This window comes from Erpetoichthys calabaricus (genome assembly GCF_900747795.2).
Source record: "Erpetoichthys calabaricus chromosome 1 unlocalized genomic scaffold, fErpCal1.3 SUPER_1_unloc_6, whole genome shotgun sequence".
Taxonomy (NCBI): Eukaryota; Metazoa; Chordata; class Cladistia; order Polypteriformes; family Polypteridae; genus Erpetoichthys; species Erpetoichthys calabaricus.
The window spans coordinates 3810-147988 of record NW_026261597.1 but is presented as its reverse complement, the minus strand read 5'-3'; the positions used below and the strand labels follow the sequence as shown (position 1 = coordinate 147988).

At 40.3% G+C, this 144179-nt stretch overlaps 1 protein-coding gene, 2 long non-coding RNA genes and 1 pseudogene across 4 annotated transcripts; 2 read left to right on the top strand and 2 right to left on the bottom strand.

Annotated features, from left to right (window-relative positions):
* Positions 1-28767: 28767 nt before the first annotated feature.
* Positions 28768-30209, bottom strand: LOC127526436 (gastrula zinc finger protein XlCGF7.1-like). The gene has a single exon (XM_051921939.1). It carries the CDS (start codon positions 30122-30124, stop codon positions 29204-29206), a length of 921 nt encoding a protein of 306 aa, XP_051777899.1. The 5' UTR covers positions 30125-30209; the 3' UTR covers positions 28768-29203.
* Positions 30210-70526: 40317 nt separating this feature from the next.
* Positions 70527-73401, top strand: LOC127526433 (uncharacterized). 2 transcript variants are annotated; one of them, XR_007933982.1, is made up of 5 exons: positions 70527-70703; positions 71123-71282; positions 71777-72215; positions 72539-72726; positions 73196-73401. It is a non-coding gene; the product is annotated as an uncharacterized LOC127526433 (long non-coding RNA). The 2 variants fall into 2 exon arrangements; XR_007933981.1 differs by lacking the exons at positions 70527-70703; positions 71123-71282 and having other exon boundaries at positions 71594-72215.
* A 7441-nt stretch (positions 73402-80842) lies between these two features.
* LOC127526435 (uncharacterized) lies at positions 80843-132799 on the bottom strand. The gene is made up of 3 exons (XR_007933983.1): positions 132760-132799; positions 130455-130658; positions 80843-80910 (listed from the first exon to the last, which is right to left on the bottom strand). It is a non-coding gene; the product is annotated as an uncharacterized LOC127526435 (long non-coding RNA).
* On the top strand, positions 80878-94246 carry LOC114644079 (zinc finger protein OZF-like; annotated as a pseudogene).
* Positions 132800-144179: the final 11380 nt, after the last annotated feature.

Here is a 144179-nt window from a genome sequence, read left to right as displayed (position 1 = left end):
GAACTACAGACTGGGATATCCTGCAGGGGTCACATAGTGAGAACATTGAGGACGTTGTTGACTGCACAACTGACTACATCAACTTCTGTATGGACATTGTAGTTCCAGTAAGAACAGTATGCTGCTATGCTAACAACAAGCCATTGCTTACAAGTGACATCAAGGGCCTTTTGAACCAGAAGAAAAGGGCTTTTAAAGGTGGTGATCAGTATGAGCTCAAGCGTGTGCAGAAGGAACTCCGAGTGCAGCTCAGGGTGGTGAAGGAGCAGTACAGGAGAAAACTGGAGCAAAAGTTGAAGAATAACAGCATGAAGGAAGTGTGGGATGGGATGAAGATCATCACTGGATGCAGCTTGAAGCAGGATGCCACCATCAAGAGAGACGTGGAGAGAGCAAACCTGATGAACAACTTCTTTAACAGGTTTGACCACCCTAACCCACTCTCACCTCGGAGTACTGCACCCTCCACCCATCCTTCTGCAGATACCAGCATAGGAGAGAGTTTCCCCCCACCCACAATTACAGCAGCCCAGGTAAGCAGAGTGCTGAGGAGACTTTGTGCCAGCAAAGCAGCAGGTCCAGATGGTGCATCGCCACAACTGCTGAAGGCCTGTGCGTTAGAGCTGGGGAGTCCTGTACAGCGCATCTTCAACCTGAGCCTAGAACAGGGGAGAGTCCCGAAGCTTTGGAAAACATCTTGTATCACCCCTGTCCCAAAGGTATCACGTCCTATTGAGCTGAATGACTTTCGGCCTGTCGCTCTGACGTCACATGTGATGAAGACCATGAAGCAGCTGCTGCTTCACCACCTAAGGCCACAGGTCCGCCACGCTCTCGACCCTCGGCAGTTCGCATACCAGGAGAAGTGGGAGCGGAGGATGCCATCATCCATATGCTACACTGATTCCTCTCCCACTTGGACAGAGGCAGTGGTGCTGTAAGAATTATGTTTCTGGACTTCTCTAGCGCCTTCCGCACCATCCAACCTCTGCTCCTTAGTGACAAGGTGACAGAGATGGGAGTAAATTCATACCTGGTGGTATGGATCGTGGACTGTCTTACAGACAGACCTCAGTATGTGCGTCTTGGGAACTGCAGGTCTGACATTGTGGTCAGCAACACAGGAGCGCTGCAGGGGACTGTACTTTCTCCGGTCCTGTTCAGCCTATATACATCAGACTTCCAATACAACTCGGAGTCCTGCCATGTGCAAAAGTTCACTGATAACACTGGAGGATTATAGGAACCTAATGAAGGACTTTGTTAAATGGTGAGACTCAAACCACCTACAACTGAACACCAGCAAAACCAAGGAGCTGGTGGTGGATTTTAGGAGGACCAGGCCCCTCATGGACCCCATGATCATCAGAGATGACTGTGTGCAGAGGGTGCAGACCTATAAATACCTGTGAGTGCAGCTGGATGATAAATTGGACTGGACTGTAAACGTTAACATTATACAAAGTTACTGTCTGTGAAACCTGCATTTTTATCACTCTTTAATTTAATATTTTTTTATGAGTATGCTGCTGCTGGATTATTATTCCCCAAGGGGAAATTTGCATAAAATATCTATCTATCTGGACATGCTATCAGAAAAGCCTCTGCCTTTACCAGTAACATCACTCCCTCGTGAACACATCTTCAAGGTCCGAATAGGCGATCAGTAAAAGTCGTCTTAGTCACAGCACAGTATAATAACAAAACATTTCCTTAAATAAAAATGATGGTTCTCTGGTCTCTATCATTCCTAACCAATCTTCCTCCCAAATCAATCAATGAAAGAAAGAAAGTGATTACTTTCATATTTAATCATTTAAACCCATCAACCTGCAATCATTAGCCATATCATCAGCCAGTACAACAAGTTCATGGGCGGCATTGATGCTCTTGATGCACTAATTGCATATTGTCGCATCCACATAAGGTCAAAAAAGTACTATCATAGGTTCTTTTTTCATTTTGTTGACATGGTCATTGTAAACAGCTGGTTGTTGTATCGACGTGATTGTGATTCACTGAATGTACCAAGAAAGAAGCAGAAGGATTTGCTAGCTTTTAGAACATCAGTTGCACAGGCACTCTGCATGCAAGGCAAGGATATGTCAAGGAAGAAGAGGGGGCGGCCTTCATCTGATGTTGAAAGGGATTTCGAAAAGAAGAAACATCGAGGTCCAGCTAAGGCTATTCCAACACTGGAAGTCCGTTCAGATGCTGTGGATCACTGGCCAGTGGTTGAAAGTGGACGGCAACGCTGCAAACACCCAAATTGTAAAGGCCAGACTGTAATCAAATGTTCAAAGTGCAATGTTCACTTGTGCCTCAACAAGAACAACAACTGCTTTCGAGAATTCCATGAGTAAGACGGTTTCTCCTCATGTGACTTTTTGTTAATTTCATGACAATCTACTGATTTTTGGAAAACTTTTGTAGTTTGAATTGTTGACTGGAGGAATTGATCAATAACAGCATCAATAAAATAATCCACATACCTGAGAGTGGAAAATATGTTTAATTACTATTATACCCAATTATGCCTAATGTCGCTAATTTGCATCATACCTAAATTTATATTTAATATATGTGCTATATTCAAATTAACAATCTCCACTTAATTAGCATCTATTTGACAGCAAAAACACAAATAATTAATTTTTTTATATAATTGTAAATAAATTCAGGCATCAAGGGGTTAAGAAATCGAGAAAGTTCGGAGGACTATTGTTTCCTGTTGTAACTTCCAGTTGTTGGATTAAACTTTAACTGTTGGGCACTGAGTCTCTTCATTTAATCCTCTGACAACTTAACAGACTTGTGATTTATGCTTTTCAACTCTATCAGTGCGCACAGGACTCTGATCGCGAGTTCACAGCATGGAAGCACAAATAAATTATTAAAAGGAGCCACAGCGAATCCCCCAAGTCACGTGTGACGATGACTGTTGAAACAGAATTGGTGACAGTCGTCTAGTCGTTGAATGAAAATACCGCAAATGTTAAAGAGAAACTTATAACGCTGGTCAGATCACCTTTTTAACTATAGTAGCAAAGGGCATTTGCAAAAATAATAATTTTAGAAAATGCATTTATACATACATACAATACGACTTGGCCTACTGCACTGCACTCTCGTGTCTCTCTGTTGGATAGTCTTGTGAGTAGTGATGGGCCGCTCGATACTGAGGTTTCGGCACTGTGTCGAGCTTGCCGCTTCGAGGCTTGTTTCAAATGCGCCCGTCACGTGATTTTGAGGCACGCTAGTGTAATGACGTCATTGATATCTATGCACCTTACAGCGATAAGGTGTGCTAACGCGAGTTCACATCCTAATTGGGGCTCGCGTATGTCAAAATAAGGACTTTGTACGAAACAGTTATGTAGTACTTGTCTGTAAATTAACAAATATATTTTGGAGACATTATGAACGATTTACACGGGGCACCTTCTTCCTTGGTGTGGAATCGTGTCCACCTAGAATCTGTAACAAATTAATGAGCATATTTTGAGTAAGGCAGCATGTATTATAACAATCCAGAATCTATTCTACGCCATGTCGATCGTATCAGAGAGGCTAAGAAACGCTTCACTAAAGCCGACGTGGTCATTACACCAGTATACAGTGCATCCGGAAAGTATTCACAGCGCATCACTTTTTCCACATTTTGTTATGTTACAGCCTTATTCCAAAATGGATTAAATTCATTTTTTTCCTCAGAATTCTACACACAACACCCCATAATGACAACATGAAAAAAGTTTACTTGAGATTTTTGCAAATTTAATAAAAATAAAAAAATTGAGAAAGCACATGTACGTAAGTATTCACAGCCTTTGCCATGAAGCTCAAAATTGAGCTCAGGTGCATCCTGTTTCCCCCGATCATCCTTGAGATGTTTCTGCAGCTTAATTGGAGTCCACCTGTGGTAACTTCAGTTGACTGGACCTGATTTGAAAAGGCACACACCTGTCTATATAAGGTCCCAAAGTTGACAGTTCATGTCAGAGCACAAACCAAGCATGAAGTCAAAGGAATTGTCTGTAGACCTTAGAGACAGGATTGTCTTGAGGCACAAATCTGGGGAAGGTTACAGAAAGATTTCTGCTGCTTTGAAGGTCCCAATGAGCACAGTGGCCTCCATCATCCGTCAGTGGTAGAAGTTCGAAATCACCAGGACTCTTCCTAGACCTGGCCAGCCATCTAAACTGAGCGATCAGGGGGAGAAGGGCCTTAGTCAGGGAGGTGACCAAGAACCCGATGGCCACTCTGTCAGAGCTCCAGAGGTCCTCTGTGGAGAGAGGAGAACCTTCCAGAAGGACAACCATCTCTGCAGTAATCCACCAATCAGGCCTGTATGGTAGAGTGGCCAGACGGAAGCCACTCCTTAATAAAAGGCACATGGCAGCCCACCAGGAGTTTGACAAAAGGCACCTGAAGGACTCTCAGACCATGACAAAGAAAATTCTCTGGTCTGATGAGACAAAGATTGAACTCTTTGTTGTGAATGCCAGGTGACACGTTTGGAAGAAACCAGGAACCGCTCATCATCAGGCCAATACCATCCCTACAGTGAAGCATTGTGGTGCCAGCATCATGCTGTGGGTATGTTTTTCAGTGGCAGGGACTGGCAGACTAGTCAGGATAAAGGGAAAAATAACTGCAGCAATGTACAGAGACATCCTGGATGAAAACCTGCTCCAGAGCGCTCTTGACCTCAGACTGGGGTGATGGTTCATCTTACAGCAGGACAACGACCCTAAGCACACAGCCACGATATCAAAGGAGTGGCTTCAGGACAACTCTGTGAATGTCCTTGAGTGGCCAGCCAGAGCCCAGACTTGAATCTGATTGAACATCTCTGGAGAGATCTTAAAATGGCTGTGCACCGAGGCTTCCCATCCAACCTGATGGAGCTTGAGAGGTGCTGCAAAGAGGAATGGGCGAAACTGGCCAAGGATAGGTGTGCCAAGCTTGTGGCATCATATTCAAAAAGACTTGAGGCTGTAATTGCTACCACAGGTGCATCGACAAAGTATTGAGCAAAGGCTGTGAATACTTATGTACATGGGATTTCTCAGTTTTTTTATTTTTAATAAATTTGCAAAAACCTCAAGTAAACTTTTTTCACGTTCGTCATTATGGGGTGTTGTGTGTAGAATTCTGAGGAAAAAAATGAATTTAATCCATTTTGGAATAAGGCTGTAACATAACAAAATGTGGAAAAAGTGATGCGCTGTGAATACTTTCCGGATGCACTGTATGCGCAAGACACTCCTCATTAAACGTTTTTACTATTCAGTGATTCCCAGATCTGTAGCTGATTTGTATTATTGATTTCCAAAAAGCAATTTGAGTAAAAGCGTGTGCTGCATAACTAATCACAACTGTCTTTCAGCGCCATCAACAGTGTCTTCTGCAATTTAAGGAAAGCCTTGGGAATTCTGCGTTAATGAGACAAAAAAAGTTGTAAAGAAACTTAGCGAATTCATCCAGAGGTGAACATAAAGATCAGTCAAGTACTGACAAGAAGGAGCAGCTGGATAAGCACATCTGGTGCCAAACTTTCAAAAAAGCACCTGACTTTGTCAGCAACATCCTTTCCTTGTGAATGCATCTTATCAAAGGCTGCGTCTGCCACCCCTCAGTTGTACTGGCACACGTTACACTGAAGGGCAAATGCAATGGAGAATACCGACAATGTACACCTTCAGAAGTGGAATAAATCGACTGTATAAGTACAACATTTCAGATAAACGATGAATTTTGTTAATCATAAACAATGCAACATAACTATTATATGTGTTTTTACTTTTTTATTTATTCTCACCAAACATTACATGGGAATTGAACATGGGTAATATGTTTAAAAATCATTCTCACTAAAATACACTATCAAAATATATTAATGAGCAAACTGAGACACATTGGCCTTTAGGAAATATCAAAAAGCGTGTGCATTGTCATTTAGGACAGAATGCATTGTTAACGTGACGCACTCTCTACTGACGCGATATCATGAAAAAAAAGAAACAGCACAGTCCATGCAAACTCATAATCTCCTTGGTTTCTGACCTTATGATTAAGTGTCAATATCAAATCAATAAAGTCATTTTAAGAAGATGACAAGTCTGCTATAGTCGGTTCAATTAACACTCCTTTTAAAAAGTTTGCTTATACAAAATATAAAACAGAATCTCAATGATACGGGACTCGCAAGTAGTAACTAATAATATGTGACACTGAAAAATTATAATTCCTAATAACGGGAACAAGAAAAAACTACGACTTCCTAAAATGGACACTGTAAATGTAGGCATTTCAATAAATAATTTAGGAGACTTGTGTGTGCATTTCAATACCAATTTAAGAACTACGTAGGCCACCTGTTGTCAGAAACGAAAAGACACATTTAGGCATGCTGGACAGTAGTTTGTTTTTCTACAATTCAAATTCAGTACGACACCAGGGTCTCCAAGCACACAAATATGAAGCTTATTACGTTTTACAGTGAAACTCTTTACATACACAATATAATTAGGAACGTGTACCCCCTGCCCGACTATGGCGGCCAAACCTTCTCTTGATAGCTCGATTCGCTCGCTATCCATCCAAGTTCGAAAATTTTGTTAAATGGAGGAATTGGAAAAAAAAACCTTTCACAAGAGGAGGATCAACGACGCAAACCCCTGGTGTTTTTACTGAGAGACAGTTGCAATACCATTGAGCCACCTAATCGGGATAATTAACAAGCTCCACACAACTGAAATACTACTACTGTTCTTACAGCGGCGAATGTAGAAATATGTTGTATGACATATGCACGTTAAATTGGTTTAATTGACACGAGAGTATCATTGTTGTATTCTCCTAATGAAGATGAAAAAATTATATTTATAGATGTATACTATATGACGTACGGATTTGAACAAAATTAAACGTTCCATAAAAAGGTTGCACAATTTACCTAATCTTTTTATATATATAAAGTTGATATATGACAATATATCTTGGACACTATGTATCAGACAAAGGAAATCACAGCAATCTGCAAGAACAATAATTAATTCTCAGCAACTACCTGAATTATAGTTTCAGGCCGTCACTTAACTATAAACTGAAATGTGTAATGTCAATACGAATTACAAAATATAACTAGAGAGTTATGTGTCAGATAGACTCTCAAAATATAGAGGTCAATGGCTTTGAGTGTGTTGAGGCTTTAGTGCTTCTAAGCCTCGTCATGATGCAATCTCAGTACGCATGTCTGCTCAGTGCTTCTAACCAAGCTTGACGATTCCAGTGCACATGTCTGCTTAGTGCTTCGAATCATTATTCATCAAGCTCCTGTTTGAAGTACATATGGCATCAGCAGAATTCAAAAACTCGACAGAATTCCCAGGTGAAATGAATGTTTGTGGCTGATCAATACATTTTAAATGATTGTGTCCGATAATACTTAATGGCAAAAAATAAAACTATAAATCATACATCATACAAATGCCAACTTATAGAATACATAATGCTGCAAAGAAGAGCTTTAGTAATACGGGTGACCACACATCTCTCACTATAATACTCTTATAAATATCCATTCTTCGCCTTGTGCAACGTTTTCATGCAACACTGAACGTATGTCATAGTATACATCTATATATAATTGTTTTCCTCTTCATTACATACATACATAAAAAAACATACATTATATACGTCCACTCTGCTGAAAACAGTAGTGGTGCAGCAGTAGCATTGCCGCTCCATAATAAAGCTTGCGTGGGTTCGGATCCCACGTCCACTCATTGTGAAATGTCACCCAAAAGTGTCTGTTTTTCTTTTTTTTTTTTCATTTAACAGCAGTCTATAACAAAAAAAAAAAATTGAGTGACGATTTCAACTGTTATTGTAGTTGTTGATGGCGGGTTTAGCGGTTTAAATTTTTAAATATTAAATTAATAAGGTGGAATGTGTTCTTACTTTGAGTGTTTGGGGGGGAGGGGGAGCTACATGGTAAATGTGTTAGTAACTGGGATTGCGCCTCTATAACTGGAAGATTGCTTAAGAATGATACAGACTGGACAATTATGTTTTGTTATTGCACTGTGCTGTGACTAAGACAACTTTTTACTGATCGCCTATCCGGACCTTGAAGATGTGTTCACGAGGGAGGGATGCTGCTGGTAAAGGCAAATTATTTTTCGACAGCAGGTCCAGATGTGTTTACCCCGCTGCTTTCTGTTGCCTCACCACTCAAGAAGATCTTTAATACCGACCTTGATCCATGCACTGCTCACCTCGGAGTGTCCAGTGTGTGTCTCTGATGTGCTCCGGATTGACACCTTTGAATGTTTGGTGCAGCAGAGCAAATTCAACCTGATCTACCACAGTGGGTTTGTTATCACCTTATTCAATGGAGGGGTTCATGGACGTCAAATGGCAATGAATAGAAGATGAATTAATGTAAATACGTGAGCTGCCTTACGCAATTAGTTATCGCATTTTGATGGCGATTCTAAGTGGAGATGATTCCCAAACAGATCTCTTATGCGATCCTTCCATAGTATCTCTCTAAATTATTTAATTCAAATTGGTTATAAATATTTCACTCCTCATCATTTTATTATTATTATTACTTTTGATGAGTCTTTAATTCGGATCGAACTCGTGCTAACACTACGCTCAGAATTTGAAAAGCAACAACCTTAGTCAGTTGAGCCACTGACGGCGTCTTTTCTTCATAGCGAACTCGTTAATTTTGTGCTCCACAAAATATTGTAAAGTATTAATAATTGAAATATTTTAATACTTGATCGAATAATAACATCTGTGATTTAAGGATTTCACCTTTTCTTTCTCAAATGTGCTTACCTATATATATCATGGCAAAGTACAGGGATAAACCTTTATTTTCCGTCTACTCCGTTTTAATTAAGTCAGAACAAAGAAAACATTTAAGGCTATTAAATGTGATCTCAAGAAAAGATGAGGGTTCATTATAATACTAATAACAGGAGTGACTATAATGATACGGTGCAAAAGTAAATATTCATTGAAAGAGCCGGGGGTCAGTGAGTGAGGCGTCTTATTTTGTTTAACTCTTGCTATCGTATAGTGCATTCTTCCTTTCGGCGTTAGTTATATATATTTATATTTGTTAGACATCAGACACTAGAAGCTGATGACGAACCCTTCTCTTCGTTGTCAGTCTGTAGCAGCGAAAAAGTAAAAGCAGTAAGAGTTTTAACAGACGTTATTGAAGTGAGTTTGTGTAACGTTAATGAACATGGCCAGGAGGTGTCACTAGAGAGGTGAGTGTTAAATGCTTCGATACGATTTCCGACACAATTGCTTCAAACGTTTAGATGCTTCGTGAGGCTTCACTACGCCCATCACTACTGAACACCGCGGAGGGACAAAACTAAATCAAAGCGCCGTACGTGTGGAATGGCCGTTTCCCCCAATGTCTGCGATTCGAGAAGGAAACGACAAAAGGAACACATGACGATGAATGATCTGGCGCCAGCGACGTGACTGGGTGGTACGAATTGAAATTTGGGACTCAGGTAAATGAAGTGAACCGCAGATACCAATGAACAGAAACAGCACGCGGGTGGCCACAGGAGGATTCACTCGAGCAAAGTTCGGCGGGGGCTGTCGCTACCCGATCTGCGTGCCCACCAGATTTGCGCGCGCAGGCGCATAGCTTAACTATTACGACCCTGCACGACGCCTGCGCGCGCAAATCTGGTAGGCACGCAGATCGGGTAGCGACAGGGGCCTAACTAAGGAACACGAACGCGCCGCTCGCCACTCATTCAAATCGCGCGCCGCGATTCTATGGGAGCGAATGAAAACTCACATCCATAAAGTGCATCCCCAAAATCAATAGCACTTACTGTCTGCCTCTGAGCGATTGGATTGTTTCTGAACTCGTTCACACTTCTCTCTCACTCAGCAACAGTCTTGCGTCCGTAGTGCTTCACAAAGCGAGGCAGTGGCAGCATGGCTACAGTAGCTGTCGCGTTGAATGACGTCATCTAGCGGGCAACATAGGATCACGTGACAGTTAAGCGAGCCAGCGCGCTGCCTGAAGAGAGGCTGGGTGGCTCAGTGTCCGGCTGCCTTATGGGAGCCCCTTAAATCAACAGAGTCAACGGAGGAGCTGCGGTTGTTTGGGGCTGCCACAGAGCCGTTTGGTTTTCTGATCATGGACTGAATTTTTTTTTTCCTCAATTTTTCTTTTTTCCCTTCGCTTTTGATTTCTTGTAAATAGCTCTTGTAAAATGTAGTAAAACTTCTTGGTATCTTTTTTGTTTTGTTTTTTGATACAATAATATATATATATATATATATATATATATAAGAAACTTCCATCCTTCTAGGATAAGTATAGGTCCCTCCTCTCTTTCTTCTCTGTATCTCTGCTATCTCCAAAGAAATACGTTTTAATTATATACTCTGAAAGAAATGTTCACAAGCTTTTCTCTACCTTTAAATCTCTCTTAAGTCCACCTGCTGCTCCAAGACCTGTGTCATTCTTTCCTGATGCTTTTGCTTCTTTTTTCTCTTTCAAGTTCACCAAAAGACACCAAAGACATCTTCTGAGTCTCCTCTGTGTCGTTCTCCTCTTGCATCCTTCCCTACTCTAAATGACTTGGACATTTTTGACCCCGACCTGTGCTCTGGACCCCATTTCTTCAAACCTTTCTGCAGTCTATCTCTCCTTCCTTCATCCCCTATATCTCTCCTCTTTTCAATGCCTCACTGACCCCCAGTATCTTCTCTACTAATTTCAAGATGTCTTGTTGAACCCGTATGCTCAAAAACCCTCTCTCATCCCATCTGCCCTTGAAAATTACCATCCTGTGTCCATTCTGACATTTCTGTTCAAAACCCTAGAACTCATAGTTCATAAACACCTCTCTTCATTTCTCTCTGACTATAATCGACTAGATCTACTTCAGTGTGGATTCTCCAAGAGTCCCTCTACTGAGACTCCACTGCTTTCAGTCACAAATGCTCTTAGATCTGCTCGAGCTCCTTCTCCCTCCTCTGTCCTCATCCTCCTTGCCCGTTCATCAGCCTTTGTTATGGTTCACCACCCCCTGCTTATCTCTCCTCCTAATAAAATTGGAATAAGCGGCTCTGCTTTGAACAGGTTCAAGTCGTCCCTCTCGGACCGATCCTTTTTGTGTCTCCTGGTCTAACTCCTTGTCTTCTTGACAGAACATTTCTACAGATGTGCTTCAAGGACTGGTGTTGGGTTCACTTTTCTTTTCCTTGTACATTTGTTCCTTTGTCAATGTTATTTCATCTCACCATCTTCTCCTACCACCTCAGTGGTGGGGACTCACAGATCTCCTCTCATTTCTCTCTTACAGTCCACTGCTTTCAGCCGAGATCTTCAGTTGCCTCCCTGCCATCTCAATCTGAATGAATGATCAGCACCTTAAAGTGAGGATCTGATCAAAGACTTTGTAATCAGAACAAGTAAGAGAACACTTTTCAAATATACTGTAAATAAAGTGGAAGCAATCAAAAAACATTATTTTCCATCTTAATGTAAGTTTTCTTTCATTTTGAAAAATAACTTTTTATTTTACAGCTTATTATTGTTTATACAGTATTTTGAATTAGATATATATGGGGCCACCAAAATCTTTTAAGGGCATGAATCCAACAACATCCCTGTATTATTTTTGAATCCTTTCTTATATGTAAATTTGCTTTGTTGTGTAATGAAAATTAGAAAAGTAACCTGCTTAATAAAGCCCTGAAGACACAGCCTATGATGAATCTCGGCAGAACAACAAAGTATTTCCATAATATTCTCATTATGGTCAACTAATGTGGAACTGAACTGACAATACAGCCCTGTGAGCGGTGGATCGGTACGCTCAGTTCAGATCGGGCCGTGCTGTAAAGTGGAGTTTATTTTATTTTCTTCATTAAGCACACGTGCAGTGTGTCACATCAGCTCAGATATGATATCACACACTCCATAAATTATTAACGCTTGTGTAAAACAGATTGGTCAGCACCGTAAACTGTGTAATGAAGCAGACTTTCAATACGCATGTGTGCAGATCAGGTGGGCAGCGCAGATCGGGTAGTGACAATGGGTCCAGCTGAAGGGGTCTGCGATTGAGTAGGTCACTGGACAGCCAAATGGATCGCAGTGTTTTGTCACCTGGTTTACTGGACTTGAGTCAGATAAATCCTCCCTCAACTCTGACCTTCACCATAATGTAACTGGGTGTCATCACTGATGTATAATATAAAGCAACACCCTCCTCAATGGAGTGGAGCTCTGGAGGTCCGCACTAAGAGTCTGCTGAAAAAGTTGAATGTAAGATTAGGATAAAAAGGGCTGGCATCAAGAAAGACATTCGGTGTTTTATCGATTTGTCCTGCTTTATCAAACTGTACTACTGTAACACAAACTGACAGATCTGTGGTCTCCTACACACACACAGTGTCAGCAACTTTAACAGCTAAAAGAAATCCAAAATAAGAAAGAAACTAACTGTGTGCAATGAAGAGACTTGTATTATGATTATTATTTTATTTTTTTGTACACGCCTCATAGCTGTATTTGTAACAATTTTGAAAAACCCCTAACAAAGCACAGCTTGAAAGCATAAAGGTGTATGCATGTAGTAAATCAATTATTTGAAGGATCATATGAATAACATCAAGTAATCACAGATTTAAAAACATGTTGCGAATTGGGAAACCACTGAATATCTGGATGTCAGGTCACAAACACCATGCAAATGGTTCAAAGACTCCTTCAAGCACTTCATAAAAATGAACAAAAACTCCAGACAAATGTCGAACATCACTGTTATAAACTCAGGCAGCGTGATTCTATCGACATGTTATCAAACGTGGAGTAACTGTGTTGTGAGCATGTGCAGTAATCCTAAACAGCACGGCTCGACAGATAGCATGTTACAATAAAGTACTGGTCATAAAAAATACAGCAAAACCTCCATTGGAGAAGTCTAGTCAGAAATAGTGACCATATATAAAAATGAGAATAGCTACAGAAGAAGATCTGAAAAGGTGAATATGTGCTATGAACGTCATGAACACGTGTCTTGTTATAAACAGATTCAGTTTCCATGTCTGGCTCATGAGAACTTCATAGTAATGATGAGGCACTCATGTCGAGCACTAATGGAAAAGAAAATTAAATGAAGGAATGTGATTGTCAACAACCTGCTACTCAAACATTTATGCCACTCCATACAGTTAAAGAGTCCACACAGACAGCCTGCTGCAGCTTTGGCAGGACATCACACAGCACAGGAACATCAGAACAATCCAGACGAGAACAGGCCATTCAGCATAGCAAAGCTTGTCAGTCCTATCTGCTGAATTCTTCTAAAATAACATCAAGTCGAGTTCTGAAGGTTCCTAAAGTCCTCCTACCCACCACACTGCTTGGTCTCTTCTTCACATGAAGAGCCACAGAGACATGGAATAACAACTTCCTAATGTTGGTGTGACATTGACCCTTAACAAGTTTCCAAGTGTGTCCCCATGTTCTTGATGAACTCATTTTAAAGTCACCATCTTGATCCACTGGACTAATTCCCTTCATCATTTTAAATACTTCAGTCAGGTCTCCTCTTAATCTTCTTTTGTTTAAACTCTAAAGGCTCAGCTCTTTTGATCTTTCCTCATAACTCATCCCCTGTAGCCCTGAATCAGCCTATTTGCTCTTCTCTGGACATTTTCTAGAGCTGCTATGTCCTTTTTGTAGCCTGGAGAACAAAACTGCACTCCCTACGTATTAAAATGGCAGTCCGCTGGCCACCTGCAGTCAAGAAGCAAATTCTGATTGCCCAGCCAGTGGTCCAACCAGAAACACAGAGAAAACCTGATAAAGACACATTTTGTAAGTGTTCAGAAATTCCTCCACAAATTCCTACAATAGTACAGAACATGAATGCAACAGTCTGTGTAGCCTAGCAACATTCAACCCACAATGCAGTGCGTTTTTATGTGTAGAGGTGGGGTTAGTAGTCTGTGATACTGTGACCACCTGTCCAACTTAAGGTTGATATTCTTTGATTTTGGAAATTCTGTATTTGTAATTTTAAACTATCAAGTACAATATTATGTAGTACAGTTCACCAGTGCAAGTGGCGCAATGGTAGTTCCGCTGACGCACATTAAGGAGATCATGGGTTCTTGTCCTGGGACCTCCTTGTGTAGAGTTTGTAAAGCAGTGAGAGTTGTAAGTAAAGCACTCTGTAAATGTAAATAATTATTATTATAATTATACTTGACGATTTGTCAATTTAAAATTTTAAAACGTTATGTGTTTTCATCAAATAAACAAAAAATGTAGCGCTAGGAGTCACGGCCTCTGTGTACCTTCACAGTCCTTCAGACTTGATCCGAATGCAATGTATGCGTACTGCCACCTTTATGTTATTAAACCGGTCACCACCTCCATGACTGTCTTTGTACTGAACGCCACGGAGTGACAAAGGAGAAACAAAGACAGAAATTAAAGTGCAGTACGTGTGGAATGGCCGTCTACTCAAGTTCAGCGATTCGAGAAGGAAACGATTAAAGGAACACACAGAGAGGAATGAATAGGAGCCGACGGTGTGACTGAGTGCTACCAACTGAAATTTGGGACTCAGCCACGTGAAGTGAACCGCTGATACCAATGAACAGCAGCGGTAGGCGGGTGGGCACAGGGGGATTCCAGTCACTCAGGTGTTGATTTAAACGAACCTCCTGTGTGTCCCCTCAGAGTGCAGTAGTCGTTGTGTTCACGTGTGTTAGTCGCTGTTATCACTTGTCATGGCTTTGTGAGCTGAGAGCTTTGAGAGCAGTGATAGTGCTTGTCTAATCTGATAAATACACTTTGTGATGTGCCTGGGTCATATATGACTAAAATATTTATTTTATTTCAAAAGGGAAACAAATGTTACTGCTGATATTGTGGACTTTTTTTGATTTTATGAACTTTGAGATACGCCTGGGTCAGATGTGAGCAGATTACGAAACACAGAATGAGATGTTACTATCCTTGTGCAAGCACGTACAATAGGTTCAGTTATGCTTGTCGGTGAATGGTGAATGGTAGACTTGGAGAAGTTTGTAGAATATTGGGACACATCATCAGTAGTGTTCCTCTGGCTCATGGGGTGTTTCGGCCTTTCACACTATACACCCTCACCAGAGGAGGCCAGCTATAGGGTGATCAGCCCTAAGCTTGTGTCCCTTGCCCAATTAGTCATGAGAGTTGCTTTGGTGTCAAATGACTGACATCTCATGAACCTATGTATAGCAGCCTAAGGTTGTTACTTGGGGGGCCAGCAGAGGGCATTCCTCTTCATCCAAAGCCACTGGCTACTTCTCTCCGCTGCCTCTTATGCAGCTTTGATGGCTGCACGCTGGCTCTGGCCCCTAATTCCCAGCTCTGCTAGTAGTTTGATGGTAGATGTTGTCACAAACCCTCTGCATCCAACTTCCACTGGGCGAACTTCCATGCTCCAGCCGCAATGTTGCGCTTCAGTAGCTAACTTAGCATAGCGTAGATATTTCCGCTCGTATGCCTCATCCACGGAATCCTCCCAGGGTATGGTGAGCTTGATAATGTAACCGTTCCTTAAGGAAGGGGACCAGAGCAGCATGTCAGGTCTCAAGGTGGTAGTGGCAATCTCTGGAGGAAACACCAACTGTTGGCCAATATCTACCAGCAGTTTCCAGTCGTGTGCTAAGCACAGCTGGCCTCTCTCCAATGATGTGATGTTGCTCCTGGTAACTGTAGCACCTTCTTGGACAAAGGCAGTTGTCCATGGGTGATTAGATATTGGTGGTGATGTTTACATTTTTAAATTTCAGAAAAATCAAACAGTATTGCTACCACCTCAGATTCTATTCAGTTATCGCTTTTGTATTGTTTTTAATGCTCTTTTTGATGTGACTGTGTCAGATGTGACCAAATTTAAAAGGGTAACAATGAATAAACATGACTTGTTTGTCAGCACATTCATTTGTGTTGTTTTAAAATGTCTCTGTTGTTTACTGGCCACTGAAAATGTCTGGCCCAGTTAAATATCTTGGTTTGAAAATCTGGCACAACTGAATTTGTATTTGAATAACCGTGTTGAAGAGCACAGGACTCCAGATGAGGTCTCACCAGTGTGTTATAAAGCTGGAGCAGAACCTCCTGGGACTTGTACTCCACACATCAAGGCGCTATATAATCTGACATTCTGTTAGCCTTCTTATTGGCTTCTGAACACCGTCTGGCACTTGATAGAGTCGAGTCCACCACAACTCCTAAATCCTTCTCATAAGGTGGACTTTAAATTTTCAGACCTCCCCAGCATTGTGTACAAAGAAGAGTGAAATATCTTATAAAAGACTTACTAATAAGACTGGGCACTCTTAAAACTAATAATAATGGCACTTTAACGGGTTGTGTGGTTCCTCATAGACCACTGCTTGACCAAGAACATTTCATTCATTTACATATGAAGTGGGCTCTTTAGGCTTTAAAAAGGCCGCTGTGAGGACAAAACAGAACATCAGGCTACCTAGCAGGACACTGAGAGGTCAAGAAAACCTGAACTGAGCCTGTGGTTACTGGATGAAGGGAGAGACCTTTAAAAATCAGGAAGCCATTGGGATTCAACATATCTACTTCATCTATTTATAATTATTAATAGAGCTTGTGAGATAGATATATAGAGTGGAAAGGCACTATGTGATAGATAGATAGATAGATAGATAGATAGATAGATAGATAGATAGATAGATAGATAGATAGATAGATAGATAGATAGATAGATAGATGAGATCTTTGGCTTTTTGCAGAAGTTATTTAAATAAATAATTTATGGATCTAAGAAGCAAGTTCTTTCTTGAATCTTTGTGTGGATTTGGAAACTAAAAATGGTTTTCCTATACAGAATCACTCAGAAGAACCATTTTTACACCTTTACTTTTAAACGCATGGCTACAGTTCACATATGTGGTATGGCTGTATAATAAATACATAAATTTCAGTTCTGGAGTATGTATGGTTCTTCCTTGCATTTTGTGAGAAATTCTTCTCTGTATTATTATTATGTTTATTTTGAAGCTGGATTTACATAATATGGAAATTTAATTGTTAAAAGCTCATTATTATTATAATTATAAATATTTTTGTTGTTGAAGATTTCACATTTATATTCTTTTGAATATTGATATGATTTATTTGGGGACAACTGTAATTAAAATGCATTAAAGGTAAAAGGCTAATTTTGGAGTGGAGGAGATTAGGATTTCACAATTCCTCTTTCTCTTTTAAAATGCTGCTGCTACATTCATGATTATAAATATGTATGTATGTGTATTTTGAGTTTATCTTTTATGTAACTGTTGGTTATTCTTGCAGTTTTGTGCTGTGTACATACAGTATATGTGAACTGCTTCTTTTTCTCTTTCTTGTACAGCACTTTCGTTCAATTCTGGCTGCTGTTGAAAATGTTCTTTAAAAATAAAAATTGCCTTGCCCTGCTTTATAAAACATTATTTTAATACATAACACTAAGAAGTGCAGATCTGAGAAAATGGACTGTAAAGATGAAATTGGTTTGCAACATTTATTACAAAAAAGTTAAAGAATATATAAAATAAAGAACAAGAATTGTAGGTTGTAACTGAACAATGAGGGCCATGTATGTTTGATACGTTTTCTCACTAAACTCAGTCATTTTCCTTTTTCCTCTCACGGTATCTAAAAACAGATGCATGTCTTTCATATGTGAAAAAAGGATGATGAAGGGTCTAAAGACCTCTCGTCTTCTTCTAGATTTTCAGATAGCAAATCAGATTTCTGAAGGGCCTCCTCAGTGTCGTCTTTGTCCATTGACAGTAATGCAGGGAGTGAGATTCGCCCTCTGAACACAGAAATGTTCTCAGCACACCACTTCTCTGCCTCGGTAAGATGCTGAAGGATTCTGTGTTGCTGTAATATGTTTTATTAAAAAAAAAGAAAATTCTTTAAATGGTCATCATAAAGCTTATAGCCTTTACCTCCACATTTATAAGGAATGTAAGTAAAAAAAATAATGTACAGTATATTCTGAATTTGTTATACATTATTAACATATTAACATTACTGCTTTTCATCACAGATTCTACAAGTCTTCAATGTTTCTTACCACACACTATTATTAACACAGCACACAATGCATTTCAAATGTTTTAAGGCCTTTAAGAGTTGTACTGGTACTCCAGTTTGTCAGAAGATGTAAAACAGGCTTTTAGTCTTTTGGGCTTTGACTCCTACTGCTTAACGATTAACAGTCGGCATCTGAGACAAGCATTAAGTCTTTTTATACATTTTATTCACTATACCACAGGCATTGTAAGCCAGCATCAACAAAATGGAATTCATCTTTCTTATGGAAGTTTATAAAATGAAGTGTCTGTACCTGCTCATCAGTGCCCTGTGCTGGATGTTGAAGAAGGAAGGCTGACGTTTCTTCTAAAAGTAAAGATCTGAAATCTGCAGAACGCAGTGCTATGGAACAGAATAGTAAGACTTTTTTTTTTTCATTTCAGATGTAGTGCAAGTCTTTACTCATCTTCTGTCTTCTCATTAATGGCTCAATAAAGTCTAAACCTGGAAACAGAGAAAATAATATTTACCTAAGGAAATGTTAAAAAAGAACCAAAAGAATAAGCACAATAAATGACCCTGTCCTGGCTGTCCATTATTTCTGTACCTTCTAATTTTTTGTTTGGTTCTTGGCCTTCATTTAGAAAGGCGTTTGCTCGCTCAGTCCGATGTGAGCAGTTACTTCAGTGATTTCAAAAAGAAGCACTAAGTTTATAATGGTAAGCATTGTGACTATTTGTCTTTGATTTACAATATGGCTAAGTATATTTGCCACATTACCGCAGAACTAAATTAGAGTTATTAAAGGAAATTTAAATGTCATTTACCCCTTGTGGCTGAAGTTCTCAAGTAACATTCTACACCAGCACTTCCTCAAAGCCAGCATGTCATTCTAAAGAGGACTGAGCAGAGTCACGTTGTTAAAAGGAGTTTAATGTTACAAAAACATTTATACAAACCATTATAAACATTCATTTAAAATATCTGGATTTTGAAAGGTAGGCGTTACTGGAACATCAAAACCACTAGGGACAGTATGCTGAAATAAAAAAAATACAAATATAATAAAATAAAATAAACATAACACAAATATCCAACACAAATTGTAGAAGGTGACAAAAATGGGAACCAGTAACCAGATATAATCCTCTCTTTACAAATACTACAATGAAAGAAGAGAGGACTAAAGTTGAGACACAACTCATTAAAATTGAAGGGGCTCTCGATGATGAAATACAGAGACACCATTAAATGGTTCTTTGGAAACCTGGGCACAACATTAAATACAGACATACACAAAAGATAGTTACAATATGAAATGGTCACACCATCAACATGACAATTCCACAGTCATGGCTATTCATCTGACAAAAACAACAATGGAAATGGCCACTTGGGACACACCCTGTGTTACATCTGTAAATAGTAAAACCTGCAAACAATGGAAAATGCAGGATTAGCTCAGCTTTTTAAACTGTATTTTTTTTTTGGAAAAGTTCCAGTTCAGAAATCTAAACGTCAGTATTGTTAGACAATGTGGCCTTCATGACTCAGGATGCTGAGGTCTTTTTGCTTTTTACAATAAGGGCACTTGGACTCGTTTTGATATTTAATAAATGTAATCAAAGCCGGATTTATATTCTCTGCCTTTATGGAGGAATGTGACTGTGGAAATGAAGACAAAAATAATCTGTAATACTAATTTGGCCCAAAGCGCTATCGTGCTTTCATAAACAGCTAACTTAACTACAACAACAATCAAGTTAAATAAGATATTTAACACATTTTAATGATGACGATAAACATAAATATCTTTCATATTATACACTAACATTGCAGATTATCCACCTAACATCTCATAAATAAGTGAAAAATTTAATATAGGTGAAATAATATGGCAAATATTAAAAAGAAATAATACAAGGGGTCAAAAATAATTAAAACGATATGCTGAAAAATAGGATATGTCAGTAATGACGATATTTCAAAGCGCTATCCACACAGGGAGAAACTGGGAAGCGAACCCACAATCTTCCACAGTCTCCTTACTGCAAAGCAGCAGCACTACTACAGCGCCACGTTACTTTTCTTGGTGGCTTATTACATTACGGTTGTTTCACGTTCATTTTTCCTGTGCTTAAAATACATTAAAAAAGTGTTTCTCAACTGTGACTCCGGAACATCTCAGTATGCAAGCTAAATTAAGCGTCAATAACGAAGACTCGCTACACCTTAATCTACAAGTACTGACACTTATCCCTACCGACGAAGTAACTTTCACCAGCGTGGCCTTCATCGTCACAGACGATCCCGCTGTCAGTCACGGGCAATTATATGTTGCTCTCTCCAGAGGTCCATCTTTTCATTCACTCACAGTGGTATCCTCAAACCCACGGCATTTGGACAACTGTGTCGTTCAGCAAGTGTTCACCCATCAATACATAATTATGCGGTGTATGCTACGCCGCGGGTTGGCTAGTAATTGATATCTCTGTAACAAGCATATCTCCACCTCTCCAGGGTCTCCTCAACCTGCTCGCTACAGACCACAATGTCATCAGCAAACATCACAGTCCACGGGGACTCCTGTCTAATGTCGTCTGTCTGTCAGCCTGTCCATCACCACTGCAAATAAGATTGGAATAAGAATTGCAAAATAAGAATTGTGTTCATATTAAATTGTTTGCGCATATATGGTTTATTTTAGAACCAATAAGCTATTATTATATTATAGTATATTTTTGAGAACTTTGTTTCTGTAGTTCTTATAAGGCACTGTTAACTCAGAATATGTAATTTATTAATAACGTTATTTTTGTTACTATTTGTAATTCATTAACTCTGTGAAACGCTTCTCAATAGTGTCTGTAGTAACAATGGTGCCATCTAGTGACCAACTTTAGTATTGTCATTTTCTGATTCATATTTTTGCAAGATTTTGCAATGTAATCTATTTTCCTTTATGTGTAATTTGGGATCTGAGACTCGTTCTACTTTAACATTTAATTGTATAACCACACACACACACACGTATATGTACGTCTATATCTGCATATTAGTTTGGATCTAAAATCTACTTTCCAAGTGTTTGAATCGACACCCTGCTGCGAATGCCAACTATTCCTGCACAACCAGAAGTTCTTCAGATGTTTCTCTCCAATGTGTTTCTTTAATATCGGAAGGTGAATTTTGAACGCCATCACCTCTTGTTTTTATGGCTGGGACAAAAGGCGACGCATTCACCACCAAGGCTCGTTTTTGTGCCAACCACTTGTTAAGGGGCGTATTTTGTGACCTCCTTGTATCTTCGATATCATTAATAAGCCCAGCGTTGCTTCACTTTGGTTTGACGATATCTTCGCCCTTTAAATCATCACAGTTACTGCCTATGCTGTTCCTTTCGCTTCTCTCCCGTGCGCTTAATGTTTTGTATTCACAGAAATGAAAGACATACATTGTGCAAATAAATATAATGGAATAGTCCTTCAATTTCGCACATACATGCAAATAATTTAATAAAATTATCTGATCTAGATCACCCTATTTGTTCTGACACAGACACTTGTTGGCTACATAGTAAGTTGCGGATGTTTTATTGATTTATTTATGATGTAGGGAGCAGAATTTTTTCAATTTAATTGCAATGAGTTCAAGTAAAAAGTCTCAAATAAATAAAATACCCAAGTAAAGATACAGATAACCTACCTGAAAATTCTACTCAAGCACAGTAACGAAGTTGTTTTATTTCTATTCTTCCCACCTCTGATCCATCGCATCATCGTTAACAAATGCTTTACCTTCATTCTGTGCACATTCTCTCTTCAAGTTTCTTCTTTTTACGTTTTTCATGCCATCTTAGATATCAATGTGACTTTCGCTCCTGTTATTTTCCTCCTGACTCTCAGTCAGCCTTCCCATCATTCCTGGCGGTAGACGTCACTCATTGTGCGACACGACTGTCTGGTGATAATCACTGATTTTGAATTAATTACCCCACAAACACAAGCCAAAGCTTTCCTGCCACTGCAGCTGAGTTTTGTTTAAATCAAATGTTTAATTTGTAATCAGATACTGTAAGTGCTTCATGAAACACATGACGGGGCTTAGCTGGCTACACACAGACAGGTGATGTTCACACTCCACAAATATACTGAGGCTGAACTTGCAGCTTGGGGGCCCTTAGTGGCTTCGATGGCCCTCTGCTTCTGTGGAGACTTCATAGAGCAAGAAATGGCGCTGTATATTGTACACAATTATTATGATTTTCATCATTTGTAATGGCTCTAAATTATGTGTTTGCATGAGGACAACTGATTAAAAATTCAATTGCAATTAATCTCTCAGTTCAAATTTGTAATTGAAAGTCACTTTGTATTAATTACAATTTATCATATTTCCTTCAAGCAAATTAATATTTTTCTTTAAAGCAGAAATAACTCCGGGATTACTTTCTAATACAAAAAACAGTTTTAATAATCAGTTGCCTCTGTATATTAAATTATTTTGTTTTCTTTATTGAATAGTTTTGTGTAACAGAAACAAATGAACAAACAGTACAACACTAATTAGTGAATGGCTCAAAGTAGGATTAATTAATTAATACTTCAGAGCCACACAACAATGCAAATTAGTTGGAACTTTGATTGGTTATGTCAATAATTCTGTCTTTAAAATGATATGATGATGAAAAATAAAACATTATTGCATTTCTGCCTATTTATTTAGCCAGTTGCTTAAGCAGACTTCAGTTTATTTCCACCAGTTGTTTAAGTGATGATATCTCAGATACAAAAACAAAAGTTCACAAGCGACCAGTGCTGGGAAACGTCACTTAAATTAAATTCATTACATTGCTCATTACTTACAAAATCCTAATCTCCTCCAGTTCAGCGCGTTTCTCTTCTTCACTTGTCTCGATGGGGGAAAAAACAAAGAGTCGTAGTAAAGCTGAACGCACACTGCATGTGTTACTGCCATGATGTGATTTAACTGATCGGTTACTTCACTGCATTTCTCAGTTTGCTATCTGCGCTTTGCTTGGAGCTCGTGATGGACAACACGTTACCTCTGGAAGGACAGGATCTCACATCCCAGTCCAAACGGTGAGATGGAATCCTCGTCTGTCAGCAGCCTCGGCCGAGCACTTCAAGCTTAGTGCACTGAGCCCGTTGTCTGAAAGGCCGTAGCGGCGCCCACAGATGGGTGGTCTGCAGTGTGTGAGTTGGGGTTTGGCTGAATGTGGAGATGACAGCTCAGATGTTCTCTTCTACATCGATGTCCAGTGCACTAGAGATGAGGTTAGGCTCCTCCGCACACACTGCCTTGGCCATTTTGCTCTCGGGTTGGTCAGTTTAGCTTTCGACTCAAAGGACCATGTAAAAGAGGGGTTTCATGGACCTCTGGAAAATGTGCTAATTCACAGGGTTTGGCCAACAGAAAGCCGAGTGCAGGAGTCACCGTCAGATGACTGGAGATGACAGACAGGTGATTGTAATTTATTCAAAGCAACAAATAATATACAACAATAAAGTAAGCACACTGTAGGTAAACCAAGATAGTGGAATGCAAAGTCTCTCAGGAACAGGAAACCCCTTCTGGTCAAAAGGCGTGACTTTACTAAACTTTTTGACAATAATAATAATAATAATAATATTTACTGACGCTGAGGAGACTTACAACATTTGAGACACAATTGCTGGCATTTCTTTTGCTTTTCCAGTATTAGCACAGACAGCTGAAGTGACCTCCTCATGGTGACACACTGCCAGTGCCTATCAGTCCTAACATATCAAATCCTTTTGAAATTCATTCTAAAACATGTCTTTGACAGGTGAACATTGCTAGTCTAATATATAAAGCAGAGTCCATGTATGTGTGTATGTTTGTTTGTTTGTTTGTCCCTCATACAAATCTGCACCAGGCGTCCGATCACCAGTAAACTGGGCAGGGGGCTCCTTTGTGACCAGGAGAAGGTCATGGGGTATGTTTGGTTCGGAAAAATATTCGTGGTGAACCGCAGGGCACCTTTTCACCGACAACGTTCGGCACACGCCTCCAAACTTAAGATGGCCGCACATTGCAACTGAAGTTCACTGCAGCGCCATCTAGCGGCAGCTTTGGTCTCTGTGCGTCGCCCTTTACCTGTGTTTCTTTAATTTGCCAAGAGATGGCGGAAGTGTCCAAGTATGAGAAGGCCGACCATAGACATAGAATTACTAAACGCTGCATGACCAGCACCCATCATACGTCAACGTCGCCGCCATATTGCGAGTGGCACAGTGAAGTAATAGATAAAGATGCCTCACGCATGTGCTGCTTGGGATTGTACAAACCACTGTACGCTTCAAACCAAATCACAGGGGGATTACATTTCATAGGTGAGGCTGAACAATTGTTTTGGTTATACTTCGCCATTAGAAAATCCCATTTTATAATCTTAGCACTCAAGGTCACCTTACAATAAAATTAAACAACATTAGTAAAATTAAAACAACAGAATGATAAATCAAATATCAATAATTAGCAAACAAACAAAGATAACTGGCAGTAACAGTGCAAAATTCACAATTGGTATGTCAGTTTGAAAAGAGAAGTTTTGAGGGCAGTTTTAAAATGTGTTCTTGAATCGAGATGATGGATATGAGAGGGAAGAGAATTCCTGAGTTGAGGAGCACAATGAGAGACGCTCGAGCTCCCATAGCACTGAGTCTGATGTGTGGTACAGAAAGTCGAGCTGCAGATGAGGATCTCAGTGAGCGAGAGGAGTGTCAGTCTGTAGGAGATCAGTGAGGTTGTGGAGAGCTTTAAACGTTAAGAGCAGTATTTAGTACTAGCCAACCCGCGGCGTACCATACGCCGCATAATCAGGCCGCTTTTTTAATGATTTTTAAGCACAGGGAAAAAATTAACATTTGAAAAATCCGTAATTTAATAAACCACCAAGAAAACGGGAGGAGAGGGGAAGGACGCCAACTACGCCCCGTCCGTCATGCTAGTCTGCCGATTTCTTGTTCAGTATGCACTGCCTGCTCATGTGCCCACCCCCAACTCGTCACCTGAGTCGTTTTCGTCTTTGCACCTGTGAGTCATGTAGACTTTTCATTGTTGTTTGCGGTTCTGGCCGCTTTTCGCGTACTGAGTTGTTCCACAGTTGAGAAACACTTTAATGACTTTTAAGCACAGGGGAAAAAATGAACATGTGGCCTGGAGCATTCTTTAACTGCCTTGTGGCGATGTAGTAGTGCTGCTGCTTTGCAGTAAGGAGACAGTGGAAGATTGTGGTTTCGCTTCCTCCCTGTGTGGATAGCAAATTATCCGTGACAAACAAACTGTTTTACACACTGCATACCAACCAGCGGCGTAGTATACGCCGCATAATCACGCTGCTTTTCAAATGTTTTTTAAGCAGAGGGAAAAAAATGAACATTTGCAAAATCCGTAACGCTGCTTTCAGTAAGTACAATGCATACGCATTTAATTTGTCGGCCACTTTTTGCCAGCCGCCTTTTCTGGTTTGGGCTGTTTTTGCAGTGTTACCGCTTGTGCATATTAAATCTTGAAATCCTTCGAGTAACTAATTAACTAAATAACACCCACCCACTCAGCTTGTGTGAAAAAAAATTCACCCATTCTTTCATCATTTTGTTGCAGCCTATCAAAGACTTGCTGATCATGTTTTCTAGACTTAATATACATTGTCTTTTCACCCAGCGCGGAGGCGCGCATTCATCTCGGATTTTTACATCCTGACTAATCTGCTACATGGCTGCATTTGAAAAACTGACTTATCCCTGATGAGTTTCACCGGCATTAATGATTAGGAATCTGGTTGGAACAAAACCCTGCATCCACAGGGGTTCACCAGGACCAAGTTTGGGAAACACTGCTGAACACAGACGAAACCGACTCAGGTGAGGAGTGGGGGCAGGCAAAGTAGTTGCAGCTATTGATTATTCAGTGTTGTTTGCCTGGGTGTCTGATCTGCGTTGACTGACATGGCTATTTTCTGCATATCCCATGGTTGTCTTCTGGCCGGGTGAATGCCTTGAGAGACAGGGCGTCCTTGTGTGGTGAGTTGTTGCAGTTTGTGACCACGTCGCCAAAGTTATCCCAATGCTGGCAAACAAAGCTAACAGCCATGTTGCGAAGTTTGAGAGCAACAGTTTCGTCAGGCAGGGCTTCGTCGTTCCTTTCCCATGGTTTTCGATGGTGGACGCGGTCGGGTGTTGAAACCGAAAAGAATAATGAAAAGTCAACATGGCTCAGAGGTGCATGTGGACTCCTAGCACAGACAAAAGGGACTAACTGGGTGGTCGGTGAGTTTTCGCATCCGGGCACATGAGCAGGCAGTGTGAATGCCTAGACAGCGAGGGTAGACGCGTGCCAGGGAAAAAGCAGTGTTGGTGGGTGAGGAAACGTCTTCTGTGTGGGTGAGGAAACGTCTTCTGTGTTCCTGCAGGACCATCTAAGAAGACGCATGTTTGTCACGGATGCAAATTGCTGTATATAGCATGTAAAACAGTTTGCTATGGTGCACGCGGTCGTGCGTCGTAACCGAAAACTCAACGTGGCTCAGAGGTGCATGTGTACTGTAGCCCAGACGAAGATAAATGATGGCGTTTTTTCAGAGTCGTCGCGTCCGAGTTGGGGGGCGTTGCTCTGCAAGTTGTCGTCGTATCCGATGGTCTTAGAGTTGGTGGGCGTGGCTCCTTCCTGCGTGCGCCATGGGTGGCTACTTGTTGGCGGCTTAGTGAATTATATTATATTATATTATATTATATATATATATATATATATATATAGATTGTATTCTGTAGTTAACAGGGAGCCAATGAAGTTGAGAGAGAATAGGTGTAATATGTTCAGTGGATTTAGAACAGCAGGTTACTATCCTGGCAGCAGAATTTTGAAGAAGTTGTAAGTGATGGATACGTTTTTGTGGGATGCCAGATAGAATAGCATTACAGTAATCTATATGTCAGGTGACTCAGCATTAACCAATAGTTCTGTACTGTGTTGTGTAAGAACAGGACGAAGTCTAGAAATGTTTCGGAGGTAGAAAAAGGCAGTCCGAGAAATGTTACTTATATGGGAGGAATTATTTAATAATAATAATTAATTATTTAATAATTGCCATTAGTGTTTAAATGGATATAAATAATTACATTTAAACGATTCGCTAAAATCTGTTGTATGTAAACGATACTGCTTTAAACGTTGTTTTTTCATCAGAAAACCCTGTTTCCACGTCTACCTGTATTAAGTTTAAATGGCACTTTTGCCACTCACAATAGGGAGGACGCGCTGACGTATTGTGTCGAGTGGGCAACACAGTGAATGCGCCTTCTATCTATATAGGTCTATGATTTGTTACTTTGATTTGTAACTAATAAGGCAAGATGGCGCCAGTGTGTGTGTGGCATGTCGTGTACCGCTCTCTATGTTTTTGCTTTCCGACGTAGTGTAAATAAGGTAAATTCTTCTCACTGTGGTGCATATTCCATACGTAATACCATGTAACACATTATAATTCTCCTGCTTTATGCAAATATACCCATGTCACCGAAAAAAAAAGACGTACAATTTCACGGTCCAGTTCAGATGCCAGAGAAAAGTCTATTTCAAAGGCATCTCAAACGCCACAGCAGACACAATCCAAAGTGGAGGAACTTTGGAATAAAATGTGAATCAGAAAACTTTGTTTTATTTCTATGTTCTGTTTCTTTAGTTTGGGAAATTCACCGGTTATAGATTCCTGGGCAACGGCGGGTACTCCTGCTAGTACCTTATAAAAGAACATTTGAAAGAACATTTTCTGGGTGAAAAAAGAAATCCCACCTTTAGTTTAACATAACAGTTCAGTAATTAACAATTTAATACCAAAATAAAACGCAGGTATTTCAGAGAGAATTTGTGAGAATTGTTTGCCACATCCATTACTGCAATATGTGTAGCAAAGTGTATTCTTTCTTTTTAATTTTTTTTGTAACTTTTAGTTATGAATTTTCCCAAAAGCAATTGTTTGTGTAAACTTAGTGTCATATTTTGGAGTACGGATGCTAATTAATGCGACTCCCCACAAACGGCAGGCACCCTCAGGCGATAGTGGATGCTGTACAGGTAAGTCAGCTCTCTCTAAGCTTTTTCTAATTTTATTCTATTTATTTGAAACATATTATTTGGTAATTACCAAATTATACATAAGTTATGTGCCCCCCCCCCCCACACCACTGAGCCCTTGTATACAGTTCTGTATGATTTATTACCAAAAGCAAACAAACAAAAGCAAAATAAAATTTAGAAAAGCATTTCTTCTTTTAGTGCGCTGCCACAGTGTTGAAACATAATTCGGCGTGGTGTACAGCATGATCATGTGTATATTTTGGATTTTAATTTTTATTTTACATTTTATTTTGTTGATTTTGTATTAATAGTTTGTGTTTATAATTATTAGTAATTGATTTGATTTATTATTTAATAAGCATTGATGAGAAGTTTTTTGTATGAAACCCTGTTCTTTTTTTTGTTTCGTTTTTGTAAAGGTTTTTTTTTTTAATTTTTAATTATATTAAAATAGCAAAATGCATAATATTATAAAGCTGAACTATTATTTATTGTGTAAGGCTAAGTGTTTTTTTTTTTTCCTTTTTTCTGATGAAATGTGTATAATATATTGTAAATAGTTCTATATGTAATACGTATGTTATGAAAACAGAGCTAGGCACATGATGGAGGCTGTAAGGGCTTTAGTGAGAAGCCGTTTGTAGGACGCCCTGTTCTTTATTTTGTTTCTGGAAAAGGAAAAAGAATATAAACTTCTATGTCTCCTCCATGTTGATTTGTTTTTGACACAACACTAAGTAGGATGGATTTGAGTCGTTACATGTGCTTACTGTCCAGACAGGAGTGAACCTCAGTCTTTAGTCAGGACAGTTCAGTTGTACTTCTCTCCAGTGTGAATTCTGGTGCGTCTCTGAAGTGTACTGCTCTGACAGATTTGTTTGCCACATTCCAAACAGCAATATGGCTTCTCTTTGAGATTCATTTCTCAACAATAGTTTAGTTTGCTTACTTTTCAGGACACAACTGAACCTCACTCTTGAGTCCTGAAGGGTTCTTGTTTTTCTGGACTGATTTTTGAACTGCTACTGTTTTTATTCTGTTGTGAACTCTCGTGTGTATCTGAAGACTGCCTATCTGTGAAAACTGTTTGCCACATTCATTACAACAATATGGCTTCTCTCCATTGTGAACTCTCGTGTGTATCTGAAGATGGGCTTTATGTAAAAACTGTTTACCACATTCATTACAGCAATATGGCTTCTCTCCAGTGTGAACTTTAGTGTGCCTCTGAAGATTGCCCATCACTGAAAACTGTTTACCACATTCATTACAGCAATACGGCTTCTCTCCAGTGTGAACTCTCGTGTGTTTCTGTAGACTACTAGTATCTGAAAACTGTTTGCCACATTGATTACAGCAATATGGCTTCTCTCCAGTGTGAACTCTTGTGTGTCTCTGAAGACTGCCCGTCCCTGAAAACTGTTTACCACATTCATTACAGCAAAATGGCTTCTCTCCAGTGTGAACTCTCGTGTGTTTCTGTAGACTACTAGTATCTGAAAACTGTTTGCCACATTCATTACAGCAATATGGCTTCTCTCCAGTGTGAACTCTTGTGTGTCTCTGAAGACTGCACATATGTGAAAACTGTTTACCACATTCATTACAGCAATATGGCTTCTCTCCAGTGTGTACTCTCGTGTGTCCCTGAAGATGGCCTTTATTTGAAAACTGTTTACCACATTCATTACAGCAATATGTCTTCTCTCCAGTGTGAACTCTCGTGTGTTTCTGAACAGCACTCCTGTTAGAGAATTCTCTGCCACATTCCACAATGTAGTGATCTTTCTTTCCTGTGTAAAATTTAAAACAAAAAGGAAAAAAAAAAAAAAGCTTATTTTCAATTCGCTGCCTTATTATCAACATTAACTCACATTAAATACATGATTGCTGAAATTAGGAACAACCTTTGATCAGCATAAGCAATTATAAAACTTTTGTTGTACTTGGAAAACACACTTAATTTGTAAATGTTATGTCCTTTATTACAACTGCTCAGTACAGCCACATGTATAAAACTTCCTTATGCTCGGCCACATATATGAAAACTGTTTCTTATGCAAAAGTTAAGAGTTATAAAACTAGAACTTGCCATTTAAACTGGCTCAACATTACAAATGCTCAAAACTTGAGGTAAGTCCCATGCAGACTTTATTTGTGTTGGCATTTTAGCAACTCCAGGTGGAAAAATGAAGAACTGAATAGAAAATCTCATTTCATTACACATTTCACATTCTGATGTTTGACAGGCTACACAAGAAGTGAGTTTTGATGTATCACAATGACATTTTGACTCATGATGATGACTTAGCGGATTTAGACTCCCTACTGTAATCTTCTTTGAAGTGTGTGCTGAACTGCAACCCTCATTACAGAGACCACCATGCAGAAATCACACAATCCCAGTTCTCTTACAGGTCTTAACAGCTGTGGGTTATTTGACGATGGCGGCTTTTCAGTGTGAACTGCCTGACTGGTGAGGTATCTCTCAGTCACCCTGAGCCACGTAATGCCATCTGTATGGGATGGTATACTTAAGACGGTAGAGAGATACATGCAATATTGTTACCATCAGGGTATGCAAGTCCTGATCAAAATGAAATCCGCAGCAACGTCTTCTGTCTTTAGCAGTGGTGGTCTTACTTGGCCTACAAGTCCCTTTGTAATTAATGAGCTCACCAGTGTGTTCTTTCTTGTTATTGATATCCCAGACAGTTGAATTGGGTAATCTTAAGGTTTTCCGATGTCTCTAATGATTTCATTATTATTTTCCAGCTTCTTTGACTTTCATTGGCAGAGCTCTTGCCCTCATGTTGAACAATGGCAACTACAGAGACCAAAGGCAGTCTGTAGGTAGGAGTAAGCTGAGGTGTCTTAGGCCTGCAAGCCTAAAGCAATGAAACACACCCGAGGAATCAAAAAAACACTTATGGCACCAATTGTCCCAAACATTACGGTGCCCTGAAATAGGAGGACGATTCAGAAAAATTGCTGTCATTTCTACAAGGTGTGACTGAAATGTTTGCAAATCCCCTTAAATGAAAATCAGTAATTTGTACTTTAGTTACATCTGAATTATTTAATTCGTAATGTTAAATGGTGGATTAAAGGAGTAAATGCAAGAAGAATGTTTCTTTGTCTCCACCATTATCGAGGGTACTATATAAAACAGAATGCCATGCCAAGTATGAAAAGTGCACCTTCAATAATTAGAATGTGTCCTGACATTTATCCACACTTGAACTAAAACCACTTGACACCAAAACAAACAACAAAATGTCTTCTTTCATTCACCAAAGGAAAAGAGAGCAATGGATGAGTGACGCCTCAGTGCACAGGCCTACAGAAGCTGCAGTGACCTCGGAGAAAAAATAGAAGATGAGAAAACCGAGGAAGAGCACAGCTGTTGGTGTTTCAGCTCTACAGGGGAGTGGCAGGTGACACCAGGACTGGTAACCTTTGTGACACGCTGGTGACATTTATACTCACCATTAGAATGTTAAAGGGTATCTACTATCACGACTTATTTATGTTGAGTAAGCTAAAATTTGCCAGGTTTTACTGTCTATTTGATCCAATGTGTGTGTTCATGTATGGAATTATTATGGCTGCAGATATCAAGCAGTCCAAGCCTGCACTCAATGAAGAGCGCTATAAAGAAGAAATACAACTGAATTAAACAGTAGTGTTACACAAATTAATTGGCCTTGAATTAAAATTGCCCAGTTTTTGTTGTTTATTGTGAAATCAGCTTGTAGTTGGTTGACTGGTCTACCGATTTCATGACATGGAATATGTTAAGCTGAGGACATGCGCAGCACTGACAGAGTGCACAGAGTGGAAACTGATGAAGAAAATAACTGCTGTGTGGAAATATATTAAAGTATCTGAAATGTGAGAGGAATGTTTTCTGTAAAGTTTAAAATGAAAAAGTTAGTTGTTAGTTGTGGTGTATTTAATGCAAAGACATTTCCTGCAACTAATTTTATGAGAAATACTTTGGTAAAACACACAGCTGAGCACATCGACTTTCAACAATGCAGTGAAAGCAGGAAAACCGCTAAGGAAACAAATGTGTCTTAGCTGTCAACAATGGCACTGTTTGAAAAGAACCAGACATATGATCAGGACAGGATAAAATAAAAAAATCAGAGTATCCCTCAAAAATAATTGCAATTTATCAGTTTAGATACACCACCATTTTCTACAGTAGAAAGTTTAGGATTCCATCATTTAAGTCCTATAACATGTATCCACGATATACACTCGTGAGAGGATGGTTCTTTTCAGACGTAGCATTAACAAGATGAACACTTTCATGACATTTCATATACAGCGACATGCAAATGTGTGGGGACCCCCCTGATGAAAATAACTGTTACTGTGAATAGTTAAGTCAATATCAGATCAATTGATTTCAAAAAGCCATAAAGTTAAAGATAAAGCATTCTTTTCTGCATTTTAAAGAAGATGTGTGTCTTATTTTTGATTTGTAGTGTGAAAACAGGAGTACCCCAGAAATGTATGTGCACCCCAAGAGATCGGAGGTCTCTGATATCTTTTTCCCCCCAAGATGTCAGACCCTAATTAGCTCCTTGGGGCTTTGGCTTGTTCACAGTCATCATTACGAATGGCCAGGTGATGCAAAATTCAAAGCTGTATAAATTCTCAGACTCCTCAAACCTTGTCCCAGCAATCAGCAGCCATGGGCTCCTCTAAGCAGCTGTCTAACACTCTGAAGAATACAATAATTTATAGTCACAAAGCAGGAAAAGAGTATAGAAGATGTCAGAGTTTTCAAGTAGCCACCTCCTCAGTTGGTAAAGTTACTAAGAGATGGCAGTTAACAGCAATGGTGGAAAACAAGTTGAGGTCAGGAAGACCAAGGCAACTGCTCATAGCATTGCTAGAATGGCAAATCTAAACCCCTGTGTCTTAAAGCTTCCTGGTGGTCTTTTGTAGTCAGACTCTGGAGTGGTGATGCACTGTTGTACTGTGCAGCAACACCAACAGAAATATGACCTCCAAGGAAGAGCCATGAAAAGAAAAAAATTCCTGTGTCCTCACCACAAAATTCAAAGATTGCAGATGAACATCTAAACAAGCCTGATGCATTTTGGAACCAAACATGTGAATTGATGAAGTCAAAAAATAACTTTTTGGCCAAAATTGCAAAGGTGTGTTTGGAGGAAAAGGGCACAGAATTCCATGACAAGAAAACGTCTCTGACCGTTAAGGATGGGAGAAGAACAATCATGTCTCACTCAGACTTGTGTTGAAGCCAGGAGCACTGGGAACTGTTCACTGGTAGAGGGAAGAATGGATTCAATTAAATATTAGACAATTCTGAAGCAAACATCACACCATCTATAAAATCTAAAAATGAAAAGAGTATGGCTTCTACAAAAGGATAATGATCTGAACTGCACCCCAGAATTCACAATGGACTCCTCAAGAGGCCCAAGCTTAAGGTTTTGTCATGGCTCTCTGTTCCTTGATCTGAACATTAACGACAATCTGTGGTGTGACAGACTGCCTGGACCCATTTCCAGCAGGGATGTCTTCTGCACAGAAAGACAGGGGGAGAGAGCTTATTCTGGATACTGTCTCCCCCATACTGATAGAGGGCAGCCCCCTTGGCTTGCAACAGGGCCAAAGGTTTGGAGCATGGAAGCTCAACCTTGTTGGGGCCCATTGCCACCCCCAGGAGGTGCCTGGATGTTTACTGGGCCCTGTTTAGCAGCACTTCCGCCACACCAGGAGGTGCTGCAGGAAGAAGGACATTGGATTAACATCATTTAAATAATCTATATTGTTAATAATTTAATACGTGAGGACACGGTGTCGCAGCACTAGCGATGTTCCTGCCTCGCACTGTATTCTGCCTGGGATTGGCGGGACCCTAGATGGATAGACTAATTAAACATGTACTGCAAAGTTATTTCAATGTTCCTTAAAAGTATGAAGAATTGGCGTTCTAAGCTTACAGATGGCTTGACATCTATTAAAGAGCTGATTGTGTGGTGATTGGTGACTTGGAGAAAGAAAAAGAAGGACAGGAATTAAGGGTTAGTACGTTCTAAAGAGACAATACTGCTGCAATAAATTATTTCATTGAAGGTCGCGTACGGCACAGCAAGCATCATGCAGGAGGCAGGAACAATCTCGTTCGCCATTGTGTTCCCATTTTTAATAACGTGCTTTAATTCCTATCATCATGAAAATGATATCAAGTTTACATCTCAGTATTTTAATTATTCAGAGCTGTAATATCATGAATGTAATGGATTCTGTGTCCTTTTGGAGGAACAGAAATCCCGTTTAAGAAGCACGTAGTAATTCACACACACAGAGCACATAGAAGAACACATACAATACAAAGCATTTAACGTGCTGCTTTAGTTAAGGTGGGATTTGAGAAACTAGTAAATTAAATGATTTAAAGATGAAGTTTATGATGTTCTACTTTAATGACAAAATAAACGAGATTAAAGTTGACATTTCAAGCTTTGTCTCACTGTGTCCCTATTTTGTTTCTTTTCTCTGTACCCTAATAAGCTTTTATAGGACACTCAGACAGTGGGCTACGACTCGCATTTTCATGGCAACTTTGATATCTGACAACTTTTTTATTTCGGGTACTGTGAGACTTTGTAAACTTGAACTTTCGAATTTCTCTGCCACTCTGTGTCACTCGATCAACTTCCTCTTGTTGTTTATATCACTGTTTAAACCAACAAATAGTATGTTTTTCCTTTGCCTCCACTTGGTATTCTCTGAAATTCTTCTATTTTCCCCCGTGCTTTTGCCATTGTCTTTTCACAAAATGGTGAGCTTAAGGGCTATTTATATTGATTTGCATATTGAAAGAGGCGTAATTCTGGGAGGAGTTGGGGAGTGGTGGCAGGCGTGTGCATGTGAGTTACTTTTCACGCTGACCGGGATTTATGAAGCACAAGAATGTGGAAGTTGACATACGCACAGATTTATGCATCTGGATTTTTTTGTGCGTACGCACATTTCTGCTTTTGTCTATATGGCACGATTTAGTGTGAATTCTACGCATGCTGTTATGCAGGAGGCCCCTGGAGTCAATCTGGGTGCCCTATAAAAGGGGCCAGTCACCAGTACTCATTGGCCAGAGTAGGGAGGAAGAAGGAAAAAACCTGTGAGGAGGAGCGGAGGTTAAAAGGACTGGAGGCAAGAAAGACTGTGCTTGGTGTTGTGGACATTGTGCTCTTGTGAGGAGCGAAGAAAGCACTTCTCACCTGTAAATAAAGGTGTGCTGTGTGGAGAAACTTGTGTCCTGCCTGTCTCTGTCAGGTTAGGTTGGCTGTACACACCCTGGGCTTCACAGTGAATAGAACTCAAAAGAGCAATGCCACGCAAGACGGCCCAAGAATCTCGCAGAACTAGAAGCCTTTTGAAAATAGAGTGGGTGAAAATCACCCAAATATGAACTGAAAGACTCTTAGCGGGACACACAAAGTGTTTACAGGCTGTGATTTCTGCCAAACGGGGTGTTACTAAGTAAGGACCATGCAGGTGCCCACATTTTTCCTTCATGGCCTTTTACCTTTTTCGTGATTTTAAAAAGGTAAATGATGGAAATAAAAAAGTAATCTTGCTTAAAATATTAAAGAAATTTGTCATCTTTAACTTTATACCTTTTGGAGATCAGGTCATCTTTTACTTACTTAGCTGGTCACAGTAACAGAAATTTTGCCCAAGGTGCCCAAACTTTTGTATGCCACTGTGCAAGCTTTGCTGTTAGGGAATTCAATCTCTACAAATTGTGTGAATGGATCAAGACGAGCGAGAGAGCCATTCATGGATTGTTCTTTGTCTGCCACCTCCTCCTAGACTCACCCAGTCATGAGCACAAATCTCCACACAACATCACTGGGAGGACCACTGAGGCAGACCAGTCATGCCAACCTGAGGAGTGGTAAAACTGCTCAGGCAACACAAAGTGCTTATCTCACTGCTCCACTGCTTGTTAAGGACATTAACAAAAGGCAAAAGAATTAAATTTAAATTATATACAGCAACTTCAGAAAGAAAAAAAAATGTCAGAGAACAAAATTGCTTTATTTTCTCATTCTTCAAAGAGAAACTAACAATTAGACAAACATTTCTAAATACATATATAACAATAAAATGTGTGGCACCCATGCCCGGGTTTAGTGTCCAATGAACAAAGGCAACAAGACACACAAAATAAGACAGAGAGTGAACAGAGAGTCCTAAATACACGATGTGATCAAAACACAAGGACTTAACATTTCACCATCATGCACAATTTACTAAAGGAACATTTCACTGTGCTAGTATTTTAAAATAAGAAACTAGAAGTAAATTTAAGAGACTGAAACTAATTTATAGCATATTTTTTTTTTTTACAAAACTATGAAAAATGCTGTCTTGCTCATAATAAATAAGCACAATTTAAATAACAATCAAAATACTGGTCACCAATGTCACAATTATGCTTTATAGTTCTGGTCAGCAGCACAAATCTCCAGACATCACACATGGGTCACTGAGACACACAGACCACCTGCCACACCAGGCCTAGGAGGGGGAGCTGCACAGGCCACACATCAAGTGTTTATGTCACATCACCAGATACTCCATGACTGTGCATGTCAAAGTGGGCATCGCCATTTTAATAGGATTTTTAGTGACACTCAAGACCTGTTAAGACAGAAGATTTAATAAGGATGCAGAAAGTAAGCTGCACCCCCTCACCCTGTAATCCTGAATGAATGGCTGAAGCGCAGCTCATACCAGTTATCAGCCCAGTACTTCATCTAAACACAAAGGTGTAAATCAGAGTTGAGACTGCAGCTTTTCAGAGTGTCCATCAAACAAATCAACACCCAAATTGACTTTCATCTTAGGCTTCTCACCGAGAACTGAACCTGCCTGTTTGTGATGGAAAAAATAACGAGCCTATAAGCAGGCCCTGGATCTGGAACTAGAAGGGGCTTTAATTTAATCACCAGGGGCTACACCCTCCTTTAAATGTAGCTGCATTCACCTCTTCTGTCTACTTTGGTGGATGAAGACTGAGGATATGATCTCTCTGGGGAGCCAAGAAGCAGACAATGCTTTCTCTTTGTGAGCTGAAAGCTGACAATTTGCTCCCTTTAGGTGTGAGAAGCGTCCACACTGTGCAGAGGAAACAGTTCACAAACTTTCTTTGACCTGGAAGCTCCTCTCCATAGAGCCTTGGACATGAACGCCCTGAACTGACTCTAACAGCCACTCTTCCCAACCTCTGTTCTAGTCCCTGATCAGTCTGGCAAGACTTAAAAAGAGCCATTATTACAAGACAGGAGTTTCAGTACCTACCCTCTTGTGCCAGAGAGGTGCAGAGGGAATAGTAAAGTGCCTAACAGTGAGTTGAGAAAGATAGAATCACAGCACACCATGAACAAAGGAACAGATAGCAAAGACAAAGAGTGAACTCTGAAGAGAGAAAAGGACCATTTGAACCTGGAACAACAACAGAAACAACTCCACATAACATCAGAAAATATCTTTAAGGCCCTGGTATGATAAAACTGTTTATCTGAGCAAAGATAAATTCAAACTCTAAACAGCAAGTAAAGAAGCAATCTCTTCTGTGATATGCTTGTAAGTCTCATCTATCTGCGTCCTTTCACTGTCAACAAATAATCTGTTATCAAATTTAAATAATATTTGTGTTTATCAACACATTGTATTATTCTGTTTCTTAAATTAAGAGTACATGAGTTGCCTTGATGATACTGTGAGTCTAATGGCCAGAGACCCCCTTCTCATACAGAGCAGTAAGGTAAACAAAGAGAGAGCCTTGCAAAGTTACTTTCCTTTGTGTAAACAGAAATTGGAAATTTTACAGACAAATTTCTGAGAACTGGCAAATCATCCCAATCTGCTAATCTGATCCACCTAGTTTCTTTAATACAACATCAACTCGAGTTTTGAAGGTCCCTAAAGTCCTTCTCTCAACACTACCTGTTAATTTATTCCACATGTCTGTGGTTGTCTGTGTGAAGAAAAACTCTCTGATGTTTATGTGAAATTTTCCCTTAACTTTCCAACTGTGTCCTCCTGTTTTGTTTAAATTATCAGCCAAGTAGAGCTCGACTGCTTTAATTACCTTCATGATTTTAAATAATTCAGTCATGCCTCATCTTAATGTGCATTTGCTTAAAATGAAAAGTTTGAACTCTTTTAAACTTTTCTGATAACTGTGGTATAGCAGGTCCACAGCTCAAGTCAAAAAGGCCACTTTTTAAAATAAAGGACGACAACCTCGGGGGAATATTGGATATTTTAAAAGAAGAATGAAAAGAATAGGCTCTTCCTTATACCAATATATTAGAAAATATTGTGCAGTTATGCCATAGATTTGGGAAAATTCGACCGATATTAAAAAGCCATTGTTACAAAGACGAGTCACAGACATCATAAAGGTTTGGGGCAGCCACATGTATATGCTGTTGCCCGGCTGCAAAATTGAGGTAAATTGAAAAGAGATGATCAGAGGTTTGAGTTCAAAATAGTTCAGATATTATGGAGGTAAGATTGCAGCTTTAAAGGCCGGTAAGGGAAATGACGTTATCAGACCTGGAACCAAAAGTGACATTGTTTGGACTGGAAGTGACGTCATCATATATATAGTGCCAACTATAATAGCGAGGAGAATGTAAATAGTAAGGTGGAAAGATTTAATACTAAAGTGAGGGCTGCTGTTGACTTAGTTGCACCTGAAAAGACAGTTAAAAAATCTTCTAGCATTGTTATACCATGGAAGACCCAAAGAGTGTCTGATTTAAAGAGAAAATGCCGTAGAGCTGAGCGTAAATGGAGGAAAACTAAACTAACTATTGACTATGAAATATTAAAGTTAAAATAATAGAATACAATAACACAGTCCGTCTTGAGAGGCGCTGCTATTTCTCTAAGATTATAAATAACAATGCTAGTAATCCCAGAGTCTTATTCTCTACGATTGATTGTCTGTTAAACCCTGGTAACTCAAAGAATGCCTCCTAAGTACTTCCAGTAAAACCTGTGAGGCTATCGCTGTATTTTTCAATCAAAAAATTAATGATATTAGAAATAACATAGTATATCTCCCCAACACTAAGGATCCTCCTAAACCCCAGTACCCCATAATAAACAAATTAAAGTCTTTCACTAGGATAGATTTACCTGATTTACATAAAATAATTTCTCAAATAAAACCCTCCACCTGTGCCCTTGACCCAATACCAACAATTTTTTTCAAAGAAGTATCGGGTGTGCTTATTGATAATGTTCTTGACATAGTAAATTCGTCATTAGATACGGGGGTCTTCCCAGACTGTCTTAAGACTGCGGTAGTTAAACCCCTACTTAAGAAAAATAATCTCGATCCCTCTGCTCTTGAAAATTATAGACCCATTTCTAACCTGCCTTTCTTAAGTAAAATTCTAGAGAAGGCAGTCATTATACAGTAAAATGAGCACCTCAATAAACATGCTATTCTTGATAAATTTCAGTCAGGTTTTAGAACAAATCACAGCACAGAAACTGCACTCGTTAAAGTAGTAAATGACTTGCGGGTAAATGCAGACAGAGGCCATTTATCTGTTCTTATCCTCTTAGATCTGAGTGCCGCAATTGACACCATTGATCATAATATTCTTAAGAATCGCCTTAGTCAATGGGTGGGCCTCTCTGACAGTGTCTTAAATTGGTTTGAATCCTACCTGGCAGGGAGAAAATTCTTTGTTAGTTGTGGTAATTATAACTCAAAGACACATGATATTCTATATGGTGTTCCACAAGGCTCTATCCTGGGTCCGCTGCTCTTCTCAATCTACATGCTTCCATTAGGTCAGATTATCTCAGGGCACAACGTGAGCTACCACAGCTATGCTGATGACACACAGCTGTATTTATCAATAGCACCTGATGACCCCAAATCTCTTGATTCGCTAACACAATGTCTAACCTGTATCTCAGAATGGATGAATAGTAACTTTCTCAAATTAAATAAAGAAAAAACCGAAATCTTAGTGATTGGCAATAATGGATACAATGAGGCTATTAGAAATAAACTGGATGCATTAGGATTAAAAGTCAAATCGGAGGTAAAAAGCTTAGGGGTAACCGTTGATTGTAATCTGAATTTTAAATCGCATATTAATCAGATCACTAGGACAGCATTTTTTCACCTAAGAAACATAGCAAAAGTTAGACCTCTTATATCATCGAAAGATGCAGAGAAATTAGTTCATGCGTTTGTTTTCAGTCGGCTAGATTACTGTAACGCACTCCTCTCAGGACTACCCAAAAAAGACATCAATCATTTGCAACTAGTGCAGAATGCAGCTGCTAGAATCCTTACCAGGAAAAGAAAATCCGAACACATTTCTCCAGTTTTGATGTCACTACACTGGTTACCTGTGTCATTCAGAATTGACTTTAAAATTCTGCTTATGGTTTATAAAGCTTTAAATAATCTCGCCCCGGCTTATATATCGGAATGTCTGACACCTTATATTCCAAATCGTAACCTCAGATCCTCAACTGTGTCTCCTTAGAATTCCAAGAGCAAAACTTAAAAGAAGTGGTGAGGCGGCCTTCTGCCGTGTTATGCACCTAAAATCTGGAATAGCCTGCCAGTAGGAATTCGCCAGGCTAATACAGTGGAGCACTTTAAAAAACTACTAAAAACACGTTATTTTAACATGGCCTTCTCATAACTTCACTGTAATTTAATCCTGATACTCTGTATATCCAATTCATTATAATAACTATTCATTCAAAATCTGTACTAACCCCTACACTCTCTTCTGTTTCCTTTTCCGGTGTCCTGTTGGTGGTGGCTTGCGCCACCACCATCTACCCAAAGCATCATGATGTTCCAACAATCATGGATGGATTAAAAGCCAGAAGTCTGTATGACCATCAGCATCAAGTGACTCCGTGAAAAACCCAAACTACAAAGAGGACTATTTCATTTATGTTAGGTAGAATGCCCAGAGGGGACTGGGCGGTCTCGTGGCCTGGAACCCCTACAGATTTTATTTTTTTCTCCAGCCATCTGGAGTTTTTTTTTTTTTTTTTCTGTCCACCCTGGCCATCGGACCTTACTCCTTTCTATGTTAACTAATGTTGTCTTATTTTAATTTCTTATTTTGTCTTTTATTTTTCTTCTCTTCATTATGTAAAGCATTTTGAGCTACTTTTTGTATGAAAATGTGCTATATAAATAAATGATGTTGTTGTTGTTGTATCATTGGTGCCAGAACCCTGCAGGATTTTCCATGCAGAGAGAGTGAGAGAGACAGTCAGCGCACCCTGCCGCCCCCTGGTCTGACGTGGTATTTCTATCATTTACGCCATTCAGTTGTCTCCCAATCAGACATTTGTGACAATATATTTATATAGCAGTGGCCCTAACACTGGCCCTTGTAGGACACTACTCTTACAACCACTCAGTTCTGATAGGGTTCCTCGCACCATAACCCTCTGCTTCCTGTGTTTAGCCAATTCTGCACCCATCTGCACACCACACCCTGAACTTTCACTTCTTTTAGTTTAGTGGCAACCTATCAAATACTTTCTGAAAGTCCAGACAAATAATATGGTCCACTTTGATCATATCCTTTGGTTGGTTCTTCATACATTTCCAGCATGTTAGTAAAACGCAACCTCCCTCATCTGAATACATACTGACTGTTAAGTAAAATTCCTGTTCTTGCCGTGTGTCACTCAATCTTTTCCTTAATTCCTTTCATTTATTTTCCTGTGATGCAAGTTAAGCTTACTGACCTGTTGATACGTCAATTTTCCCAATCACCCTTTATATATAACAGGATAACATTTTGAAGTTCATAAAAATTGTCCCAGTGTGCAGTGACTACTAAAAAATATCCATCTAACGATTATATATATTTATTCACTAAACTCCTTAAGCATTTGAGGATAAATAGCATCTGGTCTTGGAGATTTGTTTGATTTCAACCAATTCAATCTCAGCAGCACTTCTCTTTCTACAATTTCCAAATCCCTCAGTACCTCCTTAGTAGTCCCTGTTACAACTGAGAGGTTATCCACTTTTTTAGACATGAAATCTTCAGAAAATGGAAAGTTTAGAGCATTTTATATTTCACTGTGTATTATAATTCCCCTTTATTGTACATGCGACCCTTCACTTCCTCCTTGACTGTTATTTTACTCCTAAAATACTGAAAGAATGTCTTTGACTACAATATTTGTCTTTAACTGTCTTTTAGAGACCTCATATCTTTCCTAATGGTTGCTCTCAAATGCACTATTGTTAACATTGGGGTTATTCATCTTAAATGACTTATTCAGATGTTCTTTTTTTCCTTTGCAGCTTATTTCTACCTCTATTTTCTAACTCAAGAGATTTTCTTAATTACTTTGAATCCATCCTGCATCATATGTAAAATGTTTAACTTCTTTCTACTAACAAATCACAGTTACTTTTGCCAGTTTATTGCTATGACACAGACTAGCCGGTTACTACAAAAGCTTTCTCCACCCTCTGCCACACAAACCCAAAGGTTGGAGTAAGACTGGAGTAACACCTGCTGTTGTGTGAATCACAAAACAAAAAAACACCCTTGTAAATAGAAAAAAAACGTTAAAAACTAATAAACTGCTTCTCTGCTTCTTAATAGCTACCAAAAAAAAAAAAAACTGTTTAGGAGCAAAAGTCATATTTAATGCACACTCACACAGAAGGAGCACAGACTAGCACAGAACACACAGCCTTTTTCACTTTATGATATAAGAATGATGTCAGCATGTCAGTCTAAGTTGTTTCTCCAATCCACCGCTTCAATGTGTAATCCAAAGGTTTGATGTTTCATCCAAATACATCTTTAAGGATGTCACAAGAACCTTAGAAGAGATGAAGAGATGTGTAAAGCTGGCAAATGTGATAAAAGAATTTTGGAAGACCTGGGTGTCCGTCAATACATAGAAAACCATACTGTCTACAAAAATGGAGGAAACATACTACTAGAATGGGCAACCCACAAAGATCACAGCATGAAAGCAGAGGTGAATAGGAACCCAGAGAGGCAGAGCAAAGGGCCTACAGAAAGCTACAGGACTTTAGAAAGTCTCTGTCCATGTGTTCTTGTGGAGAAAAGCATACGAATGTAGTTTACAGGAGGGCAACACCAAGAAATCAATGCAATCTATCAAAACCATCACTGCACATCTTAAAACTTGTAAAAGATCATCATGATGTTCCAGAAAAGACAATGTTCTATGAATGAATGAGACAAAAGTTGAAGTCTTTGGTCAAAACATGCAACACCATGTTTGGAGGCAATACAAAAGTGGACATTGATACTAAAGACTCAAGGTAAATGGAGCATCATGGTTTGGCCTGCTTGTTTCTTCATGGCCTGGAAAACTTGACATGATCAATGGTCACTGAATTGAAAATATTATCAAGAAATCTGACAGAAAAATATCAGGATAGTAGAAGCTGAACAAAAGTTGAGTGATGTCACAGGACAATGAGCTCAACAACAGGAAGAAATCGAAAACAGAAAGGATTAAACAAACAGTAACTGGTGTTCTGGAATGGCCAATAAGAGACACGAGATGCTGTGGCCTGACCTAAAGACAACTGATCAGAAAAGGGCACTCAGGGATGAAGGAACCGAAAAGGTTTGGAATGAAGGAAGGGGTTAATATTCATTGCTGATCAGTAGCTACAAAAAGTTATGTTTAGGTCATTACTGTTAAAGAAGGGTCAACCAGTCTGTAAAGATAGGAGGGTCATGGAGTGGACTGTGAATGTTTAAACGATGTGTTCAGGACTGACAAGAAGCCGTCCAATTGTTTGTGTTATTACAGTAGTTTAGGACAACTGAGGCCGTCTGTAATCGGAGCTCAGCTGAAGATCGGACCACATTGTTAACAGGAATTAAAATGGATACCCAGGAAATTCCAGAGGGATCAATACCTTTGTCTTGCTCTTGGACATTTGTATAGCACTCTTTATCGAGGATAGGCTGAGGACTTTTGCATAAAGTCACTATAATGGAAGAATAGCAAATTGCTAAACCTTACATGACAATAGATGAAATCTCACTAAATTTAAACAATAAAGTATTTTCACTCCATTTCTAAGTTTCTCATAAAAATCACAAGACACAACTTTTCAAACTCATAAACCCCAACCCTAAATCTTACACATTTTTATTTTGCACTTACTTTTTCCAGACTTCTTTGAAAATGGTCGCTTATTTTGCTGCGCTCTAACAGATGTAGTTTCCTCAGCCCTCATTGGTTCAGACTCTAATGATTCAGACTTCACATTGATAGAAGGCTCTGGAGATGAACAGTGTCTGCTATGAGAAGAGTCTAACCTGGTCACCACTCCATCTTGACACCCATCATGACGGTTGTCTTCTTTTACACTGTCCAGCTTTGTATGGTTATGCATCTCAATACTGACAGATGTCTCTTCGGGTTCTTCTTTAATGCTCACTGGTTGCAGTTCACTGTTTTCCTCCTTGATGTTCAGACTTTCTTGTTTAAGGTAGATGGAGTCCCACTCACAGTCCTCCTCCTTAATATTTACAGTTTTCTCCATATTTGTGTCCACATCACAAGTGTCCTGTTTCACATCCATTGAGATGTTCCAGTAAACAGCAGCTTTTGCTTTTTCTATATGAAAAGAACAGGAATTAACTTTATTTAAACTTCATCACTTATGTCTAATATCTTGAATATCATTTTAGAACAGGCTCTATGTTATGGTTTAATGTAAAGTTATACAGTTTGTAGCTTGCTGACAGTACCTCATTGCTCTTCGTTTCAGATTATCAGAATCTTGGGAGTGGAGTGAAGGTCCAACAGTCTCTGAAACAAGAAGACCATCTTACACAGTTGGTGGTCAGCAGTATTCACTACTTGAATTAAACATACAGTGCTGCTGGGGTCCCAGAATTGTCTTATCAGTTTATGTTGATGAAGGTTTGTACAAGTAGGGGCACAGGATTGTGTTAAGAAATAGAAAAGTCAGGAGGGAGGAGATGAAAGAGGAACTTAACTTTGCTGAAATGCGCAGCTGCAACAGGAGAAGACATTCAAGTGAGATAAGGGGTTTGTTAGCTTAGGCTGACAGGTGTAACTTGTGGTGCGTAACTTCTATTTTTGTTAGTAGGTTTGACAAACCGTTTCAATTCATTAAAAGCCACCAGTCCCCTCTTTACCCACTGAATCAATCATAACTTTTGATTGTGCTATCAGATTTAATAAAACCCCCTTGTTTTCACTAAATGTTTTCAAGTGCATTGTTCTGTTAAACTGTGACCATCCCTTCTCCATTAGTAAATAGCTGATTGACCTGACTTAAGCTACTTAACTACACCGCCATAACAGGGATGGATGTGTGTCGTGTTAAAAGGAAAAAGTGTTTTAACTTTATAGGAAAGGGCAGAGCAGGCTCTTTTCAATTAGGAGGTCGCGTTCCTATATACATCGGACTTCCAATACAACTCAGTCCTGCCACGTTCAAAGTTGACACTGCTATCGTGGGCTGCATCAGGATTGGGCAGGAGGAGGAGTATAGGAACCTAATCAAGGACTTTGTTAAATGGTGTGACTGAAACCACCTACAACTGAACACCAGCAAAACCAAGGAGCTGGTGGTGGATTTTAGGGGGACCAGTCCCCTCATGGACCCCGTGACCATCAGAGGTGACTGTGTGCAGAAGGTGCAGACCTATAAATACCTGGTAGTGCAGCTGGATGATAAATTAGACTGATGCTCTGTGCAAGAGAGGACAGAGCCGACTAAACTTCCTTAGAAGGGTGGCATCCTTCAACATCTGCAATAAGATGCTGCAGATGATTCAATCAGACGGTTGTGGAGAGCGCCCTCTTCCACGCGGTGGTGTGCAGGGGAGGCAGCATAAAGAAGAGGGACGCCTCATGCCTGGACAAACTGGTGAGGAAGGCAGGCTCTATTGTAGGTACGGAGGTGGACAGTTTGACATCTGTGGCGGAGCGACCGGTGCTGAGCAGGCTCCTGTCAATCATGGAGAATCCACTGCATCCACTGAACAGTATCATCTCCAGACTGAGGAGATTGTTCCTCCCCCACACTATGCGACTCTACAGTTCCACCCTGGGGGTGTAAACGTTAACATTATACAAAGTTACTGTCTGTTAAACCTGCATTTTTATCACTCTTTAATTTAATATTGTTTTTTATGAGTATGCTGCTGCTGGATTATGTGAATTTCCCCTTGGGTATTAATAAAGTATCTATCTATCTATCTGGACCTGCTTTCAGAGAAGCCATTGCCTTTACCAGTAACATCACTCCCTCGTGAATTCATCTTCGAGGTCCGAATAGGCGATCAGTAAAAGTCGTCTTAGTCACAGCACAGTATAATAACAAAACATTTCCTTAAATAAAAATGATGGTTCTGCTGTCTCTATCATTCCTAACCAAACTTCCTGTTACAGGAGCACAATCCCAGTCACCAACACAACCGTGTACCCCTACCCAATCAATCAATGAAAGAACAAATTCAAAGTGATTACTTTAATATTTAATTATTCAAACCCATCAACCTGCAATCATTAGCCATAGCAACAATTGAAATTGTTCAGTCAAACGTTTTGATTTGTTACTCATGTGAAACAAGAGGCGTTTACTTTTGAGGGGGTATTTATGAGAAGACAGCATTATGGTGAGAGAGAGGAGTCGTGACCCGTAATACTAAAGCTCTTCTTTTCAGTATTAAGCATTCTACCAGACAGGTTTATAAGAGGTATAATTTAGAGTTGTGTTTCTTGACCCTTAGTATTATTCAGGCACAATCATTTAAAATGTATTGATGACCTACAAACATTCATTTTGCCTGACATTTCCATCATGCACAGTTCAAATGAAGCTCGATGGATAAGGATTTGAAACATCAAGTGGACAAGCACAGTGGAAATTAGCACCTCATGGTTTGAAGCACTGAGCAGACGTGTGCAGTTCAAAGGACGCTTTATGAAGCCGCGACCCATTCAAAGCCATATAGTGCTGTACAGTACTTTGTTACAAGTCTACCAAACATTAGATATTTAACCCTCTAGTGATATTTTCTAATTTGTCTTGATATTACACACTTCGGTTGAGTTCACTGACAGACTGAAATGACAATTCAGGTAGTTGCTGGCAATTAATATTTGTTATTGGTTTGCAGTAATTTAGTTTGTCTGATACTTAATGTAAAACATAATAACATATTTTTGACCTAATCTATTATACAGATTACGAGATTTACTGTAAAATGAATTAAATTTTGTATCCGAGTAGTTGGAGACACTGATGTCATTATAAATGAGGGCTGGCCTCAGTACGACAGGATGGTGTAAGAAATACGGGTGAGATAAAATCCAGACGACAGTAGACACGATCAGATGTCTGGCCACGGGATGTGCCGCTATTAACTCCACAGTGGTACAACTTTGCTTTTGTAAACTTTCCTTCCCAAATATAGAAGTAAGGATTAACTTCAAACGTAATCTGAATTCAGAAAGTACTTTAATTCCTGTTGCTATGGTTTGTAAACAAAATTAAATACATACATTACGCCACAACGTTACATACAAATACACCTTTTAAATACTCTGCACGTGTAAGCTTAACAAACATTTGAACCTCTTTATATCAAATTATCTATAATAGACTTACTTTTCCACAAGGACGCACAGCATTAATGGCTCAAGTGATAAGAGAAAAGGACAAACTATTCTCACAACGTGCAGCAAGTAAACAAAGGAACGAATGACGTATGAAGCCTGAACTATCACCCAGAAATATATGAAAGAAAAGTTTTACAAGTGTTTCTAATATTCTGCCATTAGAGGTCACAATTTAACCTGGCAAAGGACTTTGACAGTCGTACTGAATATATATTGTAGATAAACATAACTGTCCAGTATGCTTAAATGTGTGTTTTCATTTCTGATCGCTGTACGGCACTTCCCTTTAAGGACAAATCACAATCAATTGTTTCAGCCAAGCAGCGCCTTCCAACCATCCAACATGACAGTGTGAACCTTCATTGTTATAGATCAGCGCTTCATTGAAGTATCGTTTAAAGTTACCGTTTAGTATAACAGATGGCTTACTTTATTTTTAATCAATCTGGAAATGCACACACTTACCTTTAAATTATATAGTGAATTGCTAAAATTTAGTGTCCATTTTTGAAAGTCGTAATTTTTACTCGTCCCTGTTATTATGCATTATAATTCCTCAGTGTCGCATATTATTCGTCACTACTCACGAGTTCCGCTTCATTAACTCTTTTAGGGCGGATGTTGACTTTTGTCGACAGGAGGGGTTGAAGGCGAATGTCGACAAAAGTCGACATCCAGGGATAAAGGGCGACAATCAGCTGTTAATGGCGACAAATCTCACTGTCACGTCACAGGCATTCTCTCTGTGCTTGGAGGAATGCTAGACTCGTTGACTCGGCAAATAAACATTGCGTGTGCGTGAGTTGCGAAATGTAAACAAAGGCAAGATGGCACCGACATGTGAAAAGGCAGCGAAGCAAGTGCAGAAAAGAAAACACTTGGCAGACGTTGTTTTGCGCATTACCGCGGAGTCGGACTCTTGATTTTTCAGAATCGGACTTTATTGGCAGTGATCAGGAGATCGAGCAAGAGAGTTAGAAGCAGGCATCAGCTGATCAGACACCAGCCGATGCCGCACGAGCGGATCTGCTGCCAGTTGAGTGCCTTCGCGCAGCCGATGCATCTACGGCAAGGTTCGCATGGGATAAATACACAGACATTTATCCGTTGAGAGCCGATCTGGCTACCGGAGTTTACAAGACGGCATGGCTTGCTTTTGGACACGACAGATCACCAGCTGCTGTACTTCAGGCTGCTCTCTCCTGATGCTGCTTTTCAGCTACTGTCAGACGAGACAAACAGGTAGGCAGAGATTTTTTTTGCATCGCATTCTCGTTATTCAAAGTGGAAACCCACAACGAAAGACGAGATGAAGCGCGCTGTGGCATTACAAATAGAGATGGGACAGAACTGGTGATATAACTTCAGGGAGCATTGGTCCAAACGTGTTTTGTCCCCTGGTGGCTTAGGTACGTGCTGCTGCAAAGTTTTATTCACTTCTGTAATAAACAGAAGCAAATCCCATGGGGTGAGCCAGGCTATAATGCCATACATAAAGTTCATAAAGTTTCAGAAGATGAAAAGAGGTGACAATACGGTTTTCATGCAGGCAGAAAACTTGGTGGCAGTGGCATGGCACGATGGAAAATGGGTGACTTGTCTCTCTACAGTACACACTAACAATATATGTTAGAAAATGCAGCAACAGACAATTGAAAAATAGGCACCAAAACAACACATAGAGAATTCAGGCTCATACAACATGCAAGACAGTAACATTTGTCAAAAGTAAATATTTTTTGTTGATTTGATATGTTAAACAATTGCTTTGTGTTCTTTTTTAAAAAATGTTAGTTTTTGGAAAAATATTCAGCCCTGGGAGAAAAGAAACAAAAAAAAAATTAGCCCTAAAAGAGTTAAGATTCTCCGTCTTATGCTGTAAATGAAAACATTTTAAAGGGAGAGTTTATTGAAAGGACTGTAGCAAAATTTTGATCTTCTTAAAATTATGTAATTTTTGTGATGTTGACAATTATTAGATCAAAAATCAATGAGGCTGAGAGATTGTGTGGACTGTGTTGTAATTGTTTTCGTGACATCACCTCAGTATAGAGTGTGTGACGTTAACAATGCATTCAGTCCTAAATGATAACTCAACAAGTGGGGCGAACATGAAGGATGACCTCCCCAGGGATCTTAGGTACAACTGCAGGTGCCTGAAGAATGATGGGAGGAGTTCCGACCTTGGAAGACCTGGCTGCGCTGTGCGGATATCAATATTTTAGATGATTGTAACAGGAACCCTTTTAAAATCCATCTTCAAGGTCAAATTCCGTATGTCAGAGTATATTTACAATTTGGGTACTTTTGTAGAAGAGGCCCTGCTAAATTCCACACCACACCACGTCGCATTTCGTACTGTCGTGGTATTGTCATGAATTATGAATTGCACTTTTTAAATAGATTATATAGTTATATTTTGATAAAGTCCAGGTGTTAACTTGCAAAAATTAAGATGAATACTGTAATGAGAAAATCCAGTGTATGCTAACATTATATTTGTTAAATTCGCATGCAAGTTTATACTGTCCACACATACCGGTAACAGCGTTCGACTTAAATGGCACCGCGTGGGGTTGGTCTGCCTGTTGCTGTCTCTCTGTATGTCGGCAATGTACGGTTACTGTTTACAGACACATTTATTACACACCCTGACTTTCCCCAGTCTGGCTAATATCTTTAATGAATGTGTGTAACATATTTTTGTCTTGCTGATCGGACATAAAACTGCAGTGAAAAGACACAAGGTGACCAGACAGTAAAGTGCCGCCATTAAGGGGGCGCATGAGAGCCCAACAGGTGCTCGTTGCTGCTGTTCTTCTACGCAGAGGCGCAGATAAGTTAGCAATATCAGAAACTCAAGTGCACTGCAGCAGGCTGTTTATTTTTATTTTTTGTTCCGACTGACTGCCAAAATGGAAGATTAAGACTTTTAAAACTAAAGGAAAATAAGGAGGACTTTTACAAGAAAGTGACGGAGACTTTTGTGGAGAAAGTTAGGCGCATGGATTTCACTTACAAATAAAAGGTAAGACCTTAAACAGTTTTCAATTTTATAAAAATAGAAATGGGATCAGACTAAGAAAAAAGAATTCCAATATTTAAAAACTCAATTTTAACCTTAAATAATATATTCTTTTGTTTTTCTGGTTATCCTTTTTGTTGAAGTCTGTAGTAAAATTAAAAGCATCAGAGTAAAAAGCTTTTAAAAACAACAAAATATTTCAATTAAAGTCATAATTGAAATTTTTTTTTGTACACCACTCTGTATGTTCATTTGTACTGAATGAGTATGGATTTTGGAACTTCAAAGGCAAATTTAGAACACATGGAGGGGCAAATGCGCTCTCTCTGCTCTCTCGCTGCTATAAATGTCACGTTACATCTTAGCCAAATATGTTCCTTATATGTTTGAGTAAAGAATGCTGGTGAGATATGAAACATAACCAGTAGTCAATGTGCATTACAGACTACTCTTTTGGGTTCATACATTTGTATGACCGCACGTCACTGCACTGTTGATGGCACTGATGCTGTTTTGAAGACATTTGTAATGAGTTCCGCAGCACACACTTTTACTTGCATTGGGTTTTGGAAATCAACAATACGTATCAGCTACAGATCTGAAAATCACCGACTACTAAAAACATTTAATGAGGAGGGTCTTGCTCACATGCTGTACTGTTGTGATGACCATCGGCTTTGTTAACTCAAACATGTGGTGTCTCTCAGCGTCTCTGACATGTCGACATGGGGTAGAAGAAAAGCTGCACTGTTACAATATGTGTGCTGCCTTAAGACAAATATGCTTATCACTTTATGCAGACTAGAGTCCACACCAAGAAACGTAGTTATCAGGTAGGATTCTTTAATACTGTCTCTTGAATGTATTTATTAGCTTCTAGACAAGCACAGTTTTTATTTTTTATTTTATTGAAATCACACAACATTCCATACAAATAGATCATTTTTACAAAAATAGGAATGAAAACAAATCAACCCCGAGCCCTGAGAAAGACAGCATGGCCAGAAGTAAAACTTAGAGCTAGTAAAAATAAGTAAACAGATGAATTAATAAGTGAAAACAGATAAATGGAGAAGAAAACGGGAGAGAATCTGCTTCCTCAGTGCTTTCAGAGCGTATTCTAAAGGTTTTATTGATTAGATCCTGCCAGGTTTGTAAAAGCTCTGCACAGATCCTCTAAGTGAGAGTTACTTTTTTTTTTTTTTTAATTTTAAATAGTATAAAACATCAGTTACCCACAAAAAAAAAAAAAAAAAAAAAAATCTATTTTGTTTTATCTGTGCTCCATGCACTAGCCCTGCCTACAGAAACCGCAAAATTCTAACTCATGTTGGGACACCACACAGACAGAGGAGGGCGTGATGATGCGGGTTCGGCTCCATGCTCCCCTCGACTGTTCGGGAGCCCTTGAACCCAACACCGTCAGTAATGTCACAGATGAGCTAGACAGTGAGGCAATAACAATGAGCAAGGGAATGGTTTAAAAGTACAAAGTGCTTTTATTAAACCAACAATCAAAACAAAAGTGCAATTGTGCAAAGTTCACGTCAAGTGCAGTGTTTCAAAGTCTTCATTAAATAAATAATCCATAAAATGAAACGTGGAGGTTAAAATCAATAAATAGAAAAACTCTTCTAAAAACCACGAGGTAAAATGTCACAGGAAGTAATGTTAAAACCACAAGCCCGGTGTCTTCTGCTTCCATGGCGGCTCCCCTGCTAGCCCATCTGGTCTGCTCTACAGAAGAGTCGCCTACCTGCAAGATCAGCTGCCCTTCAACCTAGTCCGGTAGCCCTCCGTTCCTGGGCTTCGTCGGGCTCCCAACCGGACCAAGACTTTGGATCATTCCCCAGCAGCCAAGGCGCTCACACTGAGGCTACACCAGTCCAAAGCCTCATCAACTCCCGCTGCCTTCTACAGTCAAGTCGATTCCTCCACTGGTCACTCCAGCTACTTAGTCGCTCAGCTGGAGCGACCGCTTTCACAGCCCCACTGAGCGTCGGCCAAACACTCCCCACGTGGGCTCTCTTCCCAGCTGCCTGCTTTCTCTAATACGAGCCTTCACTCGCTCGCTCGCTCTCCTTCCGTACACCGTTTTTCTCCACCTGCTTCCTGCTACCTCCCGTTCTCTCTTTCCTTCCTTTTACTTCTTTTTTTCTTCCTCTCCTTTAACCTGCTCACGACTCTCTATATATGTGGAGAGGACATAGCAGCTGCAGCCCATTAGCCACAGGAACAATCACAGATGTGGGCAGTCTCTCACCTGTGCACTTAGGTGAGAAACGCCCACACCGCAGATCGCCCTGCAGCTTGCTATAGCCACCACGCCCCCTCGCTAAGTCGCGAGCCCGGTGATTATTTATTTAAATAAAAACAGCCTTTGCTGGGAGAGCTGTGGACCCATAACACCACAGGGGGCCACTGCTTTTACTTTTTCAGCCAAAGAAGATTGGCGGCCTGGTTGACCAATAGGACTCATCTCTACACAATCTGCAGTGCCTGCCTGACTTGCGGGCACAGGCGCACAAAGACAATCCGAGCAGCGCATGCGCACACATGCGCAGAGCTTTACTATTACGACCCAGCCTGATTTGCATTTTTTTACTTTGTGACATGAGTCCCCATCCGATTTGTCTCGCGTACGCGCTCTCTGCTTAATTAAAATTCATTTCATGATGCTGCCTGATTTGTTCTGCACGTCTAATGTTTTATGACACACGTCACTCGTCAGGTTTGAATTGTACTTGCAAGTCATTTTTGTGTTGCCGTTTATCTCCGTCTGTAAGTGAACTTCTTACTGGAAAAGATGGCAACTTTTGAATTTTATAACGTCTTGGAAGAATATTTGTCGTCTGAAAATTTTAACTCCATTGGAATGAAGAGGAAGTGAAATGAAATGCGACGTATGTCTGTGAACTTTATTATGGATACGTATAGCTTTTTGTAAGTACATCGTATTGATGAAAAGGCAATAAGGATTTTCATTTTTAGTTACAATATGACATTCGTAATCTCGTGGTTTAAATGTGAAAGTCACAACATTTTCCGTATTTGGGTTAATTGATGTATTTATTTTGTAACACCCTATTAGCATTTGGTGGTGTGTTTCTTTTAACATTTGTTCACATTTTTTATCTCAAAGAAGTGAACGGCATGCTAATAATTAAGGAAAACAATGTAATCGAGGTGTCGAATTCGGAATAATAATTAGGAGTGCACGTCTGACACTCGACGGGTGTAAAGTGTGTCCTTCAAAGCCATCAGTATTTCTTTATTATGTTGATATAAGATTACATCAATACAATAGTTTTTCCATAATAAAGTTAACAAATATATAATAATGAAGGCTACATTATATACAAGAGTAGCAACAGCTAAGTTATTACAACAAACCGAGATGCAGATAATAGTATTACACATTGTTAATGAAGCAGAATCTTACACGTTTTAATTATTTTAGTGTGTTTTCCATTTTTAAAAGCTATTTCTAGCATATTAATATCCATACAGAAAGATGTAACAGAGGGTCTAACGTTCTGAACATTACACTTATGAATAGAGAGAAAAGCCAAGCAAAATGACACCTTTTATTGGCTAACTAAAAAGATTACATGCAAGCTTTCGAGGCAACTCAGGCCCCTTCTTCAGGCAAGATGTAATTACAGATCAGGCAGGGACGTAATAGTAAAGCTCTGAGCATGTGTGCGCACGCTGCTCGGGTTGTTTTTGTGCACCTGTGCCCGCAAGTCAGGTAGGCACCTCAGATTCGGTAGTGACAAGTCCTATTGGTCAACCAGGCCGCCAATCTTCTTTGGCTGAAAAAGTAAAAGCAGTGGCCCTCCTCTGTCTGCGTGGTGTTCCAACATGATTTAGAATCTTGCGATTTCCATAGGCAGGGCTAGTGCATGGAGCACAGATAAAACAAAATAGATTTTTTTTTTTTGTGAGTAACTGATGTTTTATACTATTTGAAATTAAAAAAAAAAAAACAACTAACTCTCACTTAGAGGATCTGTGCAGAACGTTTTCCAAACCTGGCAGGATCTAATCAATAACACTTTAGAATAAGCTCTTAAAGCACTGAGGAAGCAGATTCTCTCCTGTTTTCTTTTTATTCTCTATTTATCTGTATTCACTTACTAATTCATCTATTTACTTATTTTTACTAGCTTTAAGTTTTACTTCTGGCCATGCTGTCTTTCTCAGGGGTCGGGGTTGATTTGTTTTCATTCCTATTGTTGTAAAAATTGATCTATTTGTATGAAATGTTGTGTGATTTCAATAAATTAAAATTTACTTGTCCAGAAACTAATAAATACATTCAAGAGATAGTATTAAAGATTCCTACCTGATAACTACGCTTCTTGGTGTGGACTCTAGTCTGCATAAAGTGATAAGCATATTTGTCTTAAGGCAGCACACATATTGTAACAGTGCAGCTTCTCTTCTACCCCATGTCGATCATGTCAGAGACGCTGAGAGACACCACATGTTAGAGTTAACAAAGCGGTGGTCATCACAACAGTACAGCATGTGAGCAAGACCCTCCTCATTAAATGTTTCTAGTAGTCAGTGATTTTCAGATCTGTAGCTGATTCGTATTGTTGATTTCCAAAACCCAATGCGAGTAAAAGTGTGTGCTGCGGAACTCATTACAAATGTCTTCAAAACAGCATCAGTGCCATCAACAGTGCGGTGACGTGCGGTGAGGTTCATGGCTGGTGAGGCACTGACTCCTTCAGAGTGAGATTTACAAATGTATGAACCCAAAAGAATAGTCCGTAATGTACATTAACTACTGGTTATGTTTCATATCTCACCAGCATTCTTTACTCAAACATATAAGGATCATATTTGGCTAAGATGTAACATGACATTTATAGCAGCAAGAGAGCAGAGAGAACACATTTGCCCCTCCATGTGTTCTAAATTTGCCTTTGAAGTTCCAAAATCCATACTCATTCAATACAAATGAACGTATAGAGTGGTGTACAAAAAAAAAAAAAGGATTTTAATTATGACCTTAATTAAAATATTGTTGTTGTTTTAAAAGCTTTTAACTCTGATGCTTTCAATTTTACTACAGACTATTCAACAAAAAAGATGTAATCTTGCCTGAAGAGGGGGCCTGAGTTGCCTCGAAAGTTTGCATATTGTAATCTTTTTAGTTAGCCAATAAAAGGTGTCATTTTGCTTGGCTTTTCTCTACATTCATAATGGCTAACACGGTACAACACACTAGTACTACTTATGAATAGGAAATTTATGAAGCAAGGAAACCACAGTTACTACATTTTTTTAACATTTAGTCTTCAAAATGGTATACAGAAGAAGAACAAGAATTAAAGAGTGAGATATTGATTTGTCATTCAAGACAGTAACAGAAATAAATCTTTATAAAATATTTTGGAATAGGAGCAGAAGTAAAAGAAATGTGAGAAGGGATGCGTCTTCATTTGTACCTAAACTACATTTTGGCGATATATTAATGTCATACTTATGAATAGTTAGTTGGTTACTATTTACTCATAATTCTGAAATGGATTTCTTTAATGATGTTTGGTAGAAAAAATTCTATGGCAGAAAACAGACAACTTTAAAATTTATGATGTCCAAAGCCATCAGAGAAGTGTGGTGTGCGTCTGATGTGACACAATGACAGGCTGGGCACCTGCTGTTGTCATTTGTCATTAGCTTATCATTTAAGCTGTTGGTTTAGGAGGAGCACAAACACACACAAACACATTTAACTGAATATAATGGAGAAGGCTTGCTCCTTAGAAATAACTTTTCTTATTGCTGCAGTTAGAAGTACAATGCCCCTTCATTGTGTTTTTTTCTTGACCGTACAGGATGCCCGGTGCTAACCAGCCTTCCAAGTGGCTGAACAGATGCCAGTGTACCCGAATTCTGTTACACAACTGGATGTTGTTTTCTTCTGCTTCTGTTAGATTTGTTATTTCTACAGGTAAGACTACCAAGGCTTTCAGTTTCAGAAGTAATTTGTGCACAATTCCTACAAAGCCTCCCCATATTTATTACTTGATCTGTAATATTTTGCTGGCTTGAATACTGTACTGTATGCTTGCTCACTCTGTCCAGTAACTAACACTGCTTTTTAATTTTAGACAGGAAAGCCTCACAGTGTGAATCCTTACAAACGCAGAGACTGAGATGCATTAGTACCAGCAGTCACTATACAGCGATGGTTGTTCCGTTTTGCAAAATAACATTTACTTTATTAAGTTACTGTGCTTTCTTGTTGGGTATTTGAAAGAACCGGGACTTAATTTTAAATTAAAACAAAAGTAAGACAGGAGAGAAAAACACATTTGTTTTCATGTAAGTAATGACACCTGAGCACCTCAAATTAGAAGTTCAGATATACAGAGATTATAACACAATGTCTACTGTATGTGTAATGTTAAAAAAAAAATGATGCTACATATAATGACAAGTTGGGGTTCTTTCAAAATCCAACAAAAAAACACAGTAATTATTATTATTAGTTGGACTTTAAGCAGAACTTTATCTATTGTGATGGTTTACTTTGGTAAGAATTGCTCTGCAGGTGTACCAAGAAAGGAGGCAGAACAAGAATTAAGGGTACACTTTATTAATGTTTGAACTCTGTGAGTGAATATCTACTGTGTTTATGTTTTTCACAGTTACAGTGAAGTAGAAGAGTCTGGCTGTGTTATGGGGCAGCAGTTAAAGAAGAAGGAAGGAGAGATGTGTGCCATGTTGAAGTAGTGGCTGGTCCTCCTGTCTGCACATCTAGAATCCTCCATCTCAACCTCTGCTCTGATCTGCTGTGCCTTTGCCAAGTGATCACGAGGTATTGGCCTATTTTTTTTTTTTTTCTTCTGAAAACTTTCTTAGTCTCATTGCACTGGCTGCCTGTCTCACATAGAATTGATTTCAAGGTTCTATTAAATAATTTGAAGGCTTTGAGTATTTTAGACCCTGCCTGTATTTTGGAGTGTCTGCTCCCAACATTTCTTTTCTCAAACGTTGCTTTGCTTATTATTTAAAGATCAACCATAAAAACTGGCAGCTTTCTGTACTCATGCAACAAAATCTGGAATGCTTTGCCAACAGAGAAGTGCCAGGCTACAAATGTCGATCATTTCAAAATTTCTAATTTGGCTTTTCTTAATTACTTGCATTGGATGTAATAGATTAGAAATGGTACTGTGAACAGTTTGTAAGATCTGCACTGGGCACTAACTTCTGTTGTTTTTCTCTGTTGACTTTTTCCAGTTTATTGCAATGGTGAGGGAAAATGTACCAATAATTATTTGTTAAGGATCTCTTTGTATACCACGTTGTCAGTTCACCCCTCCGGTTGTAATATGACCAAGCTGTGCGCTGAGCTTACTCTTGAACATGCAACGTATAGTTGGCCATGTGAAAAGCAATCTTGCCTCAAATCAATGCCAAACTTTTGTAGGGTCTGTCCATGAGACTTATTAATTGTCATTGTGAAGCAGAGCCTTACTGGAAATTGGAGGCGTTTGAATTGAAATGGGAGAGAAGAGGGTATAATGGGGATACGAGGAATAAAAACTCTCTCCCCTGAGCCACCGCCAGTAAAAATAGTTGCCTCAATTAGGTTCTTTTGCAAGCATGTGACCTGAAGTCTCGTGCCATTACAAAGTTTCGGTGGCTGTAAGTTTCTCAGTAACATTATTGGTGCCCCAACCTTCAAAATTAGATTATGCTCAGGAGTGCCTGGAGGATTCAGAGTGTGGACCGAGCTGCAGGCTATGGACGTATATATGTACGTAAGTAGGATTCAGTTAGCGCTGAGAACCTGCGTACCAAATTTCTTGAAGATGGGCCCATTAAGTAACAAAGACCGCTGGAAAGTTCAATATGGCGGCCGACAGTGATGTCATACCACCGAAATAAGTACATAAATCGGTTTCGGTTAGCGCAGGGAAGCCGTCTACCAAATTTCGTGAAGATGGGGCCATAAATAAGAAAGTTTAACATGGCGACGTTGTCGACCGTTATGACTGTTACGTGTAGAATTTCGAAATGCAACCTGCTTAACTTTTGTAAGTAAGCTATAAGGAATGAGCCTGCGAAATGTCAGCCTTCTACCTACACGGGAAGTTGGAGAGTTAGTGATGAGTGAGTCAGTGAGGGTTTTGCCTTTTATTAGTATAGATGTATATGTGTGTGTGTGTACATATATTATAATATATAAATATACATACACACACACACACACACACATATATATTATATATATATACCTGTACCCGGCCATGCGTTGCTGTGACTCAGTCTGGTTAAATGGAAAAGAAACAAAAGAGAAAGCGCACGTTTCTAATATGTTTAATTTCACAATGCTTGTGGGTTTACAATATTTGTTGCTCCATTGTCTGTGCAGAATGTTAGACTGAATAATATTGTTAAGTTTGTAGACGTCTTTGTTTTGGCCGCAAGAACAGCTCGTTTACTCAGCCAATCGTGATTCTTATAATTGGTTTGAATACTGGGAAATACTTTTTCAACCAATTCTTCTTTTGACGTCACTAAATTGCAGAAGTTATGAGGCAATGAAATTCGTCCTGAGATCAGATCAACCAGCACCTTTCCGTTCCCAATTTCCAGATTTCTCCAACCCCGTTATTGACAGTTTGCATTATTTGATCGTAAATGCCTTTTTGCTGAAGCGTTAGCTTAGGAATATTTGATTGCACATATGACAAAAGATCACCCGTGTGTTAATTTTGTTCACAATGCAATTCTACATCGAACGAAGCAGCAGCAGATCGATTCGGTGATGGCATTCCCATTTGATTGAGAACTTCGTTCGTGATTTCTAAGCACAAATCTTCAATCATTATCACCGCTTAGTTGTAGATTTCTGCTGTGAAATCCATGTTTATATTTGAATTTTACTTGCGTATTCGACGGAAAATATCTTCAGCCATGTGCGATTTATATTTCTCCCATAACTGTGTTGGAGATGAAGGAGAGCAGGCGGTCAATATGATTGCAAACAATTAACGAATTTGATTTGGATGTGACGTGCTGCACGTGTCATTAATGTATACATCCCAATGTCGGTCGTTCTCCAATAAATTCAGAGTTTGACATGTACTTCGGAAAGTGTCATGTGTAACGCCGTTGACAATTCTCAATTCCTGGAAAGACGTTGGACCGGGCACATTTACCAACAGCATGTGAACAAAGAAGCATTCATCTTGATTGGGATGCACGGTGTACAGTCTGCCTATCGTAGTTTCTTTGAATATGCCAGGTTGTCCATTGACTTGCTCTCCTCGTTTGCGTTGTTCAAATGATTTTCTACTCGCATTCCATGTGTAATACGTAGGCACTTCTGAATACAGCAGTGTTTTCGCAAACGCGTCATTTTGACATAATGTAAAGAAAGCAGTTAACGTTGTAGCCGTGGATTCAGGGATATTTGTTGCACATTTGCAGCTGTGAAATAAACGCGTTGTCCATTTTCTAGATGTACTGCTAAGTGAACAACATCTGGACTTCGTTCATGTATGGGAAATGAAAGAATTCGCCATACAGCTTCATTGCTGCTTATGTATCTTCCAGCCTAATACTGTGCGATTTCATCGATATGTATGGCCGCATTCCTATCACTTCCTTCTGGTTGCACACCAATAACTGCCATGTCGCTGCCTTTATTCACGTACTTACAAATGTATTTGATCGAAACATTGAAATAGAATCGTAAAATATTTAGTATAGCGTGTGTTGCTTTTACGTCCAACAGATGGCGCTGTGTTTTCAAGAAAAGCATGTTTTTTCCTGTCTCAGGTGTGCCATCTATATAATATGTATATAAAAACACGCACGTATTCGAATGCAACGTTGTGTCAAAATTTCAAAGCAATCGGTGAAGACCTTTCGGAGATTTAAGGTTTTGAACAAACGAACATTTACATTTTTATTTATATAGATGTATATATATATGGTTTTGGCAGCCAAGCGCTTTTTTTCCAACCTAGAAGACGTCTCTTGAGATCCGTTTAATCGCCTCGTTGATTGCATGTCTTCCAAGGTACTTTCAATACCCATTTCCTGCACCGAGTCATCTCCCCTTTTATGAGTGACTGTGTTAGTGGCCGTACTTCGTACAGGTCTTTGAACGCACTGAATACTTGCAACTGGTTTCACCCGTCGGCTACTTTCGACAGGGAATGGAAGCAATTGTCGAGTAACAAAAATTATTTCTAAGTGATTTCACATTGAAGAAATAGTAAAAACTTGATCACTTGGGTCAATACCTAAAGAAATGTATTCGCAATTGCATTTGCTGTGTGTACCAGAATCTGTATGATTTAATTGTTGCTGTGCATCTTCATAAACTATGGGAGGTTTGTAAGGAAACAAAGCATGCTGATCTGCTCCCATTTCATCTTACAGTACTCTACGACTGGGAACTGATCTAATGTTCATACTAACCAGGCTTATGGCTCCGGGGCGATCACGCCTGAAATTACCAAGCGTTACTGTTTATGGCTGTGTATTGGAACATCCAAATCCTGCTTCCTCCTCCTGCTGCTTGCTATCGCCGCTCACCTACGCTACCACACCCGCCTGTCCTACCGGCTGTGTTGTGCTGTGCTGTGCTATCAGCTAAGTATCACTCACTATTTTAGCGCTTTGAGTAATGAGAAAAGCGCTATATAAATGTAATGAATTATTATTATTTATTATTAAACACTAAAGTACAAAAACGAAGTAGAAAGTAACACTAAACCGCAACACCGCCAGGAACACCGGCACACCGCGTCTACTAAACACTAAAGGAAAAAATACTATTCAGTAAGTACCATCCATCCATCCATTTTCCAACCCGCTGAATCCGAACACAGGGTCACGGGGGTCTGCTGGAGCCAATCCTAGCCAAGCACAGGGCACAAAGCAGGAAACAATCCTGGGCAGGGTGCCAACCCACCGCAGGACACACACAAACACACCCACACACCAACCACACACTAGGGCCAATTTAGAATCGCCAATCCACCTAACCTGCATGTCTTTGGACTGTGGGAGGAAACCGGAGCGCCCGGAGGAAACCCACGCAGACACGGGGAGAACATGCAAACTCCACGCAGGGAGGACCCGGGAATCGAACCCAGGTCCCCAGATCTCCCAACTGCGAGGCAGCAGCGCTACCCACTGCGCCACCGTGCCGCCCACCCTTTCGCACAACCGCATCTACTAAACACTAAGTAGAAACACTAAAGGAAAAAATACTATTCAGTAAGCACCGCGTCTACCAAACAGTAAAGGAGAAAGAACGGCATGACCGCGTCAGCTGCAGAGCTCAGCTGCGGAGCGAAATGAAGTGAGTGGGAGGGGAGATGATTACGTGACTCCAACACCCGCCTTAACTCTCCGTCCCTCCACAAACACAGCCACACAGATCCCAACTCTCCTTTATAGATATAGATTGCTGGATAATAACAGTGACTGAGTAGTATCATGTTCATAAAGCTAAAGTAGCATTTTTCCTTTTTTGAAAAACTTAATGAATCACTTTTAATGAGTTCAAAACCTTGGCTAACATTTTTAATACCAAGGTATAAAAATCTGTAAATTTGTTTGTGTTCCCTTTCACTAATAGTTTTTAATGCCACCCCATTGTTGGCCATTTACATTGTGTGTGTGTGTATAATTTTTTTTTTGACAAACGTTGTTCACAGATATTTCACTTTTGTTATTTTTAAACATACCATTTATTTATTCAATAAAAAATGATCTGAAAAAGTGTATTGTATTTCCTTTATTAATGTTATAAAAATGAACTGGCTCTGTATCAATATGGGTGAATAAAACCATTCACATGAGATGAATCTGTACACAAACAATGGTGTGTTGTGTTGATTAAACTCGTAAGAAAGAATGTCACTGCCCTCTGTCCACATGGTGTTCATGAACTGAACTACTTCATGCTGTTTAAATTCTGCTCAGTTACTGCAGAATATTTTTCTTTACATCCGTTAAATTCAGTTCAGTTTTATTGTCTTAATAGGCAAGTTTGGTTTCTCAGGGGGGTTTTACAGAGACACCTTGAAACAACATTAAAAACACATCACTAAGAACAAACGTATTACAAATATGAACTGCAGCAACAGGCACTTACTGTAAAAAAAATTAAAGTGATAACAGCTCACTCACTTAAGTCTGTGGATGTAAAGTTAAACCTCTTTGTAAGATTAATAGCCATTGGATTTGAACCGGTGGCTTTATACTCTCAATTCCTTCAGCATCTGACCTGATTGCACAACTGAGAATGAATTAAAGAATTTTAATAAGTGGACTGTCACAGTTACTACTAAGGACAGGGACAATCAGCACTAAGCAATGCAACACAGTGTTAATTCTTTTTTGAAGAAAAAGGACCATTTATTTCTATAAAACTGGTTGGCAACATTAGGTTTTGTAAACCTGATGCCTTAAGTCAAATGGCAATTTTATTAATAATAATTGATATCTAAACATATTTTTAAACAAACACAATTTGTCCATAGAAGGTAACTGCAACAATAGATCAAAACAGAAAGGGGACTTTATATAATTTATTATAAGAGTGGAAAAATAAAAACACTACATGCGTATAAACACAGTTACCTGCCGAATAATACAAAGAGTACACAACATGTGTTTCGCCCTAATTGGGGCTCCTTAAGTGTGCACATCTATGCTTCCCCTTACAGCGATGGAACCTTGGACATCAATATTACACCACGAAAGCTGCTTCGTTTATTTTGCAGGATGAATATTTTCAATATAGTGAATTAATGTGGAACTAAAATGAATATACCGTAATGTCAAGTTTTGTTTTTTTTTTTTTTTTTTTTATTATCAAATGAAAAACAATAAAATACAAAACTCTCGTAGAGGTTATAAATTCAACATTCAATAAAGTATAAACAACATTCACAGTACAGGGGGACTAGATAAATTTTACAGTATAGTACAAGATAACAAATAGGGAGCACAGGCCAAAAGACACAGGAGGTATAAATCAAAACAGTAATAAATGAGACATGTTATCATAAATACTTCTTACAGATTTTCTGGATTTCAGTTTCTTAAGTGATAGGAAGTATTGTTTCAAATCATTTATAAACCATGGAGGGGCACCAATGTATTGGGGAGGCGTATGTGTAGCTAGTCGAGGATTGTTTAAACTAGGGAATGGGGGGGCAGGGAGTTTAGGACAGGCCAGGTTTAGATCTATACATGGAAGAACAAACAATGGTGTAGAAACAAGTATGCATAGTAATGTAAATTCTAAGCAAACAGTTAAATGTAGAAGGAGTAATACATTAAAAATAGCTTGTCTTAATGCTAGAAGTATCAAAAATAAGGTAAGTGAGTTGGAGTTATATGTAGCAGAGCATAATTATGATATTATAGTAATAACAGAAACCTGGCTAAATAACAAAGATGGGGATGAGTGTAACATAGAGGGATACACATTTTTAGGAAGGATAGACAGAACAGAAAAGGAGGTGGGGTTGCTGTTTATGCCAAGCAGGATTTAAATGTAAGTCTTCTTCAGTTGGATGATGAGCCCCATCTTAATGAGGACATGTGGCTTCGCCTGGAAAATATTAGGGAAAGAGGTCTTATTTTAGGAGTGTGTTATAGACCACCCAATTCAGACAGTAATTTCAACACACATCTTTTTAGTAATATCAAAAAGGCAAGTTTACAGGGAGATATTATAGTCATGGGGGACTTTAATTACCTAAATATTAACTGGGATAACTTTACAGATGGAGGAGCACAAGAGCAGGAGTTTTTAGAAGTAATCAATGACTGCTTTCTAACACAGCATGTTAAAGCACCAACACGGGGTGAAGCCTGTCTGGATTTAGTATTTTGTAATAATCAGGATAGAATTGAGGGTGTAGAGATGATTGGACCACTAGGGTCACATGACCATAATGTAATACAATTCTCAGTATTTTGTAAGAGTGCAGATGCAAAGACTAAAATTGTTATGTTGAACTTTGGTAGGGCTAATTTTGAGCAGATGCGACAAAGTCAAAGTAGGATACACTGGGATAAGCTTTTAAGTGTGGAGACAGTCGAGGAGCAGTGGAACAGGTTTAAAAATGTTTTACATGTAATGCAGGACAGATACATACCTAAATTTGGAATTAATAGGAAACGAAAAAAAACTCCACAGTGGATTAATAAAGATTTAAAAAAGAAGTTGCAAAGGAAAAAACTGCTTTATAAAGGCATATAAGACTAATGACTGCAAAGTGAATTGTAGAGCGTATGAGAACATGAGGGCAACCATTAAGAAGGATATCAGGAAGGCTAAAAGACAGTTGGAGAGGAATATAGCAGAAAAGGAGAAAGACGACCCTAAGAGATTCTTTCAGTATTTTAGTAGTAAAAGAACAGTCAAGGAGGAGGTCAAGTGCATAAGGAATAGTAAAGGGGAATTAAAAGATACAGACAGTGAAATAGCGGATGCCTTAAACTTTCATTTTTCTGAGGTGTTTACAAGTGAGCACGTGGATAACCTCCCAGAGGTAACAGGGACTACTAAGGAGGTACTGAGGGATTTGGAAATTGTAGAGGGAGAAGTACTGCTCAGATTAAATAAGCTGAAATCGAACAAATCAACAGGACCAGATAATATTTATCCTCGTGTTCTTAAGGAGGCTAGTGAGTACAGATATAAACCCTTGACGCATATTTTTAGGAAGTCACTGTGCACTGGAGAGATTCCAAAGGACTGGAAAATGGCAAATATCATCCCATTATATAAAAAGGGTGACAGGGCAGATCCAAGCAACTATAGGCCAGTAAGCTTAACATGCATCACAGGAAAATTAATGGAAGGAATTATTAAGGATAAGATCGAGCAACACCTGGCAAGGACAGGAGTTATTCTAAGCAGTCAGCATGGGTTCAGAAGAGGGAGGTCGTGTTTTACTAACATGCTGGAATTCTATGAGGAAGCAACAAAAGGATACGAGCAAAGTGGAGCTTATGATATTATTAATCTGGACTTTCAGAAAGCATTTGATAAGGTGCCACATGAGAGGTTGGGCATCAAATTAAAAGAGGTGGGAGTTCAGGGTGATGTTTGTAGATGGGTGCAGAATTGGCTCAGACACAGGAAGCAGAAGGTGATGGTGCGAGGAACCTCATCAGAACTGGCTGATGTTAAGAGTGGTGTTCCACAGGGGTCAGTGCTAGGGCCGCTTCTATTTTTAATATATATAAATGATTTAGATAGTAATATAAGTAACAAGCTGGTTAAGTTTGCAGATGATACCAAGATAGGTGGATTAGCAGATAATTTCGAATCCGTTATATCATTACAGAAGGACCTGGATAGCATACAGGCTTGGGCAGATTTGTGGAAGATGAAATTTAATGTCAGTAAATGTAAAGTATTGCACATTGGAAGTAAAAATGTTAGGTTTGAATATACAATGGGTGGTCGGAAAATCGAGAGTACACCTTATGAGAAGGATTTAGGAGTCATAGTGGACTCTAAGCTATCGACTTTCCGACAGTGTTCAGAAGCCATTAAGAAGGCTAACAGAATGTTAGGATATATAGCACGATGTGTGGAGTACAAGTCCAAGGAGGTTCTGCTCAACCTTTATAATGCACTGGTGATGCCCCATCTTGAGTACTGTGTGCAGTTTTGGTCTCCAGGCTACAAAAAGGACATAGCAGCGCTAGAAAAGGTCCAGAGAAGAGCGACTAGGCTGATTCCAGGGCTACAGGGGTTGAATTATGAGGAAAGATTAAAAGAGCTGAACCTTTACAGTTTAAGCAAAAGAAGATTAAGAGGTGACCTGATTGAAGTGTTTAAAATTATGAAGGGAATTAGTGCAGTGGATCGAGATGGTTATTTTAAAATGAGTTCATCAAGAACATGGGGACACAGTTGGAAACTTGTTAAGGGTAAATTTCGCACAAACATTAGAAAGTTTTTCTTTACACAAAGAACGATGGAAACTTGGAAAAAGCTACCAAGTAGTGTGGTAGACAGTAAGACGTTAGGGTCTTTCAAAACTTGACTTGATGTTTTCTTGGAAGAAATAAGTGGATAGTAATGGCGAGCTTTGTTGGGCTGAATGGCCTGTTCTCGTCTAGAGTGTTCTAATGTTCTAATGTAAAAGATGGTTTGCTATTTCTCCACTTACTACAGTGTATATGATACAGTATTTACCTAAGAGAATGACAATGTTAATCATATCAGAGACAGATGGATATAAGTTATTCATGTAGAACATAATATGAGACAAGTCAAACTATGGGATGTCATTAACCTTGTGTGATAACCAGCTGTGTATTTCTAACCAAAATATGGCCGAAACAGGACATGAAAAGAACAAGTGTTGTAAAGTTTCACAAGTTGAATCACAAAAAGAACGCAGGTCCACCTCAAATTTAAATCTTCTTTTTCTTTTAATTATCTTGAAATTCTTTAATTTTTAGAGAAACAGGCCACTTAAATTTAGAAAAAAGCCTTTTCCAGAATTGACTGATCCCCATTAAAAACTTGCAAATGCTTTCCTGAGTTAAAATCATGGAAAAGAATGGATTTAAAATTTGCTCTAATAACCTTATTATTATATTTACAATCATTTAGATTACAATTACCAATTTTTAAGTTTGGCAGCGCTGGCTTGACTTCTGAATATGACATGATGTTGAAGATTAACTGTCTTAATGCCAATAGGATTGCCTGAAGAATTTTAAATGAGGTTGTACTCAAAAAGAATACAGAAAGGTTTGTCAGGCAATCTGTAATGTCAAGTTGTGAATCGGCGTACACAGTTCAGACCGAGTTGTGCCGTAAAGTGGATTTTCTTTATTTTTTCATTAAGGGCATGTGATGTGTGTCACTAACTGGTCCCTGTTGCCGGTCCGCACGTATTGAAAGGCTACGTTATCGCACACTTTATGGTGCTGCCCAATCTGTTTAACGCATGCGTGAACACTTTACGGCTTGCTAGGCTTTCAATACGCCTGCGCGCACAAATCGGGCAGGAACACAGATCGGGTAGCGACAGGGAAGCCTTAGACTTTGAATCAATGGTTGGAACTTTTAAGATTAACTGGCTCAGAGCTTGTTTGTCACAATCTGATTCCATGTGGTTTCATATACACAGATCTATTTTTTAAAAATTAAGAGGAATTGAGTTTCTATTAAAATGCGACTGAGATTAGTAAAATTCCTGTTAAATTATCTAGTTTACACAAACAGATCCTTTCTTTCTGAAAAATGATTTTTACACACAACTTCTCACCACATGTCTACCCTACGGAATAACAGAGTGATAACAGTTAATAGAAAGTCATTATTTAATAGAAACTGGTTTGAGTGTTGGACTCAGATGGTAATCTGCTAGACTATGTGTCCTTTTTGAAGATATTTAAATTAGATTGTACTCAAAAAGAATACAAACAGGTTTGTCAGGCAATCCCATTGGCATTAAAGTTAAATTAAATTAAAGAAACACATTTCAAGATAATAACAATATATACCAGGTGGCAGAATTTTTAAAAAGAATATTTAAATTTGAGGTGGACATGTGTTCGTTTTGTGATTCAACTTATGAAACATTACAACACTTGTTCTTTTCATATCCTGTTTTGGCCAAATTTTGGTTAGAAATACACAGCTGGTTATCACTCAAGGTTAATGATATTCCATAGTTTGACTTGTCTCATATTATGTTCAACATGGATACCTGATATCCATCTGTATCTGATATGATTAACATTGTCATTCTCTTAGGTAAATATCATATACACTGTAGTATGTGGAGAAATAGCAAACCATCTTTTACATGGTTCATAAATGATTTGAAACAATACTTCCTATCAGATAAGAAACTGAAATCCAGAAAATCTGTAAGAAGGATTTATGATAACATCTCTCATTTTACACTGTTTTCATTTATGCCTCCTGTGTCTTTTGGCCTGTGCTCCCTATTTGTTATCTTGCATATACTGTGAAATTTATGTAGCCCCCGGGTGATTGTTGCTATAAACTCAACATTCAAAAAAGTATACTGTAAACATCTACGATAGTTTTGTACTGTATTGTGTTTCATTGATAAAAAATAAAAAAGGGAAGCGACAGGCTTCAGTGGCCGTCGCCCTGGATGACGTTAGCCGTACGCGACCATAGCTACACGTGACAGTTTCCTAAACAGTTGAAGCCGAAATTAAAACGTCGACTATGCGCCGGGAAATTTAACAGCTGTTCTATCTAATCACGCCATCTATCGAGGAGGCCAGTCAAGGATTACTATGCATGTTCACAACCTTCTGATTGCAAATACTTAGGGATGGGCGGAGGGTCAAAAGATTTGTGATTTATGCGTTTCAATTCTATCAGCGCGCGCAGGACTCTTATCGCGAGTTCACAGCATGGAAGCACAAATAAATTATTAACGGAGCCACAGCGAATCCCCCAAGTCACATGTGACGATGACTGTCGAAACATAACTGGCGACAGTCGTCTAGTGGTTAAATGAAAATACCGCAAATGTTAAAGCGAAACTTATAAAGCTGGTCAGATCACTTTAACTATAATAATAATATTATTATAATTTTAGAAAATGCATTTAATTTACTACAGTATATAAAATCGGTCGGGATTGTCCTTCCGTCCCGTGATGCGCAGTCGCCCGAAAAACCTTACGAGACCGACATCGCGGCAGGTGGCGGATTTACGGCCGCGAAAATTCAAAGAGAAAGGCGACTTCGATTAAAGCCATAGTGGCCTGAAAGGCGATTTTGACTACAGCTCAAGGCCTAATTACGCATTCATTCAATACACCTATATCAGGTTTGTGGTGCTTTTACTTACTATTCCACTCGTGCCCGTTTCATCTTACGTTGTCGAAACGGGCTCTTTGTCTAGAACATACAGTACATACAATACGACTTGGCTTACTGCACTGCGCTCTCCTGTCTCTCTGTAGGATAGTCTTAACACCGCGGAGGGACAAAACTGAAACAATAGGCAGAAATCAAAGCGCCGTTAGTGTGGAATGGCCGTCTCCCCGATGTCTGCGATTCGAGAAGGAATCGACAAAAGGAACACACGGAGATGAATGAACAGGCGCCAGCGATGTGACTGGGTGGTACGAAGTAAAATTTGGGACTCAGACACATGAAGTGAACCGCAGATACCAATGAACAGAAACAGCACGCGGGTGGTCACAGGAGGATTCACTCGAGCAAAGTTCGGCGGGGGCCTAACGAACACGAACGCACCGCTCGCCACTCATTCAAATCGCGCGCGGCGATTCTAATGGAGCGAATGAAAACTCACACATCCATAAAGTGCATCCCCAAAATCCAGAGTACTTACTGTCTGCCTCGTGGCGATGAGATTGTTTCTGAACTCGTTCACACTTCTCTCTCACTCAGCAACAGTATTTGTCGCTACCTGATAGTGATGGGCCGCTGGGTACTGGAGAAGGGCCCGGCTGCAGGTCGCAGACTTGGCCTTCCACGCCTCCTGCCTTCCACAGTTCGCCCCACAACCGCCCACAGTCCGTAGAAAGAGAAGAAGAGCTGCTGTACAGTTTTTCCAATTCGAAAAAAAAAAAAGGAGCTGAAAACGGTTTCCGCCACGAAACAATGGCACAACAAAACCAGGTATATGGACTCACAGAATAAAAAGCTCAGTATATTTAAAGAAACTTTACATTCATTAAATAAAACTAATGAGATGTACGATTATATACTGTATAGCGAATCCAAGTGTTCTCTGTTTATCGTCATTACTGACATATCCTATTTTTAAGCATATCGTTTTAATTATTTTTTACCTCTTGTATTATTTCTTTTTAATATTTACCGTATTATTTCATCTGTATTAACTTTTACACTTATTTATGAGATGTAATGTAGAGAATCTGCAATGTTAGTGTACAATATGAAAGGTATTTATGTTTATCGTCGTCATTTATGTTAAATATCTTATCTTAACTAAGTTAAGTTAGCTATTTATAAAAGCACGTTAGCGCTTTCTGCCAAATTAGTATTACGTATTATTTTTGTCTTGATTTCCACAGTCACATTTCTCCATAAAGGCAGGGAATATAAAAACAACTTTGATAACATTGATTAAATATCCAAATGAATCCAAGTGCCCTCTTTGTAAAAAGCACAGAGACTACAGCATCCTGCTACGTCACCTTCAGAGTCATGAAGGCCACATTGTCAAGTATGCAGGTAGTGTATATATGCCAAGAGTGTGTGCTTGCAAACAATACTGACGTTTAGATTTCTGAACTGGAACTTTTTTAAATACAGGTTAAAAAGCTGAGCATTTTCCGTTGTTTGGCAGGTTTTACTATTTACAGATGTAACACAGGGTGTGTCCCAAGTGGCCAATTCCATTGTTGTTTTTGTTTAAAAGTCATTGTCAACAGTTTATTGTATGTCAGTATTTAATATTTTTCTTTGATTACATTTTTTTACCCCTTGTATTAGGGCCTCCCTAGTGTGTGTTTGGTGTGTGTGCGCCCTGCGGTGGGCTGGGATTGGCTCCAGCAGACCCCCGTGACCCTGTAGTTAGGATATAGCGGGTTGGATGATGGATGGATGGATTAGGGCCTTCCAAGTCAGATGAATAGCCATGGCTGTGGAATTTCCATGTTGATGGTATGACCATTTCATATTGTAACTATCATTTTTTTTATGTCTGTATTTAATGTTGTGTCCAGGTTTCCAAAGGACCATTTTGTGGTGTCTCTGTATTTCATCCTCGAGGCCCCCTTCAGTTTTAATGAGTTGTGTCTCAACTTTAGTCCTCTCTTCTTTCATTGTAGTATTTGTAGAGGGAGGATTATATCTGGTTGCTGGTTCCCATTTTTGTCACCTTCTACAATTTGTGTTGGATATTTGTGTTATGTTTAACTTATTTTATTATATTTGTTTTTTTTTTTATTTCAACATACTGTCCCTAGTGGTTTTGAAGTTCCAGAAACGCCTACCTTTCAAAATCCAGATCATTTAAATGAGTTTATAATGGTTTGCATAAATATTTTTGTAACATTAAACTCCTTTTAACAACGTGACTCTGCTCAGTCCTCTTTAGAATGACATTCTGGCTTTGAGGAAGAGCTGGTGTAGAATGTTACTTGAGAACTCCAGCACCAAGGGGTAAATGACATTTAAATTTCCTTTAATAACTCTAATTTAGTTCTGTGGTAATGTGGCAAATATACTTAGCCATATTGTAAATCAAAGACAAATAGTCACAATGCTTACCATTATAAACTTAGTGCTTCTTTTTCAAATCACTGAAGTAACTGCTCACATCAGACTGAGCGAGCAAACGCCTTTCTAAATGAAGGCCAAGAACCAAACAAAAAATTAGAAGGTACAGAAATAATGGACAGCCAGGGCAGGGTCATTTATTGTGCTTATTCTTTTGGTTCTTTTTTAACATTTCCTTAGGTAAATATTATTTTTTATGTTTTTAGGTTTAGGCTTTATTGAGCCATTAATGAGAAGACAGAAGATGAGTAAAGACTTGGCACTACATCTGAAATGAACAAATGTCTTGCTATTCTGTTCCATAGCACTGCGTTCTGCAGATTTCAGATTTTTTCTTTTAGAAGAAACGTCAGCCTTCCTTCTCCAACATCCAGCACAGGGCACTGATGAGCAGGTACAGACACCTCATTTTATAAACTTCCATAAGAAAGATAAATTACATTTTGTTGATGCTGGCTTACAATGCCAGTGGTATAGTGAATAAACTGTATAAAAAGACTTAATGCTTGTCTCAGATGCCGACTGTTAATCGCTAACCAGTAGGAGTCAAAGCCCAAAAGACTAAAAGCCTGTTTTATATCTTCTGACAAACTGGAGTACCAGTACAACTATTAAAGGCCTTAAAACATTTGAAATGCATTGTGTGCTGTATTAATAATTGTGTGTGGTAAGAAACATTGAAGACTTGTAGAATCTGTGATCGAAAGCAGTAATGTTAATAATGTATAATAAATTAAATTTGCTGTACATTATTTTTTTTACTTTCCTTACATTCCTTGTAAATGTGGAGTAAAAGGCTATGAGCTTTATGATGACCATTTAAAGAATTTTCTTTCTTTCTTTTTTAATATAATGTATTACAGCAGCATGGAATCCTTCAGCATTTTACCGAGGCACAGAAGTGGTGTGCTGAGAACATTTCTGTGTTCAGAGGGCGAATCTCACTCCCTGCATTACTGTCAATGGACAAAGACGACACTGAGGAGGCCCTTCAGAAATCTGATTTGCTATCTGAATTTCCAGAAGAAGAGGAGAGGGAATATATCTTTAGACATATTTTTTTCACATATGGAAGACATGCATCGGTTTTTAGATTAACATGAGAGGAAAAAGGAGTTTTGTGAGAAAATGTAACAAACATACATGTCCCTCATTGTTCAGTTACAACCTACAATTCTTGTTCTATATTTTATATATTCTTTAACTTTTTTCTAATAAATGTTTCAAACCAACTTCATCTTTACAGTCCATTGTCTTAGTGTTATGTATTAAAATAATGTTTTATAAAGCAGGGAAAGGCAATATTTATTTATAAACCACATTTACAACAGCAGCCAGAACTGAACCAAAGTGCTGTACAAGAAAGGGTAAAAGAAGCAGTTCAAATATACTGTACGTACACAGCACAAAACTGCAAGAATAACCAGCCATTACATAAAAGATAAACTTAAAATACCCATATATACAGTACATATTTATAATCCTGAATGTACGTGAGCCAACATATACAAACAATGTCAACCTCTTGCAGGGTCAAATGGCAGCAAAACGAAATGTCTGTAATGATGACTTAAAAATGGCCTGTGATGGAGCAGACCTATTATAATAAGGAGAGTCATTCCAGAGAAAAGGAGCAGCCACCACAAACACCCGATTCCTCCTTTGCTTCAGCCTCGACTTCGGCACAATTAAGAGCATCGGGCTAGTAGACCACAGGGATCTTGTTGGCACATACAAGTGAAGAGGTTCCAAGAGGCAAGATGGGGCTGATCCACTCAAACATTTGAAAACAAGAAATAGAATTTTAAAATCAATTCTGAAATGGACCAGATGCCAGTGAAGTGAGGTCAGTATTGGTGAAATATGGCCACACTTACGAGAGCCTTCAATAAGCGAACAGCAAAGTTGTGGAATAGTTGTAGGTGTCGTAACAGGGCTTGACCAATACCTACATACAAAGAACTGCAATAGTCCAAACGAGATGCTGTAAAAGCTTGGATGGCCTTTTCAAGATCAAAGAAAGAAAGAAAAGCCTTTACCTTAAAGTCTCAGCTGGAAAAAGCTTCATTTAACTTCACAATTTATCTGTCTGTCGAGTTTGAATGAGCTGCCACAGATCACACCTGGGCTAACTGAAGCTTTATGATATGTATATGGAAAGGGGTCCAAGATCAATATCACAGACACTCAAACTTTCTTAACTCTTGGACACCATGATCACAGTTTTATTATCATTTAGTTTAAGAAGATGCATTTCCATCCAGGTTTTAATATCATTCAAGCACATATGGAGGGTCTGTATTTTCTCGCTTTGATTTTAGTGGCAAATATATTTAAGTGTCATCAGTATATAGAAGCCATACTTGTTAACAGTGGAGCCTAAAGGTAACATGCCTATCAAAAAGTTAGCTGGTCCAAGGATGGAACCCCACAAGTAAGGGGAGCTACAGAGGATGAGAACTCACCCAAATGAATAGAAACATTCCTATTTCTTAGATAAGATTTAAACCATTTCAGGGCATTACCTTGGATGACTACATACTGTTCAAGGCAGGATATAAGAATCATAAGATCCACAGCATCAAAAGCTGAAGTAAGATCTAGCAGTACAAGAATGGCAGAATCTCCAGGATTAGTAATTGGGAAGAGGTCACTGTTAACCTTTAACAAGGATGTTTCAGTGCTGCAGGAACATCTGTATCTGGATTGGAATTTTTCCAGAATACTATTTTCATCTAGAAATGTTTGAGGTAGGACAACTTTTTCAAAGACTTTAGATAAAAAAGGCAGTTTAGAAATTGGCCTGAAATTTGACACATTAGAGGGTCCTTATTTTGTTTTTTATAATACGTTTCTGCACCACAGAGTGTTTCAAGGCAGCAGGAACACAACCAGAAATCAAGCTAGCATTTATTAAGGTAACAATACTTGGTCTGACAGAATCAAAAAACCCATTAACTAATCAAGAGGGGACACTGACCAGGGGGCACTTTGTAGGATTCAGGCGTTACACCAAATCAGACAACAGAGACGATGACACACGCAGGCACAAAGTGGTCAAAGACAGCTGAACACACTATGGGAAGAATCCTGAGCAGGCAGTGACACCGATGACCTAATAACGGTAATCTTATTTACAAAAAAGTAAATCTCCGTTTGGAGAGTAAGTTGGGGTATGCAACAAATGACAAATTCCTAATACAAGAAATGGTATATGGCGATTAAATGATTTAAAATCACTAAAAAATTGATTTGTAATTATTGTATCGACCCAAACAAAACATTTTTAAAGTTAAGTTTAAAATCTGTTAGTTCAGTTCCAAAATAAATAAAAACGACGGTTTATGGAAGTGCAACTTTCAATAATGCAAATGTTTGCATTTCTTTAGAAAAACAAACGATATAATATCTATTAAGCAATTTGAGAGATTTGCTTCACTTTTTTTGATAAGTACATATTTACAAGTTTGGGTCCCAGGGAGAACAATTATGCATTAAAATTAAAAATCAGGTAATCGTTTGAAAGTTTAATAACTCCACTTGAAATTTATCAACATTATAGCAGCAGCGTAGAACAAAATTAAGAAAACACAATTCAAGACAGACAATGGAAATGAAAGTATGAACTGTATTAGTAAGCTGGATCATTTAAAAAATTGTTCAATATAAATAATTTTAAGTTTCTTTTGAACTCGAAAGTTTAGACCTTCATTTTCATGCCTGTTGATTGCTTTGTTGTGTTATTGATCATCATTTATTTTGTAATATAATAAATTAATGTCATTAACGGAATTTTCCTTTATTGAACGAGGTTCCAGAAATAATGTCAGACATGCCGTTTAGTACAAAAGTACCATAAAAATAATTTCAAATATTTTGAATGATAGAATTCACTATAATAGCAGTTAGAGCATCCACATTCATATTTAGTATGGGGTTTCCTTAATCTAAAAATATGTTATGCCCTCTTTCTTTTAACTATCGAATCCTGATTCATAAATTATAAAACTGTTTTTTGTTTCTAAAAGTAAATACGACAGTAATACCATAAAGAGAAACTCGGATTCTTGCCTCGTGATTGCAGGAAGTCATATTAATATCTTCTTTTAGGGTTACATGGTAAATCAACGTTACTAGTTTTTCAACGAAAGCGATGCGACAGGGGACGGATGCGAATGCTGGGGGCGTGGTGTGGAAGGAAGGAGGCGCGGAAGGCAGGGGGCGTGGAAGGCCGAGTCTACGACCTGCAGCCGGATACAATTGATTGGAGGGCTCGCTTAACTGTCACGTGATCCTATGCTGCCCGCTGGATGACGTCATCCAACGCGACAGCTACTGCAGCCACGCTACCACTGTCTCCGCTTTGTGAAACTCTACGGACGCAAGACTGTTGCTGAGTGAGAGAGAAGTGTGAACGAATTCAGAAACAATCCCATCGCCAAGAGGTAGACAGTAAGTGCTCTGAGTTTTGGGGATGCACTTTACGGATGTGTGAGTTTTCATTCGCTCCATTAGAATCTCCGCGCGCGACTTGAGTGAGTGGCGAGTGCCTGTTCGTTAGCCCCCCACCGAACTTTGCAGGAGTGAATCCTCCTGTGGTCACTCGCGCGATGTTTCTGTTCATTGTTATTTGCAGTTCACTTCACGTGGCTGAATCCCAAATTTTAATTCGTATTACCCAGTCACACCGCTGGCGCCTGTTCATTCATCTCCGTGTGTTCCTTTTGTCGATTCCTTCTCGAATCGCAGACATCGAGCAGACGGACATTCCACACGTACGGCGCTTTGATTTCTGCCTTTGTTTCTCATTTGTTCCTACGCGGCGTCCAGTTCAAAGACAGTTGCGGAGGTGGTGACCGGCCAGCCATTAAAAGAATAGCGAGGAGTCAGATTAGTAAAAGTGAAAAACGAACTGGAGCCCATGGCTGACAACAAATACTAAGATATATAGGGTCGTATATCTGTAGTGAGAGAAAACGGCAGTGCTGCCATGAAGTAATTCGCCTTTAAGAGAATAAATTATGTTCTTAACTGGTAAACGTTGGCAATCAGTATCGGTATTTACACAGACGGCCTCAAACCTGCTTAACCCAATGCAGACAGCAGACATTTACATGCATTGCTTGGATGGACACTTAAATGTGTGTCTTTCCCATTTAACCTGTATCAAATATGACAAACTCCCATGTTTCAGTGCTAAAGCCAAACCAGTAATGTCTGTTAGTGAGTATTAGAGAAGTTAATAGAGATTTGTGTTTTGTGTTACTGCCTTACAGTTCTGTTAGAATGAATTTGAATCTCAGCCTGTTTTTTAAGTCTCTTAAAAGATGCTCAGGTTTAGTGGCCTGGCAAATCTAACTTGTCTTGGTGTGGTTGTGGACTAGAATGTGAGTGTACCCTATGATGGTCTATAGCTGGCTCCTGCCCTGTGCAGGTACTCTGGTTTTCTTCCTGTACCCCAATAACCTCTATTTGTGTTTGATTTGCGCTGGACCACGGTGGTGAGGTGGAAGCAAAGGTACATTTGGCTACTTATACATGTGACTTTATCATACTGACCCAACCAGGCTGTGTGGTGAACTCATGCCAGTCTTAGGTGAACACCACTGTCAGGACTAGCATCTGTCTTCTGGCCAAGACCCACTTTCATTTAATTAGACTATTCATGAAGGTCAATAATGAGCTGCTTTTACTCTGGGGGCCCCCCTTTTAGGGTTACCCATAGCAAACTGGTCCATCAGAAGCACAAATGGAGTGTTAAGAAAGACCGAGGCACACAAGGCCTCCACCATAACAATCTCGCAATGCTGGGTGGTGCTGCTGTTTAATAGGAGTTTACTAATGTGTTAAGTACTAAAATATTTGTGATGTGTGAAGAGTGTACTTAAACAAGATGAAGCTGATAAACTTGAAACTTGTTTCAAAGTTGTTGATAATGAAGTTGTTTTGAAGAATGTTGTTGTCCTGGAGCATGTCATATTTGCCAACTACAGTCGCAGATCTCATCACCTGATCTCGTTAATTTAAACATTTGTTATATTCAGAGATTGTGTGCTGACCATTCAGCAGAGTCATGCTTAGCCCTGTTTCTAACAGCCAATAGTGTGCTGCTGATGACACCTGTGCTGTACAAAGGGTTAACAGCTGTGGCCCTTTATTTTATTTTTTGCCCTTTTGTTATCTCAAACATGGGATGACTGAAAGAGGAGCATCTGTTATTTTTGTTACAACCCCAATTCCAATGAAGTTGGGACGTTGTGTAAAATGTAAATAAAAACAGAATATGATTAGCAAATCCTTTTCAACCTATATTCAATTGAATACACTAGAAAGACAAGATATCGAATCTTCAAACTGATAAACTTTATTGTTGTTTTGCAAATCTTCACTCATTTTGAATTTGATGCCTGCAACACGTTCCAAAAAAGCCTGGACAGGGGCCTGTTTACCACTGTGTTATATCACCATTCCTTTTAACAACACTCAATAAGCGTTTGGGAACTGAGGACACTAATTGTTGAAGCTGTGCAGCTGGAATTCTTTCCCATTCTTGCTTGATGTACAACTTCAGTTGCTCAACAGTCCGGGGTCTCCGTTGTCATCTTTTACACTTCATAATGCGCCACACATTTTCAATGGGGGACAGGTCTGGACTGCAGGCAGGCCAGTCTCGTACCCACACTCTTTTACTACGAAGCCACGCTGTTGTAACACATGCAGAATGTGGCTTCGCATTGTCCTGCTGAAATAAGCAGGGACGTCCCTGAAAAAGACGTCACTTGGATGGCAGCATATGTTGCTCCAAAACCTATATGTACCTTTCAGCATTAATGGTGCCTTCACAGATGTGCAAGTTACCCATGCCATGGGCACTAACACACCCCCATACCATCACAGATGCTGGCTTTTGAACTTTGCGCTGATAACAATCCGGATGGTCCTTTTACTTTTTGGCCTGGAGGACACGACGTCCATGATTTTCAAAAACAATTTGAAATGTGGACTCGTCAGACCACAGCACACTTTTCCACTTTGCATCAGTCCATCTCAGATGAGCTCGTGCCCAGAAAAGCCGGCGGCGTTTCCTGGTGTTGTTGATATATGGCTTTTGCTTTGCACGGTAGAGTTTTAACTTGCACTTGTAGATGTAGCAACGAACTGTGTTAACTGACAATGGTTTTCTGAAGTATTCCTGAGCCCACGTGGTAATATCCTTTACAGAATGATGTCGGTTTTTAATGCAGTGCCGCCTGAGGGATCAAAGGTCACGGGCATCCAGTGTTGGTATTCGGCCTTGCCGCTTACGAGCAGAGATTTCTCCAGATTCTCTGAATCTTTTGATGATATTATGGACAGTTGATGATGAAATCCCTAGATTCCTTGCAATTTTACATTGAGAAACGTTGTTCTTAAACTGCTGGACTATTTGCCCACGCAGTTGTTCACAAAGTGTTGAACCTCACCCCATCCTTGCTTGTGAACGACTGAGCCTTTTGGGGATGCTCCTTTTATACCCAATCATGACAAACACCTGTTTCCAATTAATCTGTTCACCTGTGGAATGTTCAAAACAGGTGTTTTTTGAACATTCCTCAACTTTCCTAGTCTTTTGCTGCCCGTCTCAGCTTTTTTGGAACATGTTGCAGGCATCAAATTCAAAATGAGTGAAGATTTGCAAAACAACAATCAAGTTTATCAGTTTGAATATTCGATATCTTGTCTTCGTAGTGTATTCAATTGAATATAGGTTGAAAAGGATTTGCTAATCTTATTCTGTTTTTATTTACATATTACACAACGTCCCAACTTCATTGGAATTGGGGTTGTAGGTTCAAATCCTGCAGGTTCTTACTCTTCTTCACTCTACTCTATGCATTCTACTTCAGGGAAACATTCTCTGGTTGTCTGCTCTCCTGCACACACAGTCTGCCCCTAAGACTAAAAACAAAATCAAACCTGTTTAAATTTATCTTAGCGAGTCGCAGGCTAGTTGAAGTCAGACATTGGGTGTCTCATATTAGGCGGCCATCTTTACAGGGACACACCACCAACTGCCTCCATCTCGCTAAGATTATGTAAATGAAGGCTGTGACTTGAATAATAGTTTTGGATTTTGCAAGGTTGGAGCAATGTCACATTAGACAAGCTGTCCAGCGATTTTCAGTTTTTTAACATAATCCTGAGGCCTAACTTGTATAAACCTTCCTTAACATTAACTATTAATAAAATTCCGGGACCCTAACAGTATTGAATGTTCAATCAAAGTAGTGAATACTGTTGACACATAACTGTGCAAGATGGCCTTCTTCTTCTAGCCTGTTGGACCCTCCTTTTATTCTGAAACACATTTTACAGCAAATGTGACATGAAAAGTGATGAGTTACTGTGTGATTTCTATGAACTCTCTGACTTGACATCAGCTTTAACTAACAGGATGTTATAAAAATCAAATGTCTTTAGATCTGAATGATGCAGTTTTAATGGAATTGATTTCTGTTTTTTTTTCCCACAGAGAGACAAATCTGCCATTTACTGTAACGTTTAAATGGATGTGAAAAAGGAGATGTGTGAGGCTGACCTGAATATCATAGAATTAAGGATCATAAATGTTAAGGAGGAAGACTGTGAGTGGGAGAGTGTCCACCCCAAACAGGAGGGTTTGGTCATTAAGGAAGAGGACAGTGAACTGGGGACAGAGAGTATTAAAGAGGAGGATGAACAGGAGTGTGTTAGCACTGAGATGGACAACTGTAGGAGTATGGAGAGTGTTAAGGAAGATGACCTTCATTATGAACATCAAGATGGAGCAGTGACCGGGTTAGTCTCTTCTCATAGCAGACATTTTTCATCTGTGGAGTCTTCTATCAATGTAAAATATGAATCATTACAGTCTGAAACAAAGATGACTGAAGAAATTCCATCTCCTAAAATTCAGGAAGGTCAGTCACCACCTAAAACATCATCTAAAACAAGTAAGTGAAAAATAAAAATGTGTGTACGTCTTAGGGGTCAGGGTTATGGGCCTGAAAGTGCTGTCTTGTGCTTTTTTTTAAGTGAAACTTAGATGACATTTCAAACAATATTAAACACACAGTAAATCACAATTTCACTATATTTTTCCAAGTTTTGGAATTTTCTGTTCTTCCATTATAGTTTGTAGCATTAACGAAACTTTCTAAACCTGTCTTTTGTTAAAGTGTTAAACAAAGGTATAGCTGCAAGAAAAAGTCTGTGAATCCTTTAGATTTTCTGCTCTAATTTTCTTAATGGTGTGGTCTGATCTTCAAATTAAGTCCCCAAAGATAGACAAACACTGTCATGTTAAGTAATAACTAGACTTCTCGTCATTCCTGAATAACTTGTTTAAACCTGAACAGTTCAGTTTGTGACCCCCATCTTTACTAACTTGCTGATCCTCCTTTATCTCCAATGACCTCCACCACACATTTCCTGCAGTTTCTGCTCAACCTTCAATTTTACTTCATTCCTCCTTTCCAGAGTGTTCAATTCTTTGATGTTTCTGGGGTATCTTGAATGATCAGCTGACTTCTGGTGTAGCTCTGTGTTCTGATTGGCTAGTGCAGAACACCAGTTTTCTTCACTTAAAGCCTTTCTCTTGTAGATTTCTTCTTTTCTTTTTGCTCATTGTCTTGTTTCATTACCTAACTTATATCAAACTTTCGCTATTCTTACATTCTCCTCTCATATTTCTTCATAATAATTTTTAACTCCGCGTTACATTGATGATGTCATCCTGTCCAGGTCCTGCAGAAGCAAAAAAAAAAAAAACCCAACTATGATTCTACCATGAGGTGCTTTTTTTACCTCCAAACATGGTGACATGGGGTGACAGGCCTTCGAAAGACCCACACACCAGACCATGGGTGATTATTTATAACACTCTGACCAGAATTGAATGTGAAAATATGTGCATGCCAAAATAAACAGGAAAATGTGTACACCCAAAAAAATCGGATTTACTAAACCTGGCGTACACACATTTTTACACAAATTTACTTTTTTTTTTTATTATTTATAAATCACAATCACTTTTTAAATACTCATGTGAGCTCTCCTTTTAATCAGCACAATGAACCATTCATATATGGAGCTTGCTAATCCATCTCCTACATATGCAGTCAGGATGATGCAGAACTTCATTAGCTGGTAGATCAGCCTCCTCTCTCTTGATGCTTTGAGATCCCATCACCTGCATTCAAGAATATCTGGCTTTGCTCTTCATCTGAGAGTGAAAGGTCATTCATGTAGTTACAGCACCTCTGTGGTCTCGGGTTCAGGAAAGGTGTGAGGCAAAACTGTTTGAGCGAGTAGCCACTGTCACGTGGTACATGTAATGACATGATTGCTGTTACAATGAATACTTCAGGCCACATGAAACACTGAGGGGTCAGCAGGTTACTTCACCAACAAGCAGTTCACCACGTAAATCAACATCACGTCTGTCAAAGCTATTTTACCTCAAAATAAATGAATCACGGGTCGAGCGAGGTCACGGAGACATGACATTTGTCAGCCACATCTTGGGTGACTTGTGTATTAATGGAGTGTGTAGAAGTCGGATTTAGATCGCCGGTCCATTGTGCACCTGGCATGTCATGTAGGTGTACTGACAAGAACAAAACGGCTACATTACTTACTGGGTTTATTGGAGTCTCTACTCTTTGAGCTTATGCTTAAAAATCTGAGGTATAATTTGGTGTTTACTATAACAAAGGTTGAACTAAAGACAGTTAAGTGTGTTTTTATTTAGTATTTCAGTAACAGAAAGGCTTCAACAAATGAAATAAAATAAAGTTAAAAGTACTTTAGGACGTGCTTGCTTTGACATTCATCTGCTTGTATTGTCTGTTGCTGACAAGTCATAATGACAATGGAACATGAAACTTGTGATTGAAAGGACTGTGAAGGATAAGCGTACAGAAGTTTAGGAGGCCAGTGTACTTTGGCACCTTAATGTCATGAACGTTTAAGGCTAACGAAACTGACAAGCGGCCATCCGGCCAAGTGGACCAGGTTGATAGTAATCTTTTAAGGTATCTCTGTTCTGCCATGTCCTGTTAGCAACTAGGAGTAACCAATGATATTAGAGCTTATGTTATTAGTAAGAGCTAAAGACCTGACTTTGGAGTGCATCAAAAGGACACAGCACAAATACAGTGGAACCTTGGTTCATGACCATAATTCGTTCCAAAACTCCGGGTTACGACCAGAGTAATTTTCCCCATAGGATTGTATGTAAATACAATTAATCCATTCCAGACCGTACGAACTGTATGTAAATATATAATTTTTTAAAAGTTTTTAAGCACAAATATAGTTAATTATAGCATACAATGCACAGCGTAATAGTAAACTAAATGTAAAAACATTGAATAACACTGAGAAAACCTTGAGCAACAGAGAAAACGAACACTGCAATACTTTGCGCTACGAACCGCTCACTAAAAACACTTTTTTTAAATGAGTTTTAAGCAGAGGGAGAAAATGAACATTTGAAAAATCCATAATTTAATAAATCACCAAGAAAAGTAACATTGCAACAATGCACGTTACGAACCGATCGCTGTAAACAGAAGTGAAAACAAAAACAAGCCCAGTGCATTCTTTAACTGCCTTCTCTACCTTATGCATCCAGCCCTCTCTCTCGTGTGTGCATGTGTGTCTCTCTCGTGCGTCTGGGTGTGTGTGTGTGTCTCTTGTGCGCCTGGAGCGCCTGTGTGTGTCTCGCTTTCTCTCTCTTGCTTGCTCGCTCGCTGCACAGGGAGAGACCGAACACGTACAAACTAAAAGGGAAACTGACTTGTTCGTATACTGAGTGTGTGGTCGTGAACAGATGCAAAAGTTTGGCGAACTTTTTGGTCGTAAACTGATTTGTACGTGTTCCGAGACGTTCGTGAACCGAGGTTCCACTTTTATTTTACTGCTCTGCTGATTTGAGTGTTACCTTTGCAAGACTTAGAAAGTAAAAGAAGATTGATCGACTCTTCCTGGTGACCTGTGCAGGTTTTCTTCTACAAATGTAACTACTTACAGTTAACAAAGGCAGCTTCAGTCTTGCTACATGCCCTTATTATAATATGAGTACTGTAAAGTGCTTGGATTATTGAGTTATGAGAGCTGGACATGGCTGCAGATTGCCATATTATATTGTCAGAAACAACATCATGTTTTATGTGTGTACACCCACACCATACGAACACCGTACGGTGCAGAATATCAGGTTCTTTGAAATGCTTTTGTTAGCTTTTCCACCTTTATTGTTATCTCTCTTTTTTATAATCTCCTCTTGACAATCTTTAAGAGTTATCTTGAGGTGAGGTTGGAATAGCTTAGCGGTTAGCTAAAACAACAGACTTGATGAACTGATGAATGGTCTCCTCTTGTCTGTTACATTTCTTATGTTCTTGTTCTGTATGTTCTTGAGCAGATCTTTATCAAGAAGAGACAGCTTTTCCAGAACCCACATTTCTTTCTTTTTATTTGTCTAGGTGCCTCCAAGCCACACCTCCAGTCTCCTCTCATTGGTTGAACACCTGACTTGACTGGACTGTAAAGGTTTAATGGACATGTTCAGCATTGACCGTCCAGTTGTTTGTGTTTTATGAGTTCAGGTTGATCGTGTTTGTCTGTTATTGTAGTGCAGTTGAACATCAGACCACATTCTCAGGAGGAATTAAGGCAGAAATTCAGGAGATTCCAAAGGGTTCACTAACATTTTCATGCATATGTAGAGAGGTTTAACTGTATGGAAGATTTTAAGCAACACCTTCTCAGAGCTGCTTAATCCAACTGAGGGTCCATCTCTGTGGATCTTTAGCTAATAGTCTTGAGTTTGGCCTGTGTTGTCCTGTGTACAAAAACATGGAGACACAGTTAGAAAACAGTTATGGGTAAATTTTGCACAAACATTTGGATGTTGTTCTTTACACAAAGAATGATAGACAGTTGGAATAAATGACCAAATAGTGTGTTAGACTGTTGGAGTTTAGGGGCTTTCAAAACTCGACTTGTCTTTTGTTATCTCCTGATCATTTTCTTCTCTGTACCTCTGATGATATAGTATGTATACTATAGTGCACTCGTTTTTATCTACGCGGTAGAGTTGGAACTGACCATGTTCAAGAACTCCATAGTAAAGGCCACAGTAAGGAGCTCTGGACAGGAGTTTGTTGATGTCGGTCATGATGACATTCCTAAAAGTCTTTGGAGGATATCAGGCAGTGTGGTGGAGTCATTAAGACTTTGGACTGCAAACACTGAGGTTGTTGGTTCAAATCCCACTACTGACTCCCTGTGTGTCCATGAACAAGTCATTGGACCTGCCTGTGCTCCAGTTGGAAAACCAAATGAAATGCAACCAATTGTATCATAAATGCTGTAAGTCACCTTGGATTATGTGTCAGCGAAATAAGTAAAGGTAAATGGATACTAGAAGTGAGAGAAACTATCATCAGGTTGAAAACTGAGGCCTTTCATACAATTATAGCAGGAATATCTCCTGGTGTGATGGAAATTAATGAAAATGTGGCAGACGCCTATCCTTGATTAATGACAACCACAAAATGACAAATTAAACTACACATTATTTGCATATATGAACTCACACAATACCTTTAATACACAATAAACACTGAAATTTCAATTTTGTTAGCATAAATAAATCATAGCAATGAACGTCCATTAATATTCTAATTGGCAGTATAAATGGGGCCGGTGTGTGATAAAGCTGACCAGTCCTGGTTACACCTGCCACTCTTTATCCAGAACAAGTAACTTTTCCAATCCCGGGATTTCTCATCTTAAATTGTTTGTCCTACATCACTGGTGCTCTCTCTGGGTTAGTGCATTAAGGTTTCACTTTGTTCATTGTTCTGTTTTGATTTAACGATTTAAAAAGATATTTTTGTATGCATTTTATAGTTGAGGGGCCACTTGATGCTTGGTGGCGTAATGGCTGTGTACAGCTTTGTTCAGCTACCCTGCAATTACTGTTTTTACAAATTAACCTCGAAATGTTTCATCAGAGTGTCAACATACCCTTTTTTTTTACTTGTCGGTGTGACATATGAATTGTTCATATCTGAAGACACACCCTAGTTCTTCTGATTCAAGGCCAGAGGAGTCTGATTGAGGCCGCCATGGTGACAGATAACTCTGGAGCAGTTTCCACTGTTGACCAACCAAATGCCTTTATATCGGAGCCAAATACTGTGTGACCTTGAACACATCAGAAGAGAGAAGTTTTTTCTGACCTTCATGATGATATTGTTAAAATCAGAAATGAACAGCAGAAACTCTTGTTAGTTTTTATTCAGGTCTGTACTCGAGTGGAGCAGCAGGACTCTGAGATACTTTCCTATGCTGAGGCCCAACCTCTCCATAAGAAACTTTATGGACAAGAAAATGGGAGAAGGAGAGACAACATGAGAATTATTGGAGTTCCAAATGATGCTAAGGGTGAGGATATGTTCATCTTTGTGAAAAACAAAGGCTTTTTGGTTTTCCTGAAATTGTGTGGGCACATAGACGTGTGCGGTCACTTTCCCTCGTTTATATTCTATGTCGAATTACCATCAAGCTGCTTTGCTATTTTGACTGAATTACTATTCTGAAAGAGGAACTCAACAATTCAAATGTAACTTATGAAGGATGGAAGATCAATGTTTACTGCCAATGACTCAGTCCACACCACAGAAGACCACGTCTCTAGTGATCACAAAGGTTCCACAAATTGGTTTTTCTGCTTTCTTGATTTATCTGGCGAAGCCTCAAACGTCCTTCCTGGGAGAGCAGCTGTTCACCGACCCTCAACAGGCACTCAGTGCCCTTGTCTCCTTCATGTCACTGGTGCTTGGCCGCTTTGACTGTTTTATTTATGATACTAGCAAAATACCCGCGCTTCGCAGTGGAGAAGTAGTGTGTTAAAGAGGTTATGAAAAAGAAAAGGAAACACTTTAAAAATAACGTAATATGATTGTCAATGTAATTGTGTTGTCATTGTTATGAGTGTTGCTGTCATATATTTTATATATATATATATATATATATATATATATATATATATATATATATATATATATATATATATATACATATACATACACACACACACACACACACACACAAACATATATATACATATACATATCTACATATATATATATATATATATATATATATATATACATTTAGACATCCACATATATATAAACATATACATATATACATACATATATACACACATAGATATACATACATACATACATACACACACACATATATATACACAGACACATATCTACATATATATACATATCTACATATGTACATATATATACACACACATATATATATATATATATATATATATATATATATATACATACAGTGGAACCTCTAGATACGAGTTTAATTCGTTCCAGCACTGAGCTTGTATAGCGAATTTCTCGTATCTAGAACAAACTTCCCCATTGAAAATAATGGAAATCCAGTTAATCCGTTCCGCACCCCAAATATATTAACATAAAAATCAATTTTCCTAACAAATAACAATGATAAATTATATATACTGTAGTCTACCTTTAATAAATAACACTGGTAAATAATATAACTGATTATTAAAAGAATCAAAACAGGTGTCCAAAGTGCAGTAGAGCATTCAATAAATGTTTAAATAAATAATCCTTAAAACAGTTGTGAAGTGGAGGTTTAAAATACACAAGAATAACAATCCTTTAACACGAGGTTAAAACGTCAAAAGGATGCAGTCTTTAAAAAACGGACGACAATCCCCGGTGCTTCTTCTCTGTTAGCGTCTCACCTGCGGGCTCTGCAACAGGCGAGACACTCTTAATGCAGCTGACCTTCTCTACACCGTCCTGCTTCAGCTGTTTGGCTCGCCTGTTCAGCTACACGCAAGCCTGCTCTCCTGCCTGCCTGCCTGCGCTCTCTCTCTCTCTCTCTCTCTCTCTCTCTTTTCTTTTACTTCTCCCCCTTAACCGGCTCGCGCTTCTCTATATATGCGGGGAGGACATGGCAGCTGCAGCCCATCAGCCACAGGAACAATCATGGATGTGGGCAGTTTCCCACCTGTGCACTTAAGTGAGAAACGCAGACACCGCAGATCGCGGCTCGCAACTGCTACCACGCCCCCTTGCTAAGCTGAGAGCTATACCCACAGCCTGGCTCGTGGCTCGTTACGCGAGCCAATGCTCGCATTTAGATCAGAAATTTTCGCTCATACTTTCCTCATATTTTGAATTTCTCGTATACAGAGGTGATCGTATCTCGAGGTTCCACTGTATATATATATATATCTACATATCTACATAATTAACATCCGGCGCCGCCGAGAGTGGCAGCCTTTTCAGCAGCTCCGTGTATGACTGTATGTGTACTTTTCTACTTTTATTTTTTACTTTTATTTTTCTATTTCTATTTTTATTTATTGATCACTCCTATTACTTTATTACTTTATCGTATTAATTTATTTTATGTGAATTCGTTCCCTGGACACACTTACTTTTACAACGTGGGCATGGAGTTTTACACGCCAAGACTTGCCTTTGTGAATTTCCCATTGGGATTAATAAAGTATCCATCTATCCATCTATCCATCTATATATATATATATATATACACATATCTACATATATATACACATATAGCTGATTACCCAGTGGCTTCGCTCACTGAGTGCAAGAGAAAAAAATAAAATGTATGTATAAAATAAGTTTAATTGCCAAATTTATTTTTCCACAAATAAAGAGCACTTACAATAACATAGAAATCAATATAAACAACATTAACATCATTATCATATGAGAATATGAAGTAATATATAAGAAGCACATTGCATATAAATATAAATTAAACAGTAAAATTTTCTTCTATAATACGCTACCGTGGCTATTCGTTTGTCTGTCCAGGATTTTAAATCACCTGTAGCTCACAAACCGTTTCATCTATTGACTTGAAATTTGGTACACATATACTACGTCACGTGTACTATTCGCTTTCAGGGTGATGATTTTATTACTCTTTTTATCTTTATTTTATTTTATTTTATTTTATTGTAGAATCAACTCACAGCTGTGCGCACCATACTAAGTTATCGCAACACAAAAACTAACAATCCGTTTTAACAGGAAAAGATGCTGACGAAAGAAGAGAAACAGCGGGACGCTAGGGTGAAGAGCTGCTCATTAAGCAGCAAGCGCATCAACCTCTGAGCAAACGAATGGTAAACGTACAGAGAAAGAGGATAAATGACATGAATGGTCATGTGAAGTGTATTCACTCCACGTTATCGTGCAGTGCGCTGTTACTGGTATTTTGATAAAAGAATTTGAACAACATATAAGAAGCGTATAAATTATTAAACAGTAAAACATTAACATTTAAGAAGTAAAGATACATTGAGTACTACTGCAGTGCTTTCGGGTATAGTACATTTTTTGTTTGCCCATTACATGCATAAATGTATACATTTTTTGGTGTACCTACCTGAGAACACGCGACATGACCTGGCAGTTAAAAGTTTCTCGCTCCAGCAATTTGAACTCTGTTACAAAGTCTCATTTATACCTCGTGTCTTCTCATTAAACTTGTATCTCGCGAATATGGTATTGCTGTCCTGCGGTGGGTTGGCACCCTGCCCAGGATTGGTTCCTGCCTTGTGCCCTGTGTTGGCTGGGATTGGCTCCAGCGGACCCCCGTGACCCTGTGTTCGGATTCAGCGGGTTGGAAAATGGATGGATGGAGTATGGTATTGGAAACGGCACCTGGAGCGTTTCTATAAACTCAATTTAAACTTACGGTTTACATCGTGCTTTGAAGATGCATAGTACACGACACGTGTTTCGCCGTAATTGTGGGCTCATCAGGCGTACACACTCACTGCACTTCCTTACGGGAATTGAACCTGGGACGTAGAGGCAAAGCCCCTAACGTTGTGCCACGGCGTGTGGTTCGTTCATTTGACAGCATGTAGATCGGGGTAATTACATTGCAGTCATTCGTAGTCTGATTCACAATCTGATTGTATGGGTGGTTACCTACCAGGTAACGCTTGTGATTGGTCAGCAAGCCGGCTAACTTCTGCCACGGTGCACTCTTTCAGTTGCGAGAAGCAGATCATAGAATGGTTGAAATAGTTTAATATATATAGCAAAATCCCCGCGCTTCGCAGGGGCTAATATGGTATTGAAAACGGTAGGGGGAGCGTTTCTATAAATTTAATTTAAAGTTACGGTTTATACCGTGCTTTTTTTCATTATGTGTTCGTACCTTATCAATTGTGTAATGTGTTTTTTGAACAGGTTTGATTCATCGAAGTGATCACTCCTGCTGCGTTCAGTCACTTCACGTGAGCCGGTCTCTTGTGTGATATTGCGATGTCCACGGGTTTATTTAATGTTAGCTAAGACCCGGCAGTTAAAAGTTTCTCGCTACAGCAATATTAACTCTGTTACAATGTGATCCAAACTGTCGTTTATACCTTGTGTCTTCTCATTAAACTTGTATCTCGCGAATATGGCATTGCAAACGGCAGCGGGTCAGTTCACGTGCTTACGTGGGAGGCGTGATGACGCAATATATTTTGATATATATCAAAATACCTGTGCTTCGTACTGGCAAAGTACTGCTTTAAAATTTTTATTAAGAAGAAAAGTAAACCTTTTTAAACTGTGGCTTCGCCTCTTGCGCTGACGTCACCTGTCCGCTGTTTTATAAACGAACGGCATATAAGGCCGTCCTTTCTCCTTCACAGTCAGTTCAAGTGATTAGTGATGAGTGAGTCAGTCAGTCAGTGAGGGCTTTGCCTTTTATTATTATAGATTCCAGTATTGCTTATACATTTTCCTGAATATTGATTCATAATTACTACTTCTTTCTTTTTTTCATATGTGTATTTCGTATGTGTACATGCACATGTAATTAGAGAGTCATTGCGGGTTGTGAGGGGTCAGGACACGAGCCTTGCATACTCCACATACTCTTGACCCACAATGGTTTAATATTTGCTTGGATGTCATATTTATCTTCAGATTTTTTTTTCATTTTATCACAACATTGACCCTTGTATTGTGAATGATGGGTTCAGAGTGAGATTGTTTACTGAGCTCTCTCCATGTTTGCCCACTCATAAGCAAAACCTGTTGATTTTTTTCCTGTCTTTTTATTTGAGACCTCAGTTTAGTTTTTTGTATATACGGTTTACGGTAGGGATTCTGGAGCTACAGTCTACATTATAAACGATTGTTGGCGGGACTACTGATTGAACTTGTTTGGCACCTTGTAATGTATTTCATTTACAGTTCTCCTTTATTACTGTTCTTTGTTTTCCTCTCTCCTGTCTAATCTCTGTGTCTTCTCTTGGATTGTAAGGTTGCTCTCTTCTACTTGCAAGCATTCAAGTGTTGCTGATTTATTGTCTTTGAGCTATGCTGATACAGCCTGTTTTCAAGAATCATTTATTTTGGTTACAGAAGATATTCATTGAGCTGCCTCAAGGTGCTACTGTGTGGCTCTGTCCTCCTCTGCCACTAGTAAAAAACATGGAGGTTTGGGCCCAGTTCACTATGCTGTGCCTCTGAAGGTTTGTGGTTCTGGAGGTGTTTCAGAAGGCAGGTTTTGTTATGTGTTGATGGAGACTGGTTAAAGAAAACTCAGTCAGCATACAGTAATATTGACAATCTTAGGAAGCGACTGAATAATCTTTTAAATACATCCGTGTTTTTCTGATCCAGTAGAGAAGCTCAAAATGACACTAATCAGAGAGAAGGTAAATGAGTAAATGTGCAGAGTTGAGAATTCATTTCATGTGCTCTCATTGCTATCTCTCTGGTACTAAACTGAGTGAGATGTGATGTCTTAGACTGCACAGATGAGATTCGTTAGCCTCCATGTCCCAAGTCGAGCAAAAATGCAGTGATAATACAGATATATAGATAATATCACTAACTACTGCTTGGAAATTAGTAAGGTTTATTTTAGATTTTTTCCTGAACTTTCTTCTCTGCTGAACCCCCATCTTTGGAAGTGATTGATGGTTTTTAATTTGATTGATTTACCAAAACTCTCACAAAATTATGCTGCTTTTCTGGAGGCCCCTGTTTTAGCTGAAGAAATTAAATCCATTAAATGCATTTTTAAATCCATTTGCTTTAAAAAAGCCCTTGATGCATTTGGTATGAAGACAGAAGTATATTTTGGATTTTGGCCACAAGTGTCCAGTTTGCTGTTTCAGTTCAGGTGTCATGTGGGTCTGTTGGATTTTTCAGTGACCTGTGCATTTTATTCATTGAAGTTTTACACTTTTCTCATTGTATATTTAAAGCTTTTTACTTTGCTATCCTCTGCCTCTTCTTAAAATCAAATAAAAAAAAAAACACATTATGGAGTCAGTTGGCTTTGAACTAATTGTTTAGAAATATTAAGACACATTCTGTTTAATAAAAGTGCATTTCACGTGTTAGACATGACACTCTCCAGTATAATGATAGGTGAAGATTATCACCTTCTACCTCCAATAATTAAAAAAATATATATCAAATTTAAGAATATAATGACAACATGATGATGCTGTTCTGTAATGTAGTAAAAATTAAAATCAACAATAATCTCATGATCTATTTACTATTTAAACTTTTTGGATTATGCTCATGTGTTGAGTAGTTGTTCATTTTTTCATTTATAAATTGATTGTCCTTTCATGTACTAAAGTTTTATGTTTGCTTATGCTTATCAAAATTTGTTCATAAATTAAACCAACATCTGTTTAATGTTGTAAGACAATGTCAGTAATAAAGAAGTGGATTAAAGTCTAACCTTTTTTATTTTTCTTTTAAACTTTATACAGGAATCAAACTTCACTGCTGTTCTGAATGTGACAAACCGTTTGTACAGAGAAGCCATCTTCTGCTCCACCAAAGAATTCATACAGAAGAGAAGCCATATTGCAGTTCTGAATGTGGCAAACAAATCTCACACCGTAATACATTCCTGATACACATGAAAACTCACACAGGAGAGAAGATGTATTGCTGCTTTGAATGTGGCAAAAAGGTTTCACAGAGAAGCCATCTTCAGATCCACCAAAGAATTCACACAGGGGAGAAGCCATATGACTGTTCTGAATGTGGGAAAACGTTTTCACAGAGAAGCCATCTTCGGAGCCACCAAAGAATTCACACAGGGGAGAAGCCGTATTGCTGTTCTGAATGTGGGAAAAAGTTTTCACAGAGAAGCCATCTTCGGAGCCACCAAAGAATTCACACAGGGGAGAAGCCATATGACTGTTCTGAATGTGGAAACCAGTTCTCTGACAGTAGAAATCTAAAGACACACTTTAAAACTCACACAGGAGAGAAGACGTATTGCTGTTGTGAATGTGGCAAAAAGTTTTCAAGGAGAAGCCATCTTCAGAGCCACCAAAGAATTCACACAGGGGACAAGCCATTTGACTGTTCTGAATGTGGTAAAAAGTTTTCACAGAGAAGCCATCTTTGGAGCCACCAAAGAATTCACACAGGGGAGAAGCCATTTGACTGTTCTGAATGTGATAAAAAGTTTTCACAGAGAATCCATCTTCAGATCCACCAAAGAATTCACACAGGGGAGAAGCCATATTGCTGTTCTGAATGTGGCAAAAAGTTTTCACAGATATGCCATCTTCAGATCCACCAAAGAATTCACACAGGGGAGAAGCCATATTGCTGTTCTGAATTTGGCAAAACGTTTTCACAATGAAACCATCTTTAGAGCCACCAAAGAATTTACACAGGGGAGATGCCACATTGCTGTTCTGAATGTGGCAAAGAGTTTTCACAGAAATGCCATCTTCAGAGCCACCAAAGAATTCACAAAAGATAGAAGCTGTCCTGAATGTGGAAAACTGTTTTCTAGCAGGAGACAGCAGTCATCAATCCCGAAGGCTTGTTCGAAGGCTTGTTCCAATTCAAAGTCATGCCTTTTGGGTTTAAAAATGCTGGGGCCACCTTCCAGCGGCTCATGGAACAAGTTGTAAGGGTTGATAGGCAAGATCTGCTTTGTTTACATCGACAACGTCATTGTTTACTCCTTCTATTAAACAACATCTCCAGGACTTGGACACCATCTTCCAATGATTCCATCAAGCGCCCCTCACGCTGAACACAAAGAAATGTACCTTCATTCAACTCCACATCCGCTTCCTCGGGCACATTATTTCATCGTAGGGGGTCGCTGTAGACCCCAAGAAGACCTAAGCCATACGGGACTTAATAATTTATTGCAGCAGTACTGTCTCTTTCAAACATACTTATCTCCAATTCTTGTCCTTACTTTTCTTTCTCCAAATACCCAATCACCACACAATCAGCTCTGTAATAGACGTTAAGCCATCTGTAAGCTTAGAACGACAATTCTTCAAAACGTTTAAGGAACATTGAAATATCTTCATAGTACGTGTTTAATTATTCTATCTATCTATCCTACCAGTGTCGCACCAGTCCAGCAAGAATAAACACAAGGTACCGCGGCACCGTGTCCACACATTTGATTATTAGCAATATAAATTATTTAAATGAAGTTAGTTTTATCTGTATAATACTGTATAATCAACATATTTTGCTGCATTTCATCTTAAAAATGATATCGTCATCATATGTAAATACGCGCTTTATAAAGTGGCGCAGGTTGTGCAATATTATAACTGTATCCCAAGTTTACAGTGGAGTGATTGTACTTTTAAGTACAAACAGTTCTACAAGGAGCACTTGATGGACTGATTGAGTGCGCTTAAAGTTCTTGGGATGAAACTGTTTCTGAACCGCGAGGTCCGTACAGGAAAAGCTCTGAAGAGTTTTGCCATGGCCGAGGCAGCATGTGCTTGAAGCTGTATCCCGATAATTCTCTTTCCGATCAGCTGCTGCTGTGATTCCAAACTCAGATACAGTGATATAAATACTCCGAGTGGTGCAGTGAGAGTAATATGGAAAAAGATAATCCGCTGTGGCAACCCTTAACGGGAGCAGCTGAATGAAAAAAAAAGACGGTGCATTGACAGTAACAACGCTAAAGCAGTTATGGTATTTGGAATACTATGGCTATTCCCTGGACCATTATATTGTTACAGGTTAATTACAATCAGTTGCATTACACTAATAAACAATATGCAGTTAGTTTCAGTGTATTTATAAAGCCGCGTCAGGAATGTGGATCTAAGAAAGAAACAGTAACCACACAGGAGAACAGTAGCACTGCTTTGACGCTGGGTGCCGCCAGTCTGCAGAACCGAGCTGAGAACTTGCGTACACCAGGGTATGAGGTACCGTGGAAATGTGCGTGGCTTTACGCCAAGTTTAGGTTTTATACATCACGATTTGACCGTGGAAACATTCGTACGCAACATTTCTGTGCATACGCACCGTTTATACATGAGGTCCCTGGGGCTTGGCGCGGTGCTCATTCAGAAAATCCACCAGGCTGAACATGTCATCGCATACGCCTCTTGAGCATTGCATGGCACTGAGCTGAATTATTCAACGACTGAAAAGGAATCTTTGGCCTTTGTGTGGGCTGTGGAAAAATGGAGACACTATCTGGAGGGGGTTGTGTTTGAAGTTTACACGGACCATCACGCTCTGACCTGGGTATTTAATCACCTGAAGATCTCCTCCCGTCTAACCAGGTGGGTGCTTCACCTCCAGAACTTTACTTTCAAGGTGACCTATCAGAAGGGCTGTGGCAATATCGTGCCTGATGCTCTGTCCAGGGCATCAGAGACACCGGGGATGGTGTGTTTGGCAGAGGCAAAGAAGATGGTCCTCCCTCTGCCAAGACGCCTGCAAGACCTGACTCAAGCACAAGCCGCCAGTCCGTTTTGCCAGAACATCAGGAAGGGACTGGAGCAGCAGCACACTGACCGGGTACACTTCGTGGACCTCCAGGGGGTTCTGTACAGGACCACTCCATTCTCCCTTACGGGTCTACAACACCAACTAGTGGTCCTGGAGGGCCTCATCCCCAACTTCCTGAACTATTATCATGACAGCCCTTTGAGCGGTCACCTTGGAAAAACTTAAACACTGTTTTAAGATCTTGGGGGTAGTGTGGTAGCCGTCTGTCCAGAAAGATATTTACCACCACGTGAAGAAGTGTTTAACCTGCCAGAAGCTCAAAAACCTACCTAGTAAACCGGCAGGATTTCTACAATCGACGATCGCTTATGGACTGGGGGAGACTTTGGGAGTCGACCTGACGGGGCCATTTCCTGTTACCAGCTCAAGGAAGACTATCATTGTTGGTGGTAATTGATTGTTTTTCGAATTTGGTGGAGCTGTTTGCATTAACGGACACCAGACTCAACAAAATATGCTCCACCCTGAAGAAAGAAATATTCACCTGCTGGGCAGTGCCAAAGAACATCGTTTCAGACCGGGGTCCGCAGTTCATGTGCTCCGTTTTGGATGAACTTTATACAGCCTGGAGAGTGAAGAAAAGCCTGACAAACACTTACCATCCCCAGGCCAACATGACAGAGCGAGTGAACCGGACCCTGAAGATCATGATAGCCTCCTATGTGGGTGAACGCCATCAGGATTGGGATAAATGGCTCCACGAGCTCTGGTTTGCCCTGAACACCGCTGTGCATGAAGCCACAGATGAGACGCCTGCTTTGGTTGCGCTGGGCAGACAGCTGAAGGGCCCACTTGACCAACTCCTTCCCAGAGCCCCTAGTCCAGAAACAAACATCTACAATAATCTAAGTTTGAGGAATTGCAGCGGAGAATACAACAGAGGTTGGTGAGTTTGACATCCAGACACGCCAAGTTATATAATGCCCGGTGTAAGGAAGCACACTTTCAGCTGTGTGATTTGGTCTGGATTAGAGCTCACCTTCTCTGCAAAAGGTTCTCTGCCAAGCTAGCGCCTAAATGGTTAGGTCCAGCCCAAATCATGTCGCAAACGGGTCCCATTAATTTCCAGGTTTAGAGGGGTATTGGCACTAACACCAAGCTAGACACTATTCACATGGCCAATCTTAAGCCGTACTTTGGTCCTCCCTTGTCCAAGGTGGGGGGGGGGGGGGGGGGGGGGGGGGGAATGAATGTAGCGGGGCTACATAGTAATAGTATATTCGATGTGTGTGCTGAATGTGTGTTGTTTCCATCATCCCATTTACTGTCCGTCATGTGTATGTCAGTGAATGGTGTCCCCGTAAGTGCAGAGGATGGATGGATGAGGGAGAGAGACCGCAGCCCCAGGATGGAAATCACCTGTTTACATTTCAGTTACATCCGGCTCATCACTATTTAAACGATCAGGAGGGAAAGAGGAAGGAGAGAGACAGAGATTTCCTTATTGACAACAGATCATCATTTCCTGCTATTTTTCACATCGCTCCTTGTACCCAGTTTGCTTCTCATTCTGCTGGATTCACAACAGCTCAATCATCGCCAGAAACCCCAGGGTTGGACATTATTATCCACCATACGCCGAGGAAGCACGGTGAGATTGTTCCATTTTTATTCGGGAGATTCAAATGCATCCATTTTTTCTTGATCAGTCATCCGTATTCAGAACAATACTTTACCTGGACTCAAGTTCACGTTCATCGACATTTCAGTGTTCATCCATTGTTATTTGTGTTTGTTATACGTTGCAGGGGCAAGGGAGGTTTTGTTATTGTATATATGGTGTTTCACTTTGCAGCTTTGGTGGAGGGATATACATATATAGATATATTCTACATTGGGGATTTGCATTATTGTTTTTGTCATTGTGTTTCATTTAATATATTTATACACTTATTTTACATATCTGCTTTTGTTTGCTTGTGTTTAATTGTCAATTGAGGGGAAAATATTATTTGTTAGAAGTACAGCTTAGTATAAGTAGATTAATCTCAGTAATTTATCCAGGCCACAGGTCTTTGTAGTGTGGCTGCCAGCTGGGTAAGGGGTCGGCTGTTACAAACTCACACAGGATAGAAGCTGTATTCCTGTCCTGAATGTGGTTAACAATTTCAGCACAGAAATATTCTGCTGATCCGTGTTGAAATTCATGCAGGAGAGAAGCCATGTGGGTGTTCTGAATGTGGCAAAGAGTTTTCATGAAGAAATAACTTTATGGGTAGATGTGCTACTTTTATTTCTATTATACATTTTCTTACCAACAGTGTAGCTCAATCTGCTTTACAATTTGAAATAAAAAGGAATATAAAACTTAAACAGATTAGGCAATAACACTATACAGTATGTAACAAAGAAAAAGGTAAGGTCGAAGGGCTAGCAGGATTGAAATAAGATAAAATAACAGCAGTTTCAGTTAAACTAACAAAAAATAATCTGCAGGGGATCCAAAGCAAAACTACTAAAACACTGCCTGGCCCTACTGGGCATTCCACCTAAATCAGTCCTCATGGTTTACATGCTTCACATGAAGAATGTGATGATGACAGCCATGTGGACATCTGGGACACCTGCCATTCAGTCCATAAACGTGAAGCAGATTGGTATGTTGATCAGGAGGTAGTGGAGCACATCATCCACACAAAAGAATCAGAAAAGACGGCAGAGAATAGTACAGATTAATATGGTACTGCACATCCCACAGGAAAATGATAATTCAGTGCTCATATAGACTAACAGGGATACAACTAAAAATGTAGCTACAAAAAAGCCATAAAAATAAAACATTAAAAACCCCATTATTTTATTATTCTACAGTATTAGCCTGGTGAATTTCTATTGCTAAAGTATTCTAAAGTTTAGGTGTGTAACAGCAAAAGGCCACCTCACCAATTCTTTTCAGATTGGCTCTTGAAATTGTAAGTAGACCTTCATTTGAAGATCTGAGGTTATGACTGGGAGTGTAAGGGGACAGACATTCTAAAATGTAGGACTGGGTGAGATTATTTAAGGCTTTGTAAACCATTACAGTCGATCTCCTACTTACAAACATGTTCTGTTCTGTTCTGTGAGGCTGTTTGTAAGTCTATTTTGTTCATGAGTCCAGCATGTATTGGTATGTGTAGATAAGTGTTTTAGTTTCAGACAGCTCTTGGCTTGGACATGTAAATGGTGTTTTTTCAGTAGTTTTTAATGTGTTTTGAGCAGCTTACAAGTATTGTACATGAAATAAAGATTATAATAACAAAAATAAGATCACCCCACCCATACTGCCACCACTCGGCGGACATGCAAATGTTCCTTAAGTGGTAATTTTGGACTTAAGGATCACTTTGTTCATATATATGAAAGTTCACATCTCAAAAGTTCATAAGTAGGGGACTATCTATAGTAGTATCTATCCATCCTCCAACCCGCTGAATCCGAACACAGGGTCACGGGACTATTTTAAAATCAATTTTAAATGACACAGGTAACCAATGTAATGACGCTGAACTGGTGAAATGTGCTCAGACTTTCTTTTTCTAGTTAAGATTCTTGCTGCTGTATTCTGCACTGACTGTAACTGATTGATGGCTTTCTTAGGTAGTCCTGTAAGGAGTACATTACAGTAATCTATTTTGGCCTGGATGTGAGGGGCCGGTGATAATTTTCTCTTCCCATTTTGTGACTCTGTCATAGCCCAGGTCCTGTAAGGATGTACTCTTCAGATCCACCAAAGAATCCACACAGGACAGAAGCCGTATTACTACCCTGAGTGTAAAAAACAATTCTATCACAATAGCATTCTTCAGACACAAATTACACCTCAGAATGGAGAGAAGCCATGTTGCTCTTCTAAATGTGGTAAACATTTTTCATGTAGAGACCATCTTGACTGCCATTGAAAAATTAACGCAGAAGAGTAGTGTTTGGATTATATAAATTTGCAAAAGTAGCCCTCATTAATGTAAAATTGAACTCAACCTTGCTGAAGATTATCCAGTAAGAGAACTTGACCAAAAGTAGACTTGAGAAATACTTGGAATTGGTGAGGGTGCAGGAATAAACCATAAAGAGCAGAGACTGAAGATCAGCAGTGAATTCACAAGAAGGGTAAAAATGATCCTTATAAGTTACTTGAGAGTGAGGAACAAAATGCCACCAGTTAATCAGCCAGTAAACCATGTCATCTCATACAGCTGTGGGGTCATAGAGTGGCCACAGAAAGACCTCAACAGTGTGGATGTAAAAACAAAGTTGCTCCATGCCAACCAACTGAAATTCAAAAACCAATTGATGCCAAGACTTTACTTTCGTAGGGCAGAAAGTGGAAAGCACCCAACAGAAGTCGATTACAGATGCAGGTCTTCAGTCATACGAGTGCCAGCATTTCTTCCCAGCTCACAGGATTGCCACATTTGTAAAATATAACAGCCTGAACTGGAAAGCCAAGATCATCTTCCATCATAAAGCTTGGTTAGGCAATCCAAAAAACCTGACATTACCCCAAAGATCTGCATAGAGTGAGGTGACACAATTTTGAGAAAAGGCAAAAAGAAAATAACAAGGTTTTCCAAAAGAGGAGAGAAAGCACAACTGGAGAGACCACAAATGCAGTGGGAAATACACAGATCTCCTGCAAGCTCATGTGGACTGAAACCAGGCACATATGAATGGCTTATTAGAGGAAAAAAGAGATACGGCAATGAATACTTGCTAATGGGCACTTTAGATTATGGATCACATGCAAGGTTGTTTGGAGTTTGTTCTCAAAGAAATGGCGCAGTGGTAGTGCTGCTGCTTTGTAGTAAGGAGATTGTGGGTTCGCTTCCCGGGTCCTCCCTGTGTGGAGAGCGCTTTGAGTAGTGAGAAAAGTGCTATATAAATGTAAAGAATTATTATTAAAATACTCCTGTCCAAAATCCTCTTCATGGAATGACACATCAAAGTAGCCCAACTGCTTTATTGGAAATTATGCCAAAAATATGACATCCCAGTTCCAGAAAGAATCTCTGAAAATGAAGACAGCCAGAAAACCTGATGTTGAAGTTGAGAAGAAACATTCAGACAATGCCTGGATAATCACTTTATCAGTCCATCATGATATCACTGTGTCTCAAACAGAGAGAGAGAGAAGATAATAAAATATCAGGAGATCCAATGAGAGATGTGGAAGCTGAAATGATCCCAGTGTTCATTGGATCCACAGGGCTTTGTAAAAAGATCATTTAAGCACATTTACTTCTCCTACCCTTCAAAGTTACACCCTATGAGCTCCATAAGTGGGTGCTGTTAGGAACAATGCAGGTTTGGCAGAGAGCCCTAGCAGTGAACCTAAAAGAATTAATAAAGACAGGACCCAGAGGATACCATGACATAAGAGTGAGGTTCATGATGATAATGGAGAAATCAACCCGAGAGAAAAGTCATATTGTTGTGAATGTGGGAAACAATTCTATCACAAGAGTCGTCTTCAGGGCCACAAACACATTCACACAGTAGAGAAGAAATTCAATCTGAGATGAACCACATGTGGAATAACACCTCTGAGATTGTGCTAGTGCTGGGATCAACAGGCCTAATCACAAATAAAAAAATTCCAGGCCCATCTGGATGCGTTACCAATTACCATCACACCATATGAATTACAGAAGGAGTCACTATTATGGACAATGCATGTACTGCACTGAGCCCTGACAGCAAACCTAACAGAATAACAGCAGTCGCAGTGCAGACATCACTCCAGAATAACAAGCAGACTTCAGGACTTGGAAAAGTAAGCAAACTAAACGATTGTGGAGAAATGAATCCCCGAGAGAAGCCTGATTTCTGTTACAAATATGTCAAGCGGTTTTCACAAAGGGGGTGTCGGATATTGCAACGAGTGTTGACAGAAGAACATTTTATTAATCAGCTCACCATGTGAGGTGAGTGCAGATGTCTACCCTAAGAACTGCATCACCCGCTGACTTGTCTACTCATCAGAGTGTGTGTGTGATCACAAATGGTGCACCTCCAGGTAATCCACCACAGGGGAGACGACAACTGAAGGCCACTGTAAGTGAGAGGACTGCAGTTTATCTTTGTAGAGTTGATTTGTTCTCAAAGAAGACAAACTTTGGGTCAGGCGCTGATTTGAAGCTCGCAGGATCAGCAGCACACGTTACACACAAAAGGACTTTTTCACGATAATAGAATTCTTTAAATCCACTGAAGTGCCTTTCAGTCAGTTCATTCTCTGGGCCATCTTTCTATTTCACTGATCACTTTTGCTGTTTTGTTCTTTTATAATAAAGCCATCAAGAATGTTTCATCAAGTTCAAGAATAAAGTGTTTTTCAAATGACTTTTGCAGTGAAACTCTGAACCCAAATCACAAGACTGTTAAACAATCATCTGCTGAAAAGACATTCAAGAAAGCCAACTCTGTCTGAGGGAAAGCAAGTCAACGTTTGGTCTTTTCTTAGATGCAGGAACTGTCTGGCTGCATAACAGACTTGCCTTGTTGTTTGTCAGTCCTAATAATAGTTATGTCAGCTTGACAGTCCTAGGAGTCGAGGAGTCTCGCCTCAGTCCATCTGATGATTATTGATCTGCGAGGGTGTCATTGTCAGTTGGTGGTCCATACTGAGCAAGTCATTTGCCCTCAGGCTTTGTAACAACTAGTGACGAGGGAACATTGCTGAGTTTGATTCGCTGTGAGTTCTCCGAAATCATGGAAATGTTTGTGATATTCGCTAAACTTGACAAAATGCATTAAAGTCAATGGGGAAGGACTAAGTGAACAAGATTTGACTGAATTATAATGGTGCCATCAACTTTAAAGAGGCCCTGAGGGTTAGAGAAACGTCTGCCAACTATACAGGACCAATTATTGTGGCCAACTAGGTGACCTGAGCTGTGCCAACCACTGCACCACCAAGCTTCTGTGAGATCAAAGAAGAGAGGACACAAGCAGAGACACGCAATCATATATTTCATCAAAACAAAACTAAAACACCAAAATTATAGTCAGAAAAAATACGTAGATCTTTTAAAGGCAGAAAATTCAAAGTGGCGTATCGTGATTCAAGACGCTGACTCGTTCTGTTTTTTGTAGTCGTGCTGAAGGCTCTCCAAACTGTCTGTGCTGATGCTTAGAATCATTATTATTATTTCATAGAGTCTTCTGTGTTTGGAGGGGGGCTGTCTCACATGGTTAGTTATTATGAATACAGAAGGCATGAGCCTCCATCTCTTCTCAATTATCTTGATATGCTGCAGTGAGACAAGGGCAGTACAGGAATTACAAGATGTGATCGCTTACATGAGCGAATTAGAAAGAACATAAAGGCTCCGCTCAGATTACAGCCTTGGGATTACAAACAAGTGGGTTTAATTATAGGAGGGAAAATTGGGCAAAGCAAAATGAAACATCCAGCAGAGAAATTAAAATCTCAAGAAGAAACTCTGGTCAGAAATAATTGTATACATCAGAAAATCAGGAAAAGTCGTAGCAGTGCAGGATTTCCCATCTCTTCTTTAAAACAAAACACAAATCTTGCAAAATGGCACTGAAGCCCTTGCTGAAGAAGATGAGGAGTATGGCGTGTTCTTAGCTGTTACTAATCCATGGCAGAGGCAAACCACCGATACGTCTCCCCATCTGGAGCCTCACTGTTGCATTTCAGTCAGCTGGGCCAATGATAAGTTTGTTTGTTTTTTTAATTTTATTGATTTTATTGTAATCACAAAACATTCCATACAAATAGATCAATTTTTACAAAAAGTAGGATTGAAAACAAATCAACCCCCACCCCTGAGAAAGACAGCATGGCCAGCAGAATAAAACTTAAAGCTAGCAAAAATAAGTAAATAGATGAATTAATAAGTGAATAAAGATAAATGGAGAAGAAAAAGAAATGGGGAGAGAATCTGCTTCCTCAGTGCTTTAAAAGCGGATACTAAAATATTATTAATTAGATCCTGCCAGCTTTTAAAAGAGTTCTGCACAGACCTTCTAAGTGAGAATTTGATTTTTTCCACTTTCAAATAATATAAAACATCAGTTATCCGGTGACTTAAAAGAGGAGAGTTAGGATTCTTCCAGTTGAGTAAGATAACTCTATGTGCCATTAGTGAAGCAAAGGCAGTTACAGTTTGTTTGTCCTTCACTTTAAGCCCAATAACAAGTTTTAATGGTGGGCACATAACCGAACCCCCAGCTAGACGAGGTGTACTGGCATATCAAGGCTGTAGCCCAGTTAGAACTTGATCTAAAATGGCAAGATGTAATGATACCATCATAACATACATTATCTGTGCTTAAAGTAAATGGTGTCTGGGACCGGAGATGACCTTCATGAGATCAGCTGTCAGTTAACGTTTCATGAATGTACGTCCTGTGCCAACGTTTCTGGTCCTTTCAGTGGGCAACTGGTGTTAAAGCAAAACAAAATTCAACTGAAAATTAGTGTAAGATATGCAAAGAGAGGGGCACATCATTGAGGAGTGTTTTAAATTAATAAAGCTTGAAGGTCCTTCCAAAAAGCCTGGTTATGATCAGAGACTCCAAAATCCTCCTGTCTACCACACTACTTGGTCACTTATTCCAAGTGTCTGTGCTTCTCTGAGTAAAGAAAAACTTCCTAATGTTTGTGTGAAATTTCTCCTTCACCAGTCTCCAACTGTGTCCCCATGTTAGAACATTAGAACACTCTAGACGAAAACAGGCCATTCAGCCCAACAAAGCTCGCCAGTACTATCCACTTATTTCTTCCAAGAAAACATCAAGTCGAGTTTTGAAAGACCATAACGTCTTACTGTTTACCACACTACTTGGTAGCTTATTCCAAGTGTCTATTGTTCTTTGTGTAAAGAAAAACTTCCTAATGTTTGTGCGAAATTTACCATTAACAAGTTTCCAACTGTGTCCCCGTGTTTTTGATGAACTCATTTTAAAATAACAGTCTCGATCCACTGCACTAATTCCCTTCATAATTTTAAACACTTCAATCAGGTCACCTCTTAATCTTCTTTTGCTTAAACTGTAAAGGCTCAGCTCTTTTAATCTTTCCTCATAATTCAACCCCTGTAGCCCTGGAATCAGCCTAGTCGCTCTTCTCTGGACCTTCTCTAGTGCTGCTATGTCCTTTTTGTAGCCTGGAGACCAAAACTGCACATAGTACTCAAGATAAGGCCTCACCAGTGCATTATAAAGGTTGAGCAGAACCTCCTGTGACTTGTACTCCACACATCAAGGCGCTATATAACCTGACATTCTGTTAGCCTTCTTAATGGCTTCTGAACACGATAGCTTAGAGTCCACTATGACTCCTAAATCCTTCTCATAAGGTGTACTCTTGATTTTCTGTCCGCCCATTGTATATTCAAACCTCACATTTTTACTTCCAATGTGTAATTCTTTACATTTACTGACATTAAATTTCATCTGCCACAAATCTGCTCAAGCCTGTATGCTGTCCAAGTCCTTCTGTGATGATATAACGGATTCCAAATTATCTGATAATCCACCTATCTTGGTATCATCTGCAAACTTAACCAGCTTGTTACTTATATTCCTATCTAAATCATTTATATATATTAAAAATAGCAGTGGCCCTAGCACTGACCCCTGTGGAACACCACTCTTAACATCAGCCAGTTCTGATGAGGTTCCTCGCACCATCACCCTCTGCTTCCTGTGTCTGAGCCAATTCTGCACCCATCTACAAACATCACCCTGAACTCCCACCTCTTTTTAATTTGATGCCCAACCTCTCATGTGGCACCTTATCAAATGCTTTCTGAAAGTCCAGATAAATAATATCATAAGCTCCACTTATGATATTATTAATCTGGACTTTCAGAAAGCATTTGGATAGATAGATAGATAGATAGATAGATAGATAGATAGATTCCTGCTCAACACACGCCTTGTAGCCTTTGTTTCAAATGTGCCATCATTAGTGCCAGCTCCTGTGCAGTCAGTGTCATCTCCACTGTAGCCACAGTTCCAGTCTTCATTGCCCAGTGTAATTCCACATCATCATTACCAAAGGCAGCCTCCTCCACACATCTCTGTCCGCACTGATTCTTGTGGATCTGGATTAATGGACATGGCCACTTCTTCATCATATGGAGTATCATAACCAAAGTGAGCTTAAGAAGGGTTTGGACAATGTCCTAGGCCCTCACCATCATTTAACTGAGGACTATAAGTGTCAAGTACTGCTGGATCATTTAGAGTTGCCTGCTGATTACCAGGTAGCTAAAGGGTACCTGAATATCCCAATCCCATACACCAGTGCTAGGCAGACTTTGGAGCAGACGTATGGTCAACCAAGACAGTTTGTTCAATGCCAATTGAAGTTAATTTTGAATATGCCAGCTCTACAGACAGATGATGCTCTAGGACTTCAGAATTTTGCTGCTGCTGCTAACACTTTGGTGGGTCTGCTTAACTCTATGGATGGTCTCTATAGATCTGAACTGCACTGGGTGTCTCATGTAGATACATTGCTGGATAAACTGCCAGTTACCTATGGAGACACATTTGAAGATCACGGCCTCAACAAGCTCATTATTAGGAGTGGCAGTGCCAGAACTTCCACACTACCAGATCTAGATGAGTGGCTTGACTGGCAAACTCAAGCCGTACAGATACCCCGGTGTGTGTCTGAGGCCGTCAAGGGGGGACCCTATCAACGAGAGCGGAAACCTTTCAAGTTTACAAAGACCATGCAAGACATGTACAGGTCTCACGGGACATGAGTAGCACACGCCTTCTACTGCAATATCTAGTGCTTCATCCACAGACACCAAAGCTTCAAGCACAGCTTAGAAGCAGGACCTCTCTAAGTCATGCTGCCCACATTGAAATAACCATGAACACCACCTCAGTGCCTGTGGAACATTCAGCAAACTGAGCCCTGCAGACAAGAAGAAGTGGACTAAGAAACAAAACCAGTGCTGGAGGTGCAGCTGAGATCACAAACTGGACAACTGTCCACTGAAGATACCCTGCTCAACATGTGGTGGTCAGCATTTACTGTACTTCATGAAGTTACTTCTGCTGCAGAGAACCAGAGCATCTTCACTATAAGCACACCTTCACCTCGATTTTAGATCGATCAAGTCAGCACCCAGGAAGTGTGAAGCTAAAGGTGGTCCCTGCATGAATACGGAATGAACTGAGGACATTAGACACAAATGCTGTGTTAGATGATGGAGCTGAAAGGACAAAAATACGTTCTGGTAGCTGCCAAGCATCTTGGGCTGGAAGGAGCTGAGGAGATCCTGTCACTGAGAACAGTAAGACATGATATTGTCCACCTGTCTCATCTGAGATATCTGCACAAGCAAACCATAGATTGAGATATTCTATCTAAAGGGCTTTCACTGCCAATGAATTGAACCCGGCTGAGCCATCTTGCCGTGCTGAAGCATTGAAACACTTAAGAGACTTTTTGTTTGAGCTTTCTGTTCAGCGTTTGATTCCACACCCGCTAATTGTGTGTTGCTGAAGTTTTCTGTCACCTTTAGTCATTAACACGTTTAGTGCACTTTTAGTTTATAACCGACACTTTAACGGTTAATAACATGTTGTTCTCGTAAATGTAAATACGCCATGATAACCCTGTTTCAGATTAGGAATGAGCAGGATATTAATATTAATCTCGGATAACACTGAAGGGCAATACGCTGTAGTTTACTTTGTTCTCAGACGCTAATTTCGATATGTTTCAACTGGACAGATTTGTATTTAAACGTAAGGCATTTCACTTTCAGTAGACGAACGCCGTCCTGAGCCTCACGCAGTGCCAACATTTGGAAACTGGAGTAACAGTGCCATCTACTGGTCAACTTAACAAATAGCAGTTCACAGTAAACTGAAAATGCGGTGGTTGTAATTCGTCTTCCTGCGGGTAATCTATAATGGATCAGTGTTGACATTTTAATCGATTATGTTTGTATACGCAGCTCATTGGTACTTATATACTTCTTGCAGTTCTTTCTTTCTTTATTTATTTCGTTTAGATACCACACACAAACGCACATATATCTATTATCTTTGCTGCAGAGTCCAAAAGGGTGTTCAAACTACGTACTCTCTGATGTGGCTGCTGGCCAATCTAACTAAAGAGCCCAGTAATGTTTAACGGTCCATCTCAACTAGAGAGTGTGAATATACCGAGGTATGTTTAGCATACCTGCGGTGGGTTGGCACCCTGCCCAGGATTGGTTCCCTGCCTTGTGCCCTGTGTTGGCTGGGATTGGCTCCAGCAGACCCCCGTGACCCTGTGTTCGGATTCAGCGGGTTGGAAAATGGATGGATGGATGTTTAGCATACAGCTGATGACGTATTCATCTAATATAAATAAGGCCATATATGGACATCATGTATTAAGTTACTCAGAGAGATACCTGATACTTCAAGTCCGGAGTGACCTTGAGGGCCTGCAAACTTGAATAAACTCATCCTACTTATAGCAGTTAGACAAAAAAAAAAATATAACTGAAAATGATAATAGACAAAAAAAAAAAAAAATAAGGTTTTCCGCCACAGCTGCCACTACCCGCTGTGAAAACATCAGTCATATTCTTGCTAATGCTTCCCATCTTTGAAGGCAACTCCACTTGCACCCTATTAGTAATTAGCGCCCAGATGTAATTTTCATTGAAATGCTTTATTTTAACACTTTTTGTGAAAATAATAATAATAATAATAATAATAATAATAATAAAAAGTCACAATCAGGAATTGAACTTTGCACAAGTACCATGTCTATCTTTCGTACCACGGAGCCATCAAAGCCAAACTGACCAATCAGATTGCTCAGAGGGACCACACGCTCAGAGACAGACAGACAGACAGACAGACAGAGGTATTTTCTTAAACAGTCGATAGATGTTGTATATTAAGGAAAGGAGACACACAAAGGTCGGCCTGATGGCGGCACACACATTCAAGTAAAGAGTACACGAGAGAACCGCATCACATGCGGCAAATCACATGACTGAAAAGCACGCAGTCGCGCCAGTAGAGTCACATGACACGCCTGCTCTCCTCTGCCCAAGGATACACAGTCTCTCTGAGCAGTAGGTGGAGTTGACTCCAATGGTCGCCAGTTGAGTCGAGCTACAGACCCCCAGATCTCCTTCTTGTTACACTGTGGTTAAGATTACGGTTTTAGGAAGCGACTTATTTGACTTAAATAACGACGACTGTCTATTAAATCAACTGTACCTACTTGTCACTCCAGTGTGGAGGTGTCGGGCTGTACAAATACCCCTCTGCCCCACCGCCCTGGCATGTTTCACAAAGCCACAAGTTATCACCAGGCACTCAGATGAGCACCTCATGCAGGAACGATCATTCAGCTGTCCATGTCAGTGCGCCACAGGTCACGTATTTACAGATGTAAGTTAAACGCGAGCTTAGTAAATAGAAATGTCACTTTAACATCTTTCCAAGGTGGTTGCTTCCAGTTTTCTGTCGGTCGAATATGACAAATTGTGATGTGAGAGGAATTCAGGATCTTCTCTTTATGGACAGATACATGAAGGTCTGTACTCAAGTTGGGCCTTTATCTCCATTACCCATTCACTTAAGCCAAACCAAATCCAGCTTTGGAAACCCCTCATGTCACCCCCTGTCTCCCCTTTTGTCCAGGCACATTTCTACATGAAGAACACCACCACAGTAACTGCTCCTGATCTTCACTCCTCCATTTATATTCACTCCATCACCGGACACTTTGAGCTCATTGAGAAGCGGATTCCTCTTGTAAATGGCACTTTGATTTCTGGGATTCTTTGTCCATTCAGTCTGTGGTACCCCACCTGACAAGAAAATCTGAGAGGAGTGGTGGTTTATGGTTGTTAAAAGTGAGGGGCACAGCCCATGTGTTGGGGTGGGTGGGAATCGCTGAATAGAAATGGAAGAAACGGACAATGAAAATGGGGACGGGAGATCCACTGGTGGTCCGGACTTGTGTGACATGACTCTAAAGCTTGGGCATTGAATAATCATATCATCTGAAGACAAATCAAAGAAGTCATTTAGGAGGTAAAATAAAGGCAAACATTTGGGTGGGATGTGATGGAGAATGAGAAGAATGAGCGTGGACGATGGGAACAACCGACAACTAGTGTTTACTTTGAAACAAACCTAAACACAGCACTGCTCTCCAACAACCCATGGCCATCAACCACACACGTCCTCTGAACGAGTCACACATGAACAAAACTCAGTAGGGGCAGGAGAACATGTTGTCCAATGAAAGGGATGTTACACAGGGGGAAATCCAGGGTTCACACGCCACCCCAGCCTAATAACTCAAAACAATATCACAAATACAGCAGCCCAGCCAATCCTAACCATCACCCTAACCTTCTCACAGACAATTGTGGGCTTCATTATCTTGCTAGAAACGCTGATGCTGAGAATCTCCCACTTACCCCATCTCTTTATGGTCCAATAATTCTGATGTCGATGGAGGCTGCAGAAGATGTTGCTGTCACTCTCAAGGTCTGCCAGGCACCTGTCTATAGTGCCATTTGATCCCCAGGATCAGGTACCCGTGACATGACTTTGACTGGCCAGTCGCACCAATGCCAGTGACTTAATGCCCTCTGTTTCATATGGTGATGTCTCATCCCACTGACTCCCACCAGTGCCTGGAGCAACAGTTAGTGGCTTAGTTAATGGGCTGCCTCTACAAATGAATGGGACAGCTTAGCAATTAGCTAAACAAACAAGCTTGATGGACTGAGTTATCTGTTCTTGTTTGGTACATTTCTTATGTTCCTGTGACTCAATCTGATGATTCCTCGGGTACAACAGTCTGTGGTTTATTGTCCTCTTCTTCATGAAGGGCTGTCTCTGAGCACAAGACACTCTCGTTCACGTCAGGTCCCGGTACCACAGCCTGTTTGTGGTCTTCTGCTTCATGCAGGGGTGTCTGGACATCACACGCTTGGTTTCTCATCTGGTTCTGGTCTTATTGGAGACTGTGAAGATGTTGATGGTGTGTCATCCTCTGAATTACTGAGGAGCACAGCAGCCCACTCACCTTTCTGCAGTAAGACTCTGTCCTTCTTGCCTGTAGAGGGAGCTTCTCCAAGTGATCATCCTTGTGAAGTTCACCACTCCTCTTCAAATTGTGGTGTCATCAGAGGCCTGAGGTTGCAGTTGTCACACAGGAGCTCAGCATGTCTCCCAGTTTCTTACCTTAAGGACGCAATATCGTCTTCTGCTCTGTGTGACCTACGAAGCTTCATTTCTTACCTTCCTTTCTTTGACTACTGGACCCCAGTTACCTCGGACTGCTCCTTTTTAATGAGTCACCATTCTGTGACATAATGTCATGCTTTTCCAATTCTTTCAGGGTGTGTCTGAGGCAGGCAGGTCCTTTTTTCAGAACCTGAGCACCACCATATCGCCACTGTAGAGTCTTCATCAGCTCTTCTTCCACAATCTGCAACTGAGCTGAGATCTCACAAAGCTGCCGCACAGCCTGTCCATTAAGTGCCAGGACCAGATGGAGTGCCGACTCTCCCAGGACCATTGCTTTAGTTGTGTCACCACCTCAAACGTCACCTGATGAGCCTCCCATGCTGAACTACCGTCGTGCTGTGGAAGCTCAGTCTGCATCTCAACACTAATAGAGAGGACATCAAAACCTTCATTAGACATTGGACAATTTATCTGTAATGGTGACAGAATGACATAAACAAAAATGTGAAGGGTCACAATAAAAGATACTTCAGGACGTTTAAAAAATAATTAAATGTAGCAGGAATGAGGGTGACAAATGGGAGACATTTTTATGTTTACAAATAAAACTTAAAGAAGCCAAAAGTTACCCTGAGAGCCACAATTGTTCTTTACAGCTCCTCACTTGAGTACGTGTGGCACAGTAAATGTGACGAGTTGATGTCCACCTCACTTATCACCCGAGTGCCCTGCGATTCTAAACTGAGCAGCTGCAGGTTCAATTCAGGCAGTTCATGGTGGGCACGGGCAGCAGGAGGGCACATCATTAGCTTAACGTTTAGATTGGCACTGCCACATTTGTCCAGATGATGAGGTGACAGGGGATGTGAGGGGGCTCAGTGTAAGAGCAGACGGTGATGGACTCAGACACACACGCACACACACTGATGTTCTTGTCTAAGCTAACACTGTGCCCGTCGTGTTTTAATGAATTAACTTGGTGACTCCACACCGTGGCGTGTACATTACACACTAACACAAGTGTAGTGAACATCAGAACAACAACACGATCTTCATCCTCGCTATTCTTTAGTTCTGCTCTTTGGAAATCTTTTCACTTTTATTTTTTTTCTTGTGAGTAATATATTAGTTTTCATTTTGGTTTGCAAAAAACACTGGTGGAACACTGAGATGGTAGAAGGTTCAGGAACATAAGTCAGGCTGAGCTAGAAGTGATTAAAGGGCGTAAGGCCTGAACATTACGGGGGAGTTTGCCCTCACATCACTACATCCCATTAACTTCAGAGCTAGAGAAGAGCTCAGTGTCTCTTATGACATCCATTCCATCCAGAGACCACACTGTGGAGCAGTCCGCACACCCACATAATATCAAAAGGGGACACAAGTAATGAAAAAGGAGGTTTTGCTTACAAATAAAGGCTAAATATGAGAAAGGGGAGACAGAGACCCCAAGGAGGTAGAATCCCAAACACGTAACTCCACTCCACAGCAGTAGCTCTAGTTAGCCATGGGGCTGCTGGCCCACTTACCCACACACAGCCCCCTCTCCTTCTCCACCAGTGAGCTCCCATCCAGTTTACCCCTCAATTTCCAGCTCATCCTGGGTCTTCTCAGATGGGCCTTTAACAACCCAGAGCAGGTGTAGAAGGTCTGGTGCCACCCGTAAGTAGTCACATCTCACAAACTTACCAGCCCAGAACTCCTCAATAAAACACACTCTTCATCAATTTGTGAGAAACGTAGCCCACCTCAACTCCAAAGTGGTCATGGCATACGGCTTTCTAAATGGAGAGTATCCACAAAGCACCGGGGTCAAGAACAATGAAGTCCAGCAGCTGCTTGGCTTTGTGATGTCCCTAGCTTGGACCTTACTGGAGTAAAATCTTCACTTATGTATCCACCGTGTGCTCACAGTGATCTGTTATATAGTGCCATTCATGTCTGTCTTGGATCTTCTTAACACACATATCACATCATACTATTACATGTGTGTTATACACAAAGACAAGTGTGGTGAACATCAGCCTGACATCACCAGTCTCATTCTCCTTATTCTCTGCTTCTACTCTTCACAGTTTATTTCACTTTTATTTCAGTTCCGGTCCACTAAAGTATAATTTGAACAAGTTTGGTTTTAGTTTCACTTGGTGAAAAGAACACTGGTGGAGATGGCAGAAGGTTCAAGAACAGAAGTCATGCTGAGCTCAGATTGGTCTAAAAGCACAAGGCCTGGCCAATTACATGATAGTCAGCCTGACACCACAATGTCCTGCTGGTCAAAGAGGAGCAGCATGAAAGCACAAGACCAGCAGAAATTCTAAACTGTGGAGAAGCTCAACGTCTCCATCTGGAGACCCCATTCTGGAGCAGCCTACACATCCACAAATGTCAAAAAGGGTCACAAATAGCAAAAAAGATAGTTATGGTGAGACACAGAGACCTCAAGAAGGTAACATCCTGAAGCCCTTGTCCTCAGGGCCTACTGCACAATGTTAGCCATGGGGTGGCTGATCTGCTTACACACACACACACACACACACAGAGCACTCTCACATTCTGAACTTCCAGCTCCCCCTTGATCTGCTCAGGTGGTCCTTTAAGCTCAGGAGGATGTGTAGAAGATGTGGTGCCCTCTAGTGGCCTGACATAGACCTTCCTTCCTTAGTGAAGCACACAAATCCTCAATAAGACACACTTTTCTTCATTTGTGAGTATTTTGTACAATTTATTAATCCGTGAGAGGAAATTGTCTTTTGGTGTGACTTTTGGAGTAAAGTGGCCTGTCTCAGCTCCCAGTAGACATGGCTTACATGTTTCTAAACAGACACTACCCAGAATGCACCAGGGCCAAGAATAATGAAGTCAAACAGCTGCTTTGCTGTGTCATGTCTCCTACTTGGACCTTACTGAAGGAAACTCTCCCCTGTTTATCCACCTTGCATTCACAGTAACCTATTATATAGCGCCTGTCTTATCATGCTGTTGCTTATATAGTGCCTTTCTCTTCTTAACACATATGTCATAACTATCATTATTACTGTTTCTGTGACATGTGCACTGAGACTTTTCAGGTCAGGCAGTCGGACTCACTGATCAGGGTGCTGGAGAGTGGAGATCAGCACTGGCCAGAAGAAGGTCAACATAAAGGGACTACAAACATACAGAGAAATAAGAAAGACACGAGATAAAGTAAGAAAATATGAAAGGCAATATGGAGCAGGATAGATAGATGAATGAAGAGATGGCAAAGGTGCTATATAATAATATTAAAGGTGCTATATAACAGATATTAAATGCGCTATATAACAATATTAAAGGTGCTCTATAACAGATATTAAAGGCGCTATACACTGTGTGCACAATTATTAGGCCAGTGAGTATTTTGACCATATCATACCTTTCATGCATATATTCCATCTCCAAGCTGTATAAACTTGAATTCTTATTTGATTTAAGCATATCAGATGATGTGTATTTGTGTAACGAGGGAGTGTGTGGCCTAAGAAGATCAACATCCTATATCAAGGTGTGCATAATTTTTAGGCAGCTTCTTTTCCCTACACAAAATGGGCCAAAAAAGAGATTTAACTGACTCGGAAAAGTCAAAAATTGTAAAAAGTCTTTCAGAGGGATGCAGCACTCTCCAAATTGCTAAGATATTGGGGCCTGATCATAGAACCATCAAGTGTTTTGTTGCAAATAGTCAACAGGGTCGCAAGAAATGTGTTGAGAAAAAAAGATGCAAATTAACTTCCACAGATTTGAGAAGAATCAAACGTGAAGCAACCAGGAACCCGTTATCCTCTAGTGCTGTCATATTCCAGAACTGCAACCTACCTGTAGTGCCTAGAAGTACAAGGTGTTCAGTGCTCAGAGACACGGCCAAGGTAAGGAAAGCTGAAACCCAACCACCACTCAACAAGACACATAAACTGAAACGCCAAGACTGGGCCAAGGAGTATCTGAAGACAGATTTTTCAAAGGTTTTATGGACTGATGAGATGAGAGTGACACTTGATGGGCCGGTGGCTGGATCAGTAACGGGCACAGAGCTCCACTTCGACTCAGACACCAGCAAGGTGAAGGTGGGGTACTGGTATGGGCTGCTATTATTAAAGATGAACTAGTTGGACCTTTTCAGGTTAAAGATGGACTCAAATTCAACTCCCAAACCTACTGCCAGTTTTTAGAAGACACTTTCTTCAAGAAGTGCTACAGGAAAAACTAAGCATCTTTCAAGAGGACCATGATTTAGATGCAGGACAATGCTCCATCACATGCATCAAAGTACTCCACTGCGTGGCTAGCCAGTGAAGGCCTTAAAGATGACAGAAGTATGACATGGCCCCCTTCCTCACCTGACCTAAACCCTATTGAGAACTTGTGGGCCCTTCTTAAACAGGAGATTTACTGGGAAGGTAAACAGTCCACCTCTCTGAAGAGAGTCTGGGAGGCTGTGGTCACTGCTGCACAAAAAGTTGATTGGCAGCAGATCAAGAAACTAACAGATTTCATGCATGGAAGACTTATTGCTGTTATTGAAAAGAAGGGGCGCTATATTGGTCACTGATTGTTTTTTTCATGCCAGAAATGTTTATTTGGAAATTATTATTCTCACTTTAACAGATGAAAATAAACAAGGGAGATCGGGAAAATGTAAGTTTTTGATTTAGTTGCCTAATAATTCTGCACACTAATAGTTGCCTAATAATTGTGCACACACGTGTATTCCCCTGATAATGTTCACACTCACATTTCCATTGCATAACATTCAGGTTTATTAACATTTTGGATTGACTGATGGCACTGTATTTGTTTCATATTAAAATTAATCCCAAAAATACAACTTGTCTAATAATTGTACACACAGTTTATGAAAATGAGAGGGGAGAATGTGTAACCCTGTAATCTAATGGCTCTCCCATATAGCACCTTTCACGTCTTTCTCTGGGTGACATGTTGTATGTTGATTGACATATGCAAATACACATTTCACTGGACATGTGACAGTAAAGGGCCAATCCAGCTATCGTGTAAGCTTTATAGTCAAACAAAATGATTTGATCTGTAAATGTTAAAGAACAAAGGACTATATCTAGAGAGACACTGGACATCGTGCACTGGTTTTAATGGTTTGTCTGTCTGTTTGTTAAATGTCTTGGGTATCAGCTGGTGTTTTATTACAAGTCCTCCAGTCCATCACACCACTTGGTCACATATTCGATGTTCCCGTGGTCCACAGAGTGATGAAAACCTTTCTAAAATTTGTATGAAATGTGTCCTCAAGTTTCCGTGTGCCCTGCACAGATTCCAAAGTGCAACACGCTCAGGAAAGATCATCCATGATGAACAGCCCCTCAGAGGTGACCCCCGCAAGCCGATGACGACACCTTAGGTCAGGTTTAAGACGCAGAGGTTGACATCACTTCACTTCACTAAATGAAAACACCGATAACTCAAGAGTGCAGGTGCAGCAGAAGCAGCGTCTACGCATGACAAGCAACCGGCATACCGACATCAGGCACTGAGCATGCGTGAAATCAAAACGCGAAGCGGCGCGCAAGTGAGAGGAGAGATCAGAAACAAGAAATGCGGCTGTCATCACGACACGTGCCATCAGACAGACAGGACACACACACACAATAAAAAGTCTCTTATTACGAAATTTGTGTAAACGAGCAGCACAGGCCCTCCCACTCGGAGAAATGCAAGCACACAAGTGCACACCTGTCCTGTCCTGTCCTGAGCGGGTCCCCCTTTTTCCATTTTGTCTCATATGTTTCAAATGGATGGCCCTCCTTATTAATAATTCGAGTGTGATCGCTGATCCTCTACCGCGATGTAACGAGTATGCTGAGCTACGAAGCCCCATCACCCCGCTATGGCTCACATGAACACACAACTCCAAACCGGCGATGCGTTTATTTAAACATAAATCGTTTGTTTTTCTATGCATGCAATGGGCTTAAATGTGTAAAATAATGTTACGCAGCTTTGTGATTTTGTGACTCAGTGGAGTTTTCTACCACACATCACTACTTTAAATAACGCAGGGCTAGAGAACAAGTCAGGATTAACAAGCGTATCTGTTTTAACGCCGTAAACGCTTAAAGACAATCCGGCGACATTTCATTTTTCACATCCATTTGACAATAAATAAGAAATCATGCCAAGTATTAATAACGTTGTGCTTGCAAGAACTTTGATTTGGGGACTCGAAATTCATTTACAATAAAGCCAAAGCTTCGACTCCCCAGTTAAATAAACTGACAGCCTCCTGATGTCCTTCACGCTGTTAACTTTACCTAAAATTAATTCCTAACGGCGGCGGAAACTGACATCGGACGAAAACAGCCAGCATTTACTCGTTTATACATTGGGAACTGTGAACGAACTCAAACACAGATTCTTTTAGGCTTGCAAATAAATCTTACCTTAAATTCAAACCGTTTAATGCCAATTCGGGTAAAAAGTCCACTGTATTCTAGAAGTTTCATTAACACGTCCTCCTGCATCCTCACGTTCCAGCAAGTGAGTGAGGCGCATGCGCAGGCGAGTGCTATGTTTCCGAGTAACTTTAACTTGATTTCTGCGTGATGTTTTTGTTTAATTATTCTACTATATTGTATGAACTATTTTAAATAAGATGTAATATAATCTTATAAACTGCATTTTTTAATGTTAAAAAATGGGTAGCAGTATGAATTTTACCCAAAACTGCATATTTCACATTAAAAGTAAATTACTGAAAGTACCTTTTATTCATTTTATATCTACTATATTTAGCACCCAAAAGTCATTTTATTCAGTGTGTATTTTCGACTGGCTTGAGAACGTTTGGGAATTTTCCAACAAGAGCTGACATCTGTGGTGTCTGAGAAGTCAGGGCTGAGCTACTTGCTCGTCCGCCGCCCTCACCCGGTTTGAGATGATGAGATGCCGTCGTTTCTGTCAGTTTTGGTTTACAACACTTAATGTCTGTGCCGATGAGGACATCCGCACAATACACAGAACAAACATGAGAGCAGACAAGAGCAACGTCAAGTCTGTGCTGCTGTACGGGGCAAATGCTGGCGTATCGTCAAGAGTGACACGAAGAAGACTGAGGTATTCAACAATAACTGACTCCACAGAATTTGCCATATTATCAGGGCAGAGAAGATCTCAGATGTTGAGTTATATAAGAAGACCAACTCGCATAGTGTGGTGACGGAGATCAGGCGCCATAGAATGAAATGGCTTTGTCATGTCCTCTGGATGGACCAGAAACGAATCCCGAAAGTAACGCTGAATTGGACACCACCTGGGAAAAGGACCGAAAACAACCTGGAGAAGGACTGTGGAAACTGACCTGAAAGAATTACACCATCAGTGGGGCGAAGCGCAACACGCTGCCAACGATAGAATAAGATGGAAGCGGACTGGCACGGCCTCGTGTTCAGAAGGGAACTTGGCGACATAAGAATAAGGAAGGAGGTCCCTCTGTGGAGATGATGGAGCGAACTGAACAAGGACCGTCATGAGCAGAACTTCTGAACGCTAGATGGCGGTGTTTAGCTTTACACTTCTGAGCTGCAACATTCCTTGGATATTTTCCATTTTTTTTAGGGAGTAAACTTTCTGTGAAACTGAAACTATCTTCAGCAAAAGAAAACGCATCTGCCATTTGTCGTCGTCTCGTTGGATAACGGATTGATGAAGTTTCCTTACATCTGCTTTTATTTTTTCTATTTTGAGATTCACCGGTGTCTCCTGCAGTCTTTTAAATAATCGGCCATTCGAGGTAAAATACTTCATTTTCTTTGTCGACGTGGGTTATTGGTGCGGACCCGTTATGAAAGACCTTAGAGCGGATTCAAACTGAAGGCCCGGAGAGCCCGTTATGTATGTACAGTATGTATGTACAGTATGTATGTATGTATGTATGTATGTATGTATGTATGTATGTATGTATGTATGTGTGAATGTATGTAATTTTCCTCCGATGTCTCGGTCCGTTTATTGTTCTACATTTACATGCCCTTACAGTATATGTCTGACATCTTTATCAGATAAGGTTAGATAAGCTTAGGTTACGATATAATTGGTTACATATATATATATATATATATATATATATATATATATATATATATATATATATATATATATATATATATATATATGTGTGTGTGTGTGTGTGTGTGTGTGTTGAGGAATACGAACTGAGAACGAATACTAAGATTTAGTGACAGAAGACTGCAGGGCTGCCATGGCGTGACTTGCCGTTAGGAGTGTAAACTGAATGTTCTTAACTGGTAAATGTTGGTCCTCAGTATCTGGATTTACACACCCGGCCTCAAACTGTCAAACCCAATGCAGACAGCAGAGAGTTACATGCATTGTGTGGAGGGTCACTTAGATGTTTGTCTTTTTTAATTCTTTTAACTTGTATCAAATATGACAAACTCCCATGTTTCAGTGCTAAAGTCAAACCAGTAATGTCTGTTAGTGAGTATTAGAGAAGTTATTAGAGATTTGTGGTTTCTGTTACTGCCTTACAGTTCTAGCAGACTGAATTTGAATCTCAGCCTGTTTTTTAAGTCTCTATGCAGTTTCCATATCTGTTCTTTTATTCTTATTTTCTCCACTTCTCTAAAGATGCTCAGGTTTAGTGGCCTGGCAAATCTAACTTGTCTTGGTGTGGTTGTGGACTTGAATGTGAGTGTACCCTATGGTGGTCTCTAACTGGCTCCTGCCCTGTACAGGTACTCTGGTTTTCTTCCCATATCATGATGACTTCTATTTGTGTTTGTTTTCTACTGTTACATGGTGGTGAGGTGGAAGTTAAGTTCCATTTGGTGACGACTACATGTGACTTTATCATGCAGAGCCCAACCAGCCTGTGTGGGTCACCCCTTTGTGCCACTCTTAGTTGAACTGTCAGGACTGGCATCCGTCTTCTGGGCCAGACCCACTTTCATTAAATTAGAATATTCATGAGGGTCAATAATGGGCTGTTCTTAGTCTGGTCCCTCCCCTTTTGGTTATCCAATAGCAAACTGGTCTGTCAGGAGCACAAACCTCCAGACAGTGGAGCTCTGATGAAGACTGAGGCACACAAGGCCTCCACTGTGCCAAGGTCACAATATGGGAGGTGCTGCTGTTTAATACGAGGTTATTTCTGTGTTAATTACTAAACTGTTTATCATGATGTGTGTTTGTTTGAAATGTGTACTTTCTTAAGATGAAGTTGATCAACCTGAAACTTGTTGTTTCGTGATGTTGGAAAAGGTAATAAAGTTCAGTTGTAGAGATTTGAATGTGAAGCTTGTTAATCTTCATTAAGACTTGTACCATTTAGCTGCTCCCCCCCGTCATCAAGCCCCCTTTGTTCAGACCGTTTAGTTTGTGAACCCTCTGCTGACGCCTAACGTCTCTGTCATATGTGACTCTCAGTGAGTCTTCAAACTGTGAGCTCACACTTGATGTTATGGCTGTGGACAGAATCAGTTCATGTTAGAGAAGAATTCAATTAGCAGGGTAGGAGATGAGTGCAATCATTAAAATTACACAACACTGCTGGCTAACTGGATATGTTATTACACGTTTATTAAGTGTGTATATTGTATTTCTCTTTAAATTAAGGAGGGAAAATATTCAGAAATATGGAGTTGATTTTATTATTCCAAAGTCTTTCACTGCAGTCAGACTGTCTGGTCAGGCAGGTCCCCCACACCCTTAACATTTGTGTTGAGCAGCTCAGTTAAACACAGGCTGCCGTCAGTTCACTAAATCACATATCTGATTACTCAGGGGGGACATCAGGCTCCATTACAGTGGCAGTAAACCCCCATGGAGTACTAGGTGAGCCATATTGGCTTAAACATGTGCAAACCCTAAATTATTCAAAATGTCGTCTGCATACTTGGACTGTGAAACTCCTTGAATGCTAGCAGTTTAAGTTCATGAGGTGGACACCATTGTGTTTCCTTTATTTGCTGTGTTGACTCTGTGGCACTGAGCAGTTCAGTTCTTCTTCCTGGTTTGTAATTTCTGTAAAGCGCCTTTTGATGTTGTCTGCTGTAGGAAATGTGAATTGAGCACTCAGTGAATTATCAGTTTTGTCTTTGGTAATTCTGGTAATTAATTAAAACAATTAACAACACAGCCACAGAGGGACACCAAATTAATGTGAGTTTAGTGAGGCCTCTCTGTTTCACTTTCTAGCTGGGAAACCTGAAATATGAAGAGATCTGTACAAGTTATGAATGATGGCCATAAATCAGTGAAATTCTACATTAAACTCCCTCACTGTCTCTGTTGTTGTTTGCTGCAGTAATAGACGATTTACACAAATAACACAAACACACTTGCTGCAATAAACAAAATAATACAATGTATTTATAGCATAAGGATAATAGAAGATGGATATATGTAAATATAGATAATGATATTAGATAACAGATAATTACAGACACGAAACATTAAACTACATTAGCTAGGCTGAACTTTTCCTCTCCTGTAGATGATGGCACATAACTTATGAATTCCTGCAGTTTGTGTCTGCTACAGTGAGATGCGGCTCTGCAGTTTAGGGAGACGCTTTTAACAGAAAGAAATGATCCTTCACAAGGTGATTACCTTCAGTTTTAGTGACACCAGTACCATAATACATTAGCTGCTGTGTCCTATCAATTAAATCACACTTTATAGTTCTCAAAATCAAAGCAAGTGTACTTATAGTTTGACGTGAGTGGGGCTTTTTGCTTTATTGGTTGGCTTCCTCCAAACATGTGGAAAGATCTTTGTTTTAGGAGCTTGTCTCCTTTTTCACCATGGTCACCCCTTCTACAGTTTCTTTTGGGGTTCAACACTCCATGTCGGTCCTCTTGTTGCTACCAACGTCATGTCTTTAAAAAAATTGTCGATTAGTTATTTGCCATATCAAGCAGGATGAACATGTGGCCTTTAAGATACCATCTCAGCTTGTGTTCTAGCGATTCTTCAGTAAGGTTTAGGCTCATGTCACCCTCATCCAACTCCAGTGCAGACAAGTCTTCCACCTTTCCAATTGAGCACAGTTGCCCCTCAGAGTAAAGCGGATGCTTCAATGTCTGTTACGGCCAATCACTGTAAGCTATGGACAGACAAAGTTATAGTCAGGCTGAGAGCTGTAAGCTTGATGAGATGATCTGTGTCTTATAAGGGTTTTTAAATGAAGGAGTAGAGGTCTTGCCATTGGTTTCTTGAGTTTGCATAAGCCCATCCTATTGACTGACCACTGGTGAACAGTGCTGTCCATCAGTGTTACTCCTCCTTGATTTATGGTCCTTTGTTTGATCTTGAGTGTCCATCTTGTGGCTCTGAGAGACATCCCTGCATGTTAACATGGTCTGGTATCGATTGTCTTATCAGGTAAGGCATGAAGGCTGCATTCAGGCGAGGGGCCCGGCCATGGAAACTGAGTGTTTTTAGCTGGCAATACGAGTGTCTGGCAGCAGCATTTTAAAACAGGACTTGTGTTCTAGCCGTGTTAAAAATGGTAATGTCAGTCTGTCCTACACTGCTGTTGACAAAGCCTTCCAAAATAAAGATGGGTTGATTGTCACTCCGTACACTGGCCTGTCCCACACTGTTCATTATCTCTGTCTGTAAATATGTTTTCACAGCTCTTGACAATTGGTAGCCAACATTCATTATTCAAATTGAAAACCTGCTCGTCAGTATTTACACCTGAAAACTAGTGATGGCTGATGCTGTTGTTTTTCGTTTTGATTCGATACCAGGTGATACTGAGGCCAGCATTGGCGATGTTGATACCAACACTGATACAGCCAGAGTGTCATCTTACAGGAATGGTTAATCTTCTATAAAAACTTACAGTGAGTGTGGGCGTCAAAAAGACACATTTTAAACACTTTGCATTAGTAGACTATTACATATAGTGCCAAAGATCAGACAGTTTTACTTGTTTATTAACAGAAATTATTAAATGTGTTCAGTTCCTCCAAATGATCTGTGGAAGAACAACAAGCATTATCGTTACATTTTTTCTTGAAAAATATGTAAAAAGTGTGCTGGCTCAAAAAATGACATTTTTATTTTTTTACTGTAAAACGTACAAAACACAAAGTACACGGTGTGAAGTGTAAAAAGTATGATAATGACGCAAATACCAAGCAAGCGTCACAGAATCTCTTTCAGTTTCCCTGTCTGTTTCAGTTGCACTGCCTGAAGACAAAGTCACTTCATCATCACTGCTGATGAGAGGCTCCTCAACATCACTGCTCATATCACTGGCGAGAGCGGGCAACACTTGGGATGTGAACAACTAGAGATGCCATTATTACTGGGCACACCTGCAGGTGTTGCTGGGAAAACACTCGGGACTGCCGCCTTTAGCTCTGTCTTTACAGCCCGAGTGAAATAAAGCTAATATCGAGAAATACTTTTTTTTTTTTACACAATGGACATAATAAATACAGAAAGTTTGAAAATGTGTTCTGAGTATGTCAGTTCATCAAACTGTAACTGTAATTTACTCCTCACTAAAATCAGATATTGTTTTCTGTGTATTCTAACAGTTACAAGACCCCCACATCAGTTTACAGTACTAACGTTCCTGGGTACTGCCTGCCTTTATTGAAGGCTTCTTTAAGAGTCGACTAAAGCCCTTTGGCACCTGTGCCAGTCTCTTTAGCCTGAGTATCTGTGCTGTCTTCTGATTTCCTCGAGTCAGCAATATGTCTGACCTTCATGTGTTCTACCAAGTTTGTGGTGTTGCCTTAATAATGTACAGCCTTCTGACACATATCACATTTTGCTTCATTATTTCTCAGTGTAGTAAAATAACTCCAAACAATGCCACACTTTCTTTTGACGAGACGAGATCTTTTGAAGAGAGACCCTTTCACATCCTGCGTGAGAGGCACATCACGTCATACTTACAACTTTTGTAAGCAAGTCCCGTGATACACATGCAGAGCAGGTTAGAGATAATGGAAGTAGGAAAACTGGAAAGTCTGAAAAAAATGAGTGAAAAGATCACATTAGCACAACAAACAGAAAATATTACTCAGTTAAGTAATAGAAAGTGAAAAGATCACATAGTGTTTGAGGACAAAAGGACAGGTGCTGTACAGGCTTTTAAACATTCGAAGTGCCGCCTCTAAATGACGATCATGCGGAACGAAAGCAGCAGCAAGCCAGTAGCTGATCGAGCAAAGAGGAAGTAAATAAAACAACTGTTACTTGTATCCCAATGTAGGAACGTTTAAGAGGAGTTTCAGAGGAGTGGATGCATCTGCTTGGTGTGCATTCAGCCCCTCTCTTCACAACTGCACGAAATGCAGCCTTGGGTTGGAGAAAGAAGAGAGCAGGTGGCAGAACCCCCTAATGCTTTTTAAAAATAATTTCTAATAAACTTGCATATTATTGAAAATGTGTAATTTCTATACTTTTAATGTGAACATTGATTTTTAATCAAAAGTTGAGGATCGGAAACATCAATGAAAACCTGCCTGTGAGCGGAGCCTTTAAATTGCCCGACAGTCCACAGGGTGAGCAGCACACCAAAGCTGGAGATCAGCTGTTTATATCACGGCCCCTCATGTTCTCACTGTTTCATTTGCTTATTCTCTATTCCTATATTAAATGTCTCGTCCTCACACATCTCTAATTTTATTAGGACTGCACTACCACATACCAGCTTAGTTGAGGCCCGGGGGATTCCCAAATCAAAACGTGAACTTGTATCACCGGCTCTTTAATTGCTAAGAATTGGTTTAAAATGTCATACTAAAGCCTGAACCACCACCTGATCAGCGTTACTATGGGTGGGTTTACAAGTCAAACAAAGTACAGTGGAACCTCGAGATACGATAACCTCTGTATACGAGAAATTCAAAATACGAAGAAAGTATGAGAGAAAAATTCAGATCTAAATACGAGCATTGGCTCTCGTAACGAGCCACGAGCCAGGCTGTGGGTATAGCTCGCGGCTTAGCGAGGGGGTGTGGTAGCAGTTGCGAGCCGCAGGGCGATCTGCGGTGTCTGCGTTTCTCACGTAAGTGCACAGGTGGGAAACTGCCCACATCCATGATTGTTCCTGTGGCTGATGGGCTGCAGCTGCCATGTCCTCCCCGCATATATAGAGAAGCACGAGCCGGTTAAGAGGGAGAAGAAGTAAAAGAAAAGAGAGGAGAGAGAACGGAGGTTGCAGGAGGAGGCAGGAATCAGCAGCAGTAGGAAGTCTGTACAAGGTGAGTCAAACTTCATGTCAAAACTACGCATCACTAATAAAGATAACTCAATATAAATACTTCAAGGAAAATGTGTTGTGAGGTGAATTACAAATTAAAAAGCACACAGAAATCCACCAGTAAAAACCCTGCAGACCCCCACCACAAACCAAAGCTCTTATAACAAATATGAACAAGAAAATGGTGCTGATTGAAACAAAACTCTGAACATCACCTCAGCTGACCAGCCACACATGTTTAAAAGTCAGTAAATAATTTAAAACATAAGGAAATCATGGCTGGGAAAAGCCACCGCTGAGAACAAACAGACCACCTGTCACTGTCTGACAAAAATCTTTTTGGATTGAATTTCATGCAGGGCTAAGATTTGCCACTCTGATATTTGTTAAAAAGATGAAGGCACCAGCTTTAGATAGATAGATAGATAGATACTTTATTAAATTCACATACTACAGGAGCAGCATATTAATAATAAACAATATTAAATTAAAGAGTGATAAAATTCCAGGTAAAACAGACAAAAACTTTGTATAAAGTTAATGTTTATCCCCCAGATGGAATTGAAGAGTCGCATAGTGTGATGGAGTAGCGATCTCCTCAGTCTGTCAGTGGAGCAGGACGGTGACAGCAGTCTGTTACTGAAGCTGCTCCTCTGTCTGGAGATGATCCTGTTCAGTGGATGCAGGGGATTCTCCATGATTGACAGGAGTCTGCTCAGCGCCCGTCGCTCTGCCACAGATGTTAAACTGTCCAGCTCCGTGCCTACAATAGAACATGCCTTCCTCACCAGAGGCATCCCTCTTCTTTTTGCTGCCTCCCCAGCATACCACCGCGTAGAAGAGGCCGCTCACCACAACTGTCTCATAGAACATCTGCAGCATCTTATTGCAGATGTTGAAGGACGTCAGCCTTCTAAAGAAGTATAGTCAGCTCTGTCCTCTCTTACACAGAGCATCAGTATTTAATCCACATCTGCCAGACTCCTCCACTAATACAAAGTAAAATCAAGACCATAAAATCCATTTAAACACCACAACCAGTTTAAATGTCCACCCGGCCTGCCTGTCTCAGTCACCACACGTGGTGTCTTTGGCCCAGTAAGGTGGTCACCTCCTGACAAGCACACTTTAATAAAGATTGTCATCACAAATGGCTCCTCAGCTCCAGATTTCTCCTGTGTGTCCTCCTGTGACCAAACTGACTGATTAACAAGCAGAGCAGCACAACGTCACTCAGTAACGAGCTCAGGAGACACAAGTGTCATATCAGACACTCACACTTCTGAAGTTCACCACGTGACAAACTCAATGCACACGTAGCACCAAAGCTTTTTAAATTACAGATCAGTCCAGTGATAGGATTATGAGTGTCACTGTCATGGCCTCTGCTGTCCAACTGTTTCACTCTCACTGTATTTTATTTCGCTTTTCATCATCTTCATTCATATTCTACACGTTCATTCAATGTACTCGTTATCTGATGTTCTATCGTATCATTGAGTTTACTTGTGTGCTGCACACAAACACACACACCAGTGACGTCCTCTACATGTTCTACAACTCTCTGATGACCAGTATGATTGTCTATGCTGTGGTGTGCTGGGCTGGTAACGTCACTACAAGAGCGGCCCATCTGACCTACCAGCTGATTAAGATGTCAGGCTCAGCTATCTGTCTCCCCCCGGACCTGCTGGAGTTTGTAGCAAAGGAGAGAATTAAAACCAAACTGAGTGTCATTATGAACAATGCTACACATCCTCTCCTGATGCACTAAAACTGAAGACTATGAGCCAATGAATTATTCAGCAGACGTGTGTTAAAGAAACACCACTGGGGCTCCTTACACCAAAGACAATACGCCTTTATAAAGCCACGCTGTGACTGCTCTTTAATCTTTTAGTCAGAAGGCTTTTCTCCATTTTGTAAGTTTTGCCTTTGCTTTAGGGACGTAGTTGTAAGTTGTAATATTCTTGAGCCTCCTTTATAAAGCTGAATTTCCCCTTTGCACTAATAAAGATCCATCCATCTGTTCATCCATCCATAGGAGTCTCAATGTTAATGACTTGTGTTTTAAATGCTGTGCTTTATGCAGAAATCCTTGGTGGACGTGACTTATGGAATTGGATATGCGGTGAACGCATTCTTTTTCTTGTTCTTGAAAACAGCAGGATGTCGACTTCCTCTACCAGAAAATTCTTTGTCAGATGTTTTCTGGCCTTTCAGTGGAGTTTGCATGTGCTCCCTGTGTCCGTGTGTTTCTTCCTCTTCAGAGACATGCAGATTAGCTGGACTGGCAATGCTAAAGTGGTCCTGTGGTATACGTGTGCATGTGTGTCCACCCTGGGACTGACCAGCGCCCTCTCCAGGTGTTGTTCCTGCCTTGCACCCAATGATTGCTGGGATAGGTGCCAGCTGCTCTACAACCCTGCCCTGGATACGCAGTTGGAGGAAATGGGTGGATGTTTCATGGAGCAGCTAAGATTGAGATAACCAAGGAAAGCTGTTCTTTGTTCCCACAAAGTTGCCATTTAAATTCATTTCATGTGTTTCGAGTCAAACTAATACAGTAACCAAAATTCATGGCCTTCTTTACCCCTCTTAAACTTTTACACACTATTAATGTCCATCCCTGTAATGGTGGTGCAATAAAGGATGTCATTATGGCTCAAGTTGGGTCAATTAGATGTTCACTTTGGCAGAAGGAAAATTCACAGTTCAACAGAATCAAACGCTTTAAAATGAGAACAAGAGGTTCTGTAAAATCTGTTACTGCAATGAAACACTCTGATTGGCTCAACAGGTAATTGGTTTTAGTCAGTTAGCAGGCAGTGGTCTTTGTCTGTCCTACCATCAAACATCAAAGGTAATCATCGTCAGTGACACTTCAGTCTAAAGCCAGTGTCACATTACGTGACTTTATGTCCTTTGGCACATCAGATTTGCCACCTGCAGTCACTGATCTCATCACCTGACCATATTAGTTTAAACAAATGAAAATCACTGCCTATGTCACATTTAGTGATCACATGACAACCACTCAGCAGAGTTGTGCTCACCCCTGTTTCTAATAGCATGCTGCCTGATGAAGCCCATGGTGTACAAAGGGTTAACAGCTGTGGCTGTCCAGCAGTCTCGGCCATTTATTTTATTTTATCATTTCCCTTTTGTTATTGCACCTGAAACACAAGACATCAGAAATAGGAGCATCTGTTGTGTACACAAGTATTCACAGCCTTTGCTCAATACTTTGTCGATGCACCTTTGGCAGCAATTCCAGCCTCAAGTCTTGTTGAATATGATGGCACAAGCTTGGCACACCTATCTTTGGCCAGTTTTGCCCATTCCTCTTTGCAGCACCTCTCAAGCTCCATCAGGATCGTTCAGTTTAGATGGCCGGCCAGCTCTAGGAAGAGTCCTGGTGGTTTCAAATTTCTTCCACTTACGGATAATGGAGGCCACTGTGCTCATTGGGACCTTCAAAGCAGCAGAAATTTTTCTGTAACCTTCCCCAGAGACAATCCTGTCTTGGATTTCTACAGACAATTCCTTTGACTTCATGCTTGGTTTGTGCTCTGACATGAACTGTCAACAGTGGGACCTTATATAGACAGGTGTGTGCCTTTCCAAATCATATCCAGTCAACTGAATTTACCACAGGTGGACTCCAATGAAGCTGCAGAAACATCTCAAGGATGATCAGGGGAAGCAGGATGCACCTGAGCTCAATTTTGAGCTTCATGGCAAAGGCTGTGAATACTTATGTACATGTGCTTTCTCAGTTTTGTCATTTTTAATAAATTTGCAAAAACCTCAAGTAAACTTTTTTCATGTTGTCATTATGGGGTGTTGTGTGTAGAATTCTGAGGAAAAAAATTAATTTAATCCATTTTGGAATAAGGCTGTATGTGGAAACAGTGAAGCGCTGTAAATACTTTCCGGATGCACTGTATCTGGTTTTCCAGAATGTTAAATGAACGACATGTAAACACAATACAGATATTTTTTTCATGCTTTTTGGGATTCTGGTAGAATTGATGGCAAAATAAAAATGCATGAATTGTATTTTTGATACCATCTGAACGCACATCTGACCAAATGCAAGTGGTGAAAGCCCGTGTAGATGGTCTGATTTGCTGCAATGAGCAGAAAAAGGTTTGGTTTTCAATCTGCGCTCACCAGACACTACAGACGGTAGAAAAATGCTCAGTTCAGACATCCGCGTGGACAGGGTCTAAGATTATATAAAAGAAGTGTATGACTTAAAATTGCTGGATAAGTCATCCAATGTGACATCACCCTAAGATTGCAAACCCCATACCCATTATCTAAGCTGCTCTTCCTTCATTTGTCCCATTTCTTAACATAATCCTGAGGCCTAACTTGTATAAACCTTCCTTAACATTAACTGATAACAGAATTCTGGGACCCCAATAGCACTGAATGTTTAATCAGAGTAGTGAATAGTGTTGACACACAACTGTACAAGATGGCCTCCTTCTTCTTCTAGCCTACTAGACCCTCCATTCATTCCCGAACTCATTTTACCCCTCATTTGATATGAAAAGTGATGAGTTACTGTCAATTTGCTATGAACTGTCTGACTTGACATCAGCTTTAACTGACAGGATGTTATAAGCATCACATGTCTTTAGATCAGTTTTAATTGAATTGATTCCTGTTTTTATCCACAGACGGAAGGTAAACTCTGCCAATTACTGTAACGTTTAAATGGATGTGAAAGAGGAGACATGTGAGGTTGACCTGAATATCATGGAGGAGAGGACCATAAATGTTAAGGAGGAGGACTGTGAGTGGGAGAGTGTCCACCCCAAACAGGAGAGTCTGGACATCAAGGAAGAGGACTGTGAACTGGGGTCAGTGTGTTTTAAAGAGGAAGATGAAGAGGAGTGTGTCAGCACTGAGATACACAACTGTAGGAGTATGGAGAGTGTCAAGGAAGATGACCTTCATTATGGAGATCAAGATGGAGCAGTGACCAGGTTAGTCTCTTCTCATAGCAGACACTCTTCATCTCCGGAGGCTTCTGTGAAAGTAAAATATGAATCATTACAGTCTGACACAAAGATGACTGAAGACATTTCATCTCCTAGAACTGAGGAAGGTCATCAACCACCTAAGACGGACATTAAGGAAGAAGACCGTGAACTGGCGTCAGTGTGTTTTAAAGAGGAAGATGAAGAGGAGTGTGTCAGCCCTGAGGTGGCCAGCTATAGGAGTATGGAGAGTGTCAAGGAAGATGACCTTCATTATGAACATCAAGGTGAAGCAGTGACCGGGTTAGTCTCTTCTCAGAGCAGACACTCTTCATCTCCAGAGTCTTCTATCAATGTACAATATGAATCATTACAGTCTGACACAAAGATGACTGAAGACATTTCATCTCCTAGAACTGAGGAAGGTCATCAACCACCTAAGACGGACATTAAGGAAGAAGATCGTGAACTGGCGTCAGTGTGTTTTAAAGAGGAAGATGAAGAGGAGTGTGTCAGCCCTGAGGTGGCCAGCTATAGGAGTATGGAGAGTGTCAAGGAAGATGACCTTCATTATGGAGATCAAGATGGAGCAGTGACCAGGTTAGTCTCTTCTCATAGCAGACACTCTTCATCTCCGGAGGCTTCTATCAATGTAAAATATGAATCATTACAGTCTGACACAAAGATGACTGAAGACATTTCATCTCCTAGAACTGAGGAAGGTCATCCACCACCTAAGACGGACATTAACCCTTTAACCGCCAACTCCCTAAATATTCCCCAAGCCAGGCAAAATCTGAACAATTTTTGTTTTTTTTACTTTTTTACATTTTTTTTACATTTTTTACATTTATTCAAGCAGTATTGACCACTAAACGTTGTGCAAGTTGCCAGTGTATACACGAAATCTATAAATGTAACCTGAATTCTCAGCTAAGCAAAACATCTTGATACCAAACCGTGCCCTTTTCAATGGTAGATACTGTCGAAACTGTAAGCGGCCCTTCCACGACAATAAACTTTCATCAACTGCAACTGACGGTCCTGGCATGTAAGGCAACTGAAATGCTTCAAATAAATGATCAATCAAAGGACGTAGCTTGAACAAGTGGTCGCGGTTTGGATCTTTCTTATCTGGCTCGTTTCTGTTGTCATTCAAATGAAAGAATTTCAGCAGCAAAGAGAATCGGTTACGTGTCATGACAGCTGCAAAAAATAGGTGTTGCATACATAGGATCTGTAGACCAGTACATCTCAATATCTGGTTTTCTGATTATTCCCATCAACATCAAAATCCCAATGAATTTTTTCATTTCGTTTTCATCAGTGTCAAACCAAGCACGAACACGGGAATGTGGAGGTAAATTGGGATTTTTCTCAATAAACTGTGCTGCATACAGATTTGTCTGATGAACAAAATGTCTAATCAAATCAGGTGACACAAACAGCTCATAAAACTGCTCAGCAGTGTAATTGTTTACATCAACAATAAAGCCACACGTTCCCTAAAACGAATGCAGAAAAGGTAGTTCACCACGGGCAGCAGCCCAGCTGAGATGCTGGGGATACACCCACTCAGCGCCGTCATCCGATGCGTCTTCATTCACAATATCATGCAGCGCACGTTGCTGCTCATCACTGTCACTAAAATCTTCTTCAGAACTGCTACAATCATGATCAGAACTGTCCAAAATCGCCTGCAAAGCCTCACTTGAAGTCAGTTTACGTTTCGCCATATTCACAGCTGTTACATGCGAATCACGTCACATGACCGGCCAAAACAACCACAGACTTGTCGAAATACAACGTAGTAATAATACCCACGCCAAACCGTCAGTTATACTACTTGCCAGGCATTCATATAACCACAGGCAAATGTGCCGGATAATTCCGGCAGTATGGCGTTAGCATTAAAACAGCGGTGCCGGATATATCCGGCAGAGGGCGGTGAAGGGGTTAAGGAAGAAGACCGTGAACTGGCGTCAGTGTGTTTTAAAGAGGAAGATGAAGAGGAGTGTGTCAGCCCTGAGGTGTCCAGCTATAGGAGTATGGAGAGTGTCAAGGAAGATGACCTTCATTATGAACATCAAGATGAAGCAGTGACCGGGTTAGTCTCTTCTCAGAGCAGACATTCTTCATCTCCAGAGTCTTCTATCAATGTACAATATGAATCATTACAGTCTGACACAAAGGGGACTGAAGGAGTTTCCTCTCCTAGAACTGAGGAAGGTCAACCACCACCTAAGACGTCATCTGAAACAAGTAAGTGAAAATAAAAATGAGTGTACGTCTTAGGGTCAGGGTTATGGGCCTGAAAGTGCTGTCTTGTGCTTTTTTAAGTGAAACTTAGATGAGATTTCAAACAAAATTAAACAAACAGTAAAACACAGATTCACTATATTGGTACAAGTTTAGGAGTTTTCTGTTCTTCCATTATAGTTTGTAACATTAAGCAAACTTTCTAAACCTGTCTTTAGTTAAAGTGTTAAACAGACGTGCAGTTGCAAGAAAAAGTTTGTGAACCCTTTGGATTTTCTGCTGTAATTTCTCCTAACAGTGTGGTCTGATCTTCAGTTAAGTCCCCAAAAATCGACAAACACTATGATGTTAAATAATAAGAGTTAGACTTCTCGTCATTCCTGAATACCTTGTTTAAACCTGAACAGTCCAGTTTGTGACCTCCTGTCTTTACTAACTTGCTGATCCTCCTTTATCTCCAATGACCTCCACCACACATTTCCTGCAGCTGCTGCTCAGTTTTCAATTTTACTTCCTTCCTCCTTTCCAGAATTTTCAGTTCCTTGATGTCTCTGGTGGTATCGCTGCTGCCTCGCAGTTAGGAGACCCGGGTTTACTTCCCAGGTCCTCCTTGCATGGACTCTGCATGTTCTCCCCGTGTCTGTGTGGGTTTCCTCCCACAGTCCAAAGACATGCAGGTTAGGTGCATTGGTGATCCTAAATTGTCCCTAGTGTGTGTGCTTGGTGTGTCTGTGCCCAGCGGTAGGCTGGCACCCTGCCCTGGATTTGTTCCTGCCTTGTGCCCAGTGTTGTCTGGGATTGGCTCCAGCAGACCCATGTGACCCTGTGTTAGGATATAGCGGGTTGGACAATAACTGACTGACTGATGTCTGTGGGATTCCTTGAATGATCAGCTGACTTGAGGTAAAGCTCTGTGTTCTGATTGGCCAGTGCAGAACACCAGTTTTGCTCAGTTTAAGCCTTTCTCTTGTAGATTTCTTCTTTTCTAACTGACTCAACGGGTTGTCTTTATATTCAGTGGTGGGTACAAAGTGTTTGGTAAAGCACATTCGTTTAGTATCCCAAACTGCGGCTTGTCCCTATTTTTTATTACATTTATATCTAGTTCAGAATTGCTTTGGTGGAGATGTCTAATAGTTTTGTGTTCAGGTGCAATTTTTTGTTTTTCTTGCATATACACTTTTTTCATTTTTAATTTTTTTTTTTGTGAATTCTTTGGTTTTCATTGTCTGTAGTTTTTTTTTGTGACTGATTTAGTTTTTTCTTTCTCTTCTCTTAAGGAAGGCCACGGTTTTGAGTATATACATTTTTATCTTTATTTTTAATTTTGGGACTGGAAAATCCACTGTATATTTTGCTCACTATTTTTGATTGGGACATTTTTGTTTTTGTGCACCTGTAAATAAAACCCACTTTTGTTTTGGAGATGCCACCTTTCTGTGTCTGTGTTTCCATATCTGACTTTTCTCAAATTTGATCCCGGTCAGTCCCGAACTACAAGATGCCCACTATGTAGTTTAGTGCCAACCTTGCCAATACATGGGGTGTCACAATCTGGCTTTGCTCTTCTTCTGAGAGTGAAGGATCATACTTGACATTGTAGTGCCTCTCCTCTGTGCCCTGTGCTTCAGGAATGGTGTAAAGTAATATTGTCTGATGTTGTAGCCACTGTCACCTGGCACAAGTAATGACTTGATTGATGTTACAATGAATAGTTCAGGTCATATTAGACACTGAGGGATCAGCAGGTTACTTCACCAATGCAAAGTTCACCACGTACAACACCATCACATTTTCCAAAGCTACTGTGCCTAAAAAAAAATGAATCACGGGTTGAGCGAGGCCATGGAGACGTGACGTTTGTCAGCCACATATTGGATGACTTGTGTATTAATGGAGTGTCACTGCTTACGGTTAACAAAAGCAGCTTCAATCTTGCTCAGTGTCCCTATTGCAATACGAGTGCTGTATAGTGCTTTGATTGAGTTAGGAGAGCTGGACACGGCTACTGATTACTGTTTTATGTTGTCAGAAACATGTCATGTGTTATGTGTGTACACCCACACCATACGAACACCTCATGTAGTGCATTAGCAGTCAGTTAATGACTTCCAGCACAGCACACATAATGGAGTGAAGCTTAGCCGAGATACTGTTGAGGTGTCAGCCAGCTCCCTGAGAAGTGACAACACCTAGCCGAGATAAAGTGATGACAAAACAGAATTTCTTTAATGCAAATACGTATCATTGGAGCTCTTAAAGGGAACTAAAATACAGTCTGTACATCATAGTCATCATTTCTGAGGTGTCATGTTTGTCACTTCAACACACTTTATAAGAACAGCTCAGTGAAATGAATTATTATTCTTGCGAGTTGTCATTTAGCTGGTTTGGCTGCATTTTACTACTTGATCAAAGGTGTCGTCATTTCCCAGTTTCTCTGTAATATTATGTATGTATGCATTGGTCAGAGTTGCACTAAATATAAGTTATTTCCCCTGTCAAGTTTTCTTTTGTAAATCTCAATATTTGAATGGGCATATACTCATGTTCAGTCTCATTTTGTGTCTACTCAAGCTTTATAAAGGAGGGCTCAGGACTTTCACTAGTCTACCTATAGAGAGATCTCACCCCAGGCAGCCTGACTCCAAACTCAACAGGAGGCTTCAGCACTCACAGGCCCAAAATGGATTGCTGGCTTAGATAATTATAATAAAGCTCTCATCAAATGTAAAGAACCACCAATATAAGAGCTAGGGTGGTCCTTCAGAAGTGACATTAATGTGGCCCTGTCTCTTAGTGTCTCACCCACAAAACAGAAAGATATTTGGATAATTGATAACACAATATAAACAAAACATGAAATTACATAACTAAATGAAAGGGCAAGAAATATTTGAAAAACAACAAAAGCACTAAATAAGCAAAGATGTTCTTTGGAATGCTTTTATTAGCTTTTCCAGCTTTATTCTTATCTCCCTTTCATATAATGTTCTCTTCACAATCTTTAAGAGTTATCTTGATGTGATGTTGAGACACCTTAACTGTTAGCTAAACCAACAAGCTTGATGGTGTGATGAATGGTCTCCTCGTCTGTTACATTTCTTATGTTCTTGTTCTGTATGTTCATGAGCAAATCTTTATTGAGAAGAGACGGCTTTGCCAGCACCCACATTGCTTCCCTTTTTCTGTCGGAGTGCCTCCAAGCCACACCTCCAGTCTCCTCTCATTGGTTGAACACCTCACTTGATGGGACTGTAAAGGTTTAAATGACGTGTTCAGCATTGACAGTCCAGTTGTTTGTGTGTTATGAGTTTAGGTTGATTGTGTTTGTCTGTTATTGTTGTGCAGTTGAAGATCAGACCACATTCTCAGGAGGAATTTGGGATGAAATTCAGGAGATTATGAAGAGTTCACAAACTTTTTTCTTGCATCTGTGGAGATATTTAAATTAAATTGAAGATTTTAAACAACACATTCTCAGAGTGTGTTCTGTCTTTAGCTAACAGTTTGGTGTTTGGCCTGTTTGTGTTGTAATGTGTACAAATTCTTTACACAGTGGGTCACAGACACATGGAGTAAGTGACCAAGTAGTGTGTTAGACAGTAGGAGTTTAGGGGCTTTCAAAACTCAACTTGATGTTATTTTAGAAGAATTAAGTGGATAGGGCTGGTGAGCTTTGCTGGGCTGAGTGGCCTGTTATTGTCCAGATTGCTCAAACAGATCTGCAGTCACCTGAGGGAGAAATTACAGACTTGTTGCTATCTCGGCTCTTCACTTTCCTTTTTGCTTCCTCTCCCCAGGCAGGGTACCAGCCCACCGCAGGGCACACACACACCAGATGTGGTGGGAAGCGAACCCAGATCTCCTAACTGCAAGGCAAGGTAAAATACATTCAATGACTAAAAAAGAAACAAAAAAAAAAGGTATGGAAAATTAAATCCAAGATATAAGATCCGGTCTTTCGAGGGTAGCAGGCAGTGTGGTGGAGTCGTTAAGGCTTTGAATGGCAAACCCTGATGTTGTTGGTTCAAATCCCACTACTGACTCCCTGTGTGTCCATTAACAAGTCACTGGACCTGCCTGTGCTCCAGTTGGAAAACCAAATGAAATGCAACCAATTGTTTCATAAATGTTGTAAGTTAACTTGGATAAATAAGTAAAAAGCTGAATAAGTAAATTTAAATGGATACCAGTAGTGAGGTTTAACTATCATCAGGTTAAAGAATGAGGCCTTTCATACAATCAGAGCAGGAACATCTCCTGGTGTGACTGACATTAATCAAAAGGTGGAAGACGCCTGTCCTTGATTAATGACAACCACAGAATGAGTAATTAAACTACAATTCCTTTGCATATATGAACTCGCACAATAGCTTCAATAAACAATAAGCACTGAAATTTCTATTTTGTTAGCATAAATAAATCCTGGCAGTGCTCGTCCATTAATATTCTAATGGGCAGTATAAACGAGGCCGGTGTGTGATAAAGCTGACCAGTGCTGGTTACACCTGCCACTCCTCATCCAGAACAGACACTAATATGAGTAACTTCTCTAATCCCAGGATTTCTCATCTTAAATTTTTTTCTCCTACATCACTGGTGCTCCTCTGGGTCAGTGCATTAATATTTCACTCTCTTTATTCTTCTGTTTTGATTCAGTAATTTTAAATAAGCTATTTTTGTATACATTTTGTAGTTGAGGGACCACTTGATGCTCAGTGGAGTAATGGCTGTGTTCAGCTTTGTTCAGCTACCCTGCAATTACTGTTTTTACAAATTAACCTCATAATATCTCATCAGAGCCTCAACATACCCTTTTTTTACTTGTCGGTGTGACATATGAATTGTTCAAATCGGAAGACACACCCTGGTTCTTCTGATTCAAGGCCAGTGAAGAAACCCAGAGGAGTCTGATTGAGGCTGCCATGGCGTCGGATAACTCTGGAGCGGTTTCCACTGTTGATCAACTGAAGGCCTTTATATTGGAGCAAAATGCTGTGTGACCTTGAACACATCAGAAGAGAGAAGTTTTTTCTGACCTTCATGCTGATATTGTCAAAATCAGAAATGAACAGCAGAAACTCTTGTTAGTTTTAATCCTCAAGTGGAGTGTCAGGACTCTGAGATAAGTTCCTATGCCAAGGCTCAATCTCTTGATAAGAAACTTTATGGACAAGAAGATGGGAGAAGGAGAGACAACATCAGAATTATTGGAGTTCCAGATGTTATTAAGAGTGGGGTTATGTTCAGCTTTGTGAAAAAACAATGGCTTTTTGGTTTCCGACCATCCCAAATTTGAGGCCTGAAACTGTGCGAGCTCATAGAATATAAACGAGGGAAAGTGACAGTGCACGTCCACATCCAATTATCATCAAGCTGCTTCGCTATTCTGACTGAGTTACTATTCTGAAAGAGGAACTCAACAATTCAAATGTAACTTATGAAGGATGGAAGATCTACGTTTATTGCCAGTGACTCAGTCCACACCACACAAGACCTCGTCTCTGGTGATCACAAAGGCTCCACAAATTGGTCTTTCTACTTTCCTCATTTATCTGGCCAAGCCTCAAATGTCCTTCCTGGGAGAGCAGTGGCTGTTCATCGACCCTCAGCAGGCACTCAATGTCCTTGACTCCTTCATGTCACTGGTGCTTGGACGCTTTGACTGTTTTGTGTATGATATTCCAGTACTGCTTAGACATTTTCCTGAATATTGATTCATAATTACTACTTCTTTCTTTTTTTCATATGTGTATTTAATTTCTGTGCATACACATGTGATTAGAGAGACACTGGAGGTTGTGAGGGCTCAGTACACGAGCCTTGTATGCTCCACATAATCTCAGCCCATAATTGATTAAAATTTGCTTGCATGTCATATTTATCTTCAGATGTGTTTTTATTTTATCACCACATTGACTCTTGTATTGTGAATGTTGGGGTTAGGATGGGATTGTTTAATAAGCTCTCTCCATGTTTGCCCACTCATAAGCAGAACCTGGTGAGTTTTTCCATCCATCCATCCATCCATCCATCCATCCATCCATCCATCCATCCATCCATCCATCCTCTTCCGCTTATCCAAGGTCGGGTCGCGGGAGCAGCAGCTTGAGCAGAGATGCCCAGACTTCCCTCTCCCCAGCCACTTCTTCTAGCTCTTCCGGGAGAATCCCGAGGTGTTCCCAGGCCAGCCGGGAGACATAGTTCTTCCAGCGTGTCCTGGGTCTTCCCCGGGGCCTCCTCCTGGTTGGACGTGCCCGGAACACCTCACCAGGGAGGCGTCCAGGAGGCATCCTGATCAGATGCCCGAGCCACCTCATCTGACTCCTGTCGATGCGGAGGAGCAGCTACTCTACTCTGAGCCCCTCCCAGATGACTGAGCTTCTCACCCTATCTTTAAGGGAGAGCCCAGACACCCTGCGGAGGAAACTCATTTCAGCCGCTTGTATTCGCGATCTTGTTCTTTCGGTCACTACCCATAGCTCATGACCATAGATGAGGGTAGGAGCGTAGATCGACTGGTAAATTGAGAGCTTCGCCTTGCGGCTCAGCTCCTTTTACACCACGACAGACCAATGCAGCGCCCACATTACTGCGGATGCCGCACCGATCCACCTGTCGATCTCATGCTCCATTCTTCCCTCACTCGTGAACAAGACCCCGAGATACTTGAACTCCTCCACATGGGGCAGGATCTCACTCCCAACCCTGAGAGGGCACTCCACCCTTTTCTGGCTGAGGACCATGGTCTCGGATTTGGAGGTGCTGATTCCCATCCCAGCCGCTTCAAACTCGGCTGCAAACCGATCCAGAGAGAGCTGAAGATTACGGCCTGATGAAGTAAACAGAACAACATCATCTACAAAAAGCAGTGACCCAGTCCTGAGTCCACCAAACCGGACCCCCTCAACGCCCTGGCTGCGCCTAGAAATTCTGTCCATAAAAGTTATGAACAGAATCGGTGACAAAGGGCAGCCTTGGTGGAGTCCAACTCTCACTGCAAACGGTTTCGACTTACTGCTGGCAATGCGGACCAAGCTCTGGCACCGATCGTACAGGGACCGAACAGCCCTTATCAGGGGGTTCGTTACCCCATATTCTCGGAGTACCCCCCACAGGATTTCCCGAGGGACACGGTCAAATGCCTTTTCCAAGTCCACAAAACACATGTAGACTGGTTGGGTGAACTCCCATGCACCCTCCAGGACCCTGCTAAGGGTGTAGAGCTGGTCCACTGTTCCACAACCAGGACGAAAACCACACTGTTCCTCCTGAATCCGAGACTCGACTATCTGACGAACCCTCCTCTCCAGAACCCCCGAATAGACTTTTCCAGGGAGGCTGAGGAGTGTGATCCCTCTGTAGTTGGAACACACCCTCCGGTCCCCTTTCATAAAGAGGGAGACCACCACCCCAGTCTGCCAATCCAGAGGCACTGTCCCTGATGTCCATGTGATTTTGCAGAGACGTATCAACCAAGACAGCCCTACAACATCCAGAGCCTTGAGGAACTCCGGGCGTATCTCATCCACCCCCAGGGCCCTGCCACCAAGGAGTTTTTTGACCACCTCGGTGACCTCAGTCCCAGAGATGGGGGAGCCCACCTCTGAGTCCCCAGGCTTTGCTTCCACATTGGAAGGCATGTTAGAGGGATTGAGGAGGTCGTCGAAGTACTCCAGATGGAGTATCGTCACGACTGCTGAAGGTCTGTGTATCGGAGCTGGGGGGTCCTCTACAGCGCATCTTCAACCTGAGCCTGGAACAAGGGAGAGTCCCGAGGCTTTGGAAAACATCTTGTATCACCCCAGTCCCAAAGGTATCACGTCCTAGTGAGCTGAATGACTTTCGGCCTGTTGCTCTGACATCACATGTGATGAAGACCATGGAGAGGCTGCTTCTTCACCACCTTAGGCCACAGGTTCAACACGCCCATGACCCTCTGCAGTTTGCATATTAGGAGAAGGTGGGAGCGGAGGATGTCATCATCTATATGCTACACCGATCCCTCTCTCACTTGGAAAGAGGCAGTGGTGCTGTAAGAATTATGTTTCTAGACTTCTCTAGCGCCTTCAACACCATCCAACCTCTGCTCCTTAGGGACAAGCTGACAGAGATGGGAGTAGATTCATACCTGGTGGTATGGATCGTGGAGTATCTTAAAGACAGACCTCAGTATGTGCGTCTTGGGAACTGCACGTCTGACATTGTGGTCAGCAACACAGGAGCGCAACAAGGGACTGTACTTTCTCCGGTCCTGTTCAGCCTATATACATCGGACTTCCAATACAACTTGGAGTCCTGCCATGTGCAAAAGTTCGCTGATGACACTGCTATCATGGGCTGTATCAGGAATGGGCAGGAGGAGGAGTATAGGGACCTAATCAATGACTTTGTTAAATGGTGCGACTCAAACCACCTACAACTGAACACCAGCAAAACCAAGGAGCTGGTGGTGGATTTTAGGAGGCCCAGACCCCTCATAGACCCCGTGATCATCAAAGGTGACTGTGTGCAGATGGTGCAGACCTATAAATATCTGGGAGTGCAGCTGGATGATAAAATAGACTGGACTGCCAATACTGATGCGCTGTGCAAGAAATCTATCTATCTATCTATCTATCTATCTATCTATCTATCTATCTATCTATCTATCTATCTATCTATCTATCTATCTATCTATCTATCTATCTATCTATCTATCTATCTATCTATCTATCTATCTCCCCCCACCGACCCACAAAGTCCCGAGTCGAGGTCAGCAGCGCACCATCATCACCATATACAGTGTTGACACTGCACTGCTTCCCCTTCCTGAGACACCGGATGGTGGACCAGAATCTTTTCGAAGCCGTCCGAAAGTCGTTCTCCATGGCCTCCCCAAACTCCTCCCATGCCCGAGTTTTTGCCTCAGCAACCACCAAAGCCGCATTCCGCTTGGCCTGCCGGTAACTATCAGCTGCCTCCAGAGTCCCACAGGACAAAAGAGTCCTGTAGGACTCCTTCTTCAGCTTGACGGCATCCCTCACCACTGGTGTCCACTAACGGGTTCGGGGATTGCCGCCACGACAGGCACCGACCACCTTACGGCCACAGCTCCGGTCAGCCGCCTCAACAATAGAGGCACAGAACATGGCCCATTCGGACTCCCTCGGGATGTGGTCGAAGTTCTGCCGGAGGTGGGAGTTGAAGCTACTTCTGACAGGGGGCTCTGCCAGACGTTCCCAGCAGACCCTCACAACACGTTTGGGCCTACCAGGCCTGACCGGCATCCTCCCCCACCATCGAAGCCAACTCACCACCAGGTGTTGATCAGTTGACAGGTCCGTCCCTCTCTTCACCCAAGTGTCCAAGACATGTGGCCGCAAGTCCGACGACACGACCACAAAGTTGATCAGGGTGATTTTTTCCTGTGTTTTTATTTGAGAGACCTCGGTTTAGTTTTTTGCATATATAGTTTAGGGGTGGGATTCAAAGTGTTTATTTGATCTTTGCACTTCACGCTTCATACATTATATACTTTATGTCTGCATTTTGTCATTTATTACTAAAATATGAAAAATGTTTCTGTTTTAACGATGTGTTTACACAGATTATTGTAAAAATGGAACACACATGAAATGCATGTGTTCCAAATAGCGATCTATTATTCCCACTCTAAAACTCCAGCACTTCACTCCCAGATAATCAATCAAGGCTTGAGCTGGGAGAACTTTATGAACGTTCTAAGGTGGTGGGAGGATGGAATAGCAGGCTGCTTGCTGCTTGTCTTGATCAGCACATTTACAAGACAAAAGACGCTGATGGATGAGGTGCGAAGGGCTTTAAGGTTGGCCGAATTTATGGGTTTTTTCGTAAGCTTTGGTAATTTTAGTGTTAAGTACACCAGTGTTTCTCTGATCCAGTCCACAAGCTCAAAATGACGCTAATCAGAGAGAAGGTAAATGACCATCTTGTGCAGAGTTGAGAATTCATTTCATGTGCACTCATTGCTATCTCACTGGTGCTAAACTGAGCGAGATGTGAGCTCTTAGACTGCATAGATGAGATTCATTAGCCTCCATGCCTCAAGTCGAGCAAAAATACAGTGATGATACAGATAAATAGTGTAACAGATAAGCCCTTTGTCCACCTCTTGAACCCTCAGGTACCACTCTGATGACCAGGTGAAAGTATAAATACTATTTATTTTGTAACTATATTGTGCACAAAGCACCCTTTCCACCACACTATTCATAAACAATAACAATTCTCAATACAATAACCAATCCTCCTCGCCCAGACACTTCGCCCTCCTACCTCCCAGCTCAGCTCAGTGTCTGGGCTTTCCCATAGTCCTTTTATATCCCCTGACCCGGAAATGGTTCCTGGCAAAACCCACAAGTCCGTTTCCTTCCGGGTCAGGGTAAACAGTCCTCTTCTTCACCCCGGGAACACGTCGTTTCTTCCGGACACGTGATGCTGACGCACTCCCGGGTTATAGGGCACACAAGAGCCCACTAGCCCCCCTACAGTGACTCCCGGTGGTCCCCAAGGTATCCAGCAGGGCTGTGTATAGAAACTACAAAGTCCATGAGGCCCTGCTGGAACTCGGGGCACCATCATGCGGTCCGGAGGGCTCCTCCTAGCGGCCTGGGTGTGGCGACCGGAGTCTGTAGCTGGTTGTCCATCACAATAGATAATATCACTAACTACTGCTTGGAAATTAATAAGGTTTATTTTATTTTATTTTTGTTTCTGAATTTTCCCCCTGCTGAACCCCCCCATCTTCAGAGTGATTGATGTGTTTTTTAATTTAATTAATTTACCAAACCTCTCACAAAATGATGCTGCTTTTCTGGAGATCCCTGTTTTAGCTGAAGAAATTAAATCCATTAAATGCATTTTTAAATCCGTCTGCAACAAAAAAGCCCCTGGCACAGGTTGTATGAAGACAGAAGTATATTTTACATTTCAGCCACAAGTGTCCAGTTTGCTGTTTCAGGTCAGGTGTCATGTGGGTCCAAGGGTTTTTCAGTGATCTGCATGTTGTATTCATTTAAGTTCTACTCTGTTCTCGTTGTATATTAACATATTTTTGTTTTGCTATCCTCTGCCTCTTTTTAAAATCAAATAACAAAAAAAAAAAAACATTACGGAGTCAGGTGGCTATGAACTAGTTGTTTAGAAATATCAATAGACATTCTGCTTAATAAAAGTGCCTTTCACATGTTTGACATGCACAGTCTCCAAT

What these genes read in the sequence shown, in the direction of transcription:
- LOC127526436 (XM_051921939.1), bottom strand. Translation starts at nt 30,124, where the DNA reads ATGTTGATAATAAGGCAGCGAATTGAAAATAAGCTTTTTTTTTTTTTT.